Source organism: Pristiophorus japonicus, chromosome 3 (assembly GCF_044704955.1).
Source record: "Pristiophorus japonicus isolate sPriJap1 chromosome 3, sPriJap1.hap1, whole genome shotgun sequence".
In the NCBI taxonomy this organism is placed as follows: Eukaryota; Metazoa; Chordata; class Chondrichthyes; family Pristiophoridae; genus Pristiophorus; species Pristiophorus japonicus.
Genome location: NC_091979.1, coordinates 245,355,928 through 245,500,106, shown reverse-complemented (window position 1 = coordinate 245,500,106; position 144,179 = coordinate 245,355,928). Strand labels below are relative to the sequence as shown.

General features: G+C 48.1%; 2 protein-coding genes across 7 annotated transcripts; one reads left to right on the top strand and one right to left on the bottom strand.

Annotated features, from left to right (window-relative positions):
- Positions 1 to 56,912: 56,912 nt before the first annotated feature.
- twnk (twinkle mtDNA helicase) lies at positions 56,913 to 77,397 on the bottom strand. 5 transcript variants are annotated; one of them, XM_070876494.1, is made up of 6 exons: positions 77,264 to 77,397; positions 70,958 to 72,349; positions 69,486 to 69,726; positions 68,423 to 68,530; positions 61,692 to 61,833; positions 56,913 to 59,690 (listed from the first exon to the last, which is right to left on the bottom strand). In XM_070876494.1, exons 2-6 carry the CDS (start codon positions 72,342 to 72,344, stop codon positions 59,430 to 59,432), a joined length of 2,139 nt encoding a protein of 712 aa, XP_070732595.1. In that variant the 5' UTR covers positions 72,345 to 72,349; positions 77,264 to 77,397; the 3' UTR covers positions 56,913 to 59,429. The 5 variants fall into 5 exon arrangements, 4 of the variants coding, with proteins under 4 accessions (XP_070732595.1, XP_070732596.1, XP_070732594.1 ...); XM_070876495.1 differs by lacking the exon at positions 77,264 to 77,397 and adding an exon at positions 77,200 to 77,243; XM_070876493.1 differs by lacking the exon at positions 77,264 to 77,397 and adding an exon at positions 76,738 to 76,804.
- A 342-nt stretch (positions 77,398 to 77,739) lies between these two features.
- mrpl43 (mitochondrial ribosomal protein L43) lies at positions 77,740 to 121,828 on the top strand. Of its 2 annotated transcripts, none has more exons than XM_070876490.1 (3): positions 77,740 to 77,892; positions 91,081 to 91,187; positions 121,493 to 121,828. In XM_070876490.1, the coding sequence occupies exons 1-3, from the start codon at positions 77,762 to 77,764 to the stop codon at positions 121,726 to 121,728; spliced, it is 474 nt and encodes a 157-aa protein (XP_070732591.1). In that variant the 5' UTR covers positions 77,740 to 77,761; the 3' UTR covers positions 121,729 to 121,828. The 2 variants fall into 2 exon arrangements, with proteins under 2 accessions (XP_070732591.1, XP_070732593.1); XM_070876492.1 differs by having other exon boundaries at positions 77,743 to 77,823.
- The last annotated feature ends 22,351 nt before the right edge of the window (positions 121,829 to 144,179 follow it).

The following is a 144,179-nucleotide window of genomic DNA, read 5'->3' as shown; positions in this document are numbered from 1 at the left end:
ATTCCAGGAGCCACGTGGCTTCATCTCCCGGAACGGTGTGGGTTTCTTGCAGGAAGCACACCGCATATTTCCCCTCCCGCAGGAGCGAAAAATTGTTAAATCTACGGCGTGCCTCTCTGCCGCCGTTGATGTTGAGGCTGGCTATGGTTATCTTCATGGCAAAAGCATAGTGCAACCTCTACTTAACCTATTGTGGGGGGGAAGTGGAGTCGTTTGTTGATCTCCACTCCCTCAGCAACCCAGCGAGGAACGTTTTGAGCCGGTGCAGCTCAAGGCTTTGCGCCTTTGATAAGGGCCCGCCCGCGGCCATGGTTTTAGCAGCGGCGCGGACGGACCTGATGAGCAGCGCCGGCTCAGACCATTTTTCCAGGGCCAGATGGGCTCGGTTGCGGCGACCCTGGCTCTGGACCATAAAGTCCCCGATTCCTTTACAGGAATGAGGGGGGACTCAGCGGCGGGCACGAGGAGATCCACCGCCTCACTGGCGATGGACTCCAGATCTTCTCCCGTGTCCTCCACCGAGTCCCTGTCCCCCTCCGGGAGGTCGCCGCCAGCAGCCGGTCCGTCAACCGCACGAGGTACGGCAAACGCCCCGGCCGCTCCATCCGGCCCTGGCTCTGTCCCGTTCCTACCCCCAGGATCGTCGGCAGAGGAGTCCCCACTGGGCTCTTTTAATTGTGGTGCTGGGTCAGGAAGCGGCAGCGGAAGGAGTTTCCCCTCCACCCCAGGCACCGGGGAACATGGAGAGACCTGGTCGAAGAAATGCTCCAGGTTCTCCAAGTCCCCCAGCTCCAAAGTTGGGGGCGAGGGTTGGTGTTCTTCCCCCTCCCCGCCGCCAACTCCCTGCCTAGCGTGTGCAGATTCATTAAAAAATGTTTAAATATTCTTTGTCTGCCGGATCGAGCAAGTCCCGGGGGAAGTTGGATAATGGCTGGCGAGCTCAGGTTCGGCCTTTGTGGGCCCCACCCGCCTCAGTCCCCGGAACGCTTGACCCGGCAGCAACGCATTCCTCCGCCGGCCCCACGTCCCCACGACAGGCAGATCTTCCTCGCCATCCCTGGGAGGCAGATGCTGGGCAGCCTCGACTGTCTGGCCCTCCCCGGGGACAGATTCCTCCCGCCTATGGCGCAGTTTGGGGGCGCTGGTGGGGGACGCGGGACTTGCGGCGGGCACCGACTCCTCCACGGAGGGATGTTGCTCTTCCTCCACCTCATTGGAGCGGCGCCTCCTTTTTTTCCTGGGGGGGCGCGGAGGCAGGGAGACCTCCATGTCTGCCGAGGCCTCCTGCTCCACTCCCCCCTTTTGTTTTTCTTGCCCGCCCCCGAGCCCCTCTGCGGTATTGGTCGAGGGCTCGGGCACGGGCTCATGGCACCCCGCGCTCGCCGGTGACAGGGGTGGGCCGAGCGCGGTGATTGGGCTGTCCGGTGCACTGAGAGGACTCGCCTCGAGTTGTCTTGTCTTCCTCCGCGCCTTCCTTCCACCCGGACGCTCTCCCTCACTGCCCGCTGGAGGCCGTGAAAACAAAGGCCCCCGACGATGTCTGCGCACCTAGGGCTCTACGCGGACGCTACTATGGGGAGGGGTGGCGGCGGCGCCAGCCTTGATCGCCTTAGGTGGTTTGGCGGCCTTGTAGGCGGTGCAGTTCTTACGAACGTGCCCCACCTCCCTACAGGCATGGCACCGCACGCCGTCCGACGTCCAGAAGACGCGGTAGGCAGTCCCCTCGTGCACCACATTAAAGCTGCCCTCCGTCATCTACTCCCGCGTCAGCCAGACAAAAAGCTGGCGGCGGAAGGAGAATACGTGGCGCAGGCTGGTCTCCCTGAGGCCGAGTGGTATCGGGTTAATCCCCGACCTTACCTCCCCCAGTTGATGTCGGTGAGGGAGGAGGAGCTCAGCGGGAACAAAGGGTGGGACGTTCGAAAGAATGACCCTCTGCGCGGTGGCCTCGAGAGGGTCCACCGGCAGGAACGTCCCGCCCACCGTGAGCCCCTTTTCGAGGGCCAGGGACACCGCCTGCTCTGACCCCAGGAAGAACACAGCCTTCCCAGACATTTTGAAGGCTGCGACAATGGCCGAGGGGCCGACTACCCCAGCCATCGCCCGCACGCACTCCTCAATAGTCATAGTGGGGTGAGTGTAGCTCTTGACCCCGTGTTTTTTGGTTATTAATTGAAAAGGTGGCAGAGCAGCAGGAGGCGCAGGAGGCGCCGTGGCTGCGGACGCCGCCTGCGCATAAGTCTTTGCTGGCCCTGCCACCGGCGTAGATGGGGATGCCATCACGGGGTCCCTTTAAGGGCCACACTCACCCCAAAGTCACAGGCCTTAAGGTCTTAATTGGCCTCGTTAAATGTTGAGCAGATGGAGCTCTTAAAGAGGCACACCTCTCCCCTAGTTGATGATTGGGGAGGGGCCTTGCTCCCTCTGCTCAGTTGTCTTATTAAATTTTTATTAAGGAGGAAAGGGGCTCGCAGAGAGAGAGGGGAGAGACAGAGAGACAGAGGGACAGAGAGGGGGTGGGAAAGAGGGAAGCTGTGAGGGCAGGTCTCCCCTCACAGTGATGAGTGGGTGTTGCTGGGGTGCACCCCCCAGATGGTGAAAGGACAAAGTCTTAAGAATGGTCTTCGGGTGGGGGGAGAAGATGTCTTCACCTGGGGCAACTGGAGCCACCCAGGCACAGCCCTCCCAACGATGTTAATTGGGCTAATAACGAGTCTTCACCCAGGTAGCTCCAGCTATCCCAGGCCAGGCAATGGGGGAGGGGTGCTTCAGTGGTGTGTGGGGCCTAGTTGTGGGCAAGACCACCACACACACTTCCACACACACACACACCCCCGCAATGTTCCGGCCCTCGAGAAGGTCTTCTTTCCTCCCCCCACCAATAAAACAAAGTCTTTAGGGAGTGCACCAATATACACCCATCTGTAGAAGATATTGACTCTCCCTCCTTCTTTTTCCCCCTCTCTCCAACTCTCTGCAGCAGTAATAAAGTTGTTGAATTCTGCTCTCCTCCTCTCCCTCTGGATGATTGGAAGTGTAGTAAGCCCCTTCCTCCTCTTCCTGGGCTGGTCTCAGGGTTCACACAGGCCTCAGGCAGGAGCTACAGCAGGGAGCTCCTTCCCTCACTGCTCCATGCTCCAAATGGTTAGGCCACGCCTCCAACAGCTCTACAACTCTTTTGGATGGGGAACAAAATAAACGTTAGATCAAGTGCCCCCCAATCTGGGGGACACTCCAGACACTTAACTGCCCCTTTTCTTTAATAAATGTTTTTTTTTTTGGGGGGGGATTTTGTGATTTTTCTGGGGGCCAACAGCTCTACAACTCTTTTTGGGAGAAAAAGTAAACATTAAATCAAGTACCCCCCGATCTGGGGGACACTCCAAACATTTTTCAACACCCTTTTTTGTGTTTTTTTGTTGTTGTTTTGTATTTTTGGGGGGATTTTTTTTTTTGGTGATTTTTTTTGGGGCCAACAGCTCTACAGCTCTTTTGGGGAAAACATAATAAATTAAATCAAGTGCCCCCCGATCTGGGGGACACTCCAAACACTTTTCACGTGCCCTTTTTTTTGTTTTTTAAAAATGTTTTTGTATTTTTTTGGGGGGGGGGGGGGTTTGTGATTTTTTTGGGGGCCAACAGCTCTACAAACCTATGAGCATACTCACAGGTGCATACATTACAGCACCCAATCTGTCAGATGACCTGCTATACTTAAGTCACCTCATGGAGCCACTTTCTGTCTCTGCTGGGAGTTTAGAGAAATGAGAGGTGATTTCATTGAAATACGTAGGATTCTGAGGGGGATGGACTGGCTAGATACAGAGAGGTTGTTTCCCCTGGGCTGGAGAGTCTAGACCTATCTCAGGTGCATAGTCTCAGGTTAACAGGTCGGCCGTTTAAGACTGAGATGAGGAGGAATTTCTTCACTCGGAGGGATCTTTTACATCCAAGTGAGAGAGCAGACAAGGCCTCGGTTTAACATGGCACCCGAAAAATGGCACCTCCAATAATACAGCGCTCCCTCAGCACTGCACTGGAGTCAGCCTGGATTATATGCTCGGGTCTCTGGATTGGGATTTGAACCCACAACTTTCTGACTGAGAGGCGAGGGTGCTACCTTCTGAGCCATGGCTGACATTGTATATAGTGCTTTTAACATAGTAAAACGCCCCGAAGTGCTGCACAGGAGCATTATTGGATAGAAGAAATTGACACCAAGCCAAAAGAGATTTTGTTTTTATTTGTTCACGGGATGTGGGCATCGCTGGCAAGGCCAGCATTTATCCACCTCCTTATTTGAGTGACTTGCTAGGCTATTCAGAATCAACCACATTGTTGTGGGTTTGGAGTCACATATAGGCCAGACTGGGTAAGGAAGGCAGATTTCCTTCTTAAAGGACATTAGTGACCCAGATATGTTTTTATTACAATCCTTTAGTTACCTGGTCACTATTATTGACACTAGCTTTCGATTCCAGATTTATTTATTTAACTGAATTTAAATTCCCCAGCTGCCATGGTGGGATTTGAAATCTTGACTCTGGATTATTAGTTTAAGCTTCTGGATTATTAATCCGGTAACATTACCACTGTGCTACAGGTGACTAAAAGCTTAGTCAAAAAGGTAGGTTTTAGGGAGAGTCTTAAAGGAGGAGCGAGAGGGGGAGAGGTTTAGGGAGAGGATTCCACAGTGTTGGGGCCAAGGCAGCTGCAGGCACGGCCGCCAACGTTGCGACGACAGAAGTGGCGGTGATGCGCAAGAGGCCAGAATTGGAGCAATGCAGAGGTCACGGACGGCTGGAGGAGGTCACAAGTGCTGACCTCTGTAAAGCAGGCTTTCCGAATGTCTTGTGCAGCCATGAGGTAGCCGATCAGATTTGGGCGCTGCACAGCTGGATTAACAGCAGTTTCATCCCTTATGCTCGTTAAGCTGCCCATTAGCTGCTCGAGAGGTGTGAAATGAGCATCAGTCCAGAGGAGCCTTGATTGGCCATATTCCTGTCATTCCCGTTATCAGATTTATGTTGCATGAAATCAGCTGGTATAAAGTCAAGAGGGCCGTCGATTTGATTGACAGCCATTAAGTAGGGCTTAAATAGAGTAATTAACTCCTCCTGAGAAAAGCAAGAACCCTGGCCCCTTGGTGTGCAGTGTGCAATTAAGTCAGCTACAATTACAATTCACTGGATCTGTGCTTTATTATTCATTAAAGAATTACTACAGCATGGTACAAATGTCACTCGATGATTACCTAGCGCAACCGTGCTTGGACTGGTGGTGGAACAGCGGACTCCGCCCTCCCCCAACCCCTGTATCCCTTGTCTATGGAATTCTTGACCAAGCGAGACTTTGGAGGGGGACGGTCCAAATGATTGAGGAAAATTGGCCGATGTCCAAATTCAAATTGTTGAGATAATGTCAAAAAAATATATACAAAAGCGCTTGGGCTGGAAACGTCCGAACAACCAAAGCCCAATATTGTCTTTGTTGCTGATATCTTGCTCACGTCCATTCCTCCCGTCTGCATGGCTGCAGCCATAATTCGAGGCGAGCCTCAGCTGGGAACTATTACTCTGCAGCCCGGGCACAAGTGTGACCTAAACGCCCGCAGCACTCCACGGAGTATAACCCCCTCCCTTTCTCAGATTTACTCCTCTGTTTTGTTCCTGTTTGCAGCAACACGGCGCTTCACTGTCATTGTAACCCATGTATAAACTGACCTAAGTTGTACACCGTGAGAACATTGATCACTAGGTGGTGAACTTGTGGGAGACACTCCTCACCTGGACTTTCAGGTATAAAAGGGGAAGCTCCACCCACCTTCACCACTTCAGTGCTGGCTAATAAAGGTTACTGGTCACAGAGTGACCTTCTCTCAAGTATGGGCCTCGTGTGCATTTATACTGTTTGGTAAGGACATATTATCGGCGACGAGAAACTGGGATTTAAACCACGCGAGCATGGCCACTAGCAGCACAGACGAGAGGTACTGTGTTGGTGATGATTGGGACGATTATATTGAGAGACTACAGCAAAGTTTCATCACTAAGGAATGGCTGGGACAGGATTCGGCCGACAAACGCAGGACTCATCTCCTGACGGTTTGTGGATCCAGGACGTACTCCCTGATGAAGGAACTTCTAGCGCCAGAGAAGCCGCCGGACAAGACTTTTGAAGAGCTCAGTAAGTTGATCGGGAACACTTTAAACCGGCGAGCAGCATGCACATGGCGAGCCACCGGTTTTACATGCACCGGCGGCGAGAAGGGCAAAGCATTCCAGACTTCGTGGCAGATCTCCGGCGACTGGCGAGTCTATGTAAGTTCACAGATGCATGCAGAGCGGAGATGCTGCGAGACTTTTTTATTGAGGGCATCGGGCACGCTGGGGTTTTCAGGAAACTGATTGAGACCAAAGACTTGACCCCAGAAACGGCGGCTTTGATAGCCCAGACATTTATATCAGGAGAGGAAGAGACCAGAATGATGTTTGACAAAAATCTTGGTTTAAATGCAGCAAATGGACAGGGAGTCAACATTGTTATCGCGGCACACAGTTCTCCAGGCAGACAGGGACAATCGGACATGCCCGAGCATGTAGTTGAACCCAAAGGGGGAATTCAAAAGAGACAATGGCTAGCTGAACAGCGATTCATGCCATCGCAAGGGACAATGCAGCCAGTAATGGGGCCATCAACACCTGTCAATGGTGCGCTTAAGGACAGTTACAGAGACAGTCAGAGACGATCGACTGGTAATGGACCTTTTGTTTCCAACAATGGCTCATGCTGGAGATGTGGAGGCAAACACACAGCCAGAGCTTGCAGGTATCAGCAATATACCTGCAGAAATTGCAACGTCAGCGGTCACTTGGCGTGTATATGCAGAAAGCCTGCAGCCAGGTTGATGTACGAGGAGGACGGGCCCGATGTAAGCCCTACGAGGCCAAATGGACACTGGGTGAAATCGCTGGAAGCTGAATTCAGCGAGTTCATGTGGAGCACATATACTGTTCATACACCAGGATGCCACCGATAATGATGAAAGTGCTCCTCAATGGCATCCCAGTATCAATGGAGCTAGACACGGGGGCCAGCCAGTCCCTGATGAGTATCAAACAGTTCGACAAGTTGTGGGTGTCCAAGGCCAGGAGGCCAAAATTAGTGCCAATTGATGCACAACTCCGGACATATACAAAGGAGATCATTCCGGTGCTAGGCAGCGCCACGGCAGTCGTGACCCACAAAGATTCGGAGAACAGATTGCCACTCTGGATTGTCCCGGGGGACGGTCCTGCACTGCTGGGGAGGAGTTGGCTGGCTGCCATGAACTGGAAATAGGGCAATGTCAATGCAATTTCTTCTGTGGAGCGAATATCATGCTTACAGATCCTGGACAAATTTGACTCATTATTTCAACCCGGCATTAGAAACATAGAAACATAGAAAATAGGTGCAGGAGTAGGCCATTCAGCCCTTCTAGCCTGCACAGCCATTCAATGAGTTCATGGCTGAACATGAAACTTCAGTACCCCCTTCCTGCTTTCTCGCCATAACCCTTGATCCCCCGAGTAGTAAGGACTTCATCTAACTCCCTTTTGAATATATTTAGTGAATTGGCCTCAACTACTTTCTGTGGTAGAGAATTCCACAGGTTCACCACTCTCTGGGTGAAGAAGTTTCTCCTCATCTCGGTCCTAAATGGCTTACCCCTTATCCTCAGACTGTGACCCCTGGTTCTGGACTTCCCCAACATTGGGAACATTCTTCCTGCATCTAACCTGTCTAAACCCGTCAGAATTTTAAACGTTTCTATGAGGTCCCCTCTCATTCTTCTGAACTCCAGTGAATACAAGCCCAGTTGATCCAGTCTTTCTTGATAGGTCAGTCCCGCCATCCCGGGAATCAGTCTGGTGAATCTTCGCTGCACTCCCTCAATAGCAAGAATGTCCTTCCTCAAGTTAGGAGACCAAAATTGTACACAATACTCCAGGTGTGGCCTCACTAAGGCCCTGTACAACTGTAGCAACACCTCCCTGCCCCTGTATTCAAATCCCCTCGCTATGAAGGCCAACATGCCATTTGCTTTCTTAACCGCCTGCTGTACCTGCATGCTAACCTTCAATGACTGATGTACCATGACACCCAGGTCTCATTGCACCTTCCCTTTTCCTAATCTGTCACCATTCAGATAATAGTCTGTCTCTCTGTTTTTACCACCAAAGTGGATAACCTCACATTTATCCACATTATACTTCATCTGCCATGCATTTGCCCACTCACCTAACATATCCAAGTCACTCTGCAGCCTAATAGCATCCTCCTCGCAGCTCACACTGCCACCCAACTTAGTGTCATCCGCAAATTTGGAGATACTGCATTTAATCCCCTCGTCTAAATCATTAATGTACAATGTAAACAGCTGGGGCCCCAGCACAGAACCTTGCGGCACCCCACTAGTCACTGCCTGCCATTCTGAAAAGTACCCGTTTACTCCTACTCTTTGCTTCCTGTCTGACAACCAGTTCTCAATCCACTTCAGCACACTACCCCCAATCCCATGTGCTTTAACTTTGCACATTAATCTCTTGTGTGGGAACTTGTCGAAAGCCTTCTGAAAGTCCAAATATACCACATCAACTGGTTCTCCTTTGTCCACTTTACTGGAAACATCCTCAAAAAATTCCAGAAGATTTGTCAAGCATGATTTCCCTTTCACAAATCCATGCTGACTTGGACCTATCATGTCACCATTTTCCAGATGCACTGCTATGACATCCTTAATAATTGATTCCATCATTTTACCCACTACTGAGGTCAGGCTGACCGGTCTATAATTCCCTGTTTTCTCTCTCCCTCCTTTTTTAAAAAGTGGGGTTACATTGGCTACCCTCCACTCCATAGGAACTGATCCAGAGTCAATGGAATGTTGGAAAATGACTGTCAATGCATCCGCTATTTCCAAGGCCACCTCCTTAAATACTCTGGGATGCAGTCCATCAGGCCCTGGGGATTTATCGGCCTTCAATCCCATCAATTTCCCCAACACAATTTCCCGACTAATAAAGATTTCCCTCAGTTCCCCCTCCTTACTAGACCCTCTGACCCCTTTTATATCCGGAAGATTGTTTGTATCCTCCTTAGTGAATACCGAACCAAAGTACTTGTTCAATTGGTCTGCCATTTCTTTGTTCCCCGTTATGACTTCCCCTGATTCTGACTGCAGGGGACCTACGTTTGTCTTTACTAACCTTTTTCTCTTTACATACCTATAGAAACTTTTGCAATCCACCTTAATGTTCCCTGCAAGCTTCTTCTCGTACTCCATTTTCCCTGCCCTAATCAAACCCTTTGTCCTCCTCTGCTGAGTTCTAAATTTCTCCCAGTCCCCAGGTTCGCTGCTATTTCTGGCCAATTTGTATGCCACTTCCTTGGCTTTAATACTATCCCTGATTTCCCTAGATAGCCACGGTTGAGCCACCTTCCCTTTTTTATTTTTACGCCAGACAGGAATGTACAATTGTTGTAATTCATCCATGCGGTCTCTAAATGTCTGCTATTGCCCATCCACAGTCAACCCCCTAAGTATCATTCGCCAATCTATCCTAGCCAATTCACGCCTCATACCTTCAAAGTTACCCTTCTTTAAGTTCTGGACCATGGTCTCTGAATTTACTGTTTCATTCTCCATCCTAATGCAGAATTCCACCATATTATGGTCACTCTGCCCCAAGGGGCCTCGCACAATGAGATTGCTAATTAATCCTCTCTCATTACACAATACCCAGTCTAAGATGGCCTCCCCCCTAGTTGGTTCCTCAACATACTGGTCTAGAAAACCATCCCTTATGCACTCCAGGAAATCCTCCTCCACCGTATTGCTTCCAGTTTGGCTAGCCCAATCTATGTGCATATTAAAGTCACCCATTATAACTGCTACACCTTTATTGCATGCACCCCTAATTTCCTGTTTGATGCCCTCCCCAACATCCCTATTACTGTTTGGAGGTCTGTACACAACTCCTACTAACGATTTTTGCCCTTTGGTGTTCTGCAGCTCTACCCATATAGATTCCACATCATCCAAGCTAATGTCTTTCCTAACTATTGCATTAATCTCCTCTTTAACCAACAATGCTACCCCACCTCCTTTTCCCTTTACTCTATCCTTCCTGAATGTCGAATACCCCTGAATGTTGAGTTCCCAGCACTGATCATCCTGGAGCCACGTCTCCGTAATCCCAATCACATCATATTTGTTAACATCTATTTGCACAGTTAATTCATCCACCTTATTGCGGATACTCCTTGCATTAAGACACAAAGCCTTCAGGCTTGTTTTTTTAACACCCTTTGTCCTTTTAGAATTTTGCTGTACAGTGGCCCTTTTTGTTCTTTGCCTTGGGTTTCTCCGCCCTCCACTTTTCCTCATCTCCTTTCTGTCTTTTGCTTTTGCCTCCTTTTTGTTTCCCTCTGTCTCCCTGCATTGGTTCCCATCCCCCTGCCATATTAGTTTAAATCCTCCCCAACAGCACTAGCAAACACTCCCCCTAGGACATTGGTTCCGGTCCTGCCCAGGTGCAGACCGTCCGGTTTGTACTGGTCCCACCTCCCCCAGAACCGGTCCCAATGACCCAGGAATTTGAATCCCTCCCTGCTGCACCACTGCTCAAGCCACGTATTCATCTGCACTATCCTGCGATTCCTACTCTGACTATCACGTGGCACTGGTAGCAATCCCGAGATTACTACTTTTGAGGTCCTACTTTTTAATTTAGCTCCTAGCTCCTTAAATTCGTTTCGTAGGACCTCATCCCTTTTTTTACCTATGTCGTTGCTACCAATGTGCACCACGACAACTGGCTGTTCTCCCTCCCATTTCAGAATGTCCTGCACCCGCTCCAAGACATCCTTGACCCTTGCACCAGGGAGGCAACATACCATCCTGGAGTCTCGGTCGCGGCCGCAGAAACGTCTATCTATTCCCCTCACCATTGAATCCCCTATCACTATTGCTCTCCCACTCTTTTTCCTGCCCTCCTGTGCAACAGAACCAGCCACGGTGCCATGAACTTGGCTACTGCTGCCCTCCCCTGATGAGTCATCCCCCTCAACAGTACTCAAAGCAGTGTATCTGTTTTGCAGGGGGATGACCACAGGGGACCCCTGCACTACCTTTCTTGCACTACTCTTCCTGCTGGTCTTCCATTCCCTATCTGGCTGTGGACCCTTTCCCTGCAGTAAGACCAACTCGCTACACGTGATACTCACGTCATTCTCAGCATCGTGGATGCTCCAGAGTGAATCCACCCTCAGCTCCAACTCTGCAACGCGGACAGTCAGGAGCCGGAGGTGGATACACTTCCTGCACACGTAGTCGTCAGGGACACCGGAAGTGTCCCTGAGTTCCCACATGGTACAGGAGGAGCATAACACCCGACCGAGCTCTCCTGCCATGAATTAACACTTAGATACACTTAAATTGGCAACAACAATGTTAAAAGTTACTGACTAATATAAGAAGAAAAAGAAAATGAAATATGGAAAGCCTCCTCAAGTCGATTCCAAGGACATTGGCACTTTCATGGGGACCAAGGTAGTGATTCACATAAACTCGGACGACAGGCCAGTACACCACAAGGCCAGAGTGGTGCCGTACGTGATGCGGGAAAAGATAGAAGGTGAAATGGACCGCCTGCTGAGGGAAGGCATCATCTCGCCAGTCGAATTCAGTGACTGGGCGAACCCGATTGTGCCGGTGCTCAAGGCGGATGGGTCGGTCAGGATATGTGGTGATTACAAGGCCACCATCAATCGGGTGTCATTCCAAGACCAGTACCCGCTACCGAGAGCGGAGGACCTCCTTGCGACGCTATCCGGTGGCAAACTTTTAAAAAAATTGGACCTGACCTCAGCTTACATGACCCAGGAGCTGGCAAGTGAATCGAAGAAGCTGACCACCATCACTACACACAAGGGGTTGTTTGAGTATAACAGATGTCTGTTTGGAATTCACTCGGCCGCCACTATCTTTCAATGAAATATGGAAAGCCTCCTCAAGTCGATTCCAAGGACAGTGGTTTTTCAAGACGACATCCTCGTCACGGATTGTGATACTGAAGAACACCTCTGCAACCTGGAGGAGGTGCTACGCAGACTGGACCAGGTAGGCTTGCGACTGAAAAAAGCGAAGTGCGTCTTCCTAGCTCCAGAGGTAGAATTCCTGGGGAGGAGGGTAGCAGCAGACGGGATCAGACCTGCTGCGTCCAAAACAGAAGCGATCCAGAGAGCACCCAGACCCCGTAACACGACGGAGCTGCATTCGTTCCGGGGGCTCTTGAACTATTTTGGTAACTTTCTTCCCAAATTGAGCATGCTGTTAGAGCCGCTACACGTGCTCCTATGCAAGGGTCGTGAATGGGTCTGGGGGGACAGCCCGGAAAGGGCTTTTGATAGAGCACGAAATTTGTTATGCTCCAACAATCTGTTAACGCTATATGACCCATGTAAGAAACTTGTTTTAACGTGAGATGCATCGTCCTATGGGGTCGGGTATGTGTTGCAGCATGTTAATGCCAAGAGTCAGTTACAGCCGGTAGCTTATGCCTCCAGAAGTCTGTCCCAGGCAGAACGGGGCTACGGGATGGTAGAAAAGGAAGCGTTAGCATCTGTATATGCTGTAAAAAAAAATGCACCAGTACCTGTTTGGCAGGAAGTTTGAGCTGGAGACAGATCACAAACCCCTAACGTCCCTTTTGGCCGACAACAAGGCCATAAATGCAAATGCATGGGCCCGCATACAGAGTTGGGCACTCACATTAGCCGCCTATGACTATACAATTTGGCACAGACCGGGCACTGAAAACTGCGCCGATGCACTCAGCAGGCTCCCACTAGCCACCACCGAGGGGGCAACCGAGCATGCTGCTGAGATGGTCATGGCTGTTGAAGCTTTCGAAAGCGAAGGCTCACCCGTGACAGCCCGTCAGATTAAAGTCTCGACAAATAGAGACCCGCTACTGTCTTTAGTCAAGAAATGTGTCCTGAATGGGGACTGGACAGCCACGTACGGTAAATGCCCTGAGGAATTTAAACCATTTCACAGGCGCAAGGATGAACTCTCGATTCAGGCTGATTGCCTACTATGGGGAAACCGAGTAGTCATGCCCCAGATGGGCAGAGAGGCATTCATCCGAGAACTCCACAATGAGCACCCGGGCATTGTCATGATGAAGGCAATTGTCAGGTCACACGTTTGGTGGCCAGGGATAGATGCAGACCTGGAACTTTGTGTTCACAGGTGAAACACGTGTGGCCAGCTGGGCAATGCACCCAAGGAAGTCCCCCTTAGCCCCTGGTCCTGGCCCACCAAGCCATGGTCACGCATCCATGTGGATTACGCAGGTCCTTTCATGGGAAAAATGTTTTGGTTGTAGTAGATGCCTACTCCAAATGGAGCGAGTGTGACATTTTAAATTCAAGCACATCCTCTGCTGTGGTGTATGTAGCACACAAATCACTGACTCCACACGGTCTGGTGTAAATCTAACTGCTGTGACCTTCGTCCTTTATTGTTCAGCTCCAGAGTGCCTCTCAGGTGTGGTGGTCAGCCTTATATAGCCCTTGTTGCAGTACTACCAGGTTTCCCACCACAGCGCCCTCTGTGGTGTGGCATAGTACTTACATTACATTTAAGGTACTGGGACGATACACACATCATTACATAACATCACCTTCCCCCCCCACCAGGACGCAGGACAACGATACACACATCATTACAAAACATCACACTTGTCCACCGAAAGGCAGGTAGGCATAGACAGTGCGTTAGTATGGTACATATTATCTGGTACATTAACTAGTTATTGACTGGTAACGGATCCTTGATTTCCTTGTTAGCCGTTATCATTAATTGTACTTCATCCATTATTTTACACAAATACAGTGGCCATTCAGCATTAAAAAATTAATTCTTATTAGAAATTCGCCATTTCACATTAACATAGCTCATTTTGGACTCGCTCTGCCTTACAGAAGTCCTTTGTGGGGACCACCTCTTGGTAAAGCCCTTTTAAGACTCCCGGGTGAATTTCCTTTTTAAGGCGCCATCTTTGATGCAGGAGGATTCCACGAGGCTTCTCCTTGGGCGCCGCCATCTTTGATGCTCTGCTGCTCCGACACGATGCCGCCGCCATCTTCTTCTCCGCCGCTCCGGATGCCCTCCGCCATCGCAGCCTCCGCTCCCCTCCGCTGCCACCTGACTTGCCGCCTCTCCTGCGGCCGTCGTGGTCTCTCCAGCGGCCGCACTTGCCGCCTCCCCCGCGGCCTCCGTAGCCGCCTCTCCTGTGGCCGCCGTGGCCACCGACCTCCAGCTGCTGCCGCCGCCCGACACTAACAGCTCCTCGGCGGGACCCGCCCGACAGCAGCTTCCTCGGCGGGGCTCTTCCGAACCACTGGCAGTCCTGGATCCCTCGCACCCCGCCGGCTCACTCCCCCCCCACTAGGCCCCTATGTGCAGGGCTGCTTGACTGTGGGGGCTGAGGCTGCAGGATCTCTGTTTGAGGTCCGGGGCTGGGACTTGCCTGTGGGGGCTGAGGCTGCAGGATTTCTGTGTGAGGTCCGGGGCTGGGGCTTGCCTGTGGGGGCTGAGGCTGCAGGATTTCTGTGTGAGGTCCGGGGCTGGGGCTTGCCTGTGGGGGCTGAGGCTGCAGGATCTCTGTGTGAGGTCCGGGCCTGGGACTTGCCCGTGGGTGGATTGAGGCTGCAGCTCCAGCTCGGTCGGCACTGCTCTCTGGGGACCCGGGGCACGGCAGCACCCTGGGGAGCAGCAGCCTGTGGAGTGGTAAAGTCCTCCCAGCTCCCACGGACCATCCCCATCCAACTCTGGCCGAGGAGTGTCGGCCCATCGCCCGCAACGACCCAGAGAGGTAAACCGTGCGTCTCGTCCCCGTGGGATACCTGCACCATCGCTCTGCCAAGAACAGGCACTAGTTCCCCGGTGTAGGTACGCAGCTTCGCCGTGACCAGGACCAGCTTGGGTCGTGCAGCTGGGCCAATCCACAGTTTATCAAAAGTTCTCCGACTCATCAACGACGGACCCGAGCCCGTGTCCACCTCCACACCCACAGGGACTCCGCCGATCTCCACTTCCCCTATCACTGGGGGCGAATCGTCAGTACACGTGTGCAGTCCAAACACCTCACCATCCTCTGCCTGCTCCTCGCTGAAAAGTGGATCATCCCCCATCTCCTCAGCCACACGGTGAGTCTGATTTCTTTTACACATACGCTGAAGGTGGCCTTTCGTGTGGCAGGTATTGCATGTGTACTCCGCAAACCTGCACTGGTGAGCCCCATGGCTTCCTCCACAACGCCAGCATGGTGCAACTTGATTGGCCCCCCCCAGCGGACCCTGAGTTCCAGGATCCCGAAGTCTGTGCTCTCTGCCCCGGGCAGAGCCACGTTCTGCAGTTTTGTCCGTGGTGGGCGCTATCCTGTGGACAGTGCCTGCCAGGTTCGAGACCGTGTGGATTATTTGCTTGGTGCTGCAAGTCGAGGTCATATATGCCCGGCTGATGGTGATGGCCTTTGTCAGAGTGACTGTGGGTTCCGTGGCTAGCAGCTTGTGAAGGAGGCTCTCGTGGCCAATCCCCATAACGAAAACGTCCCACAAAGCTTCGTCAAGGTGTGCGCCAAAATCACACGGCGCCGCGAGTCTCCTGAGGTCCGCAGCATATTTGGTGACATCCTGGCCCTCGGGTCTGCAGTGATGGTAAAATTTGTATCTGGCCGTGAGGATGCTCTCCTTCGGCTACAACTGGTCACGAATGAGTTCAGTCAACTCCTCGTATGACTTGTCCCTGGTGCTCCCAGGTGCCAGCAAATCCCTGACGAGACAGTAAACCTCATCTCCACAACTGGAGAATAATATCGCCTTACGCTTCTCTCTCATTGCGTCCGTGTCCTCCGTCAGGTCGTTTGCTGTGAAGTAGTACTCGAGCCTTTCCGTAAAGGCCTCCCAATCATTGCCCATGGTAAAATCCTTTAGCGAGCCCAGAGTGGCCATGGTTGCGTGGAGTTCGTCCGCTTCCTCGTTGCCAATGTGGTGTATGTAGCACACAAATCACTGACTCCACACGGTCTGGTGTAAATCTAACTGCTGTGACCTTCGTCCTTTATTGTTCAGCTCCAGAGTGCCTCTCAGGTGTGGTGGGCAGCCTTATATAGCCCTTGTTGCAGGTACTACCAGGTTTCCCACCACAGCGCCCTCTGTGGTGTGGCATAGTGCTTACATTACATTTACGGTACTGGGACGATATACACATCATTACATAACACTCTGCCACGGTAGAAAGTCTACGGGCAATGTTCGCCGCCCATGGTCTACTGGACGTCTTGGTCAGCGACAATGGCCCATGCTTTACATTCCAGGACTTCATGGCAGGAAATGTATCAACCATGTCAGAACGGCACTGTTCAAGCTGGCTTCAAATGGCCAGGCGGAATGAGCAGTGCAGATAATCAAACAGGGGATGCTCAGAATCTAAGGGGTTTCCCTACAAAGCCGCTTACCACGCCTTCTGTTGGCCAATAGATCCCGACCACACTCGCTCACAGGGGTTCCACCCTCAGAGCTGCTAATGAAAAGGACGCTTAAAACCAGGTTATCCCTTATACACCCCACCATGAAAGAAATTGTTGAGAGCAGGCGCCAGTCACAATGTGACTACCATGACGGGAATGCGAGGGCGCGATGTATTGATGTCAATGACTCTGTCTTTGTCCTCAACTACGCTGCAGGGCCTAAATGGCTCACAGGCACTGTGATTGCCAAAGAGGGGAACAGGATTCTGGTAGTTAAACTTACCAATGGACAAATCTGTCGCAAACACGTGGATCAAACAAAAAGGAGGTTCAGCAACCCCACAGAAGAAGCAGAGGAAGAACACGATGTCGAGTTCACTCCTCCATAGGTGACCGAACATCGGAACCAAGCAGAGGAGAGCCCAGTCACTGTGGGCAGTCCGGACAGGCCTGAGGCACCACAAACAACAGACACTCAGGCCAGCGGCCAACAACCGGAGCCCCAACTCAGGCGCTCTACAAGGGAGCGTAAACCACCAGAGAGACTTAACCTGTGATCCCAATAAGACTTTGGGGGGCCGGGGTGAGGTGATGTCATGTATTCAACTGTCATTGTAACCCATGTATAAACTGACCTAAGTTGTACACCGTGAGAACATTGACCACTAAGTGGTGAACTTGTGGGAGACACTCCTAACCTGGACTTTCAGGTATAAAAGGGGAAGCTCCACCCACCTTCATCACGAGGCCCACCTTCATCACTTAAGTGCTGGCTAATAAAGGTTACTGGTCATAGAGTGACCTTCTCTCAAGTATGGGCCTCGTGTGCATTTATACTGTATAGTCAGGACATAATAGTAACATCGAAAAGAAATTTGACACCGAGCCAAAGAAGGAGACATTAGGGCAGGTGACCAAAAGCTTGGTCAAAGAGGTCAGTTTGAAGAAGCGTCTTGAAGGAGGAGAGAGAGGCGGAGAGTTTCAGGGAGGGAATTCCGGAGCTTGCGGGCCTGGACAGGTGAAGGCACGGCCACCGACGGTGGGACGGAGCATGTTGGGAATGCACAAGAGGCCAGAATTAGAGGAACGCAGCTATCGAAATTGGGGTTGTGGACGCCGCCTGTTACCGTCGTTAAGCGGTGTCCATGCCCTGGCTGAAATCGAGTCGGCTCTTTGGCAGAGGCGCCAATAGACAACGCTGTACTGGCTAACGCCACCCACGTGGTGACATCATCCAGCGTACAACGCCTCTTTGACACCTCTGTCGCGATATTTGCTTTGTCCGTCTGCCGTACCGACAGGGGGCTGCACAGCCTGAAAAAAGTGGTGGTTACAGAGCAGTGCTCGAGCGGAATCGCCCAGAAAGGAAAGTAAGTTTTTCTCTTTATTTATTTCTGCGTATTTTCATTTGTTTTAAGAGTGAGGAAGTGTAGGTGTGTATGGATCGGAGAAGTTTTAGTTGGTTTTTTTTCTTCCCGTTTTTTTTCCCCGAGCATGGCGGCAGCTCCCGCCCGAGGATGAGTGTACAATGCTACATTTTAGCGCTGCTCTCTCACCTTTGGGTGTAAAAACCGAATTTCGGACTTTGAGGTTGCACCTAACGCCCGGCGCTAAATTCAGCACTCAGGCGGTGACACCACCTCAAAAATGGCCATAACCAATTTCCACCCTGCAGAGTTCTCAGAGGGTTGTGGGGCTGGAGGAGGTTATGGAGATCAGGAGAGGGAGAGGCCGTGGAGGGATTTGAACTCAAGGATGAGAATCGATAAGTTATCGAAGGGCAGCGTATCACTGAGCCTTACAGGCCAGAAGGATGTGGGTTCAATTTACAGTCCATGCTCATTCAGCTGGGGTGCTAATAGTGACCTCACTGAGGGAGGACAGCCAGCCAGTGTTCCTTCTCCTTGGATACTAAGGGAATCAAGGGATATGGGGACAGTGCAGGAAAGTGGAATTGAGGGAGAAGATCAGCCATTATCTCATTGAATGGCGGAGCAGGCTCGAGGGGTCGAATGGCCTACTCCTGCTCCTAATTCTTATGTTCTTGTAGTGGAGTATTTAAAATAAACGCTCAACAGCAGGTCTGGGTTCGAAGATTCCAGTAGTCTTTATTTGCACCGGTGGGGAGACCGCTTTCTCTCTGTCTGTAACCAGGCTTCTCCGATGATACAAAGTTCCAAGCAACCGTTTATACACTTAATGATGTATGTCAGCCTCATGCATGGCCCCCTATGCCGGTTAATTGGCCCAAAGCCCGCGAGCACAGTTGTTGCTTGACTAATGCCCTTTCGCGTCACACAATCATTGGCCTATGTCTAATACCAGGTGGAGTTTCTCCAACGTGTCACCTCTGACCCCTTGCCTTGTTTAACTGCCCCTCTGGGCCTCTTGTGGTTCAAAAGTTTGGCTATTGTAATTGTCCTCAGGTTACACAGCTTGCAACAGTTGATCATTCCCCATGTTATTCTTAGCGTTATCTCTTCTGCCCATTAAGCAACTTATAAAGCCGACCACTACAAAAGCCTATTTAGCTCTTTTTAGTCCTGAGACCCATTCGTAACCCTTTCATTACAGCAGAGCTCGAAAGCCCCACTTCAGTTCTTATGTTCTCCTGCCTGTCATCCGATGCTGTTGCTGGAAAGTGTGCCAGTGTGGATAGTAGGCTTGACTGTGATGTCTACCATGATCGAATTGCCATTTGGGAATTTTACACACAAAGAGCAACCCCTTGGGCAAGCTACCCAATGGGACCCAAGCATTTGTCATGAGCCCCCTCAGGAGCGGCGTCCCATACCGGGTCGCAGAAGATTAGATGAGGAGGACAGGTTGCAGAAGCTTGCTGTGTATTCCCTCGAGTGTAGAAGATTGAGGGGCGATCTGATCGAGGACTGTACAATGTTAAAAGGATTCGATAGGGTAGCTACAGTGAGATATTATTTCCTCAGGTGGGGGGAATCAAGAACGAAGGGACATCATCTTAACATTAGAGCCAGGCCTTTCAGGAGGGAAATCAGGAAGTAAATTTTCACAAAACAGGTAGGGGAAACCTGGGATTCTCTTCCCCCCCACCCAAGGCTTTGGATTGCTGGGGCCAATTGGAGCTTGATAGATTTCTGTTAGTTAAAGGTATCCAGAGATATGGAACCAAGCGGGTAAATGGAGTTGAGTACAGATCAACCCATGATCTCGTGGAATGGCGGAGCAGGCTTGAGGGGCTGAATGGCCTACTCCCATTCCACTGCTGTGCATCCTCTCTGGGTCCAAAATAAATAGAGGCTGTCACATCACAGTAAGGTGCCAGTCTGCATAGAGGGAAAGAGAGATGATTTATATAGCGCCTTTCACGGCCACTGGGCGTCTCAAAGCACTTTGCAGTCAATGAAGTACTTTTGGAGTGTAGTCACTGTTGTAATGTGGAAACACGGCAGCCAATTTGCACACAGCAAGCTCCCACAGGCAGCAATGTGATAATGACCAGAAAATCTGTTTTTGTTATGTTGATCGAGGGATAAATATTGGTCAGGAAACCGGGGATAACTCCCCTGCTCTTCTTCGAAATAGCATTGTGGGATCTTTTACGTCCAGATGAGAGGGCAGACAAGGCCTCAGTTTAACGTCTCATCTGAAAGACGGCACCTCCGACAGTGCAGCACTCCCTCAACACAGCACTGGAAGGTCAGCTTAGATTTATGTGCTCAAGTCCTTGGAGTGGGATCAAGCCCACAACCTTCTAACTCAGAGGTGAATGTGCTACCCACTGAGCCACAGCTGATGCAGGGAGACAGATAACTAATCTAACTTTAATCAGTCCAGCAGCGGTGGATCAGAACAGCACAGGGCTTGTCAAAACAAAGCCGCAGTTCAGAACTGACACAAACACAGTCCAGATTTAACAACTGGCCTCACCTCTGTGGAGCGTGAAATAGAAATGGTGCCTCTTTTCCAGTGCAAAAATTAAAATGCGGTAAAATACAAAGGACGGCTTAAATAATGTAGGTTTGGTGTGGCTTGTGTTATCTGGAGAAAGGAGAGTGATACAAACAGGAGAAAAAGGGGAGCATTTCATGTCCTTTATTGGTGCAACATTTTCAGAGACAGTCAACTGAAACCTATTTCACCTTGCAGAAACTGGAAAAGAGCAATTGTCTCTGAGCCAACTTCAGTTAAAGATCTCCAGACACATACTGCTTCTTTTCAGCCATTAAACAACAACAACAACGTGCATTTATATGGTGCTTCTAACGCAGTAAAATGTCCCAAGGTGCTTCACAGGCGCCATTATCCAACAAGATCTGACACCGAACCACTTAAGGAGATATTAGAGACCGTTGACTAAAAGCTTGGTCAAAGAGAGAGGTTTTGTGGAGCGTCTTAACGGAGGAGAGAGAGGTGGAGAGGTGGAGAGGTTTAGGTGAGGAATTCCAGAGCTTAGGGGCCAGGCAGCTGAAGGCACAGCCGCCAATGGTGGACGATTAAAATTGGGGCTGCGCAAGATTAAGCTGCATATTGCAATGTATTCAATACCTGCCATCATAATGGGCTCCGATTGACTGCTTTCCCACATAGTCATTTCACCGCTACATAGGATTACATTACATAGAAGGTACAGCACAGAAACAGGCCATTCAGCCCAACCGGACTATGCCGGTGTTTATGCTCCACACGAGCCTCCTTCCATTCGACTTCATTTCACCCCATCAGCATAACCTTCTATTCCTTTCTCCCTCAGGTATTTATCTATCTTCCTCTTAAATAACTGTTGATCAATGTGATATCTCCCTGGACAGATTTAGATCATCTTTTCTTTGTCCCCCCCACCCCCTTCCTCCCGCCGACTCTTTTATTTTAATCTCAATGAAACATTGGCCAAGTGGTTTGGTATGCGATAACAAATAGGGGGGGGGGAAAGCCCATCGTCTTATGTTGGTCGACTGTTTACTGTGAAGTTGTTTAGGTTTAGGAGGTCCTCAGACAGAGATTCATCACAGGGCTTTCAACAGAATGGTTTTATTGCAGAACAACCAGTTCAAGTTACTACAGGCTCAAACCGTCCAGTAACACTGCCTGCCAGGCTGCATACATTAAGCTTCACATAGATTACAAGGTTGATAACAGTGCAAGGTTACGCTTCTGTGAAAGTGCCTTGCATCGTTTTCCTATGTGAAAGGTGCTCTATAGATGAAAGTTGTTGTTGAGTGGTGTACAGCACTGAGGTACTTTAGACATTTATGTGGCCACAAAAGCCTCTGTTTATCAGTCAGGTGGCTGTGCCGTAAACTCCAATACAGAGCGTCCTGCCTTATTGCTTGTGGGAAGTTAAGATGCTCTATAAGCAGCTGGTTGGAATTGCACAAATCTATCTCGACAGAGACAAGAATGTACTTGACTGACGCTAATAAATTTGACACCATTTGCTGGCAGCAGTGAATGACGTACGTAGAGATCTAGGGCTAGAATTTGCACTGGTTCACCACCCGCTTTCTGGGCGGTATTGGCCATTTTGAGGCATGCCGGTGGTTTCGAAGTCCCGCTGGGGAGCGACCGCCGGCGGGCACCGTCCACAGATCGCTCTGGCGCGATCTTTGGCTGAGCAGGGACCCATACGTAAGTATAAAAAAAAAATGTTTTAAACCGCTCACGAGGATCAGCGGAGCTGGGCGGTAGGTAAGTAGGTCTGCAAGAAAAAGGTAAGTGATCGTTTTTTTACTATTTATTTTCAAAATCTGTTGGGGTGATTTAATTTTAAAGTGTCTTGGGACACTTTTTTTGATTTTTTTTGATTTTTTTAATTAGGTTTTTTGAAAAATTAATTTTATTCTTTTTCTTGTGTTAGGCCAAACCCGCAGCCTCGGGGTAAATTTTTATAGATTTTTAAATTTATCGCCCATTTTCTTTAGGCACCGCTCAATTTAGCCTAAATTGCACCTTTTCGCCCAGATTTGGGGTGCAAGGCCCATATTTTTCGCTGGGCGGATTTAAAAAATGTTTTTCGAGAAGTTTTCACCGGCGATAATCTTTTCAGCCTTAGCGGTTTTTTGGGCGGCAATCGGGCGCTGGTGGGCTTTAGGGAAATTCTAGCCTGTAGATTAAAAATGAAAAGAGACACTTCACACTGTTTGTTTTGGTGAATCAATTTACCAAATGTAGACACGTTGGGGGCGATTTAAGACCGAGATGAGGAGGAATTTCTTCACTCAGAGGGTTATGAATCTTTGGAATTCTCTGCCCCAAAGGGCTGTGGATGCTGAATCGATGAGTATATTTAAGGCTGAGATAGATAGATTTTTGGACTCTAGGGGAATCAAGGGATATGGGGATCGGGCGGGAAAGTGGAGTTGAGGTCGAAGATCAGCCATGATCTTATTGAATGCTGGAGTAGTTTTGAGAGGCCGTACGGCCTACTCCTGCTGCTAATTCTTATATTCTTATAAGTTTAGCTCAGCAGAAACCAGGCGGGCGGGCAGTTAAAATTACCCAGGTTCTTACCTGTCCAAAAGCTGCCATGATTGCAACATCTGCAATTTTAACCTGCTCTCCTGAGCAGGCAGCAAGGACAGGCGCCCGGACCCAACAGGGTCCATCTTTACATATGCATGTTATGGCCTAATGACATAATTGAGTCCTAACTGTAATTTTAACTCAGGCCTGAGAGGTCAATCCCCCTGGAATTAAAATCGGGACCATTTCTTTCAAAATAAATTAATTCTATACCAAAGAAGGGTGACGTAATGTATGCACTTGTGAATATGCTCACAGAATGAGCTGTTGAGTTGTGAGTGGCTTAGCCAGTCACGTGATGTTCACAAGACTCAATAAAACCCCAGCCAGTTGGGTTCGGGGAATCCACGATGAGGCAGGTGGTTATGAGCCTGGTGGATGTACTGGTAATGTGTAGTGTGATTGTTAAACTTTTTGCTAATAAACCAACAAGGTCTTAATAGCAACGTGTTGCTATGAATTCTTCAGCAAAGAACCCACAAAGCAAATACATTACAGGTGAGAAGGGTGAGCACTATGATAACTCGCCAAAATCAACAAAACAGCAAAAATGCCACCAGAGAAGCGGGTTTAATGGCTGAGATGGGAATGCAAGGTGACACAGTGTTCACAACACAACACAGACACTAAAGGGCTGAAGTTCCTCCATCCCACTCCCCCCGCCATAGGTGCAGTGAGTTGGAGTCAGTCTCCATCACTGGCTCCACGCTCCTGACCCTGCCCATGCATCCAGGGTCACGGTGGGCTAACCAAATGGACTCGTCACCTGACATGTCCATCCTTCCAGTGCCCACGACTTCTGGAGCCAATTGGACAGTGAACAGACTCTCTGGATGAATCTTGACTGTCAGTCAAAGGACCTTTCTTCCCCATCTCAGCTATTTTTAGAATGACTAAACAAAAAATCTTCAAAGAAAATGAAAAAAAAAACGCAAACTATTTTTAAAATTAATGCCCCTATGATTTCTCTCCCAGTGTTGCACACAGCAGTGTCCTGGAGATGAATCTATAATGGTGGACTTGAGGGTAGACCAGGCACTATGGACACGCTGCAGCTCCGGTTCATTGTAAGTTGTCAGGTTAGCTGTGAGGCGTTGGCTGAATAGGGCTTTCTTTGCAGGATCTTTGAGTGCTTCGGCGTTGATCTTTTTGCGGCAGCATTTCTGTTGCCCTCACGCCGTTTTGAAGCCATGGTGATGGAGATAACAGAGCGGATTAGGCGGCGGTCAGTCCAGCAGTCATCGGCGCCTGTCACGGCGCGAGCGATGCGGACATCCTTGCCGTCCCCCGCTCAGACAATGTGTAATCGAGCAGATGCCAGTGCCTGGAGCGAGGGTGTTGCCAAGAGGTCTTGTATTTGTCTCTCTGACAAAAACAAGGTGTTGGCTATGATAAGACTATGTTCTGAGCATTTCATCAGGAGGAGGGTACCATTAATACTTGGAGACTTCAGGGCAATGCAGGAGGGTTGGCAACCCCGACCCAACACCCAACAAAGCCTTACTGACTGTTACCCGAGATCCTGAGCTAAAGACCTGTTCATGTTGGAGATTGCAATCCTCCACAGTACTCCCGTCCCTGGAACATCATTAAAAATGATGGGATTGATCATCAAGTATTTCTATATGGAATAAGAAACTGTAATTGGCCCACTGTCCCTTGGAAAGCATGTTCTCTTGTGGCACTCTGACATTATCACTGTGCACAGAGCAGATCGCGATCGTTCGGAGAGATAGGTAATAAAAATTAGATCACAGATTCTCACTTGACAGTGCTACTTGGTTGAACACTGCATTAACGCAAGGAACATTGATATGGTAATAATCTCCATTAGTGCAGAATGTCTGACAAATGGTGACAACACGTCTCGTTGCATATTCCTCTCCTGTTCTTGTTAACATTCTTGTGACATTTACGTGCACTGATTTCTTTTCTTTCCTCCTTTAGGTGACAGACCAGGGAGTTTGGAACGTGGCCTAATGAGTTCGAAAGGGGTTGAAATGCCAGCGTCGATGGGCTGCAGTGAGTTTCCCAACCCCTTCCCCACTGAAGAATTGGAAAAGAAAATAGTTGCATTTATATAGCGCCTTTCACGACCACCGGATGACTCGAAGCGCTTTACAGCCAGTGAAGTACTTTTGGAATGTAGTCACTGTTGTAATGTGGGAAACACGGCGGCCAATTTGCACACAGCAAGCTCCCAGAAACAGCAACGTGATAATGACCCAGATAATCTGGTTTTTGTGATGTTGATTGAGGGATAAATATTGGGCTGACACCGGGGATAACTCCCTGCTCTTCTTTGAAATAGTGCCGTGGGATCTTTTACATCTAGCTGGGAGGGCAGACAGGTTTAACATCTCATCTGAAAGACAGCACTTCTGACAGCACTTCCCTCAGTGCTGCACTGGAGTGGCAGCCTAGATTTTTGTGTTGAAGTCCCTTGAGTGGGATACAATAAAGGTAGTACGGAGTGCTGAGCAGGAGAGCATTTAGCGGGGACAAACCTCACGATGGTTCATGGGCGACAGCTGTGAGCCAGTCATAAAGGTTTTTGTTTAATTCAGTTGCTTTATTCATGAAAAAAATATATCTTGTCGACCAGAGATCCTCATAGATTAGTCTTCATTTAATCATGGAAGGATACAGCACAGAAGGAGGCCATTCGGCCCTTGTGCTTGTAAGAACATAAGAACGTAAGAAATAGGAGCAGGAGTAGGCCATTTGGCCCCTCGAGCCTGCTCCGCCGTTCAATATGATCATGGCTGATCTGATCTTGGCCTCAACTCCACTTTCCTGCCTGTTCCCCATAACGCTTGACTCCCCTGTAGTTCAAGAATCTGTCTACCTCAGCCTTGAATATATTCAATACTCTGCTATCATTCAATGATAATTGCAATGTTCAACTATCACATGCATTGAGAAATAGAACTGCTTGAGCATAATTTGTTGGATACAAACCTTTTGGCACTGGAGGTCAGAAGACTTCACTGTTACTTTGCTACATGCTGTTAATTGATATTGTTAGAATCGGTGATGGGGGATCTTTTTCTGTTCTTGCAACAGGCAATCTTTCCTTGTCAGGAAGGGAGGTGAACAATTTCTGCGTTTGAGGCTCTGTTTATGGCGGAGAGTGTGAGCAGCCAGCGTTCAAGTAATCTGCGCACCGCTACACGCTGAATAAATACTGAATAACTTCTCCCCAGTGCCAGCCGCGATCCAGCCCGATCAGCCCAAGGCACTGAAGCAGAGTGCTGAGCTGATCGATCATGGGCAAAGAAGGCTGGTCAAGAACCTGGGAGAGAGAAAGTACATCTTTTTTGGAGGAGCTGAGTCGGTCAATGGGGAGCGAGAAGCGAGAGTCCAGTTGGAGGGACTTGGCAGCAGGGGGGTCGATCTGGAAGGTAAGTCGTGATTGGGGGATGGGCAGTGGGCCCTTGCAGTACGGGTTTTAGGGGTAAGAAAATACTTTGGGGGTCGAAGTGCACCCACTGTTAGGGCCGGGGGGGCTTAAACAGATGGGGGACGGGGAGATTGAAGGAGACAGATGGCCAGAGGAAGGTTTGTTCGGGGAGAGTTCCCTAAGGAGCAGATATCCCATCCGCCATCTTGCTAACCGTTAAAAGAACTCGTGCACAGGCATCTTCCACCCTTCAAAATGAAGTTCGGGAGCTGGAACGTCAGGAGCCTCACAGACAAGTCCAACAGCGACAGACCGGAATGCCGCACCGCCATCATTGCCCAGGAACTTAGACGCTTTGACGTCGGCATTGCTGCCCTAAGCGAGACCCAGTGGGCAGGGGAAGGCCAGCTCAAGGAAAAAGTAGGTTACACCTTCTTCTGGAAAGGCAAACCAGAAGAAGAACGCACAGGCAGCGGACGGAGCATGCGGCAAACCAGACTCCCCACCCACCCTTTCCTTTGACCACTGTCTGTCCCACCTGTGACAGAGACTGTAATTCCCGTATTGGACTGTACCGTCACCTGAGAACTCACTTTTGGAGTGGAAGCAAGTCTTCCTCGATTCTGAGGTACTGCCTATGATGCTGTTTGTGGGAGTTTGCTGTGCACAAATTGACTGCCGTGTTTTCCACATTACAACAGTGACTATGCTCCAAAAGTACAGCACTTTGGGACATCAGGTGGTCATGAAAGGCACTATATAAATGCAAATCTTTTGTTCTTTCTTTATGCTTAAGAAAATAAGATAAGAACTTACCTCAGCCACCCCTCACATTTAAGCATCGCCCCAAAGCGCCCGGCCTCCCGATCATTGCCTCCTGCAGCTGCCGATGTTTTCACCTGGCGATGCTGCAGGGGATGGGACCAAAGTTCGGGTCCGGGACATTACCGGGGCGATGCGCACGGTGATGACGTCACGACCTCCAGGCAAAGGAGATCAGGGCGCAACACCGTACTGCCAGCGCAAACATCCCGCCGAATATGGCAGGAATTGATATTACCGCCATGCTTGGTTAGCGCCTCGTTATCGCCCCCGAGAGGCGATAATGGGAGGTGCCAAGGAGGCCAATTTCTGGGCTGCAGAATCTTACAGCACAGAAGGAGGCCATTTAGCCCATCAGGCCTGTGCTGGCTCTTTGAAAGAGCTCTCCAATTAGTCCCATTCCCCCTGCTCTTTCCCATGAGGCCCTGCAATATATTAATTTTCAAATATTTATCCAATTCCCTTTTGAAAGTTACTGTTGAATCTGCTTCCACCATACTTTCAGGCACTGCATTCCAGATCACAACTTGCTGAGTAAAAAAATAATGTCTCCACATTTCCCCTCTGGTTCTTTTGCCAATGATCTTAACTCTGTCCTCTGGTTACCGACCCTCCTGCCAGTGGAAACAGTTTCTCCATTTACACTACGTTTGCAGAAGAGAGTTCCAAACTTCAACCACCCTATTTAATCTCCCCTTAACCTTCTCTGCTCTATGGCGAACAATCCCAGCTTCTTTCGTCCCTCCGCATAACTGAAGTCCCTCATCCCTGGCACCATTCTAGTAAATCTCCTCTGCACCCTCTCCTAGAACCTCAAAGCACTGGCTGCTAGGACCAGGATTTCGCCTCTTGATTCATCCCAAAACATTTAGAGACGGCATGGATGAACAACAACAATTGTACATCCCTGTCTGGCATAAAAATAAAAAAGGGAAGGTGGCTCAACCGTGGATTTCGAGGGAAATCATGGATAGTATTAAAGCCAAGGAAGTGGCATACAAATTGGCCAGAAATAACAGTGAACCCCTGGGAGAAATTTAGAACTCAGCAGAGGAGGACAAAGGGTTTGATTAGGGCAGGGAAAATAGAGTATGCGAGGAAGCTTGCATTAAGACGGACTGCAAAAGCTTCTATAGATATGTAAAGAGAAAAAGGTTAGTAAAGACAAATGTACGCTCTCTGCAGTCAGAATCAGGGGAAGTCAAAATGGGGAACAAAGAAATGGCAGACCAATTGAACAAGTACTTTGGTTCGGTATTCACTAAGGAGGACACAAACAACCTTCCAGATATAAAAGGGGTCAGAGGGTCCAGTAAGAAGGAGGAACTGAGTGAAATCCTTATTAGTCGGGAAATTGTGTTGGGGAAATTGATGGGATTGAAGGCTGATAAATCCCCAGGGCATGATGGTCTGCATCCCAGAGTACTTAAGGAGGTGGCCTTGGAAATAGCGGATGCATTGACAGTCATTTTCCAACATTCCATTGACTCTGGATCAGTTCCTATCGAGTGGAGGGTAGCCAATGGAACACCACTTTTTAAAAAAGGAGGGAGAGAGAAAACAGGGAATTATAGACCGGTTAGCCTGACATCGGTAGTGGGTAAAATGATGGAATCAATTATTAAGGATATCATAGCAGCGCATTTGGAAAGAGGCGATATGATAGGTCCAAGTCAGCATGCATTTGTGAAAGGGAAATCATGCTTGACAAATATTCTGGAATTTTTTGAGGATGTTTCCAGTAGAGTGGACATGGGAGAACCAGTTGATGTGGTGTATTTGGACTTTCAGAAGGCTTTCGACAAGGTCCCACACAAGAGATTAATGTGCAAAGTTAAAGCACATGGGATTGGGGGTAGTGTGCTGACATGGATTGAGAACTGGTTGGCAGACAGGAAGCAAAGAATAGGGGTAAATGGGTACTTTTCAGAATGGCAGGCAGTGACTAGTGGGGTACCGCAAGGTTCTGTGCTGGGGCCCCAGCTGTTTACATTGTACATTAATGATTTAGACGAGGGGATTAAATGTAGTATCTCCAAATTTGCGGATGACACTAAGTTGGGTGGCAGTATGAGCTGCAAGGGGGATGCTATGAGGCTGCAGAGTGACTTGGATAGGTTAGGTGCATGGGCAAATGCATGGCAGATGAAATATAAAGTGGATAAATGTGAGGTTATCCACTTTGGTGGCAAAAACAGAGAGACAGACTATTATCTGAATGGTGACAGATTAGGAAAAGGGGAGGTGCAATGAGACCTGGGTGTCATGATATATCAGTCATTGAAGGTTGGCATGCAGGTACAGCAGGCGGTTAAGAAAGCAAATGGCATGTTGGCCTTCATAGTGAGGGGATTTGAGTACAGGGGCAGGGAGGTGTTACTACAGTTGAACAGGGCCTTGGTGAGGCCACACCTGGAGTATTGTGTACAGTTTTGGTCTCCTAACTTGAGGAAGGACATTCTTGCTATTGAGGGAGTGCAGCGGAGGTTCACCAGTCTGATTCCTGGGATGGCGGGACTGACATATCAAGAAAGACTGGATCAACTGGGCTTGTATTCACTGGAGTTCAGAAGAATGAGAGGGGATCTCATAGAAACGTTTAAAATTCTGACGGGTTTAGACAGGTTAGATGCAGGAAGAATGTTCCCAATATTGGGGAAGACCAGAACCAGGGGTCACAGTCTAAGGATAAGGGGTAAGCCATTTAGGACCGAGATGAGGAGAAACTTCTTCACCCAGAGAGTAGTGAACCTGTGGAATTCTCTACCACAGAAAGTTGTTGAGGCCAATTCATTAAATATATTCAAAAAGGAGTTAGATGTAGTCCTTACTACTAGGGGGATCAAGGGGTATGTCGAGAAAGCAGGAATTGAGTACTGAAGTTGCATGTTCAATCATGAATTCATTGAATGGCGGTGCAGACTCGAAGGGCTGAATGGCCTACTCCTGCACCTATTTTCTATGTTTCTAACAACCTCATAGCGTTCCCCTCTAGGAAGTTTACAGGTCACTTCCGTCACCAAAGAACACAGCAAGACTAAATGGCGCGGGTATAGGATCACAAAGAGGACGTTTAGAACAGGTGCAGGGAGTATTTCTTTGCACAGAGGGTGTAAGATTTCTAAATTTCTGGCATTACATTGACAGTGAGATTGATTTTTTTTAAACAATTCGGAACATTTTATTAAAACAAACACACATGCACATTTATCAGCAGTCGTCGGCTATTCTTCAGATCTATCTAGTTACAACAGATACAATGTTACAATAATGATTTTTAGAAGGTATACGTCACTTTGAGGATGTAACTAGTAGAGTGGACAAGGGAGAACCAGTGGATGTGGTGTATTTGGACTTTCAAAAGGTTTTTGACAAGGTCCCACACAAGAGATTGGTGTGCAAAATCAAAGCACATGGTATTGGTGGTAATGTATTGATGTGGATAGAGAACTGGTTGGCAGACAGGAAGCAGAGAGTCGGGATAAACGGGTTCTTTTCAGAATGGCAGGCAGTGACTAGTGGGGTGCCGCAGGGCTCAGTGCTGGGACCCCAGCTCTTTACAATATACATTAATGATTTAGATGAAGGAATTGAGTGTAATATCTCCAAGTTTGCAGATGACACTAAACTGGGTGGCGGTGTGAGCTGTGAGGAGGACGCTAAGAGGCTGCACGGTGACTTGGACAGGTTAGGTGAGTGGGTAAATACATGGCAGATGCAGTATAATGTGGATAAATTTGAGGTTATCCACTTTGGGGGCAAAAATACGAAGGCAGAATATTATCTGAATGGCGGCAGATTAGGAAAAGGGGAGGTGCAACGAGACCTGGGTGTCATGGTACATCAGTCATTGAAAGTTGACATGCAGGTACAGCAGGCGGTGAAGAAGGCAAATGGCATGTTGGCCTTCATAGCTAAGGGATTTGAGTATAGGAACAGGGAGGTCTTACTGCAGTTGTACAGGGCCTTAGTGAGGCCTCACCTGGAATATTTTGTTCAGTTTTGGTCTACTAATCTGAGGAAGGACGTTCTTGCTATTGAGGGAGTGCAGCGAAGATTCACCAGACTGATTCCGGGGATGGCTGGACTAACATATGGGGAGAGATTGGATCAACTGGGCCTTTATACACTGGAGTTTAGAAGGATGAGAGGGGATCTCATAGAAACGTATAAGATTCTGATGGGACTGGACAGGTTAGATGCGGGAAGAATGTTCCCGATGTTGGGGAAGTCCAGAACCAGGGGACACATTCTTAGGATAAATGGTAGGCCATTTAGGACTGAGATGAGGAGAAACTTCTTCACTCAGAGAGTTGTTAACCTGTGGAATTCCCTACCGCAGAGAGTTGTTGATGCCAGTTAATTGGATATATTCAAGAGGGAGTTGGATATGGCCCTTACGGCTAAAGGGATCAAGGGGTATGGAGAGAAAGCGGGAGAGGGGTACTGAGGGAATGGTCAGCCATGATCTTATTGAATGGTGGTGTAGGCTCGAAGGGCCGAATGGCCTACTCCTGCACCTATTTTCTATATTTCTATGTTTCTATGTTTCTATGTTTCCTCTGGCTGGCTGGTTGAACACACGACTTGCTGTCTCGGCTGGTCTTTGAGCGAGAGGTCTTACCGTGTGTCCAGGAGAGAAGGAGAGAGAGTGAAAAAGTATTTGGCTGAGTTCTTATACTCGTAAGTCCATTGTTCCCCAGGAAGCCCCAGGATTGGATCTTGGTTCCAGGGCAGTTCCTTATTGGCTCTCCTCACACATGTGGCTGTTGGACTGGCCCAGCCATCTCTTGATTAGGTTAATTGCTTTCCAATTGACACAAACAGGCCATGCTGGAAACCTGTGAACTTCCTTTTGTTTTAATACTGCAACCTTTCCATATAATCTACACTTTTAACATTTATACATACACAGAATCAGTGTTATCATTAATAAACACTTTTATTCTTACAAGGGTGAGCGACAGCTGGAGTAAGATGTCAGCAAAGGCTGGTTGTGGGCCAGGGGTTAGTGGAATCATCCGAGAAATCCACGTCTGTTATAATGGGAAGACAGCAGGGTTGATATTCTGATAGAATGAGATCCACGAGGTTGATTCTGGAGATGATGAGGTTGATTTATGAAGATAGGTTGAGTAGGCTAGGCCTATACTCACTGGAGTTCAGAAGAATGAGAGGTGACCTTACATAGAAACATAGAAACATAGAAAATAGGTGCAGGAGTAGGCCATTCGGCCCTTCGAGCCTGCACCGCCATTCAATGAGTTCATGGCTGAACATGCAACTTCAGTACCCCATTCCTGCTTTCTCGCCATACTCCTTGATCCCCCTAGTAGTAAGGACTACATCTAACTCCTTTTTGAATATTGAGTTGATGGCACAAATAGAAATAAATGGGTATGATCTGATTGCCATTACAGAGACGTGGTTGCAGAGTGACCAAGGCTGGGAACTTAATATTCAGGGGTATTTGCCATTTTGTGAGGATAGGCAGAATCATATTACAGGAAGGACGTGATTGCACTAGAGAGGGTGCAGAGGAGATTTATTAGGATGCTGCCTGGAATGGAGAATCTTAGTTATGAGGACAGATTGGATTTGTTCTCATTGGAACAGAGGAGGTTGAGAGGAGATCTCATTGAGATGTACAAAATATTGAGGGGCCTGGACACAGTGGATAGTAATGGTCTATTTCCTTTGGTGGAGGGGTCTCTTACGAGGGGGCATAGTTTTAAGGTGGTTGGTGGAAGGTTTAGAGGGGATTTGAGGGGGAGCTTCTTTACGCAGAGGGTTGTGGGGATTTGGAACTCGCTGCCTGGAAGAGTGGTGGATGCAAAAATCCTCACCATTTTTAAGAGATTGTTAAAGTGCAGTAACCTGCAGGGTTACAGACCTAGAGTTGGTAATTGGGATTAGACTGGATGACCTTTTGTTGGACAGCGCAGATATAATGGTAAGTACCGCAGGGAATAGAATACGACGAGGGTGATCTCCTGGACTAGTTTCGATCGCCTGGATGGGGCGGAGAGGAATTTTCCCAGATTTTTTCTCCCTAAATTGGCCTGGGTTTTTAATCTGGTTTTTGTCTTTCCCAGGAGATCACATGGCTCCAGTTGGGGTGGAGTGTAGAATGCTTCAGTATAAGGGGTGTCGCAGTTGTGTGAGGCGGACTGGTTGGGCTAGGTGCTCTTTGCCTTTCCGTCATTGTTCATAGGTTTATATGTAACCTTCAGGGCTGCTGACCAAGGGTCATGCGGCTCTTTGTCAGCTGGCATGGACATGATGGGCCAAAATGGCCTCCTTCTGCGCTGTAAATTTCTATGTTTCTAAAGGAAAAGGAGATGGGGTAGCTCTGTTAATAAAGGATGAAATCAGTGCAGTAATGAGAAATGATATTGACTCTGAAGATCAAGATGTAGAATCAGTTTGGGTGGAGATAAGAAATAATAATGGAAAAAAGCCACTGGTGGGAGTGGTCTACAGGCCCCCAAACAATAGCCACTCTGTAGCACAGAGTATAAATCAAGAAATAATGGAGGCTTGTAAGAAAGGTATTGCAATAATCATGGAGGATTTTAATCTTCATATTGATTGGACAAATCAAATTGGCAAAGGTAACCTTGACGAAGAGCTCATAGCGTGTATGTGGGATGGTTTTTGGAACCATACGTTGTGGAACCAACCAGGGAGCAAACTGGTAATGTGTAACGAGTCTGGATTAATTAATGATCTTGTAGTGAAGGATTCTCTTGCGAAGAGTGATCATAGCATGGTAGGATTTCAAATTCAGTTTGAGGGTGAGAAAGCTAGGTCTCAAACTAGTATCCTGAACTTAAATAAAGGTAATTACAAAGGTATGAAGACAGAGTTGGTTAAAGTGGACTGGGAAAATATATTAAAGGGTAAGACTGCAGAAAAACAGTGGCAAACATTAAAGGAGACATTTCATAACTCTCAGTAAAAATGTATTCCAGTGAGAAAAAAAGATGATAAAAGAAAGATGAACCATCTCTGGCTAACTAAGGAAATAAAAAATGGTATCATATCAAAAACAAAGGCATACAATGTTGCGAAGGACAGTGGAAGGTCAGCGTATTGGAAAATTTTTAGAAACCAGCAAAGGACGACTAAAAAAATAAAGACAGAGAAGAAAGCATATGAGAGTAAACTAGCAAGAAATATAAAAACAGACATCAAGAGCTTCTACATGTATATAAAAAGGAAGTGAGTAGCTAAAGTAAAGAAAAGATCTTATCGCAACATATAAGATAATGAGGGGGCTCAACAAGGTGGATGCAGAGAGGATATTTCCACTCATAGGGAAAACTAAAACTAGGGGACATTATCTCAGAATAAGGGGCTGCCCATTTAAAACTGAGATGAGGAGGAATTTCTTCTCTCAGAGGGTTGTAAATCTGTGGAATTCTCTGCCCCAGAGAGCTGTGGAGGCTGGGTCATTGAATATATTTAAGGCGAACATAGACAGATATTTGAGCAATAAGGGAGTAAAGGGTTATGGAGAGCGGGCAGGGAAGTGGAGCTGAGTCCATGATCGGATCAGCCATGATCTTGTTGAATGGCGGAGCAGGCTCAAGGAACCAAATGGCCTACTCCTGCTCCTATTTCTTAAATTGTTCAAAGAGCTTTCTTCATCTGAAGCAATGCTATCAACACAACGATAAAGCTGGCAACCCATCTCGCTGCTGTTTGTGGGACCTTACTGCGTTCGGGTTGCCAACTCTGATTGGATGTATTCCTGGAGGGTTCATCACATGACCTGCTGCCTCCAAGGAGCCTGCTCAGTCAAACAGCCTTTTCTTCCCCTCCCATCTCTAATATTTTTACAACAAAAGTATTCAAAGAAAATGAGAAAAAAAACATGGCTTTTTTTTTTGAATGCCCCTATGGTTTTCTCCTAGATTGCTCACAGCAGTGTTCAAGAGATTAATCTTCACAATTCCTGGAGACTCCAGGGCAATCCAGGAGGGTTGGTAACCCTCTACTATATATAGGGTACAGTAGCCTAATGGTTATGTTACTGGACTAATGATCAAGGGACGTGAGTTCAAATCCCACCATGGCAGCTGGGGAATTTAAATTCAGTTAATTAAATTAATCTGGAATTAAAAAGCAATGTCAGTAATGGTGACCATGAAACTACCGGATTGTCGTTAAAAACCCATCTGATTCACTAATGTCCTTTAGGGAAGGAAATCTACCAGCCTTACCCGGTCTGGCCTATTCGTGACTCCAGACCCACAGCAGTGTGGCTGAAATGGCCTAGCAAGCCATTCAGTTGTATTGAAGAAGGTGGCTCACCACCACCTTCTCAAGGGCAACTAGGGATGGGCAATAAAGGCCGGTGTTGCCAGCAGTGACACCCACATCCCGTGAATGAATTTTTAAAAATACTGTGTGCTAATTGGGTGCTGCATTTAAGAACATAAGAAATAGGAGCAGCATTTGGCCCCTCGAGCCTGCTCTGCCATTCAATAAGATCATGGCTGATCTGATCTTGGCCTCAACTCCACTTCCCTGCCTGCTCCCCATAACCCTTGAGTCCCTTATTGCTCAAAAATCTGTCTATCTCAGCCTTAAATATATTCAATGACCCAGCCTCCACAGCTCTCTGGGCAGAGAATTCTACAGATTTACAACCCTCTGAGAGAAGAAATTCCTCCTCATCTCTGTTTTAAATAGGCGGCCCTTATTCTAAGACCATGTCCCCTAGTTTTAGTTTCCCCTATGAATGGAAATATCCTCTCTGCATCCACCTTGTTGAGCCCCCTCATTATAAGTTTCAATAAGACCACCTCTCATTCTTCTGAACTCCAATGAGTATAGGCCCAACCTACTCAACCTATCCTCATAAGTCAACCTTCTCATCTCCGGAATCAACCTCGTAAACCTTCTCTGAACAGCCTCCAAAGCAAGTATATGCTTCCTTAAATACGGAGACCAAAACTGTGCGTAATACTCCAGGTGTGGCCTCACCAATACCCTGTACAGTTGTAACATTTCCCTCGGTAACAACAAGGGCTTACACTTCAAAAGTCATTCATGGGCCGTGAAGCACTTTGGGAGGTGCTGAGGACGCGATGAGACACTGTGCACTGTGCGAGGTCTTCTATGTCGTGCTGTTGTGACTCTGACTGTGGAGTTGTCCCAAGAGTTCAGTAGTAGCTCAGCTCGGTGTTTGCCACTATTTTACGGTAACCAGGTCTCGACACAGTTTCCGATAAGTTGTGCTGACTGCAGGCTCTTGTGTTCTTTTACAGATGCACAGCAGGCTGAGCAGGAGAAGTGAGCTGATGCTCTCAGTTCTACAGGTCCTGCAGGCAGACAGTAAGAAACAAATACAGCGTCGGATGGATTGTCAGATGCAAAATATTGTTGGTGTTAATTATGAAATGGAAGATCCTATGTTAATCGTAACGCTCCTTAAAACCTACCTCTCTGATCCAGCTTTTGGTCACCTGTCCTGATATCTCCTTCTGTGGCCCGACGTCAATAATGTTTTTTATTGATAACAATCTTGTGAAGCGCCTTGGGACGTCTTGCTACATTAAAGGCGCTCTATAAAGGTAAGTTGTTGTTGTTTTGAGAGAGTACCCCCAAGGAAACTGTGTTGAACAAATGATTATCTCTCTCTTTCCAGAAATATGCTTGATAATTTCCCTGCTCATTTCCCTCCCAAGAATTAAATTAGACATGATCATTTGTTGCAGTGAATCGCTTCCTGGAGAGAAGAGGGAAGAGTTGTCTGTCTGAGATTCAGAGGGTATTCTGGTGTTTGAAGGGCAGAAGATGGGATAGGGACCCATTGCGAAGGATCTCTGTCCATTCTTATGAGCGTAGGACTTTCTGGCGGAATTGCTCCTCTAGATGTTGACGGGCAAATGAGACCAAACTGTGCTGCATTAAAAAAGGAAGAAAGACTTGCGTGTGTATAGCGTTTTTCACGACCACCGGACGTCTCCAAGCACTTTACAGCCAATGAAGTACTGTTTGAAATGTAGTCACTGTTGTAATGTGGGAAACATGGCAGCCAACCTGCGCACAGCAAGCTCCCACAAACAGCAATGTGATAATGACCAGATCATCTGTTTTTGTTATGTTGCTTGAGGAATAAATATTGGCCCCAGGACACTGGGGATAACTCCCCTGCTCTTCTTCAAAATAGTGCCGTGGTATTTTTTATGTCCACCTGAGGGGGCAGACGGGGGCCTCGGTTTAACGTCTCATCCGAAAGATCCAAAAGCAAGCACATTTATGCCGAGGAGACAGAATGTATCAATGTCCTCTTCCCCCCCCCCCCCCACCCAGCTCCGCAATCAAATTGTACAGCTGCTTCATAAAATCTAAGTGTGAGTGTACCCTTTTGAGAATTCAATAAAAGCAAGAGAGTATGCTACTGAGATTCCACTCTGTATTTAAGGTACTATTTAATCTTCGTGAGAACCACATTTCCCTTAACATTTGCCTTAATCAAAGTCATAATTCATATCGAAACATTAAACAAAGATACATGAACATTGCAATCTGTAAATGCTGGCCAGGCCAATACTGTAACAGATTATTTATGACCTTTAGATGTCGACTGGTTTCCCCTGTTACCTCAAGCACAGCTTACGTGGGCTAATTAGCAGCATGCTCACATCAAACACGGACTGTGAGAAGTCTCCTGGTTCTGTCGTTGCAGCGCAACCGCTAAGCAAGGAAATGTTGATTACATTTCCTATTAACTACGTTTATTTATTGTCCCAAACTATTTTTCTGCGGCGCGAGCTCCATGCCCCAGCTGTAGTGTGTCATCTATCAAACTGGCGCCGATAGATCTGACTGATGTGCTGGAACTGATGGAACATTACAGAGTTAAAATTAGAAGTGTTGCAGAAAGAAAATACCGAAAAACAGTGCTGCCGTTTTGCAATGTTCGAAGGCCCACGATACTCATACTATGTGAGTGCAAACTGAAACGCAATGCTGTACTGCACTGTACTGTACTGCAGTTGTCCAGAGACGGCAGGGCTGAATCGTAGTATCATAGACTGGTTCCAGCGCAGTAGGGGGCCATTCGGCCCGCTGAGCCTGTGTCGGCTCTCTGCAAGAGCACCTCAGCTAGTCCCACTCCCCTCAGTTCACTACACAAAGGGTAGCAATGGAGGGAAGGACCTCACCATCATCATCAGGTACCCAGACAAACCCATTTGAGAACCGGTACAAGACTTCTCCAATGCAGCCTGCCACTCATCATCATCATAGGAAGTCCCTCGAAATCGAGGAAGACTTGCTTCCACTCTAAAAATGAGTTCTTAGGTGACTGAACAGTTCAATACGGGAATTACAGTCTCTGCCACAGGTGGGGCAGACAGTGGTTGAAGGAAAGGGTGGATGGGACAGGTTTGCCGCATGCTCCTTCCGCTGCCTGTGCTTGCCTTCTGCATGCTCTCGCCGCCGAGACTCGAGGTACTCAGTGCCCTCCCGGATGCACATCCTCCACTTAGGCCAGGGATTCCCAGGTGTAAGTGAGGATATTGCACTTTATCAAGGAGCTTTGAGGGTGTCCTTGAAACATTTCCTTTGCCCACCTTGGGCTCGCTTGCCAGTAAAATAGCACTGATTGCATCCGCCACCTTTGCTTACCCAGTGCCATCGATCTTTCAAGGGGATTGTCTCTTCTTCTTCCCCCTAAACAGAATCCTGAAGGACCACTTTAGCTTTTCATTGCAGACTCATTCTACACTCTTGGGCAAACTGCGTAATTTTCCATAAACTCATAGAAGACCATTTGGTCCATCGCGTCTGTGCTGGCTCTTAGAAATGTATGTGAACCTCACCTGTGTGTAAGACTTGCCACTAGGGGGCACACCTATGGGAGACCTATGGGTCACCTGTGTACCCTGGAGCAAGCAGGTATAAAAGGCAATCCACCACGCTGCTGCCTCACTTTGGAGTTATATTAAAGAGACCAAGGTCACAATGGTTTGAGCTTACAACACAGTCTCGTGGAGTTATTCTGAATTTAACAACTGGCGACGAGTTACAGATCATGAACTTTCACGCGGAAATGGCTGCCGTTGGTATTCTTGAGTGATTTGTTGAGGGTGATGATTGGGAAGCCTTCGTTGAGCGGCTTGACCAGTACTTCGTGGCCAACGAGCTGGACATGGCTGAGACGGAGACCAAGAGTAGGGCGATTCCCCTCACCGCATGCAGGTTGTCGGTATATGGCCTCCTCAAAGATCTACTGGTCCCAGACAAACCAACAGACAAGACTTACACAGAGCTGTGTGCGTCGCTTGAGAACACCTCCAGCCAAAGGAGAACATCTTAATGGCCAGGTATCGTTTTTACATGCACCATCACTCCGAGGGCCAGAACGTGGCAAGCTATGTCACCGACCTAAGACGCCTCGCGGGACCGTGCGAATTTGCAGGATCTTTGGGGGAAATGTTACGGGACTTTTTGTGCTCGGAATTGGCCACGAGGCCATCCTACGCAAACTGCTGTCTGCCAAATCCTTAGATCTGAGCAAGGCCATCACGATAGCCTAGGCCTTCTCATCCACGAGCGACAACACGAAACAGATATCTTCACAGAATCGAAGCTCACTGGCAAGTACTGTGCATAAAATAATGCCCTCAGCAAGCAGAACTGTACATAGTAGGGCCCACATGACCGCAGAGGCCAGGCCTAGGGTGACTCAGAGGCTGTTGGGGAGTGCTAATGTGAACCCATTAACATCATGCTGGCGCTGCGGGGGCAGTCACAGAGCCCATCAATGTCGATTCAAGTACTATGTGTGCAAGGGCTGTGGAACAATGGGACACCCCCAGCGAATGTGCAAGCGACCTCGCGGACTCAGCACATGGCAGAGTCAGCAGACAGCTAACGATCCAACACGGATCACGCCGAACGAGCAGGAGAGGCAACTCAACCAGAGGATGAGGGGGAAGTGTATGGGGTACACACCTTCACCACCAAAAGCCCTCCAATAATGTTAAAAGTCAAACTTAACGGCATTCCAGTCTCCATGGAATTGGACACGGGGGCGAGTCAATCGATTATGAGTCAGAAGGCTTTGAAAAACTGTGGAGTAACAAGGCACAGAGGCCAAAACTGAGCCCGATTCACACTACGCTGTGCAATTACACCAATGAACTCATACCTGTTATCGGCAGTGCGACAGTGAAAGTATCGTACGACGGAAGAGTGCATGAGTTACCACTATGGATTGTACCAGGCGATGGCCCAACGTTGTTCGGCAGGAGCTGGCTAGGCAAGATCTGGTGGAACTGGGATGACATCAAAGCACTGTCCTCGGTGGATGACACCCCATGCGCCCAGGTGCTAAACAAATTCCCGGCGTTATTTGAGCCAGGCATCGGCAACTTCACAGGCGCCAAAGTGCAGATCCATCTTGTTCCTGGAGCACGGTCCGTTCATCACAAGGCCCGAGCAGTCCCATATATGATGCAAGAGAAAGTCAAAATCGAGCTGGACAGACTTCAGAGAGGGAATCATATCGGCAGTCGAGATCAACGACTGGGCCAGTCTAATCGTGCCAGTACTAAAGAGCGATGGGACGGTCAGAATCTGCAGGGACTACAATGTGAAGATCAACCGAGTCTCGTTACAGGACCAGTACCCGCTACCCAAAACAGTGGACTTATTCGCAATGCTAGCAGGGGGAAAGTAATTCACCAAGCTAGACCTAACCTCCGCTTACATGATACAGGAGCTGGCTGAACCGTCAAAGATGTTGAAGTGCATCAACATGCACAAAGGACTGTTCATGTACCACAGATGCCCTTTTGGGATTTGCTCGGCAGTGGCCACCTTCTGGAGGAACATGGAGAGTCTGCTGCAATCGGTCCCATGCACCGTGGTGTTCCAAGACGACATCCTGATCATTGGTCGCAACACCACCGAACACTTGCACAACCTGGAAGAGGTTCTAAAGCAACTGGATAGAATGGGACTCAGGCTGAAACGCTCCAAGTGTGTTTTCCTAGTGCCAGAGGTAGAATTTCTGGGGAGAAAGATTGCGGCGAACGGCATCAGACCCACGGACTCCAAGATGGAGACCATCAAGAATGCATCCAGACCACAGAATGTGATAGAGCTGCGTTCGTTCCTCAATTACTTTGGCAACTTTCTACCGGGGTTGAGCACTTTGCTGGAACCTTTGCATTTGTTGCTACGCAAGGGTGATGACTGGGTTTGGGGTAAATCTCAAGAGACAGCCTATAATAAGGCCAGAAACCTGCTATGCTCTAACAAGTTACTTGTATTATATGACCCATGTAAACGCTTAGTACTAGCATGTGATGCGTCGTCGTACGAGGTAGGTTGTGTGTTACAGCAAGCCAATGTTTTAGGCAAACTGCAACCGGTTGCATATGCATCCAGAAGTTTATCCAAGGCTGAAAGAGCCTACAGTATGGTTGAGAAAGAAGCGTTGGCTTGTGTATATGGGGTTAAGAAAATGCACCAATATCTATTTGGTCTCTGGTTCGAGCTCGAAACCGACCACAAACCGCTTACTTCACTGCTCTCAGAAAGCAAAGGTATCAACACCAATGCTTCATCCTGCATCCAAAGATGGGCACTAACATTGTCTGTGTATGACTATGTAATCCGCCACAGACCAGGCACTGAGAACTGCGCTGACGGCCTCAGTCGGTTGCCATTGCCCACCACCGGGGTGGAAATGGCACAACCCGCAGACTTGCTTCTGGTAATTGATGCTTTTGAAAGCGAGGGATCACCTGTCACGGCTCGCCAGATCAGGACCTGGACTAGCCAAAACCCCCTGTTATCACTAGTAAAAAGATGGGAGCTGGTCGGGGCTTCGCAGGGAAATGCAAGATGAAATTAAGCCTTTTCACCGACGCAAGGACGAACTGTCAGTCCAGTTGGATTGTCTCCTACGGGGGAATCGCGTGATTTTGCCCAAAAAGTGCAGGGAAACGTTTATGCACAGTACCCACCCAGGCATAGTCATGATGAAGGCTATCGCCAGATCGCACGCCTGATGGCCCGGCATTGACTCCGAATTAGAGTCATGCATACACCAATGCGACACTTGCTCAGAGCTGAGCAACGCACCCATGGAGGCCCCCCTGAGCCTGTGGTCATGGCCCTCCAAACCGTGGTCCAGGGTCCACGTAGATTTCGCTGGCCCCTTTCGAGGGAAGATGTTTCTAGTAGCAGTGGACGCTTACTCAAAATGGATTGAATGTATAATAATGTCATCATGTACGTTCACTGCCACCATTGAAAGCTTCAGGACCATGTTCACCACCCATGGTTTGCCCGACATCCTTGTCAGTGACAATGGACCATGTTTCACCAGCTCGGAATTCAACGAGTTCATGACCCGCAATGGCATCAAGCATGTCAGGTCTGCCCCATTTAAGCCCGCATCCAATGGTCAAGCAGAACGAGCAGTCCAAACAATCAAGCAAAGCTTGAGATGAGTAACGGACGGCTCCTTGCAGACCCGGTTATCTAGGGTCCTGCTCAGCTACCGGACGCGCCCCCACTCACTCACCGGGGTTCCCCCTGCAGAATTGTTAATGAAGAGAGCACTCAAAACCAGGCTCTCCTTAGTCTACCTGGACCTCAATGGTCACATAGAAACCCGGTGGCACAGTCATAACATGTACCATGATCGCGCGGCGACCTCGCGTGACATTGAAGTCAGTGTTTGTTCTAAATTACGGTCACGGTCCCAAGTGGATTGCTGGCACTGTCTTAGCCAAGGAGGGGAATAAAGTGTTTGTTGTTAAATTGTTGAATGGGCAAACAGGCAGAAAGTACCTGGATCAGACCAAAGTGCGATTCACGGACCACCAAGAACAGTTTGAAGAAGACCCTAGCATCTATGATCCACCAACATACACCCAACCAGCAATTGACCTCACTGTCAACCATGAGGATGAACCCACCTTGCCCGACAGTCCTATTAGACCAGCCGAGCTGCCATGCAGTGATGATCCGACCAACTCACCTGTAAAGTCCTGTCCCCTCAGTACAGATTCACACGAGGCATGTAGTGAAGTCAAGGTCACTCTGGACCTGCACCTTTATTTCACAGCTCTGGAATGCTGCACTTGCCTGAGACCTGTCCTTATATACCTGTCTCTTGCAAGTGCACCCCTGGTGGTAAGGTATGCTGGTGGTTACAGGTCATATCTTATTACAGTCATGTATAGCATGTTAGGATACAGTTATATATAATAATGTAAGATACATGACATCACCCTCCCCCAAGGTCTTATTGTCTTTCTAGGTTCAGTCTCTCAGGTGGTCTACGCTCTTGCGTGGAGTGTCTGAGTTGTGGTTCAGTTGTTTGCCTTGGTGTCTGTTTTTCTTTGGGTGTGGTTGCTGGTATCTTGCCTGGGCTGTCTGTTTCGATTGGTGTGATTGTTGTTGACTTGCCTGGGCTGTCTGTTGGGATTGCCCTTTCCTCAGGTTGTTCCCTCTGTCTGTCCGCCAGGTGTGGTGAGAGTTCCACATTGTAGTCTGCCTCTGGTTCCGCAGTGTTGTTGGTAAATCTGCTTTTCACTTGGTCTACATGCCTCCGGCAGGTTTTGCCATTGTCCATTTGTACTCCAGTAGCCCGTTTCCTTCCTTGCCCGTTACTGTCCCTGCAAGCCATTTGGGACCCCGCCATAGTTTAATACAAACACTTTGTCCTCAATCTCATTCCATCTCCCCCTCGAATTTCTGTCATGGTACTCAGTCAGCTTACGGCGCTTTGCCTCAACGATTTTGTGCATGTCTGGGAGGATTAATGAGAGCCTTGTTTTTAAAGTCCTTTTCATTAACAGTTGCGCGGTGGGGGGGATCCCAGTCAATGAGTGCGGACGAGATCTGTATGCCAGCAGCAGTCGCGACAGGTGACCCTGCAGCGTGGGACCTTGGATTTTAAGCATGCCTTGTTTAATGATTTGCACTGCTCTCTACACCTGGCCGTTGGAGGCCGGCTTGAACGGTGCCGTCTTGACGTGATTTATGCCGTGGTCAATTATAAAATCTTGGAATTCTGTGCTGGTGAAGCACAGACCATTGTCATTGACCAATATATCAGGGATTCTGTGCGTTGCAAACATGGTTGCGAGGCTCTCCACAGTGGTGGAGGTTGTGCTCGGGTTTAAAATGGTGCATTTGATCCACTTTGAAAATGCATCTACAACTACGAGGAACATTTTGCCCATGAATGGGCCCGCATAGTCTACGTGCACCCGCGACCACGGTTTGGTAGGCCAGGGCCAGGGGCTCAGGGGAGCCTCCCTGGGGGCATTGCTGAGTTGGTGCACCTTCGGACGCAGAGCTCCAAGTCCGCGTCAATACCAGGCCACCAGACGTGGGATCTGGCTATAGCCTTCATGAGAACGATCCCCGGGTGCTCGCGATGGAGCTCCCGGACAAATGCCTCTCTGCCTCACAGAGGCATGACTACTCGGCTGCCCCACATCAGGCAGTCTGCTTGTAGTGATAGCTCATGCATGCGCCTGTGAAAGGGCTTTAATTCCTCGGGGCAGGCATAGCGAGCCTCTGCCCAGTCACCGGTTAGGACACATCTTTTTACTAAGGATAACGTGGGGTCGTTGGCCGTCCAGGCTCTGATTTGGCGAGCCGTCATGGGCAAACCTCTGGACTCAAAGGCATTGATTGCCATGACTATCTCACAGTTCTGTTCGTCAGACCCCTCCGTGGTCGTCAGGGGTAGCCTGCTGAGCACGTCGGCACAGTTCTCTGTGTCTGGTCTGTGCCTTATGGTATAGTCATAGGACACCAGCATGAGTGCCCACCATTGAATTCGCGCCGAGGCGTTGGCATTTATTGCCTTGCTCTCGGATAGGAGGGACGTGAGGGTCTTGTGGTCGGTTTCTAATGCGAACTTGGCCCTGAAAAGGTATTGGTGCATCTTTTTGACACCGTACACGCACGCGAGTGCCTCCTTCTCTACCATTCCATACCCGCGCTCCGCCCGCGAAAGTGACCTGGAGGCATAAGCTATGGGTTGTAATTTGCCCGCACTATTGACATGTTGCAAAACGCAGCCGACCCCATACACTGACGCATCGCATGTGGGAACTAGCTTTTTACCTGGATCAAAGAAAGTCAAAACTCTGTTGGAACACAGAAGGTTGCGTGCCTTATTGAAGGCGCGTTCCTGGGCGGCCCCCCAAAACCAATGGCACCCCTTCCTGAGTAGCACGTGGAGAGGCTCCAGCAGCGTGCTTAAGTTCTGCATAAAGTTCCCAAAGTAATTGAGTAGCCCGAGAAAGGCGCACAGTTCTGAGACATTCTGGGGCCTGGGTGCCAGGCGAATTGCTTCTGTTTTGGACTCTGTTGGGCGGATTCCATCAGCGGCAATCCCTTCTGCCCAAAAGTTCAACCTCGGGTGCGAGAAACAGGCACTTGGATTTCTTGACTCGTAGGCCTACCCGATCCAACCGCTTTAGTACTTCCTCCAAATTACGGAGATGGGAGTCGGTGTCCCTGCCCGTGATAAGTATGTCATCTTGAAATACAACCGTCCCTGGGATGGACTTGAGCAGACTCTCCATGTTGCGCTGGAATATGGCAGCTGCCAGCCTGATGCCGAATGGGCATCGATTGTACATGAAAAGGCCTCGATGTGTGGTGGTGAGTAGCTTGGATTCCTCGGTCAATTCTTGCGTCATGTACGCAGATGTGAGGTCTAGTTTTGAGAAAAGTTTACCTCCAGCCAATGTGGCAAATAAGTCCTCCGCTCTGGGCAACGGGTACTGGTCATGTAGGGAGACTCTGTTTATGGTAGATTTGTAGCCCCCACAGATTCGTACGGATCCATCAGGCTTCATGACTGGGACGATGGGACTTGCCCAGTCGCTAAATTCCACAGGTGATATAATGCCTTCCCACAGAAGCCTGTCTAGTTCGTGTTCAATCTTTTCCCTCAGCACATAGGGTACAGCTCTGGCCTTGTGATGGACCGGTCTAACATCCTGTGTGATGTAGATTTTGACTTTGGCCCCTTTGAAAGTGCCCACACCTGGCTGAAAGAGATGTTCAAATCGCTTTATAACTGTTGAGCAGGAGGTCTGTTCCTCTAATGACATGGCATGGACATCATCCCATTTCCAGTTTAGTTTTGCCAGCCAGCTTCTCCCCAGCAGTGCTGGGGGGTCTCCGGGGACAATCCACAGGGGAAGTTGGTTCACTGTCCCTTTGTGTGTGACAGAGAGCATGGCACTGCCGAGGACTGGTACGATTTCATTGGTATAGGTCCTTAGTTTGGTGTCGACCCTTGTGAGTTTTGGTCTGTCTCTTTTATGCGGCCACAGTTGTTCAAATTGTTGAGCGCCCATGAGAGATTGACTCGCTCCCGTATCCAGCTCCATATTGACAGGTATCCCGTTGAGTAGGACCCTCATCATTATAGGAGGCGTCCTGTTGTAGGAGCAGCGGCCATTGATTGTGTTAACCCGCTGTACACCGGTGTCCCGGGTACTGTCCCCACCATCTCCTGGTCCGCTTTCCGACCCATCCGATTCGTATACCAGCCGAGCTGCCGTTTTTTTGCACATGCGGGCCAAATGCCCTGTATATTCACAGTTCCTTGAAACAGCCTGCTGAAATCAACATCCCCTTGACGAGTTCCCACCCCCACACCTTCAGCACAGACTGCTTGCAAAGAATGAGCTGCGTCTGGCTGATCTCTCTTGAGCTTCTCTCAGTTTGTAGTTGATTGCTCGCATTGTGGGTTGATGAAGTGTGAATGGCCGTTCCTGTGGCCCTTGATGGCTTCTGGCACCACTGCCTGCTGTTGAGAGCCTGTTCTCCCGGTTTTGTCTGTGTGTGGGGGTAGCAGCTTGTTTAATGCTGTGAACTTCTTGTTCTGATATTTCGTTAGTTGTCGTACCTGCATGGTAAATCAACCTCGTTTCTTCTTCCCCTACCAAGAATGTCTGTGCAACCAGTGCTGCTGCCTCTAAGGTCAGTTTCTTGATCTCTATGAGCTTTTGGAATATGCCTGCATGGCCTATTCCTTCAATGAAAAAGTCTCTCAGCATTTCTCTCCTCAGTTCATCGGAGAACTCACATAAACTAGCCAACCTCCGAAGTTCCGCCACAAAGTCGGGTATGCTCTGGCCCACACAGCGTCTGTAGTTGTAGAACCTGTGTCTGGCCATGTGTAGGCTGCTCGCTGGCTTCAGGTGGTCTCTTACCAGTGTGCTCAATTCTTCAAACGACTTGCTTGCTGGTTTCTTGGGTGCCAACAGATCCTTCATTAAAGCGTATGTTTTCGAGCCACAGTTGGTCAAGAGATCGGCTCTTCTCTTGTCTGCTTTGTCGTTTCCTAATCAGTCTTTGGTTACAAAGCTTTGCTGGAACCTTTCTATAAAGTCCTCCCAATTGTCTCCAGCATTGTACTTTTCATCTGATCCATTGTTCGCCATTCTGTGGATTCTGTAATCTCATCCTCGTCGCCACTGTAAAGTCCTGTCCCCTCAGTACAGATTCACACGAGGCATGTAGTGAAGTCAAGGTCACTCTGGACCTGCACCTTTATTTCACAGCTCTGGAATGCTGCACTTGCCTGAGACCTGTCCTTATATACCTGTCTCTTGCAAGTGCACCCCTGGTGGTAAGATATGCTGGTGGTTACAGGTCATATCTTATTACAGTCATGTATAGCATGTTAGGATACAGTTATATATAATAATGTAAGATACATGACATTACCCATGCCAGGATTTCAACTCAGGAGATCGACCAGGGAACGCAGACCGCCAGATCGCCTCAACCTGTAAATAACTTGTACTCAAGACTTTTGGGGGAAGTGATGTTATGTATGTGAACCTCACCTGTGTGTAAGACTTGCCACTAGAGGGCACACCTGTGGGAGACCTATGGGTCACCTGTGTACCCTGGAGCAAGCAGGTATAAAAGGCAGACCACCACGCCTCACTTTGGAGTTATATTAAAGAGACCAAGGTCACAATGGTTTGAGCTTACAACACAGTCTCGTGGAGTTGTTCTGAACTTAACAGAAAGGATTATGCAATTCGTCCAGCTTTCAACAACGAATTGCACTCCCAGCCCCAGGACATCGCTGCAGGAGTTCCTCAGGGCAGTGTCCTCGGCCCAATAATCTTCAGCTGCGTCCTCAATGACCTTCACGCCATCATAAGGTCAGAAGTGGGGATGTTTGCTGATGACTGCACATTGTTCAGTGCCAGTCGCAACTCCTCCGATAATGAAACAGTCCATGCCCACATGCAACAAGACCTGGACGACATTCAGTTTTGGGCTGATAAGTGGCAAGTAACATTCGCGCCACACAAGTGCCAGACAATGGTTATCTCCAACAAGCGAGAGTCTAACCACCATCCCTTGACATTCAACGGCATTACCATCACCGAATCCCCCATCATCAACATCCTGGGGGTCACCATTGACCAGAAACTTAACTGTGGCAACAAGAACAGGTCAGATTCTGCGGCGAGTGTCTCACTTCCTGACTCCCCAAAGCCTTTGCACCATCTACAAAGCACAAGTCAGGAGTGTCATCATCATGGGCAATCCCTCGGAATCGAGGAAGACTTGTTTCCACTCCCAAAGTGAGTTCTTTGATGGCTGAACGGTCCGATACGAGAGCCACAGACCCTGTTACAGGTGGGACAGACATTCGTCGAGGGAAGGGGTGGGTGGGGCTGGTTTGTCGCGCGCTCCTTCCGCTGCTGCGCTTGACCTCTTCACGCTCTTTGCGTTGAGACTCGAAGAGCTCCACGCCCTCCCGGATGGACTTTCTCCACCTTGGGCGATCTTCGGCCAGGGTCTCCTAGGTGTCAGTGGTAATGTCACACTTTACCAGGGAGGCTTTGAGAGTGTCCTTATAACATTTCCGCTGCCCACCTGTGGCTCGTTTACTATGAAGGAGCTCCGCATAAAGCATTTGCTTAGGGAATCTTGTATCTGGCATGCGAACCATGTGGCCTGCCCAGCGAAGCTGATCGAGTGTGGTCAGTGCTTCAATACTGGGGATGTTAGCCTGGACGAGGACACTGTTGTTGGTGCGCCTGTCCTCCCAGGGGATTTGCAGGATCTTGCGGAGACATCATTACATCTATGCCTTCTATACATCGTCCATGCCTCAGATCCATATAGGAGGGCGGGTATTACTACAGCCCTGTAGACCATGAGTTTGGTGGTAGATTTGAGGGCCTGATCTTCAAACATTCTTTTCCTCAGATGGTCAAAGGCTGCACTGGCACACTGGAGGCGATGTTGAATCTCCGCATCAATGTCTGCCTTTGTTTATATGAGGCTCCCGAGATATGGGAAATGATCCATGTTGTCGAGGGCCGAGCCGTGAATCTTGATGATTGGAGGGCAGTGATGTGCGGCGGGGACAGGCTGGTGGAGGACCTTTGTCATTCGGATGTTAAGCGTAAGGCCCATGCTTTCATATGCCTCAGTGAATACATTGACTATATCCTGGTGTTCAGCCCCAGAATGTGCGCAGACGCAGGCGTCATCCGCATACTGCAGCTCAATGGCAGAGGTTGGGGTGATCTTGGACCTGGCCTGGAGGCGGCGTAGGTTAAACAGCTTCCCACTGGTTCTGTAGTTTAGTTCCACTCCAGCGGGGAGCTTTTTGATTGTGAGGTAGAGCATGGCAGCGAGGAAGATTGAGAAGAGGGTTGGAGCGATGACGCAGCCCTGTTTGACCCCCAGTCCGGACAAAGCACAAGTCAGGAGTGTGATGCAATACTCTCCACTTTCCTGGATGAGCGGAGCTCCAACAACAATCAAGAAGCTCGACACCATCCAGGACAAAACAGCCCGTTTGATTGGCACACCATCTAAGAAGAAATTTACAGGGCTGTGGGGAAAGAGCAGGGAGTGGGACTAATTGGATTGTGTTGTATATGTGTAAATAACTGACAAACTGAGCCAGGAATATTGTAACTTAACTTAACTGTATTTTTTTACAACCCAAAATAGAGTCTCAAACCGGCATGAACCAGAATGAATACAGCAACTGTGAATAGCTTCCATAGGGTCCTAATGTCCGTCCAGTGAGCTGTACCAAATAAATAGAGTATGAACACCTGTGAACTCATCCGTTTTCGGCGAGTCATCCTCGTTTCGAGGGATTGTCCATGATGATATGATGATGATGATTTCATGATAATTACTAGGACTAAGTTACGTGGGCATTCAAGGCTGGAGTGACAGGGCTCAAGGGGCTTCATGTGATCGTGGCCCCAGGTGTTGACACTCATGCCTTACCCGTGTTCCAGTCCGCACTTCCTTTACAATTAAATGAACCTTCACGCCCTGCGCGAAGGCAAAGGATAACTAAGTTCACTTGGACTACACCTCCCGCTGACCTCGAACCAACAGCAATTTCCCGTGACTGAATGCCTCTCCAAAAAAAAATGTGCATTTATACAGCGCCTTTCACGACCACTGAAACACTTTTTGAAGTGCAGTCACTGTTGTAATGTAGGAAACACATCAGCCAATTTGCACACAGCAAGCTCCCACAAACAGTAGTGTGATAATGACCAGATAATCTGTTTTAAGTGATGTTGGTTGAGGGATAAATATTGGCCAGGACACCAGGGATAACTCCCCTGCTCTTCTTCGAAATAATGCCATGGGATCTTTTACGTCCACCTGAGAGAGCAGGCGAGGCCTCGGTTTAACGTCTCATCCGAAAGACGGCACCTCCGCCAGAGCAGCACTCCTTCAGCACTGCACTGGAGTGTCAGCCTAGATTTTTTGTGCTCAAGTTCCTGGAATGGGACTCGAACACACAAACTTCTGACTCAGAGGCAAGAGTACTACCCACTGAGGCACAGCTGAGACAACAGCAGACACAAGTGGTGAAGGTGCATACCTCTCTCAAATTGGCATGTTGTTTTACTGACGAGACACTGTCTGTCGCAAATGCAAACAATGTTTGTGCTGGTTTTAAAGGTTCTACGGAGAGTTGGAAGATTCATTGTCAGAATGTTTACAGATGCTCATGGCTGCGATGATGCCACTCTTCAAACTGTAGTCTTCTCGCTGAGAAGCAGGGCGGTAAAACCGTGTATTCCTGTCATAAATATAAATAGCAACAACTTGCATTTCTACAGCCCCTTTAACATAGTAAAATATTCCAAGGCATTTCACAGGAGCGTTATCAAACATAATTTGGCATCAAGCCACATGACGAGATATTAGGACAGGTGACCAAAAGCTTGGTCAGAGAGGTAGGTTTTAAGGAGTGTCTTAAAGGAGGAAAGAGAGGTAGAGAGGCAGAGAGGTTTAGGAATTGTGTGGTAATAAGGTGCAGTTTATATGGCCTTGATTGTCTTTCCAACGATCCAAGCTTGCCTATTTTCAGTCTGAAAAGCATTTTTGCTTGGTGTTAGAAAAGAGATGATTATCGGATGGTCACGTAGTCCTTTTTTTTACTGCAAACACAGACACAGAGAAGGATGTTAAGAGCCCATGTTCCGAGCTTCTGGATTACTAGTCCAGTAACATTGCCACTATGCTACAGGTGACCAAAAGCTTGGTCAATGAGGTAAGTTTTAAGGGGTGTCTTAAAGGAGGAGAGAGAGTTAGAGAGTTAGAGAGGCCAAGAGGTTTAGGGAGGGAATTCCAGAGCTTAGGGCCCAGGCAGCTAAAGGCACGGCCGCCAATAGGCGATTAAAATCGAGGATGCACAAACGGAGGAGCGCAGATATCTCGGAGCGGTTGTTGTGCTGGAGGAGGAAATAAACATAAATACTAAATCTGAAAGAAACTGGCTGATGCTACATCAATCAGATCCTGTCAGCCTAGGTAAATGGATGGTAAAAATCCCATGCCGCTATTTGAAGTACAGCCCGGAGTTGTCCCAATGTCTTGGCAAACAGGCTATACTCAAGCAACATCTCAAAAGCAAAGCAATCGAAGATAATGTAGATAAGATTATGAAGAAGATAGGGCTAGAAGAAGTAGGATGGGAGGAGGCTCGTGTGGAGCATAAACACCGACACGGACATGTTGGGCCGAATGGCCTGTTTCTGTGCTGAAAATACTCTGTAATACAGTTCCTCTTTGCTAATGGTGCTAGGTCTATGTATCATCACTTGAATATAAGGGTTTTTTTTTCAATTGAGAAGCCCAAGGATCGGGGCCCATATTGCAGGAATCAGCAAGATTGAGAAGAGTTTTTAAGCTAAAAATATCAAGATAAATCAGGAAGTAAGGGATTAGATGAAACCAAACGTGGATTAAAAGCCTGAAGATTGGAGGAGGAAGGAGAGAATGATGGGTAGAAAGAGTTTCAGGGCTAGAAACTCGGCTCCACAATGCTCGATTTTTCGGGAACCTGGCAGAGGCCGGGGCATGGTCCCCGATCGCGCCAGGCGGCTCGCGCGACGCGATTAGGCCCCGAAAGGAGTCGGGAAATCGGCAGACCTGCCCGAGTTCAGCCCGCGGGGGCGGGGGGCAGGTCGGTTCGGCTCAAATCATTAACCAAAGCCGAGACTTGGTCTCGCTGGCGCAACCGAAGTAAGTATGTCAGTGTCAGTGCAATGTGTTGGGATCATGTGCCTGTCATGGTTCAATAGCTGACAGTGTGTGCAAGCTGTGGGATGTGGGTGTGAGGCTTGCAACAGTGGCAAGTGTGAGGGTAAGATGGAGCATGTGAATGTGAGGCATGAGTTGTGATTGATAGAGTTACTGGTAAGTGAGTGTGGTGCATTGAGCAGTGTGTGAGGCTGGTGTTGCAGTTTGTGGGATATGACATTTGAAGATGAATTCACTGGCCTTGACCATTCGTGTGAGGTCGTTAAACTTCTTCCTGCACCGCGCCCAAGTCCTCCAAGTCCAGTGCGGCACTGCATTACTGGCATTCACCACAGTGGCTATCTGCTCCCACTGCACTTTGGTCTGTTGCCTGGATGGCCTCTTGCACTCCCCTGTGGAAAGAGGACCTCTCTCCTCCTATTGACCTCTTGCACCAAGGCCTCCAGTGCCGCACTGGAAAACCTTGGCGCACGCTCGCTCCCCTGTTGTGCCGTCATTAATATGGTTTTTTGCGCCGTCTTCCTCAATCAGTTGAGTGATCTACTGCAGGCAGAATGCACCTCCCTTTTAAGAGGTGCAGACTGCCTTTACGCAGTGCAGGCTAGCTTCAATTGGTGTTCGCCTTGCATGAGCTTGGGATCTCCCCGCCGAACCTTCAGCTGCTCAGCAGCACATTCACGGAAATGAGCAGACCCACAAATGGGCGTAGGTTGCTAGCACATTGCAATCCCCTTGCCCGTTGTTGAGGGCAAATGAATTTTTAGGCCGCTGTGCTTATAATAAACAGCTACTCCTTTTTCTTTAATATAGGTACAGTGTTTACTGTAAATAGGCACTGCGTTTATTATAAATAAATATATATTAATGGAAGTTATTGTTGATGATTCCATTGAGTATGCAGCAACTGCCTTTGATGAGTCCCGATTGTTCACAGCCCCCAGTCCTCCTGCAGGGCAATGGCTGAATTATGTTGAGCTCCAGAGACTTGAGCACAATAATCTCGGCTGACACTCCCAGTGCAGTGCTGAGGGAACGCCGCACTGTCGGAGATGCCATCTTTCGGACGAGACGTTAAACCGAGGCCTCGTCTGCTGCCTCTCAAGTGGAAGTAAAAGATCCCACGGCACTATTTCGAAGAGCAGGGATGTCCTGGCGGCAATATTTATGCCTCAATCAACATAACAAAAAAAACAGATTATCTGGTCATTATCACATTGCTGTTTGTGGGAGCTTGCTGTGCGCAAATTGGCTGCTGCGTTTCCTACATTACAACAATGACTACACTCCATAAGTACTACATTGGCTGTAAAGTGCTTTGAGACATCCGGTGGTCATGAAAGGTGCTATATAAATGCAAGTCTTTCTTTCCTCATTACCCTCCAACGGGAGAAAAGATCTTTTGTGTCCTTTCAAATTTTTAAATCTATTATGTATTTTACAATTGCAACAACCACCTCTCAACTGTTGACTTCCCCACCCATGTTTGTCATTGATCACCATCATTGCCTCAAAACACTTCCCTCGGCAAAATTCCCATCAAGAAGCTGTTAACTCGCACACTTCTCCCTCAGCAGCTCTCCGAGACGCACATTGGGATATTGTTCTACGTTACAAACCTGCATATACAAATGCAAGTTGTTGTTGTAAGAACATCTATCCCAGGCTGGAATATTGCTCCTTTATCTGCGGTGATTACCCCAACCGCTCTCCCCCAGTCCTGGACAGCACACATCTTGTCTAATAAGCAATCCGACTCTCAACTCGAGCCTCTAACTCCCCCTCCGTCACAGCCTTCCTGTCTTATCTCTATTTTATCAATACATGATCTGCACACCTGTCAATTTTCCTCTCCTATTCATCAGCTGGTCAGGCACTCTACGCAGGGGTCCTCCCACTATTCATCGGGGACTTGGCCTGGAGGGTGGTGCACGGAGCAGTGCCGTGCAACAAATTTTTAAGCCGGTTCACGGACTCCCAGGCCGCCTGCAATTTCTGCGGTCTGGAGGAGTCCGTGTTCCATGTTTTTATTGAATGCACGAGGTTGCAGCCCCTGTTCCACTATTTGAAGGGGCTGCTCCTGAAATTCTGGCTGCACTTCAGTCCCACTCTCCTGATCTTTGGGCACCCTGTGCGGAGGGGAGCGGGTAGGTCCGAAGGCCTCCTCGTAGGACTGCTCCTGGGCACGGCCAAGGGTGCCATCAGCCGGTCCAGGCAGCGGGCGGTCGAGGGGGTCGTTCAACCTGACTGCCTGCCTCTCTTCCGCTCTTACATCCAGTCCAGGGTGTCCTTGGAGATGGAGCACGCGGTGTCCACCGGTACGCTCGCGTCCTTCCGCGAGAGGTGGGCACCGGAGGGACTGGAGTGCATCATCACGCCCGGCAACCAAATTTTAATTTGATTTTACGTTTTAAAGTTAATTTGTTTTAATTGCCGGTACTTTTAGTGTCCCCTTCCCTTTTATAGGGGGCACTGGGGAAAAATTGTGATTTTAGTGCCCAAAAAAAACAAAAAAAAAAAAAGAAAAAACACAAAAAAAACAAAAAAGGGGGGAAAAAAAGGGCCTTGTAAATGTCTGGAGTGTCACCCAGGTCGGGTGGCACCGTTTAATGTTTTTATGTTTTGCAGGTAAACTCAAAAGAGTTTCATCAGCTGGTCTTCCATTCTGTCTCCAGGCCTCAAATCTTTCAAACACTATTTCTCCCCATCACTCTTTCATTCCTACTCAAATCTTCAGGCGTTTAACCCAAGTTTGGCTTCACTTAGTCCCTTACTTCCTGATTTATCTTGCTATTTTTAGTTTAAAAACTCTTTTCAACCTTGCTGGTTCTTGCCTTGTCTCTTAACCTTGTGTTTCTCAATTGAAAAAACCTGATGCAGAGATTTAGCACCACCTAGTGATGAGGAAGTGTATTACATAGAATATACAGCACAGAAACAGGCCATTCGGCCCAACCAGTCCGTGTTGGTGTTTATGCTCCACACGCGCCTCACCCCACCCTCCTTCATCTCACCCAATTAGCATAACCTTCTATTCTTTTCTCCCTCATATGCTTATCCAACCTCCCCTTAAATCCATCTATGCCATACGCCTCAACCACTCCCTGGTCAGCGAGTTCCACATTCTCATCACTCTCTGCGTAAAGGTTTTTCCTGAATTCCTGATTGGACTCATCGGCACCCAATGTTCCCACTACTGTGCAGACCACTCACCGGCTTTTCCACAGTAAATACCGCTCATGTAAAGGGACCACAGTAAATACCGAAATGTAAAGGGAGCACGCACTAAAACATGGCCACGCAAAACACGGCGCAGCTCACAGGGAACATCGATGGCACCCATTTTGGATTTATGGCCAATTGCTTCCATTTCAAAGGGGATGATTTTCCGGTGATGTGCGCGTGTGTTTTTGTCCCGGAAGCATGGCAATGAGCTCTTCCATACGGGCGACCAGCTTCCAACACCCCGCCGGGGTTTTCGGGGCCAGTTTTGCAGGGCAGTACCGCCCGGAAGCGTTGAGCCGGTGTGCAGCGCCCCTGGTTGTGACACCAACTCGCTTTTGGACTCCCGCCCGACCTGCAGCGCCTCCTGCTGGGACCGCCTGTGAAAACGGGCAATCCAACATATACCGGCCACAGTGAAGTAAGTAATCCCCACCTCAAGAGACGTGTGATTGTTTTTTTCTTTTATTTTTTGTTGTGGTGGCATGGGCTGTGTATTAGGAATGCTTTTGGTGGTTTTATTTCTCCCCAGGCCTCTCTTAGAGCGCTCCCGGACAGGCTGTTTAGCTCGGGATTTTCCCATGCTCAGCCGGCCTAGCATCCTGAGAGAGGTGTACAACGCCTCCCTTAACGCTGTGCCCTACACTCAGGGCCTGGCTGGCGAATTTTGCTGACTTGAAGCACAAACTATACCCGGGCGCAAACTTTACCGCCCCGCAACGAGCAGAACCGAAAGTCCAACCTTAGAGTCTGAAAAGTCAGGAGACCTGTGGATTTTGTTCCATTTTATAACAAAAAGAGTGACATCAGAAATACATCAGATAGTCAAATAATAAAAAAACTCTAACAGACTTGCATACACATCATTTCTAACAGACACGTAATCCAGTGTTTGTACAATAAGTTCCAACACATAGCAGCACATTGTATACTCTTTAACTTGCGAAATAAAACATGATTCAGTTTTTTTTTGAACAGTATTAAATATGAATCGATGCATAATTCAGAATAAGGTCGGAGCAATCACCCCTCTGTCCAAAGCTGCAGGTCAGATCCACGGTCACCAGCATTCAGGGTAAAGCACACCGGCACAGCTTGGAGCTGCAACAGCGACAGGGGTCTGCTGCTTGCCACAGGGTGGGATCAGGAAGCAGAATTCAAGGCGTCGATGCCAGTGGTCGGCAGTTTTAGTTAGCGCTGAATCCACTGCGACAGTGGCTAACAATGTCCACCTGTCAGTCTGCTACAGGAGCCTCTGGATGGGTTAACGGGACGGAATTTATTTTGTGATAATTTCTCGTAAATAAAACATCTCCAAGCTCAAAAAAAAACAAAGTTGTGCCTTGGTAAAATGCGGAGGTAGTTTATGGAAGTTTGAACCATCAGACTGACATGCACACACACATTATACATACACACATTATACATATACACACGCATACACAAATGCATACACATACATACACATCATCATAAGCAGTCCCTCAAAATCGAGGAAGACCTGCTTCCACTCTAAAAGTGGCTGTACCTTCCAATACGGGAATTACAGTCTGTCACAGGTGCGGCAGACAGTGGTTGGAGGAAAGGGTGGGTGGGACTGGTTTGCCACACACCTCTTCTGCTGCCTGCGCTTGTTTTCTGCATGCTCTCGGCGACGAGACTCGAGGTGCTCAGCACCCTCCTGAATGCTCTTCCTCCACTTAGGGTGGTCTTTGGCCAGGGTCTCCCAGGTGTTGGTGGGGATGTTGCATTTTTTCAAGGAGGCTTTGAGGGTGTCCTTGAAACGTTTCCTCTGCCCACCTGGGGCTCGCTTGCCGCGTAGAGCGCTTGTTTTGGGAGACTCGTGTCGGGCATGCGGACAACGTGGCCAGCCCAACGGAGCTGGTGGAGAACACTGACGTTGGTGCGTCTGTCCTCCCAGGGGATTTGCAGGATCTTGCGGAGGCAGCGCTGGTGGTATTTCTCCAGTGATTTGAGGCATCTACATACATGCACACAGGCACCCACACACACACAGATACACACTAACACAAGGGGGCACTGCTAGAAATGGCCTAAGTTTTGTAATAAAATCAGAAAATGCTGGAAACACTCAGCGGGTCAGGCAGCATCTGTGGAGATAGAAAGAGTTAAGGTCTCAGGTCGATGATTTTTTACACGTTCCAGTTCTGAAGGACCACCGACCAGAAACATTAACTCTGTTTCTCTCTCCACAGACGCTACCTGTCCTGTTGAGCGATTTCCACCATTTTCTGCTTTCATTTCAGACTTCCAGCATCCGCAGTACTTTTCGTTCCTCTGCTTCCAAATATCCTTTTGTTCCTCTGCTTCCAAATATCCTTTTGTTGCTGAAAGAGGAGTTTGCCAGCATTTAGGATCGTAAAGCTAGATGGCCGGTGGTAGGCTGGGCTCAGTCAGTTGGTTTTGTAGTTAGGTTCCAAAATTTGGCTGCAGTACAACATAGGGGACAGTGCAGGAAAATGGAGTTGAGGTAGATCAGTCATGATCTCATTGAATGGTGGAGTAGGCTCGAGGGGCCGAATGGTCTACTGCTGCTCCTAATTCTTATAAATAATTTTTAAAACACTTTAATTTCAAGCATTATCATTGTTTTTTCTGTCAGTCGGTGTTGGCAAAGGTACACGCTAACTAACTGTGCACTTTGGGTCCAGTTATCCCTCATATTGCTGCAAATTGGCGTAAAGGGTTAACCAATATTACAACAGTGACTGCACTTCAAAAGTACTCGATTGGCGGTAAAGCACTTTGGGACGTCCTGAGGTTGTGAAAGGCGCTATAGAAATGCAAGTCCTTTCTTTCTTTAGCTTAGAAAGAAGAAAACATCTTCAAGTCGATAGGAGAGAAAATCTAGGGAGGAGTGTTTGGATAGGTCTACAAGACGGACCCCACAGATGTTACGTTGAAGACAGAACAGTGATAGCTGCCCTGTAAGTGATTTGATTTAAAAGTTCTGTCAGTGTTTCCCGCAACCCCCTCCCCAACATCCCAAAGCATTACCCCCACAGGGCGAGAGTAAGTGCCCAGTGTTTGATGGTTACTGCGCAAGAGTAAACAGAAAGTGAGAGATCCTAGTTCACAGCCGGGCCGTTTTGGACGGCTGATGAGAACCCACCAGCACAATGTGGAGCCGATTTCAGTGTCCCGCTCAGTTATCGGGAGCGTTAATTGCAGGAAACCCCAAGCATCCGTGGCAGGAGACCAATGGCGGCGATTCTCGTGATTCTTCCCCCCCCCCGGCCCCGGGGTCCCCTGGCCGCCATTTCTTTCCCCGGCCCGGTCAAAAAGGTCTCCTCTGCCGGGCCTCACTTTCTCTCCTTGACGCCGGCCGATTTCCCAGAGTGCCTGGGGGCGCTGTCCTCCTCCTCCTCCTCCTCCTTCACCTTGCGCAGCTTGACCTTGCCCTTGACGGCGGAGAAGGTGAGGGAGGCCTTCTTGAACTCCAGCGGAAAGATGCCCAGGTCCCCATCAAAGCGGTTCTTGGTCACCTGCAGATAGCGGCGGCCCTGGCCCGACACCAGCTTCTTGTCTTGCAGAATGAGCACGTTGTCGGCTTCCTGGCTGGCCTGGCGAGGGAAGCAACGCAATGTGAGCAATGGGTTCAGCATCTCCTGTCTCTTGCCCCCTCCCCACACTCCCGCCCCCAATGGCACATTCCATGAATATTCCCAAGCAGTAAATACTCAACAAAAAAGGAAGAACAATATTCAGCTCCAAAGGGGATTAAAATTGGATAGGTTTGGGGTTGTTTTCCTTGGAATTGAGGAGGCTGAGGGGAGATTTAATTGAGGGGCCTAGATAGAGTTGATAGGAAGGACCTATTTCCCTCAGCAGAGGGGTCAATAACCAGGGGGCATAGATTTAAAGTAATTGGTAGAAGGATTAGAGGGGATTTGAGGAGAACGTTTTTCACCCAGAGGGTGGTGGGGGTCTGGAACTCACTGCCTGAACGGGTGGTAGAGGCAGAAAACCTCACCACATTTTAAAAGTACTTGGATGTGCACTTGAAGAGCCGTAACCTACAGGGGTGGAAAGTGGGATTAGGCTGGATAGCTCTTTGTCGACCGGCGTGGACATGATGGGTCGAATGGCCTCCTTCTGTGTTGTAAGTTTCTATGATTCTATGAAAAGTCGGAGACAGCGACAATCACAATAATATTAACTCCGAGTGAACGGAAATGCTTCGGAATTCGGGCGGGTTTCTGATGAAGTAAATGGGCAGGGGGTGCGGGGGGTGAACTATTTTCTACTGGTCGGTGATCTGATAACCAGAGGGCATCAATTTAAGATTACCAGAAAAACGAAGGGGGGAGATGAGGAGGACTGGTTTTTTTTGTGTTGTTAGGACATGTAATCAACGTCCCCTGTAATTTCTTTTGCGTCAGGTGGCACCTTTAACGGCCCGTTCAAAAGTCTGCGCATGCGCGTTTTGTTTCAATTTAAAAGCCTGTTGACTGGCTGCGCGGGACCCGTGGAGTGCCGTATGGCTGTGCACCTTAAAGGGAATATTGCATGGAATGCCCAACCGGACATAGCGGGTGATAGCACAATCTATACAAGGGGGCCGAAATTCAGTCACGCCATAAAGCTGGCGCTCCGGTGATTTCTTACCTGTTTTTACCGCCGGGAGCGTGGGGGTGCGGACCTCCCAATCCATTTTCAGGACTCTCCGTGAATTTTTTTTTTAACGTCGGACCGGAAGCCGGTCATAAAGGGGGCGGAAATGCGGCGGTAAGTGAGGCTAAGGGGCAGAAGTCGGGGCGGGACCAGGACTCCGCTGCTAGCGGTGGTGACGTCACTGCGCGCGCGTGTGTGCGTCACCGCGCTCTCTCCCCGCCGTCAAAAGGGGAGCGAATCCGGCCATTTTTTAACTTCGGACCACCAGGGAAAGTTTCGGCCGGGCCAGTGGCCTGGCACCCCTGTTGGTGGCCCGGCCGAACCCGGGGGCACAATAGCCTGGAGAGGGGAGACAAGGTGTACCGACAGAGAAAGCACAGCCGAACATCGATTTTCTTTGTTGAATTTGGGTCGGAATAAAATGGCGGTGCGAGATAGCGGCGGTGCGCGCTTTTATGACGCGCTTGTGGCGATCGGCAGCAGCGGGACGGAAGCTCGGGGTCCAGGCAACTGAAGGCAGGGCCTCCAAAGGTGAGGTGAAGGAATTGGGCGATGGATAAAAAGGCCAGAGTTGGAGGAGCGCAGAGATCTCGAGGGGTGTTGTGGGGCTGGAGGAGGTTACAGAGATAGGGAGGGGCGAGGTCATGGAGGGATTTGAACACAGGGATGAGAATTTTGAAATCGAGGCGTTGGGAGTCAATGTAGGTCAGCAAGCAATGGGGTGATGGGTAAACAGGGCATGGTGCGAGTTAGGATACAGGGCACTGGGGGGGGGGGGGGGGGGGTCAGAGTTTTGGATCACCTCAAGTTTATGGAAACACGGAGTGGCAAGTTTTCTGAAGGTAACAGGACAGGGGTGAGGAAAGCCACAAGTGGTCTCCAGCAAGACTCATTGACCTTAGCCTGTCTTTCCTTTGTAAAAAATAAAAGTTTTAAGATGCCGGACTTGCCTTGGCTGTCCCAAAGATGGAAGCTGTCTGCAGTTCCTTATCATCCCCCTCCTTCCTGGGATGAATGACGAGAGTCACGTGGCAACTATTTTCCGTAGCAAACTTCCGAAACGTTCCAACAACATAATCCTGTGCAGAAAACCTGAGGCAGGAGGAAACATTTCTAGTTTTATAAATTAGAACGAAAAAAAACCACCCAAAACCTTCACTTGTCCAATCAGTTTGCACCCCCCCCCCCCCCCCCCCCCAAGTATAAGAATGTAAGAAATAGGAGCAGGAGTAGGTCATACGGCCCCTCGAGCCTGCCCCGCCATTTAATACGATCATGGCTGATCTGATCATGGACTCAGCTCCACTTCCCTGCCTGCTCCACTAAATGAGTATCTATTTCCTCTGGTGGGGAGAAGTCCAGAACAAAGGGGGCATAACCTTAAAATTAGAGCCAGGCCGTTCAGGGGTGATGTCAGGAAGCACTTGTTCACACAGAGGGTAGTGGAAATCTGGAACACTCTCTCCCCTCGAAAGCTGTCAGCATGGGGTGTCAATTGAAAGATTCAAGACCGAGAGAGATAAATTTTTGTTAGGTCAGGGATATGGAACTAAGGTGGGTAACTGGAGTTGAGGTACTGATCAGTCATGATCTAATTGAATGGGGGAACAACCAGAGGGACTGAACAACCTAATCCTGGTTAAAAAAAGGGGGGGGGGGTGGGGGTGGCAGGGCGGGAAGGAGGGGCGAATAGAAGAAAATAAAGTTAAGGATGCCAAGATTTGGAGGTCGCGGTGTTACGGCGGTTACATACATAAGAACTAGGAGCAGGAGTAGGCCATTCGACCCCTCGAGCCTGCTATGCCATTCAATGAGGTCATGGCTGATCATCGACCTCAACCCCACTTTACTGCACTATCCCCATATCCCTTCATTCCCTTAATATCCAAAAATCTATCTATCTCAGCCTTGAATATACTCAAAGCCCCCACAGCCCTCTGGGGTAGAGAATTCCAAAGATTCACCACCCTTTGAGTGAAGAAGTTTCTACTCATCTCAGTCCTAAATGGCCGACCCTTTATTCTGAGACTGTGACTCCTGGTTAAAGACTTCCCAGCCAGAGGGAAATATCCTCCCTGCATCTGCCCTGTCAAGCCCTGTAAGAATATTGTATGTTTCAATGAGATCACCTCTCATTCTTCTAAATCCTCCTCATAGGACAATCCCCCCCATCCCAGGAACCAGTTTGGTGAACCTTCGTAGCACTCGCTCAATGGTAAATATATCCTTCCTTAGGTAAGGGGACCAAAATTGTGCACAGTACTCCAGGTGTGGTCTCACCAGGGCCTATATAATTGCAGTAACGGTACAGAGCAGCTAGATGCCATTTTGCAACTTCAGGAACCAGCAGCTGCTCCTGATCTCAGTCAGACTACGTCTTCTTGAGTTCTCACCTGGGGAGGACAGAAAGAACAACAGTGAATTAAGTCAGGTCTCTGCCCCAGAGGGCTGTGGAGGCTCAGTCGTTGAGTATATTCAAGACAGAGATCGATAGATTTTTGCATATTAAGGGAATTAAGGGACATGGGGATAGTGCAGGAAAGTGGAGTTAAGGTAGATCAGCCATGATCTCATTGAATGACGGAGCAGGCTCGAGGGCCTTGGTGAGACCACACCTGGAGTATTGTGCATAATTTTGGTCACCTTACCTAAGGAAGGATATACTTGACATTGATTGAGTGTAACGAAGGTTCATCAGACTGATTCCTGGGATTGGGGGTGTAGAGTTGCAAAATTCATGGGAGAAACCCCCAGTGTTTGGACTCATTGGAAAGGAAATTTAATTTGGAACTATCTACTAAAAAGTTTGGGATCCTAAAATGCTTATGGGAGAAATCTACGAGTTTTAACCAAGTTTGGGATTTTTAAAAGGTGCAAGATCTGCAAGAAAAGGGGTGGGGTCAATCTCTAAAAGGCCAGTTTGGACATTGGAGCTAATCAAATTGTCTGGGAACTGCTTACCACCGAAACCTGCCCCTAGAAAACATTAGCATTTAAACAATCGACCACGGAAGAAACATTATCACCCCACCCAGAGGACCCAATTGTCACATACATATTCCAACACCTTTTCAACAGGCATAGAAATATCTGGCTCAGGCCAGACTTCCGGAAGCAAAAAAAACAGCGCTATCACAATGGACAAGAGCTCATCAACTCAGAAAAGTCTATCAACGCCAGATTAAAACTTAATCAAGTTTCAGTTAGCTGGGCTGCAAAACTTAAACAAAGAACCAAGGTTGATTTGGGGACAGATAAGGAAGTCTCTCAAAGTATAATTAAGGCCTGTTTTTACAGCCAGGACTGCACTTGGCTTCTACACCAGCTTCGTATGCTTCAGACCTGGCAGACTTCAAGACCAGCACACCAGCTTCCTTAACCTGGTTCTTCAGAACATCAACCAAGACAGCATCGCAAACGACCAGACACCAAGCAGTCCGCGGCAGCAAAAGGTTCACGAAGCAACCGCCAAGATATTACCAGCAACCAAATTGGTAATATTGAGCCACCGCGACCAACGATTTCCAAACCAAAGTCAACTCGACGAAGATTCGCAAGCTGTTTCCACTCTACAAGCTATCCCTGAGCTACCAACAGGTAAAACATTACCTAAAAGAATTTTAAAACCTACTGCTGAAGGAAGAAAGTGGGTATTTACCCCATAGATCCAATACGTGCCCTACCGCATCAGCGGACACCACCCAACTGAGGAACACGCAGCAAGAAGTCTTCTCCAACGTTTGGGGTACGGCTAGCAGAATCGACCAAATCCAACGCACCCCGAAACTGTGACCCATTACCGATTGTCAAGGAAGGATTGGTGAGCATGGTGTGCCTGAAGCCCCAGAGCCTAACCTAGTTAGATAGGGGAATTGGGAGGTGGGAATATATTGCTGTGTATTCTCTTGTGTTTGAGTAAAGGATTCCCCATTAGGGTTATAAGTTTTCTCTCCTTTATAAAGTGATAAGTTTTCTCAGTTTTAATAAAAGGTGTATTCATTCTTCTTGAATAAAAACCATATATTTCTTTGTACAAAACAGTTGTCTGCTGTACTTTATCACACCCTGATTAATAAATCCAGGCTCGAGAACCAGGGAGTGGGAGTGACTTGCAACCGCTCTGGGTCAGGAAGGCAAGCTGACCCCACTGACACCACCCCCTACAGAATGGTGAGCCAGCCAGAAGCTTGGTCAAAAGGGTGTGATGCAGTAGACACTGTTTTTGAGGAAAGAAGCAAAATGGAAGAGAGGATTTCCTCTTACATATTCAAGAAAGTCAATATAACAAAGAAATGGGTACTGAACCTATTGCACGCTGAGCTTCCTGTGGACGCTGCAGCCAAATGGACTGAGAGTAAGGACCATAAGCGCTCTGTGGAGAAAGCAATATGGTTAGTCTGCCGACAGTGACAGGTCCAGCAATTGGACAAGAAAGTCGAGTCACTGGAGGCAGACCTCAGGGAGTCCGAGGAACACTCGAGTGCCAGAGCTATCATGGGGGAGAGATTATTTGAGGAGTTAGGCAAGCCAAAGCAAGGGAAACTACAGTTAGTGGAAACACATAGAAACCGCCAGGATTATCTTCAGTGCCAGGTCACCGAAGCGAAGGGTCAAGAACTGGTGTTGCGGGAGGAAAACACCCGCCTCACCAGGATAATTAAAGAGCAGGAGGAGAAGTTAAGGGATGTACAGGCTGCTTATAAGGTAGCAAGCAGCAGAGGGTTCGAGAGTGGAGACCATGGTCCCTGCCAAAAGCAAATTGAGAGTCTTAACCTTGCTCTTTCCAAGGCCAAAGGCATGTTCTGCCTAATAAACCCAAGTACGGTTCGGGCAGACCTGGAAGAGCAGGGGGAAACCACTCACCCAGTACCTGTGGCCCCGGGGCTTAGCCCGGTCTGGCAGCAGGAGGGGGGAAACGGGGAGGGACATTCACCCAGTACCTGTGGCCCCGGGGCTTAGCCCGGTCTGGCAGCAGGAGGGGGGAAACGGGGAGGGACATTCACCCAGTACCTGTGGCCCTGGGGCTTAGCCGTGTTTGGCAGCAGGAGGGGCGAACAGTTTGTGGGGCAGATAGGAACGGTGCACCACCACCTGTGGCATTGGGTTGTGACTCGGCTTGGCAGCAGGGAGAGGTGGGAGCGACACCTGTACGACAAGGGCCGGGACCGGGACCGGGATCGATGTGCCCGGTTCGGCAGCAGACGTACGGGGTGCCCACTCTCGGTGGGGCAGCAGGGCCCCTCAAAAGTAACTTTGTGGTCCCCCACAGCACCCAGCAGCTTAGAACCATGGTAGCCCACCTGGACAAGCTCACCCATAAAGGGGACCCTTCGGTTCACATTCTGGAAGTAGACCAAGCGGCAGGCATCGAAGGGTGCGACGACTCCGGAATGGCAAAAATGCTCCTATTCTCCCTGGACAGTAGATTGTACCAGTCTCTCTCCACAAATACCAAGGGGGTGGGGGTGCAAAGTACATCAGCGGCCATCCAGGAGAAAATCCTGGAGGCTATGGGCCTCAACGATGGGAGTCCCTTCTCCAGAGTGGAGAAGACAATGCAACAGGCAGGGGAAACCCTACAAGCTTTCACAGACAGGCTATGGCCCGTCTTCGAGAGCGCCTGCAGTGGGACCCTCAACCGGGATCACTTGACCCAGGATGAGAGGGCCCACGGGTTCCGGAGCCTGGTGGCAAACGGGTGGTTCGATCCTAGGGATCCCTTGGAAGGATAGCATAGCTAAAGAACCCCCAGCACCTGCCCATAAGGCCGGACCCAGAGCGCTGAACTCTCCCTCTTCCTTCGAGGAGTTCTTGGCCACGCTCCGATCCATATTGGACGGCCCAGGGAAGGTAGCTACGGCCATCGGGAGGGAAACCCCATCCGCCCCGCCAAATCTCGACCCATGACTAGAACCGGCACCGCCTGTGTACCTGTATCCCCCAGAATACAATGCACACAAGGGACCGTGCACTAAGATGGAGGTGGAGAAGGTGACGGGGACATATCTGCGAGATACTGGAGCCTCAAGCACCATTGTATACGCAGATAACCCAGCGGCCTCACCTCTATCTAACGGGGTCCCATATAGTCTAGTGGGTCTCACAGGAAACAAACAGGCTGGGTCATTCTCCATCCCGCTACCATTGGGAGCAGTGAACCGTTCTACGGACAGGGACCCCCAGCCAGCAGCCTTCGGCTGTGAGGGACTCACGGGAGAGATAGTGGTGGACAAGCCCTAGCTGAACTTAAGGGTTGTATCAAGGAGGAAAACACAAAATATGATAGGACACTGCAGAAAATTCTCAGTCACCCGGTGAGGTCTGATTTAGATTCCACCTGCTGTAAAGAAAACGCAGAGGTCAAGTGTTAAAAGATTTTAACTATGTGTGTTTTACTGTGTATTTTTTGTGAAACTGGAGTAATGGAGGGGCATTGGACCCCCTCTATTGCTGCAATGTAACTTATGACTGAATTTACCTGTAAACAGTAATACATTTCAAAGGGGAATGTACATTTGGGTTTAGCGAGGTAAATTACAGGGGAAGGTTGACTCTCGGGAGACAGGAATTCTGCTCACCTAGCATGACACTCAAGTGTGTAGAGTGTCACGGGGGGACTGTAGAGGTGTATTCATTCTTCTTGAATAAAAACCATTAACTGTTTTGTACAAAGAAATGTGTCTGCTGTACTTTATCACACCGCGATGAATAAATCCAGGCTTGAGAACCAGGGAGCGGAAGCAACTTGCAACCGCTCTGGGTCAGGGAAGGCAAACTGACCCCACCCCCTACAGGGGATTGTCCTATGAGGAGAGATTGAGTAGACCAGGCCTATATTAAAAATAGTACCAACAGTGACTACACTTCAAAAGTACTTCAATGGCTGTAAAGCGCTTTGAGACATCCGGTGGTCATGAAAGGCACTATATAAATGCAAGTCTTTCTTTATATTCCCTAAAGTTTAGAAGAATGAGAGGTGATCTCATTGTAACCTACAAAATTCTTGCAGGGCTTGACAGGGTAGATGCAGGGAGGATGTAACCCCGGGCTGGGGGGGGTCTAGAACCAGGGGTCACAGTCTCAGGATAAGGGGTCGGCCATTTAGGACTGAGATGAGGAGAAACCTCTTCACTCAGAAGGTGGTGAATCTTTGGAATTCTCTGCCCCAGAGGGCTGTGGAGGTTCAGTCTTTGAGTATATTCAAGACAGAGATCACTAGGTTTTTGGATATTAAGGGAATCAAGTGATATGGGGAAAGTGCGAGCAGGTGGAGTTGAGGTCGAAGATCAGCCATGATCTTATTGAATGGCGGAGCAGGCTCGAGGGGCCGTTTGGCCTACTCCTGCTCCTATGTCTTATGTTTAGGTCCTGCAAGCCTTTCCATAGGAGCCTCCCGGAGGAACTGGCTTCAGCCCGGGATTGGACCTGCGTAGCGAATGAACGACTGAGGCAGTACATTTTGCAAAGGGGGCCTGTGGAGTCGGGGAGACCCAGGGAAATCGATCGACGAGAGTTTACACCGATTTTAGGAGACACAGACGGAACACGCGAAATATACAACCTGGGGAAATCACGTGCGACGTAGGGATGGCGGCGATATCGAATCGGAATTGTCACAGAATAGGTAAGATATTGCGATCGCAATTTGGCCATCATTTTAGTTGAAGAGAGGTACAATTACTTGTCGACGGAGAGATGCTCCTGTCCCATCATGAACTGCAAGTTGTCTATAACAATGTGGCTAATGTCGTACATGTAAACCGCGTGCTGCATCGTGTCGATAACGGACCTGCACGAGAGAGAGAGAGACCCGGTTAAATTCACACCCATCGACATCTGGAAAAAAGCAACTCTGCTTAAGAGACACAGATGATGAAAACTCCAGTCGGCCCAACTCCAGTCGTCCTTTTACCTGTTCTCAACCCCACCTACCTGCCTTTCCATCAGAGCCCTTGTTCCCTTCTCTCACCGTAGACACAGGCGGAGAGACGGGACAAACTGGGGTGGTCCTCCTTACAGCACAGAAGGCCAAGGGGAGGTTTAATAGAGGAGTTCAAAATAATTAGGGGTTCTGAGAGAGTAAATAAGGAGAAACTGTTTCCACCGGCAGGGATCTCGGTAACCAGAGGACATAGATTGAAGATAATTGGCAAAAGAACCAGAGAGGAGATCAGAAGAATTTTATTTTTACACAGCGCTGGAATGCACTGCCTGAAAGGGCGGTGGAAGCAGATTCAATGGTAACTTTCAAAGGGGACTACCGAGTACTCTGTGCGTCTCGAATTCTGGCCTCTTGGGCATCCTCCATATTCGTCACTCCACCATTGGCGGCCATGCCTTCAGTTGCCTGGGCCTTAAATCTGGAATTCCCTCCCGAAACCTCTCCGTCTCTCTTTCCTCCTTTAAAACGTTTCTTAAAACCTACCTCTTTGATCAAGCTTTTGGTCACCTGCGCTAAGTTCTTCCTTCTCTGGCTCGGTGTCAAATTAATTTTTTTGTCTCATGATACTCCTGTGAAGTGCCTTGGGACGTTTCACTACGTTAAAGACGCTATATAAATACAAGTCTTTCTTTCTACCTCTTTGAGCAAGCTTTTGCCCACCTGTCCTAACATCTCCTTACATGGCTCGGTGTCAAATTTTTGTTTGATAGCACTCCTGTGAAGCGCCCTGGGACGTTTTATTACGTCAGAGGCGCTATATAAATGCAAGTTGTTGTTTATCGGTCACCGCCGAGTACTTTACTTGATGCTGTGCTGCCCGTGAAACGTCATGAAGTAGAGCGGCAGGTTCTCGAACTTGTCTGCCCACTCATCGTACTTCTCCAGCTGTTCATCCAGGCGCTGCATTGCGAACTGGGTCAGCATGATCTTGGCCATCCGCACGTTGTTGATCTCAAAGCTTCCCCACAAGGTGTTCACCCCTTGGGTGCAGAGGTCCAGAGCGCACTCGCTAATGAAGGTTGTCTTCCCGCTGCCTGTCGGACCTGTTGGCGAGAGAGAAAAGACGGACGTTGATGACAAGACCCCCCATCAACACCGGGGCCCGGCAGGTTGCCGCGGGTTACCGGACCCCACTGCCTCGCAGCAACGTCCCAATTCAGGGCTTGGCTACAGAGTCCGGGATCAGCCGCCGACTGTGTCAGCTGTGGCTCAGTGGGCAGCACCCTCGCCCCTCTCCAAAAAAATATAGGCGGACACTCCAGTGCAGTGTTGAGGGAGTGCCGTCTTTCGGAGGAGACGCTAAACCGAGGCCCCGTCTGCTCTCGCTCAAGTGGACATAAAAGGTCTATTTGAAAAAGAACAGGGCAGTTATCCCTGGTATCCTGGCCAATAGTTATCCTTCAACCAACACCTAGAACAGATTTTCTGGTCATTATCTGAGGGATAATACATGCTGAGGGAGCGTTGCACTGTCAGAGGTGCCGTCTTTTGGATGGGACGTTAAACCGTGGCCCCGTCTGCCCTCTCAGTCAAAGATCTCATGGCCCCATTCAAAGGAGAGCAGGGGAGTTATCTCTGGTGTCCTGGGCCAATATTTATCCCTCAACCAACATCACTAAAACATATTATCTGATCATTATCACACTCTGCACAATGCTGAGTGCTGCACTGGTGGAGGTGCTGCCTTTCAGATGTGATGTTAAACCGATTATGATTAGGTTTGATGAAATTAGATGAAACATGATTAGATGTCTGCTCTCTCAGGTGGACGTAAAAGATCCCATGGCACTATTTCGAAGAAGAGCAGGGGTGTTATCCCATGTGTCCTGGCCAATATTTATCCCTCAATCATCACAAAAAAAGATTATCTGGTCATTATCAAATTCCTGTTTGTGGGAGCTTGCTTGTCCGCTAATTGGCTGCTGCATTTCCAACATTACAACAGTGACTACACTCTAAAAGTAGTCACTTTGGCTTTGAGACGCACTTTGAGACGTCCGGTGGTCGTGAAAGGCGCTCTATAAATCCAAGCCCGTTTACGAGAGGGTGCTGTGCGCAAATTGGCTGCCGTGCATCCCGACGTTATAACCGTGACTATGCTGTAAAAGTGCTTAATTGGCTGTGAGGCGCTTTGGGACATGCGGAGGTTGAGAAAAGGTGGCGTCTAAATCTCGCAGCTCGTTGCCAAGCGGAAACGTGCAGTTGCCGCTGTTTGCCACCGGAGGCACTGCAGAGAGGATTTGTGGCGCAATTACAGGACGCTCGGGGAACTACCTGTGAAAATGGTGAGCTCCCCTTTCCGGTGCCCCTTGAGGAGTTTGTTGAGATCTGGAAACCGCTTCCATTTGATGCCGGAGACCTGCTCTGCGTTGGCCAGCTCCCCAAATACGTCTTCCCGCAGCTGGCGGAAGCAGATGATGGACTTGTGGCTGGCAGGGATGGCGCCCTTGACGATCTTGCCCAGGTTGAGTCCTGAGGCCAGCGCCTCCTGGGGGCAGGGCTGCTGGTCGCCCGGCCGCACCAGGGAGCAGCGCTTGACGTTGAGCTTGCGGGCGAAGATCTTGGAGGCCTCCCAGGAGAGGAGGTCGCTGCCCAGCCATAGGACGATCTTCCTGAACTGCTCCAGGTAGGGGAGGAGGCCAGGGGGCAGGCAGCTCACCCCCCGGGGCAGGGACAGGCAGGGCAGCCCCGTGGCATGGGCCACCGCCAGGCAGTCGGTCTCCTTGCTGGTCAGAACGAGCGCCGTGTCCTTCCGCGTCAGGATGTGGAGGCCGAAGAGGTTGTGGTAGTTGCCGGGCCTCGGCAGGGTGGATTCCACGTAGTTGACCCGGCGGCCATCTTGCTCGGCTGACAGCAGCTTCAACCCTTTCAGACCCCCGTCCCTCCAGCTGAACCAGGGGAACGCCAGGCTTTTGGTGGGTTTGAAGTACCTCACACTCAGCTTCTTCAGAGTCTGATTGGAAACCTTGGCGATCCCGAACATGGCCTTGACCAGCTGGACCTCCTCTTCCTCCACCTCCGCAAAGTCCGTGGCTTTGCTCCAGATCCGCTGCACCTCCTTCAGGTCCATCTCCTGCTCACTCAGCTCCCAGTCGCTCTCCGGCACCTTCAGCACCACGTCCGGTCCCAGGTTGTCCCGGCCTTCCCTCTCCATCACCTCCAGGCAGTCCTGGAAGTCCTCCCAGCTCCCCTCCAGCAGCGTCTCCTTGCACAGAAACTGGCCGGTGGTCTTGTCCACAAACAGCGTGAGGGCATCCCTCTCCACCTTCCCCGACTCGAACACCTTGCCCACAAACAGGCTCGGCACGTGCAGGCAGCTGTAGCCGTCGTGGAAGGGGACGCCCTTGGAGCGGAGGTACTGGCGGATCTCCGTCACCGTCACCGGCGAGAAGGCGGTGGCCACGTCGGCTTTCAAGCTCTTGCTTTTCAAATTCCCCGTCGTGCGGAAGTGGGACGAAGGCGTGGTGCTCAGGGGGGCCGACCGTGCCGCGCCGTTCAGCCACATCCTGCGGGGCCTTTCCTTTCGAGGGCTCGGCAGCCCTGGTGGTGCGGCCCACTGCTTGCGTGAGAAGTCCGCGGTGCTGTAACATCTCCGAGGGAAGGCCGGTCCCCACAGGATCCCATTAACCGTTCTGCAGCCGCAGCGGAACAAGCAAAGCATGCTCTCTGTGGAGTGAGGGGGGGAGGAAAAAAAAGATAAGTTATGAGAATATCAGCAAGAAATTGCATTTATATCATCATCATAGGCAGTCCATCGGAATCAAGGAAGACTTGCTTCCACTCTTAAAGTGAGTTATTTGGTGGCTGAACAGTCCAATACGAGAGCCACAGACTGTCACAGGTGGGACAGATAGTCAGGAGCAGTGGAAGATGCCTGTGCGTGAGTTCTTTTAACGTGGGATGGTCGTTGCACACCAGCTACCACACGGGCTTAGCTGAGCAAGGTCTTGATCCAGTGGCAAGGGGGTCCAAGACAACTGGAGACCAGGCTCTGCTATATAGGCCTAGTTGCCTAGGCGAGATGTTGGCCACAGGCTCGGCGCTGGCATTTATATAGCGCCTTTAACATAGTACAAAAACATCTCGAGGCGCTTCACGGGAGCGTTATCAAACAAACTGTTGGCACTTAAAACCACAATTGCACAAATTTTCATCTCTCTCAAATTCGGATTTTGGAGTTCTGATTTGGCATTTAAAAAACAAGGAGGCAACACATCAGCCTTGAGCGCACATTACAACAGTCTCTTCTTAGGCAGTGCCTCGGAGTCGAGGATGACAAACTCCAAAAGTACTTCATTGTCTGTAAAGCGATTTGGGACATCTGATTGTTGTGAAAGGCGCTATAGAAATGCAAGTCTTTCTTTATGCAACGCCCCAGAGGGTTAATATGTACAAATGGTATGTTCTCTCCCTGCATCCACAGTGTGCAGACATAACGTCTTACTGCACTATTTCCCACTTCCAACTCATTCTTTCTCAGAACCTCAAAAATCCGACACTACGTACATCGCCCAGCCTCTCCCATCCTCGCACAACTTACAGGCTCTCAAAAAGCCAAGCATGGTATTGCCTAACCATCACTTCTCAATTTGGTCATCCTCTGTCCCACTTTTGTTCAAACTGAGCCCTGCCCACCTAGCCCTCGAAGCTCAGGCCGCTCGATCCTCTCTGCCTCGAGATTTCTCAAATCGCTGGCGAGTCCCGTTTTTGAGGTTTGCGAGCCTAGTGGTGGCAGCTTAGTTTAGCGTTAGGAACAGGAAATCTTTCACCCTGAAAGCCTCCTTGATAAAGTGCAACATCCCCACCGACACCTGGGAATCCCTGGCCCAAGACCGCCCTAAGTGGAGGAAAAGCGTCTGGGCGGGCACTGAGCACCTCAAGTCTCCTCGCCGAGAGCATGCAGATAACAAGCGCAGGCAGCAGAAGGAGCGTGTGGCAAACCAGACTCCCCACCCACCCTTAGTGAGGTTGGGGACAGCATCAAACAAGAAATAGGGATGTGTGCAATAAAGGTACAACAGTTATCATGTGCGACTTTAATCTACATATTGATTGGGCTAACCAATCTGGTAGTAATGTGGTGGAGGAGGATTTCCTGGAGTGTATTAGGGATGGTTTTCTTGACCAATATGTCGAGGAACCAACTAGAGGGCTGGCCATCCTAGACTGGGTGATGTGTAATGAGAAGGGACTAATTAGGAATGTTGTTGTGCGAGGCCCCTTGGGGAAGAGTGACCATAATATGGTAGAATTCTTTATTAAGATGGAGAGTGACACAGTTAATTCGGAAACTAGGGTCCTGAACTTAAGCAAAGGTAACTTCAACGGTGAGGCGTGAATTGGCTAGAATAGACTGGCAAAGGATACTTAAAGGGTTGACGGTGGATAGGCAATGGCAAACATTTAAAGATCACATGGATGAACTTCAGCAATTGTACATCCCTGTCTGGAGTAAAAATAAAATGGGGAAGGTGGCTCAACCATGGCTAACAAGGGAAATTAAGGATAGTGTTAAAACCAAGGAAGAGGCATATAATTTGGCTAGAAAAAGCAACAAACCTGAGGACTGGGAGAAATTTAGAATTCAACAGAGGAAGACTAAGGGTTTAATAAAGAGGGGGAAAATAGAGTATGAGAGGAAGTTTGCAGGGAACATAAAAACTGACTGCAAAAGCTTCTATAGATATGTGAAGAGAAAAAGATCAGTGAAGACAAACGTAGGTCCCTTGCAGTTGGACTCAGGTGAATTAATAATGGGGAACAAAGAAATGGCAGACCAACTGAACAAATACTTTGCTTCTGTCTTCACAAACGAAGACACAAATAGCTTTCCGAATGTACTAGGGGACAGTAGGTCTAGTGAGAAGGAGGAACTGAAGAATATCCTTATCAGGCGGGAAATTGTGTTAGGGAAATTGATGGGATTGAAGGCCGATAAATCCCCAGGGCCGGATAGTCTACATCCCAGAGTAGTTAAGGAAGTGGCCCTAGAAATAGTTGATGCATTGGTGATCATTTTCCAACAGTCTATTGACTCTGGATTAGTTCCTATGGACTGGAGGGTAGCTAATGTAACACCACTTTTTAAAAAAGGAGAGAAAACGGATAATTATAGACCGGTTAGCCTGACATCAGTAGTGGGGAAAATGTTGGAATCAATCATTAAGAATGAAATAGCAGCGCATTTGGAAAGCAGTGACAGGATTGGACCAAGTCAGCATGGATTTATGAAAGGGAAATCATGCTTGACGAATCTTCTGGAATTTTTTGAGGATGTAACTAGTAGAGTGGACAAGGGAGAACCAGTGGATGTGGTGTATTTGGACTTTCAAAAGGTTTTTGACAAGGTCCCGCACAAGAGATTGGTGTAAAATCAAAGCACATGGTATTGGGGGTAATGTACTGACGTGGATAGAGAACTGGTTGGCAGACAGGAAGCAGAGAGTCGGGATAAGCGGGTCCTTTTCAGAATGGCAGGCAGTGACTAGTGGAGTGCTGCAGGGCTCAGTGCTGGGACCCCAGCTCTTTACAATATACATTAACGATTTAGATGAAGGAATTGAGTGTAATATCTCCAAGTTTGCGGATGACACTAAACTAGGTGGCGGTGTGAGCTGTGAGGAGGACGCTAAGAGGCTGCAGGGTGACTTGGACAAGTTAGGTGAGTGGGCAAATGCATGGCAGATGCAGTATAATGTGGATAAATGTGAGGTTATCCATTTTGGGGGCAAAAACACAAAGGCAGAATATTTTCTGAATGGCGGCAGACAAGGAAAAGGGGAGGTGCAACGAGACCTGGGTATCATGGTTCATCAGTCACTGAAAGTGGGCATGCAGGTACAGCAGGCGGTAAAGAGGGCAAATGGTATGTTGGCCTTCATAGCTAGGGGATTTGAGTATAGGAGCAGGGAGGTCTTACTGCAGTTGTACAGTGTCTTAGTGAGTCCTCACCTGGAATATTGTGTTCAGTTTTGGTCTCCTAATCTGAGGAAGGACGTTCTTGCTATTGAGGGAGTGCAGCAAAGGTTCACCAGATTAATTCCAGGGATGGCTGGGCTGTCATATGAGGAGAGACTGGATCAACTGGGCCTTTGTTCACTGGAGTTTAGAAGGATGAGAGGGGATCTCATAGAAACGTATAAGATTCTGACGGGACTGGACAGGTTAGATGCGGGAAAAATGTTCCCGATGTTGGGGATGTCCAGAACCAGGGGACACAATCTTAGGATAAGGGGCATGCCATTTAGGACTGAGATGAGGAGAAACTTCTTCACTCAGAGAGTTGTTAACCTATGGAATTCCCTGCCGCAGAGAGTTGTTGATGCCAGTTCATTGGGTATATTCAAGAGGGAGTTAGATATGGCCCTTACGGCTAAGGAGATCAAGGGGTATGGAGAGAAATTAGGAAAGGGGTTCTGAGGGAATGATCAGCCATGATCTTATTGAATGGTGGTGCAGGCTCGAAGGGCCGAATGGCCTGCTCCTGCACCTATTTTCTATGCTTCTATGTTTTCCTTCAACCATTGTCTGTCCCATCTGTGACAGAGACTGTAATTCCTATATTGGTCTGTAGAGTCACCTGAGAACTCACTTTAGAGCGGAAGCAAGCTTTCCTCGATTTTGAGGGACTGCCTATGATTGATGAGGAACAGGAGTAGGCCGTTTTGCCCCTTGAGCCTGTACTGCCATTCAATGAGATCATGGCTGATGTGTTGCCTCTTTGTTTGGCAAATGTCAAATCAGAACTCCAAAATCCAAATTTGAGATATATGAAAATTGACAGAAACGTGGATTTAAGCTTAGGCCACCTATGAAGATCAAAGGGCTGGACACACCTGCTCTATCCTCGGGTTTGGAAGTTGGCAAGCCAAAGTTCCTACTCTAAATTGCTAAGTAGCTTGGTAGAAATGCAAACATCAACCCTACTATCCCAGGATACGCTGGAAAGGGAGAATATTTGTGGATACAAGTGATTGGTGACTAAATGTGTACAATAAGACTCTTAGTTTCATCTATACTAAAAGTGACAAAGGAGACTTGCTGGAATAACGTACCAAAAATGTACTTTCCATGAACTATTTCCATATAGGAGGACCTTGTATTCTGTGTCATATTCCAGGAGATTCTCGCGCATTCATAAACTTTTAGCACAGCTTTTCGCTTAAGGCTGTTTTGCAACCGTGCCGGATTCTGCATCAAGTTACAGAGTTGCATAAACTTTCGCGCTCAGGACGCAAGTTGCGAATTCAATTCAATGGATCACCCTTATGCACGCGTTATTCATAAGAAAACCAAACATTTGCACCATTCTTGATGAATTATTTTAAGGATGAATAGTAAATGCATTACATTATTTCATGCATGCACAATTAAAACCGATCATATTAGCATTACGGGATGTGGGTCGGTTTGGAAAGGGGAGGCTTGCTAGTGGTCATAACGTTGCAAACCGAGGCGTTATTTGTTAATGTCAGTGGGCCGCCCTTTAGCTGCTAACTGAAACATGCAACGCTTACTTAGCACACGCACTCATGCATCCGCCCGGGCATCACTGCTGATGGAATGGAGCCCGTTGTTTACCTGCAGACTGCCCCGCGCTGCGCTCACAGGACTCCCCGAGCTGCTCGCTTCACATGTGTAGCTGCAACCCTGTGCAACGCAACGTCGTCCGGCGGCGCGTGCAGCCTGGGAATGGAACCCTGTCCCTGGGAATGGAATGCTGACCCGGGGATTTGGAACCCTGTCCCTGGGAATGGAACGCTGGCCCGAGGATTTGGAACCCTGGCGGGTGCTAACTCTCGCATTGGGTGGGGGTGGCTGGCTGTCATATGCAGTCTCAGGCGAAAACCGCGCCTTTTTCTCTATTATTTTTTTGCACCATTGACCACAATTTTTTTTCCTTCATTTTGCATTTTTGCAATGCACGGTTTTATATATTTTTTAAATAAAGAATTTTCGTTTGTTTGCAATGCAAAACCGTGCACTCTAAGGAAAGAGGAGAGAAATTGCTATTCGGTGGGGTTTTGAGTGGTGCACAAATAAATTGCTTCCGGTAGCACTGTGCTGGCTTTGTGAGACATGACGGCGCGGGGGACGGCCAGCCGGTTCTTGCAGAGTGTCTTGCAGAATGGAGTGGGCAGGTACGTCTGCCAGCTGAAGAGACTCAGCATCGTCTTCAGTAAAGATGCCCCCAGCAGCAGAGGGGTCAGGTTAGTGCCAACTCTCCCCCCCCACTCCTCCTCCAAGCACTGCACAACAGCCCAGCCTGACCTATTCAAGGGAATGTGACCTGGGAAACATGCTCTGCAAAGTTCACATTCAAAAGGGAATTGGATAAAAAGTTACAGGTCACAGAAACTTACAGCACAAAAGGTCAGTGGGCAGCACTCTCTCGCCTCTGAGTCAGAAGGTTGTGGGTTCAAGTCCCACTCCAACTATATTGACGCTCCAGTGTAGTGTTGAGGGGGCACTGCACGGTCGGAGGTGGCGTCTTTTGGGCGAGACATTAAACCGTCTGCCCTCTCAGGTGGATGTAAAAGATCCCATGGCACTATTTCGAAGAATAACAGAGTTCTCCCTGGTGTCTTGGCCAATATTTATTCCACAATAAACATAACAAAAACAAAATCTGGCTATTATCACATTGCTGTTTGTGGGAACTTGCTGTGTGCAAATTGGCTGCCACGTTTCCTACATTACAACAGTGAGTACACTTTAAAAGTACTTCATTGGCCGCAAAGCGCTTTGGGACGTCCGCTGGTTGTGAAAGGCACTATATAAATGCAATTTTTTATTTTTCAATTGGCTGTTGTGCCTGTGCTTGCTCTTTGATGGAGCAGTCATGGTTAGCCCCACATCCCCACGTTTTGTCCGTAACCCTGTAAATTCCTCATCCTCAAGTACCTGTCCTACTTTGTTTTAAAATGATGGGATCAGCTTTCACCACCTTTTCAGGCAGAGCTCTCCAGATCCCGACAACTCACTTCGAGTGAAAAATATTCTCCTCATCTCTCCGCTAGATCTTTTGCCAGTGATTTTTGAAGGAGAAAAAAATTGCAGGGATGTGGAGATCAAACGGGGGAGTGGGAATGACTGGATTGCTCTTCGAAAGAGCCGACGCGGACTCGATGGGCCGAATGGCCTCCTTCTGTGCTGCACTATTCTGTGATTTGGCGCAACACTGGCCAACAGCGAGGCTGTGAGGTGGTGAGGCTCACATTGCGTACTATGAATTCCACGTAGCGAGAGGTCCTGTGGGAAGGAGGAAGAAAAGGGCAGTAGGAGTATGTATTGGCACATGTGGCGGAGCCTGGTCTCCAGTCGTCTTGGACCCCCTTGCCACTGGACCAAGACCTCGCTCCGTCAAGCCTGTGTGGTGGCTGGTGTCAACGGCCACCCCATGTTAAAAGAATTCACATACAGGCATCTTCCACCGTTTAAAATTAGTTCATCAATCACCCGACTAATCATTAGAGTGGAAGGAAGTCATCCTCGACCCCGAGGGACTGCTGATGATGATTATGATGATGATTCTGTGATTCTAATTGCTCCCTCCATTCCACCCTCCTGAGCTGGAAAAGGTACACAGAAGAGTTACTAAGATCATAGGGGGTGGTGGGGATGTAGAGAATACAACATAGACTCCGTGATCTGGAACTTTTTTCATTGGGAATGAGATTGGGTGAGAGGGAGGGATGTGTTTGGGATATTTAGATTAAGGCGGCTCAGATATAGAGGATTAGTCAAAGCTCTTTGTGTCGGAAAGAGAAAACAGAACGAGGAAATGAGAGTTTTTCTTTTTCTTTCTCGTATCAGTAAGAAACCTTTGGCATTGTTGCCAAATTAAGTTAATTTTAAGGGTTAAGTCATGGCAGGAGAGCCAAGACCCGTGTCATGCTCCTCCTGTGCAATGTGGGAAATCAGGGACTGACTACAATGTGTGCGAGAAGTGTATCCAGCTGCAGCTCCTGTCAGACCGCATTGCGGCACTGGAGCTGCGCATGGATTCACTCTGGAGCCTCCACGATGTTGGGGCTGTTGTGAATAGCATGTTTAGTGAGTTGGTCACACCGCAGGTAAAGGCAGATAGGGAATGGGTGAGCAGGAGTAGGAAGATAGTGCAGGAGTCCCCTGCAGTCATCTCCTTCCAAAACAGATATACCACTTTAGATACTGTTGGGGGAGATGGCTCATCAGGGGAAGGCAGCAGCAGCCAAGCTCATGGCACCATGGGTGGCTCTGCTGCACAGGAGGGCAGGAAAAAGAGTGGGAGAGCTATAGTGGTAGGGGATTCTATTGTAAGGGGAATAGATAAGCGTTTCTGCGACCGCAATCGAGACTCCAGGATAGTATGTTGTCTCCCTGGTGCAAGGGTCGAGGATGTCTCAGAGCGGCTGCAGAGCATTCTGGAGGGGGAGGGTGAACAGCCAGTTGTCGTGGTGCATATAGATACCAACGATATAGGTAAAAAACGGGATGAGGTCCTAGAAGCTGAATTTAGGGAGCTAGGAGTTAAATTAAAAAGTAGGACCTCAAAGGTAGTAATTTCAGGATTGCTACCAATGCCACGTGCTAGTCAGAGTAGAAATAGCAGGATAGTTAAGATGAATGCTGGCTTGACGAATGGTGCAAGAGGGAGGGATTCAAATTCCTGGGACATGAAATCAGTTCTGAGGGAGGTGGACCAGTACAAATCGGACGGTCTGCACCTGGGCAGGCCCGGAACCGATGTCCTAGGGGGAGTGTTTGCTCATGCTGTTGGGGAGGATTTAAACTAATATGGCAGAGGGATGGGAATCTATGCAGGGAGACAGAGGGAAGTAAAATGGGGGCAGAAGCAAAAGGTAGAAAGGAGATAAGGAAAAAGTGGAGGGCGGAGAAATCAAGTGCAAAAATCAAGAAGGGCCACATTACAACATAATTATAAAAGGACAAAGAGTGTTAAAAAAACAAGCCTGAAGGCTCTGAGTTTCAATGCGAGGAGCATTCGTAATAAGGTAGATGAATTAACTGCGCAGATAGCAGTTAACGGATATGATGTAATTGGGATTACGGAGACATGGCTCCAGGGTGACCAAGGCTGGGAACTCAACAACCAGGGGTATTCAAAGTTCAGGAAGGATAGACAGAAAGAAAAAGGAAGTGGGGTAGCGATACTGATGAAAGAGGAGATTAACGCAATAGTAAGGAAGGACATTAGCTTGGATGATGTGGAATCTGTATGGGTAGAGCTGCGGAACACCTAAGGGCAGAAAACACTCGTGGGAGTTGTGTACAGACCAACAAATAGTAGTAGTGAGGTTGGGCATCAAACAGGAAATTAGGGATGCGTGCAATAAAGGTACAGCAATTATCATGTGTGACTTTAATCTACATGTGGATTGGGCTAACCTAACTGGTAACAATACGCTGGAGGAGGATTTCCTGGAGTGTATAAGGGATGGTTTTCTAGACCAATATGTCGAGGAACCAACTAGAGAGCTGGCCATCCTAGACTGGGTGTTGTGTAATGAGAGGGGATTAATTAGCAATCTTGTGCGAGGCCCCTTGGGGAAGAGTGACCATAATATGGTAGAATTCTTCATTAAGATGGAGAGTGACACCGTTAATTCAGAGACTAGGGTCCTGAACTTAAAGAAAGGTAACTTCGATGGTATGAGACGTGAATTGGCTACGATAGACTGGCGAATGACACTCAAAGGGTTAACGGTGGATAGGCAATGGCAGACATTTAAAGATCACATGGATGAACTTCAACAATTGTACATCCCTGTCTGGCGTAAAAATAAAACGGGGAAGGTGGCTCAGTCGTGGCTAACAAGGGAAGTTAGGGATAGAGTTAAATCCAAGGAAGAGGCATATAAATTGGCCAGAAAAAGCAGCAAACCTGAGGACTGGGAGTAATTTAGAATTCAGCAGAGGAGGACAAAGGGTTTAATTAGGAGGGGGGAAATATAGTATGAGAGTAAGCTTGCAGGGAACATAAAAACTGACTGCAAAAGCTTCTGTAGATATGTGAAGAGAAAACGATTCGTGAAGACAAATGTAGGTCCCTTGCAGTCAGAATCAGGTGAATTTATAATGGGGAACAAAGAAATGGCAGACCAATTGAACAAATGCTTTGGTTCTGTCTTCATGAAGGAAGACACAAATAACCTTCCAGAAATACTAGGGGACCGAGGGTCTAGCAAGAAGGAGGAACTCAAGGATATCCTTATTAGGCAGGAAATTGTATCAGGGAAATTGATGGGATTGAAGGCCGATAAATCCACGGGGCCTGATAGTCTGCATCCCAGAGTACTTAAGGAAGTGGCCCTAGAAATAGTGGATGCATTGGTGATCATTTTCCAACAGTCCATTGACTCGGGATCAATTCCTATGGACTGGAGGGTAGCTAATGTAATCCCACTTTTTAAAAAAGAAGGGAGAGGGAAAACAGGGAATTACAGATTGTTTAGCCTGACATCGGTAGTGGGGAAAATGTTGGAATCCATTATTAAAGTTGTAATAGCAACACATTTGGAAAGCAGTGACATGATCGGTCCAAGTCAGCATGGATTTATGAAAGGGAAATCATGCTTGACAAATCTTCTAGAATTTTTTGAGGATGTAACTGGTAGAGTGGACAAGGGAGAACCAGTGGATGTGGTGTATTTGGACTTTCAAAAGGCTTTTGACAAGGTTCCACATAAGAGATTAGTGTGAAAAATCAAAGCACATGGTATTGGGGGTAATGTATTGACGTGGATAGAGAACTGGTTGGCAGACAGGAAGCAAAAAAATAGGAATAAATGGGTCCTTTTCAGAATGGCAGACAGTGACTAGTGGGGTACCGCAAGGTTCAGTGCTGGGACCCCAGCTATTTACAATATAAATGATTTAGACGAAGGAATTGAATGTAATATCTCCAAGTTTGCAGATGACATTAAGCTGGGTGGCAGTGTGAGCTGTGAAGAGGATGCTAAGAGGCTGCAGGGTGACTTGGACAGGTTAGGTGAGTGGGCAAATGCATGGCAGATGCGGTATAATGTAGATAAATGTGAGGTTATCCACTTTGGTGGCAAAAACAGGAAGGCAGAATATTATCTGAATGGTGACAGATTAGGAAAAGGGGAGATGCAACGAGACTAGGGTGTCATGGTTCATCAGTCATTGAAAGTTGGCATACAGGTACATGGGGTGGTGAAGAAGACAAATAACATGTTGGCCTTCATAGTGAGAGGATTTGACTATAGGAGCAGGGAGGTCTTGCTGTAGCTGTACAGGGCCTTGGTGAGGTCACACCTTGAATATTGTGTACAGTTTTGGTCACCTAATCTGAGGAAGGACATTCTTGCTATTGAGGGAGTGCAGCGAAGGTTCACAAGACTGGTGATTGGTAAGTAGTTTTTCGATTTCTTTATCAGTAAGTAAGGGCAAAAAACGTTAGTGGCAGTTGTGTACAGACCTCCAAACAGTAGTAGTGATGTTGGGGAGGGCATCAAACAGGAAATTAAGGGTGGATGCAATAAAGGTGCAGCAGTTATCATGGGGGACTTTAATATGCATATTGATTGGGCTAACCAAACTGGAAGCAATACGGTGGAGGAGGATTTCCTGGAGTGCAAAAGGGATGGTTTTCTAGACCAATATGTCGAGAAACCAACGAGGGAGGAGGCCATCTTAGACTGGGTGTTGTGTAATGAGAGAGGATTAATTAGCAATCTCGTTGTGCGAGGCCCCTTGGGGAAGAGTGACCATAATATGGTGGAATTCTGCATTAGGATGGAGAATGAAACAGTTCATTCAGAGACCATGGTCCAGAACTTAAAGAAGGGTAACTTTGAAGGTATGAGGCGTGAATTGGCTAGGATAGATTGGCGAATGATACTTAAGGGGTTGACTATGGATGGGCAATGGCAAACATTTAGAGACCGCATGGATGAACTACAACAATTGTACATCCCTGTCTGGCGTAAAAATAAAAAAGGGAAGGTGGCTCAACCGTGGCTATCAAGGGAAATCAGGGATAGTATTAAAGCCAAGGAAGTGGCATACAAATTGGCCAGAAATAGCAGTGAACCTGGGGACTGGGAGAAATTTAGAACTCAGCAGAGGAGGACAAAGGGTTTGATTAGGGCAGGGAAAATAGAGTACGAGAGGAAGCTTGCGAGGAACATTAAGGCGGACTGCAAAAGGTTCGATGGATATGTAAAGAGAAAAAGGTTAGTAAAGACAAACTTAGGTCCCCTGCAGTCAGAATCAGGGGAAGTCATAACGGGGAACAAAGAAATGGCAGACCAATTGAACAAGTACTTTGGTTCGGTATTCACTAAGGAGGTCACAAACAACCTGGATATAAAAGGGGTCAGATGGTCTAGAAACAAGGAGGAACTGAGGGAAATCCTTATTAGTTGGGAAATTGTGTTGAGGAAATTGATGGGATTGAAGGCCGATAAATCCCCAGGGCCTGATGGTCTGCATCCCAGAGTACTTAAGGAGGTGGCCTTGGAAATAACGGATGCATTGACAGTCATTTTCCAACATTCCATAGACTCTGGATCAGTTCCTATGGAGTGGAGGGTAGCCAATGTAACACCACTTTTTAAAAAAGGAGGGAGAGAGAAAACAGGGAATTATAGACCGGTTAGCCTGACATCGGTAGTGGGTAAAATGATGGAATCAATTATTAAGGATGTCATAGCAGCGCATTTGGAAAGAGGTGACATGATAGGTCCAAGTCAGCATGGATTTGTGAAAGGGAAATCATGCTTGACAAATCTTCTGGAATTTTTTGAGAATGCTTCCAGTAGAGTGGACAAGGGAGAACCAGTTGATGTGCTATATTTGGACTTTCAGAAGGCTTTCGACAAGATCCCACACAAGAGATTAATGTGCAAAGTTAAAGCACATGGGATTGGGGGTAGTGTGCTGACATGGATTGAGAACTGGTTGTCAGACAGGAAGCAAAGAGCAGGAGTAAATGGGGACTTTTCAGAATGGCAGGCAGTAACTAGTGGGGTACCGCAAGGTTCTGTGCTGGGGCCCCAGCTGTTTACATTGTACATTAATGATTTAGACGAGGGAATTAAATGTAGTATCTCCAAATTTGCGGATGACACTAAGTTGGGTGGCAGTGTGAGCTGCGAGGAGGATGCTATGAGGCTGCAGAGTGACTTGGATAGGTTAGGTGAGTGGGCAAATGCATGGCAGATGAAGTATAATGTGGATAAATGTGAGGTTATCCACTTTGGTGGTAAAAACAGAGAGACAGACTATTATCTGAATGGTGACAAATTAGGAAAAGGGGAGGTGCAATGAGACCTGGGTGTCATGGTACATCAGTCATTGAAGGTTAGCATGCAGGTACAGCAGGCGGTTAAGAAAGCAAATGGCATGTTGGCCTTCATAGCGAGGGGATTTGAGTACAGGGGCAGGGAGGTGTTGCTACAGTTGTACAGGGCCTTGGTGAGGCCTCACCTGGTATATTGTATTCAGTTTTGGTCTCCTAATCTGAGGAAGGACATTCTTGCTATTGAGGAAGTGCAGCAAAGGTTCACCAGACTGATTCCAGGGATGGCTGGATTGATGTATGAGGAGAGACTGGATCAACTGGGCCTTTATACACTGGAGTTCAGAAGGATGAGAGGGGATCTTATAGAAACATATTAAGATTCTGAATGGACGGGAGAGGTTAGATGCGGGAAGAATGTTCCCGATGTTGGGGAAGTCCAGAACCAGGTGACACAACCTTAGGATAAGGGGCAGGCCATTTAGGACTGAGATGAGGAGAAACTTCTTCACTCAGAGTTGTTAACCTGTGGAATTCCCTGCCGCAGAGAGTTGTTGATGCCAGTTCATTGGATGTATTCAAGAGGGAGTTAGATATGGCCCTTACAGCTAAAGGGAGAAAGGGGTATGGAGAGAAAGCAGGAAAGGGGTACCGAGGTGAATGATATGCCATGATCTTATTGAATGGTGGAGCAGGCTCGAAGGGCCGAATGGCCCTGCACCTATTTTCTATGTTTCTATGACTGATTCCTGGGATGGCAGGACTAACATATGAAGAAAGACTGGATCGACTCGGCTTATATTCACTGGAATTTAGAAGAATGAGATGGGATCTCATCGAAACATATAAAATTCTGATGAGATTGGACAGGTTAGATGCAGGAAGAATGTTCCCAATGTTGGGGAAGTCCAGAACCAAGGGTCACAGTCTAAGGATAAGGGGTGGAATAACCTGTGGAATTCCCTGCAGCAGAGAGTTGTTGATGCCAGTTCATTGGATGTATTCAAGAGGGAGTTAGATATGGCCCTTACAGCTAAAGGGATCAAGGGGTATGGAGAGAAAGCAGGAAAGGGGTACTGAAGTTGCATGATCAGCCATTGAATGGCGGTGCAGGCTCGAAGGGCCGAATGGCCTACTCCTGCACCTATTTTCTATGTTTCTAAGAGGTCGATTAAGATGGGATTTAAGGATAGGTTACTTAGAAAATGTGGTTGGTTCCTGGAATAGATTACCTTGCTGTAATTTAGATTTTTTTTTTTTATTCGTTCACGGGATGTGAGCGTCGCTGGCAAGCCCAGTATTTATTGCCCATCCCTAATTGCCCTCGAGAAGGTGGTGGTGAGACGCCTTCTTGATCCGCTGCAGTCTGTGTGGGGAAAGAACTCTCACAGTGCTGTCAGGGAGGGAGTTCCTGGATTTGGACCCAGCGACGAAGAAGGAACGGGTAATAATATTTCGAAGTCAGGATGGTGTGTAATTTTGGAGGGGAACGTGGAGATGGTGGTGTTCCCATGCACCTGCTGCCCTCATCCTTCTAGGTGGTAGAGGTCGCAGGTTTGGGAGGTGCTGTCGAATAAGCCTTGGCGACTTGCTGCAGTGCATCTTGTAGACAGTACACACTGCAGCCACGGTGCGCTGGTGGTGGAGGGAGTGAATGTTGAAGGTGGTGGATGGGGTGTCGATCATGCGGGCTGCTTTGCCCTTGATGATATCGAGCTTCTTGAATGTTGGAGCTGCACTCATGCAGGCAAGTGGAGAGTATTCCATCACACTCCTGACTTGTGCCTTGTGGATGGTGGAAAGGCTTTGGGGAGTCAGGAGGTGAGACACTTGCCGCAGAATACCCAGCCTCTGACCTCCTCTTGTAGCCATTGTATTTATGTAGCTGGTCCAGTTAAGCTTCTGGTCAATGGTGACCGGCAGAATGTTTCATGGTGGGGGATTCGGCGATGGTAATGCCATTGAATATCAAGGGGATGTGGTTAGACTCTCGCTTGTTAGAGATGGTCATTGTCTGACACTTGTGTGGCGTGAATGTAACTTGCCACTTATCAGCCCAAACCTCAATGTTGTCCAGGTCTTGCTGCATGCGGGCATGGACTGGTTCATTATCTGAGGAGTTGCAGATGCAATTGTACACTCTGCAATCATCAGTGAACATCCCCACTTATGATGAAGGGAAGGTCATTGATGAAGCAGCTGAAGATGGTTGGACCTAGGACACTGCCCTGCAGAACTCCTGCAGTGATATCCTGGTGCTGGGATGATTGACCTCCAACAACTACAACCATTTTCTTTTGTGCCAGCCAGTGGAGAGTTTTCCCCTGATTCCCATTGACTTTAGTTTTACCAGGGCTCCTCGATGCCACACTCGGTCAAATGCTGCCTTGATATCAAGGGCAGTCACTCTCACTTGGAATTCAGCTCTTTTGTCCATAAGAACATGAGAATTAAGAGCAAGAGAAGGCCATTCGGCCCCTCGAGCCTGCTCCGCCATTCAATAAGATCATGGCTGATCTTCTACCTCGACTCCACTTTCCTGCTCTATCCCCATATCCCTTGATTCCCTTGCAAAAATCATTCTATCTCTGTCTTGAATATAAGCAAAGACTGAGCCTCTATAACCCTCTGGGGTAGAGAATCCCAGAGAATCACCACCCTCTGAGTGAAGAGGTTTCTCCTCATCTCAGTCCTAAATGGCCGACCCCATATGCTGAGACTGTGACCCCTGGTTCTAGACTCCCCAGCCTGGGGAAACATCCTCCCTGCATCTACCCTGTCAAGCCCTGTAAGAATTTTGTATGTTTCAATGCGATCACCTCTCATTCATCTAAACTCTAGAGAATGTGGGCCAAGTTTAATCAATCTCTCCTCATAGGACAAGCCCAGGAATCAGTCTGCTGAACCTTCATTGCACTCTGTCAATGGCAAGTATATGCTTCCTTAGTATATTCGTCCATGTTTGGACCAAGGCTGTAAGGAGGTCTGGAGCCGAGTGGTCCTTTCAGAATCATGTCGAACAAATTTGAACACGCAGCTGAAGAGAAACGCAGCATCGGAAACAGCCGATGGAGGCGATGGGTCTACAGTCCGTTCTAGCGTTGAGGTTTCTACATACAGTACTTGAGCTGGGGGTGCTTGACATTCACTTTGGAAGCCAAGAGTGGTGTGTTCTATTGCCTACCACTGCCATCTCTCTCAAAGAGGGGTGAGAGACTCAATGTCTGAGCACTCTCCAACCAAATCTGTCTTTTTCAGCAGGAGTTTGAATAGTGATCAGGACTGGGAACCCAGCCTCAATTTAGAGTGAAATCTATACCTCTCTAGAAACAGCCGGGGTACTTGTCTCTCAAAAAGAAGACTGAGGGATGAGCTGATGGTCAAGATTATGAAAGGGTTGGTTAGGGTAGACATAGAGATGTTGTTTCCACTTGTGGGGAAGTCCAGAACTAGGGGCCATAAATATCAGATAGTCACTAATAAATCCAATAGGGAATTCAGGAGGGACCTCTTTACCCAGAGAGTGTTGGAATGTGGAACTCGCTACAACAGGGAGTGATCGAAGTGAAATAGCCTCAATACATTCAAGGGGAAGCCAGATAAACATGATGGAGAAGGGAATAGAAGGATATGCTGATGGGGTGAGATGAAGTAGGGTGGGAGGTGGCTCGTGTGGAGCATACACACCGACATGGACCTGTTTGGCCGAATGGCCTGTTTCTGTGCTATTAATGCTTTAATTTTATTTTATTATCTCCACCCCACAACCGCCCCCCACCCCCACCCCCACCCTCACCCTCCCAGGGATGCTTCGGCCAATTATAGTATCCTTACCCCACACCCCAGCATGACATCAGTTAACTCCACACCGACTGGGCATTGAGCGTGGGTTTGAGTCAGGATCCCAGGAGGCAGTGCACTTACAATAACAACTTACATTTATATAACGCCTGATCTGTCCAGAGAAATGACCGTTTCGGACCTGTGATTCAAGGATAACCAAAGTGAAAACACCAGCCCAAGCAATCAGACCCAAGGAACCGAGGAAACTCAGTCCTATTTGTGGTCCTTATCTGTGTCCGCCCCATGAAAAAACACTCTCCTTCCCCCCCCCCCCCCCCGTAATGTATGGAGAATAGAGTATGCTCACAGGTTTGTAGAGCTGCTGCATTGAGAGAAGCTTAGCCAGTCACATGATTTTCACAGGACTCAATAAAACCCAGCCATTTGGGTCTAGGACATCCACAATGAGGTATGCAGTTGTGAGCCCAGTGGATGAACTGGTAATGTGTAGTGTGATTGTTAAACCTTTGTTATTAAACTAACTAGTTCTTAATAGCAACGTGTTGCTGTGAATTCTTAAGCAAAGAATCCATGAAGCAAATATATTGCACCCTCCCCTTCCCCAAGTCACTCACAACTGCACTTTCAAATTCCCAACTGTTGAGCCTTTGGCCCTCCATTCACTACGACATTTCTGCAACTTATATTTATACAGTGCCTTTAACATCCCAGGTCGTTTCACAGGAATGTTACGAAACAAAATTTGACACCGAGCCACACAAGGAGAAATTAGGACAGATGACCAAAATCTTGGTCAAAGAGGTAGATTTGAGTCAAGCATTTGGTCACATGTCCTGATATCTCCTTTGTGGCTCGCTATCCAGTTCTGCCTATTTACGTTCCTGTGAAGCACCTTGGGGCGTTTTACTACCTTAAAGGTGCTATATAAATGCAAGTTGTTATTTGCTGCTTGGCCCTATTTACATTTCGTGGGCCTGGAGGTTTGGAAAGGGCGGTTTCTAAGCACTGTTGCCTCACTGGGTAAATCCTAAATCACAGCACCAAGATCAGCTGGTATCTGCCAATTGAGATCTATGCAATTCAAAGATTTAAGTTTTATGTGTATCCCCAGGGGTTCTATTGTCTGCACCCATGAGGCCCAGAAAAACAACAGGATCAGGCCTTCCTGCTATAAACATCCAAAATTTCAAACGCTGATTGTTTTTACTTGCAGTGCCCATGATTTATATATAACACCTTTCATGACCACCGGACGTCTCAAAGCGCTTTACAGCCAATGAAGTACTTTTGGAGTGTAGTCACTGTTGTAATGTGGGAAACGCGGCAGCCAATTTACGCACAGAAAGCTCCCACAAACAGTAATGTGACAACGGCCCAGATAATCTGTTTTTGTTATGCTGATTGAGTGATAAATATTGGCCAGGACACCAGGGATAACTTCCCTGCTCTTCTTCGAAATAGTGCCATGGGATCTTTTACGTCTGCCTGAGAGAGTAGAAGGGGCCTCAGTTTAACCGAAAGACAGCAACTCCAACAGTGCAGCGCTCCCTCAGCACTGCACTGGAATGTCAGCCTAGATTTGTGTGCTCCTTGAACCCACAACCTTCTGACTCAGAGGCGAGTGTGCTGCCCACTGAGCCATGGCTGGCACTTGGAGGGAAAATGGATTGTCGAGGTATGGAGTGACTCTGCAGCGAGGCTCCCTTCTCCAGTAAGTCCAGCTCTACTTTGTTCCACTTTCGGGTTGGACCCGGGTTCTGGATTCACCCTGCGTTCTACACCATAACGGCAGTAATTGTACAGTTTGTACTGACGATGCAGTGTAGTGCGAATGTAATCTGCGAGTGTTGTATAAATTCATTTGGGGAATGTGTGTGTCGCTGGCAAGTCCAGCGTTTATTGCCCGTCCCTAATTGCCCTCGAGAAGGTGGTGGTGAGCCGCCGCCTTGAACCGCTGCAATCCGTGTGGTGTTACGATTTTGACCCAGTGACAATGAAGGAACGACCATATATGTTCATTGGGACTTGGAGGGGAACTTGCAGGTGATGGTGTTCCCATGCACCTGCTGCCCTTGTCCCTAATCGGTGGTAGAGGTTGCGGGCTTGGGAGGTGCTGCCGAAGAAGCCTTGGGAATTGCTGCAATGCACCTTGTAGATGGTACTCACTGCAGCCAGAGGGCGCCGGTGGTGGAGGGAATGAATGTTTAAGATGGTGGGGGTGGGGGGGCTGATGGATGTATTAAATATCTGGGAACTGCAAAAGCGCTGGGATATGAAGTACATATGTCTAAAATATCTCTGCGATGTTCCTTGGTCTCCCCAGAGAGTTCATTGAAGAAGGCGTGGTAGATTTTGCCAAGCGGAATCCTGGGATTGTGGTGTACGTCACTCCAAACAGGGGCAGCGTTCCGAAGTTAGTCGGGGAATACCGTGAGTACACTGGGCATTGCTCCCAATACCATGTAACTCGGGACAGCAAAACTTGTCAGTCCAGGAAAAGATAAGAGAAAATCGGGGAAGAAAATCGGATCTGTCGACCCCGTTCCGTCCAGCTCCTGTGCCTGTGACACCAACTTTTAAAATCCGCTGACACGTTTGAAGTCTTTTCCCTGACAGTTTACACATTGGGCCGGAAATTGTGGCCTCTCCGGGTGTGTACAATGTGTGCACGGTCCCGAAGAGGCCTCGCAAAAGCCGGTTGTCGGGGCGCAATGCGCATGTACCGAGAACCAGGTTTTGCAATCTTGTCAAAATGTCTTTTGGCAGATCGCATGCATCCCCGGGAGAAGGACATCTTAGCGGGTGAGATTGGGCTATTTGCCCAACTCTTGCCCAGCGAATGTCCTTCAAACTCTTATGCCTGATAAAAGTAGTTTACGTTTACTATTCGGAATTCCTACACAGCAAGCGAGCCCCAGGTGGGTTTCAAGGACACCCTCAAAGCCTCCTTGACAAAGTGCAACATCCCCACAACACCTGGGAGTCTCTGGCCAAAGACCGCCCTGAGTGGAGGAAGAGCATCCGGGAGGGCGCTGAGCATCTCGAGTCTCGTCGCCGAGAGCATGCAGAAAACAAGCGCAGGCAGCGGAAGGAGCGTGCGGCAAACCAGACTCCCCACCCACCCTTTCCTTCAACCACTGTCTGTCCCACCTGTGACAGAGACTGTAATTCCTGTATTGGACTGTTCAGTCACCTGAGAACTCTTAGAGTGGAAGCAAGTCTTCCTCGATTTTGGGGGACTGCCAATGATGATGATGATGATGACCAGCGTAAGAGTTTTAAAGCATAGAAAAATTAAATTTAATCAATAATTTTTATATTAAAGAACCTATCCATTAAGGTAAGTTTATTTTTATTAAAAATAATTTCAAAAAATATTTTTTTTTTCTAAAACATTCAATTTCAATTAATTTTAAACATGTGAGATGTGTTTTAAAAACATTTATTGTGTTGTGCTGCTTGTTTTGGCGGCTCTTCTCATTGATCATTAGTAATGGGAGCTCGTACAAACGGAACTCATCATTATTATCAATGAGAATACTCCATGTTCATTGGTGGTCCAGGCCCACGTGATCCCAGATTACGAATATGTACCTGGAGGACATGTTCCCATACGCTGCACAGTGAATGGAGGCCTGACAGGAATCCTACATTCCTCCGTGACCACCAGGTACTTTCATAAAAGATTTTCGGATCGGAGGCCTTCTCCCGAAGGAAACCTCCGACCGGAATTCCGCCACTCCCCCCCCCCCCCCCCTCCCTCATTGAACTAACCCTCCAGTCAACTTTGGCTCCTGCATCTTTACCTGTTATTTCACACCCGTATCTTTTTTATCTGCTACCTAGCAAATTTAGGGCTTTTCACAGGATCATACAGTCAAAGAAGGATGTTATTCGGCCCATCCTGCCTGTGCCGGCTGTCTGAAAGAGCTATCCAATTAGTCCCACTCCCCCTGCTCTTTCCCCATAGCCCTGTAAATCTTTTCCTGTTCAAATATTTCCCTTCGGAAAGTTACGACTGAATCTGCTTCCACCTTCCCTTTCAGGCAGGGCATTCCAGATCGTAGCAACTCACTGCGTTTAAAAAAAAAAGAATGCTCCTCATCTCCACTCTGGTTCTTTTGCCAATTATCGCAATCTATGTGTGTCCGCCAGTACCCGTTTCTAACCCTCGTGTCTAATAACATTGAAATGACTTCATTTAGGTTTGGGGGTTACGAAAGGAGGTGAGTTGCCTCCCCATGGACCAGTGCCCATCCCCAACTTGGCATGACCTGTACGCTGACGCAGTGTATAGTGGCACTGAAAGCAGTTTGTCAGGTTTGGCTGTGAGAGGAAACGTGGGTTAATTTTGTTACCAGGAAGCACAGTTAGTGACTGAGATCAGGGCTGATGTGTTGGCTTCAACTGGCCATAATTCCGGTTAGTCGGGTGTAGTAGAGTCAGGTTCCTCTTCATATCTGGCAGGCAATAGATTTGCCACGTATCCTCGTCTAGCAAGACTCTTGCTGCGCCTCCTAGTGGAGATATTTTGTAGAGCAAGATAAAGGAAAATCAAAACTCTCGCGCTCTCTCTCGCGCGCGCTCTCTCTGTCTATATCTCTCTATCTATCTATATATGTCTATCTCTCTGTCTGTCTATCTCTCAGTCTATCTACATATGTCTATCTGTCTGTCTGTATATGTCTTACTGCAGTTGTACAGGGCCTTTGTGAGGCCTCACCTGGAATATTGTGTTCAGTTTTGGTCTCCTAATCTGAGGAAGGACGTTCTTGCTATTGAGAGAGTGCAGCGAAGGTTCACCAGACTGATTCCTGGGATGGCAGGACTGACATATGAGGAGAGACTGGATCGACTGGGCCTTTATTCACTGGAGTTTAGAAGGATGAGAGGGGATCTCATAGAAACATACAAGATTCTGACGGGACAGGTTAGATGTGGGTAGATTGTTCCCGATGTTGGGGAAGTCCAGAACCAGGGGACACAGTCTTAGGATAAGGGGTAGGCCATTTAGGACGGAGATGAGGAGAAACTTCTTCACTCAAGAGAGTTGTTAACCTGTGGAATTCCCTACCACAGAGAGTTGTTGATGCCAGTTCATTAGGTATATTCAAGAGGGAGTTAGATATGGCCCTTACGGTTAAAGGGATCAAGGGGTATGGAGAGAAAGCAGGAAAGGTGTACTGAGGGAATGATCAACCATGATCTTATCGAATGGTGGTGCAGGCTCGAAGGGCCGAATGGCCTACTCCTGCACCTATTTTCTACGGCCCCAAGTTTCGACATGATTTGCTCCTGATTTTTAGGAGCAACTGGTGTAGAACGGAGTATCTTAGAAATCGGAATTCTCGCCATTTAGTTTGCTCCAGTTCTAGTCAGTTAGAACAGTTTCACTTTGGAACAGAATTTTTTTTTCAAAAGGGGGCGTGTCCGGCCACTTACGCCTGTTTTCAAAGTTTCGTCAGTGAAAACTTACTCCAAACTAACTTAGAATGGAGTAAGTGAAGATTTTTGTATGCTCGAAAAAACCTTGTCTACACTTTAGAAAATCAGGCGTAGGTTACAAGTCAGAATACAAATTTTGCGTAGGGAATGGGGGGGGGGGTTTAAAGGGAAGTTTACAAACATTAAACACTTCAGTTTTACAAATAAAGAGCCATCATCAATAATAAATGATAAAAACATCAATAAATCAACCAATAAATCAATCAAAAAAAATTAATAAGAAATATATTTTTTTAAATCAGTAAATAAAACATTTTCTACTTACCGACTGCAGCACCGGGACCCCTCCAACAGCGTGCTCTGATGCCCCCCCAAGTGTGTCTCTGTCAATGTCTCTATCTCTCTGTTTGTCTGTCTGTGTGTGTGTCTCTCATTCTCTGTCTGTCAGTGTCTGTCTTTCTGACAGCGAGGGGAGGGGGAGGAGGGGGGTGGAGGGAGAGAGGGGGGAGCAGAGGGAGGGAAGGGGGAAGGATGGGGGGAGAAGGGGAGGGGGGTGAAGGAGAAGGGGGAGGGAGGCTGAACGGGCCGGGCCCGGCTAGGCCCGAGACTTCGGGCAGGGCCCGTCCCCAGCACCAGATTTACAGGTAGGTGGCGTTGGGTCGGGTCGGGGGGAGCGCGGGTCGGGGGGGTGGTGGGGGGGAGGTCGGTTCGGTTCGGGTCGGGGGGGAGGGAGGGAGGGAGAGGGAGGTCAGGTCGGGTCCAGTCGGGGGGGGGGTGGGGGTGGGGGAAGCGGGAGTCGGGTCGGTGTCGGGTCCGGTCCGGAGGCGGGGGGCTGGGGGTCGTGGGAGTCAGGTCGGGTCCAGGGGCGGGGGGGGGGGGGGAGGAAGCGGGAGTCGGGTCGGTGTCGGGTCCGGTCCGGGGGCAGGAAGCGGGAGGAAGCAGGAGCTGGCCGTGGGAGGAGCCTTATTCACACAGCCCCATTGAGGCCATTCGGCCAGGGCTAGGGGCTGCGTGCTTTGGCCCCTCCCACACAGTTTTGGGCGCCTGGAGCTACTGCACTTGTCTCTTGTTTCCCATCTGGATTACGCAGCTTGGCAGCCATTTTGAAACCCTGAGCAGAATTTTTTTTTCTTTGCGCAAAATGTTGGTTTTGGTGTCCCCCCCTCGGTGACTGTGGAGGAGCCGAATTTTCCCATTAAATGTTGAGCACCATCGGTAATAATGATTTTTTTCCTCCAATCAGTGCAGTGCAGCCTTTAGCCACCAGATGGTGCCCGAACCTACAGATTGTTTAATGGCAAAAGCTGAGGCTGTATGGTGACAGAATGGCACCAACATTACAGGAACAGGCCGTGCAGCCTACCTTGGTCCATACTGGTATTTATTGTCCACGTGAGCAGTAGCCCAAAACCCAGGCGCCTGCCCTGTTTTCACATTGCTTCATCCTCCTTTCTGACAACCAGCTCTCTGGCCTACTCGAGGCATGGCCTCTGCTTCAGTTCCTCACCCGGGCAACTGCAGTCCACAGCTTCACAACTCTGCCCGAAAAAGTTTCTCCTGCTCTCCGTCCTAAATCTCCTGCGTTTAATTGTATACCTATGTCATTCTGGAGTCATGAAAACACTGGAAACAGTCTGTGTCTATTACTATAGGAACGGGAGGAGACCAATCAGCCCCTCGGGCCTGCTCCGCCATTCCAGTACATCACGACTGACCTGCACCTCAACTCCCACCTACCCGCCTTGGCTCCATGATCCCTCGATTCCCTTACCCCGGCTAAAAATCTGGCCCTCTCAGTCTCTCAAGCTCCAATTGCCTCGACCCCCCTCCCACAGCCTTTTGAGGAGAGAGAATTCCAGAGTTCCTCTTCCAACCGTGTCGAAATTTTAAACACCCCTATCGCATTGCCCTCATCATTTCCTCTGCTCCAACGAAAGCAGCCCCAATTTCTCAAGTCTTTTGTGTTTCTTCATACGGTGCAGCTCGTGAATCTAGCACTGCACCCTCTCTATTGCCACAACTTCCTTCCTATAGTGTGGAGCTAAAAACTGCATTGTCCAAATGTGGTCTTACTAAAGTTTAGAGATTCACCATTGCATTGTAACTGTTATACTCTAAACTCTTGCTGTAATATTCCGTTAGCCTGATCCACATTACAATGATGCTTTTAATATCTAGTCAGTCGCAAACCCCCTACCCAACCCCAAATGTCTTCCTCTTCCAGATCACCCAGCCTTCTCCTATCCAAAGTATAATTATTTTAATTTTTTTAACTAGAATGTGCCACCTAACGTTTACTGACATTGAATTCCATCCACCACGTTTTAGCCCATTCCACCATGTGCTCATCATCCTGCCTGGTCCTCAGGATTATTACCTGGGGGATGGAGTATAAAAGCAGAGAAGTCCTGCTGCCACTGCACAGGATATTGGTGAAGCCACACCTGGAGTACTGCATACAGTTTTGGTCTCCATATTTAAGGAAGGATATACATGCATGGGAGGCTGTTCAGAGAAGGTTCACTCGGTTGATGAGGGGGTTGACTTATGAGGGTAGGTTGGGCCTATACACTTTGGAGTTCAGAAGAATGAGAGATGATCTGATTGAAACATATGAGATAATGAGGGGGCTCGACAAGTTGGATGCAGAGAGGATATTTCCACTCATAGGGGAAACTAAAACTAGGAGGCATAGTCTCAGAATAAGGGGTCGCCCATTTAAAACTGAGATGAGGAGAAATTCTCTCAGAAGGTTGTAAATCTATGGAATTCTCTGCCTCCGAGAGCTATGGAGGCTGGGTCATTGAATATATTTAAGGCGGAGATAGACAGATTTTTGAGCGATAAGGGAGTAAAAGGTTATGGGGAGCTGGCAGGGAAGTGGAGATGAGTCCATGATCAGATCAGCCATGATCTTATTGAATGGTGAAGCAGACTCGAGGGGCCGTATGGCCTACTCCTGTTCTTATTTCTTATGTTCTTATCTGTGCCTCCTATTTCAGCATCTTCTACAAATCTGCACACTGCTCCTTCCAGCCCTGTGGTCAAACTATCACAGTGAACGGAAGCAGAACCAGAACACAACCCTGTGGGACACAGTTACCCATGCACAACCCTGTTGAGAACTGCCCCTGAAAGCCTACTCCCACGTTTCCTCCCTTCTAATCCGTTTTTAATCCAATCTGAGATCCTTCTCCTGATTCCACACTCTGCGATCTTCTCCGTCAGTCTCCTGTGTCACCTCCAGACTTGACTGGTCTCAGAATAAGGAGCCGCCCATTTAAAACTGAGATAAGAAATTCTCAGGGTTGTAAATCTATGGAATTATCTGTCCCAGAGAACTGTGGCGGCTGGGTCATTGAATATATTTAAGGCGGAGTAGACAGATTTTTGAGCGATAAGGGAATAAAGGATTATGGGGAACGGGCAGGGAAGTGAAGCTGAGTCCATGATCAGATCAGCCATGATCTTATTGAATGGAGGAGCAGGCTCGAGGGGTCAAATGGCCTACTCCTGCTCCTATTTCTTATGTTTCTTATGTTTAATCTATTTTAGTGATGTTGATTGAGGGATAAATATTGGACAGGACGCCGGGGATAACTCCCCTGCTCTTCTTCGAAATAGTGCCGCAGAACCATTTACATCCAACGGGGCCTCGGTTTAACATCTCACACGAAAGATGGCACCTTGGCACTGCACTGGAGTGTCAGCCTAGATTTTTGTGCTCAAGCCTCTGGAGTGGGACTTGAACTCACAACCTTCTGACTCCGAGGCAAGATTCTACTACAGAGCCAAGGCTGACACTTTAATGGATGACACTGAGCAGAGAGACTGAGATGGACTAGATAGTACTGCAGTAAAGCGTGGGATAGAGAGACGTACTGCAGTAAAGCGTGGGATAGAGGGACGTGCTGCGGTAAAGCGCGGGATAGAGAGACGTGCTGCGGTAAAGCGTGGGATAGAGGGACGTACTGCGGTAAGGCGTGGGATAGAGAGACGTGCTGCGGTAAAGCGTGGGATAGAGAGACGTACTGCAGTAAAGCGTGGGATAGAGAGACGTACTGTAAAAGGGTGAGCACGTGTGCAGACTAAGAAAAATAAAATGATATACAGATTGAGTGTCCGAAATTTGGAATGTTCCAAAATCCAGACATCTTTTTAAACCGATTACTGCTGCGAGTTGGGCCTAGGGAGGGGGGAAAAAAAAACAAAATTCCCCAAATAAAAATTCACAAAATCCTTACCTACTAAATCGCTGAAAAATAATTCAAAAATAAAAACTTTAGCTTACCTTTTTTGTAGGTCTTAAACCCAGGTTTTTCCCGGAACTGCCGACCCCTGGCCCACAGCCGACACTGCCGAACCTGGAACCACCGACCCACCCACTCTTTCCCCCCCCACCCCTTACCACGGGCCAGGCATTTCCGGATTCAGGACATTGGAAAGACGTTCCGAAATGCGGAACGGCCTCGGTCCTGAGGTTTCTGGATTTCGGATCCTCCACCTGTATTAACTTAATTAAAATATGATCATCCTAATTATCTGCCGATAAAGAACAATTGCTTTTGCGTTCTAGCAAAGTAAATCACAGATATTGGTATAAGCTTTCATTTGCCTCACCCTCCCACTCTACCTCCTCTATCCTTCCCCGTCCCTCTTTGGAGAACTTAACAATGACAACACCAACTTGTATTTATATAGCACCTTCAACATATTGAAACGTTCCAAGGCGCTTCACGGGAGTCTTATAGGACAAAAAATTTGACACCGAGTCACATAAGAAGAAATTAGCGCAGGTGATCAAAAGCTTGGTCAAAGAGGTATGTTTTAAGGAGCGTCTTAAAGGAGGAAAGAGAGGCGGAGAGGTTTAGGCAGGGAGTTCCAAACCTTGGGGCCTAGGCAACAGAAGGCCATCAATGGTTGAGCGATTATAATCAGGGATGCTCAAGAGGGCAGAATTAGAGGAGCGCAGACATCTCTGGGGGGGTGGGGCTGGAGGAGATTACAGAGATAGGGAGGCCATGGAGGGATTTGAAGACTAGGATTAGAATTTTGAAATCGAGGCGTTGCTTAACCGGGAGCCAATGTAAGTTGGCGAGCACAGGGGTGGTGGGTGAAAGGGACTTGGTGCGAGTTAGGACATGGGCAACCAGGTATTGGATGAGCTCACGTTTACAAAGGGTAGAATGTGGGAGGCTGGCCAGGGGTGCGTTGGAATCATCATGTCTAGAGGTAACAAAGGCATGGATGGGGGCTTCAGCAGCAGATGTGCGTAACCACCAATGACAATGCTGCACTGGTGGGAAAATGTACTTACAGTGCGACAAGTTTACTTGGTCAGTTTGCATCATAACTGTGGACACAGGAGTTTCTAATGGGAAACAAATGCAGTCAGAAGCAAGCTTTTCAATGGTTTCTAGATATAGGTAGGTAGATTTAGATTAGTATAGTTGTATTAGGCAGTCCCTCGTATCAAGGATGACTTGCTTCCACACCAAAAAGGGATGAGTTCACAGGTGTTTCAATGAAGGATCTAATATTCCAGGTCCCGAACTACATCTTAAAGGTGGAAGATGCCTGTGCGTGGATTTTTTTAACGTGGTGGCCATTGCACGGGCTTGACAGAGCTAGGTCTTGGTCCGACTGGAGACCAGTTCTGCTGCACGGACCTAGTGCGCAAACATATCGCAGTGTGGGCTGACTGACCCGTGCTGCCCCTGGGCCCTCTCCTCTCCTGGGCCCCCGATCTCTCACCGCTCCTCCGCCCCAATCAAAAATGGAGCAGTCAGAAACAGGACATCAATTAGTCTCCTCTTATCCTGGAGACATCAAATATCGACACTGTTATTTCAAATATCAAAATATTAAACTCCATCCTAGTTAAAGGGTTATTAACATCAGCAGAAACAAATGGCAACTAACAGAATGAGCAGGATTCAGATGCACTATGTCATTTTGGAGTAGTTTGGTTTCCAATTACTTTTTATGGTTCTTAGCAGCCAAACCCAGAGTGGTGCTGACAACAAAACCTTTTGCGTCAATGGGACAAGCTCGTTTTTTAATACTTCAACTATGTCGTCGCAGAGCAATTCTGCTTCCCACGCCCTGCATTTTAATTCGAGGGTTAACTCTTGGCCACTAGATGTCCTCGGTGAACCAGCTACCTGGTGCAGCCAAATGTCACCATCAAAATCAAAGGAATCTTCAGCGGTGCATGAAGAAAGAAAGACTTGCATTTCCCTAGCGCCTTTCACAACCTCAGGACGTCCCAACGCGCTTTACAGCCAATGAAGTGCAATCACTGTTGTAATGTGGGAAACGCAGCAGCCAACTTGCGCACAAGCAAGCTCCCACAAACAGCAATGTGATAATGACCACGTGATAATACAGACGTTCCTTAAAATCTACCTCTTTGACCAAGCGTTTGGTCATCTGGGACTGAGATGAGGAGGAATTTCTTCACTCAGAGGGTGGTGAATCTTTGGAATTCTCTATCCCAGAGGGCTGTGGAGGATTAGTCATTGAGTATGTTCAAGACGGAGATCGATAGATTTTTGGATATTAAGGGAATCAAGGGATATGGGGATCAGGCAGGAAGGTGGAGTTGAGGTAGAAGATCAGCCATAATCTCACTGAATGGCTCGAGGAGCCGACTGGCCTACTCCTGCTCCTGCTCCTAATTCTTATGTTCTTACCTGCCCTAATATCGCCTTACGTGGCTCGGTGTCAAATTTATAGCACTCCTGCGAGGCACCTTGGGACGTTAAAAGCACTATATAAATGCAAGTTAATGGTCCGAAAATCCCTGCCTCTCTGGGTGTGTACGAAGTGCACACGGACCCGGCGAGGCCTCACAAAAGCCAATTTTCAGGGCGCAATGCACGTGCGCCGAAAACTGGCTTTTCCGATCTGTTAAGATTTCTCCGTACAGATCCTCCACATCCCCGGGAGAAGGACATCCGCGCGGGAGAGATTGGGCTATTTGCCACATTCCCCCCCCGCCCCCCCCCCCTCATTGTCTCGTTATGTGACTCGAAGCCTTCCTGGTGAAGTGTGACATCACCACTGACACCTGGGAGACCATGGCCGAAGACCGCCCTAGGTGAAGAAAGTGAATCTCAACGCTGCGAGCGTGAAGAAATCACGCGCAGACAGTGGAAGGAGTGTGGGGTAAATCAGTGCTACCTTCCCCCCGCTTTCCACGACAAATATCTGTGACTGGGCCTGTGGCTCTCGTGTCGGACTGTTCAGCCACCAAAGAACTCACTTTAGGACTGGAAGCAAGTCTTCGTCGATTCCGAGGGACTGCCAATGATGATGATGATGAGGATTCCAATGAAGTTTCTTCTCACAGCCACTAGATGTCCTCTGTGAGCCAGCTGCCTGGTTTGTGCCAAGTACCAATCACTCTTGTCAAAATTGGCTGGATCGTCAGCATTGCTTCAGGGGCTTTTCACAACTGAGCACTACCGAGTTAATGAGGAATGGTTTTCAATATTGTTCGGTTAATAAATTGATGCAGGCAAAAAAAAAAGTGATGTCCACGTTTGGAGTTATTGCAGACTACACAGATTGCTGTAACACACTGTATTCTGAGCTCTCTAGTATTAAGATTGCTGTGACACAATGTATTCTGGGCTCAAGTACACAGATTGCTGTGACACAGTGTCTTCTGGGCTCTCGAGTATTCAGATTGCTATGACACAATGTATTCTGGGCTCAAGTACAGAGATTGCTGTGACACACTGTATTCTGGGCTCTAGTACACAGATTGCTGTGAAACATAGAAACAGAAAATAGGTGCAGGAGTAGGCCATTCGGCCCTTCGAGCCTGCACCACCATTCAATATGATCATGGCTGATCATGCAACTTTAGTACCCCATTCCTGCTTTCTCTCCATACCCCCGATCCCTTTAGCCGGAAGGGCCACATCTAACTCCCTTTTGAATATATCTAATGAACTGGCATCAACAACTCTCTGCGGTAGGGAATTCCACAGGTTAACAACTCCCTGAGTGAAGAAGTTTCTCCTCATCTCAGTCTTAAATGGCTTACCCCTTTATCCTTAGACTGTGACCCCTGGTTCTGGACTTCCCCAACATTGTGAACATTCTTCCTGCATCTAACCTGTCCAATCTCATCAGAATTTTATGTGTTTCGATGAGATCCTCTCTCATTCTTCTAAATTCCAGTGAATATAAGCCTAGTCGATCCAGTCTTTCCTCATATGTCAGTCCTGCCATCCCGGGAATCAGTCTGGTGGACCTTCGCTGCACTCCCTCAATAGCAAGAATGTCCTTCCTCAGATTAGGAGACCAAAACTGTACACAATATTCAAGGTGTGGCCTCACCAAGGCCCTGTACAACTGCAGTCAGACCTCCCTGCTCCTGTACTCAAATCCTCTCGCTATGAAGGCCAACATGCCATTTGCCGCCTTCACAGCCTGCTGTACCTGCATGCCAACTTTCAATGACTGATGTACCATGACACCCAGGTCTCGTTGCACCTCCCCTTTTCCTAATCTGTTACCATTCAGATAATATTCTGCCTTCCTGTTTTTGCCACCAAAGTGGAAAACCTCACATTTATCTACATTATACTGCATCTGCCATGCATTTTCCCACTCACCTAACCTGTTCAAATCACCCTGCAGCCTCTTAGCAGCCTCCTCACAGCTCACAGTGCCACCCAGCTTAGTGTCATCTGCAAACTTGGAGATATTACATCCAATTCCTTTGTCTAAATCATTAATGTATATTGTAAATAGCTGGGGTCCCAGCACTGAACCTTGCGGTACCCCGCCAGTCACTGCCTGCCATTCTGAAAAGGACCCGTTTATTCCCACTCTTTGCTTCCTGTCTGCCAACCAGTTCTCTATCAACGTCAATACATTACCCCCAATACCATGTGCCTTAATTTTGCGCACTAATCTCTTGTGTGGGACCTTGTCAAAAGCCTTTTGAAAGTCCAAATACACCACATCCACTGGTTCTCCCTTGTCTACTCTACTAGTTACATCCTCAAAAAATTCTAGAAGATTTGTCAAGCATGCTTTCCCTTTCATAAATCCATGCTGACTTGGACCGATCCTGTCACTGCTTTCCAAATGCACTGCTATTACATTTTTAATAATTGATTCCAACATATTCCCCACTACTGATATCAGGTTAACCGGTCTATAATTCCCTTTTTTCTCTCCCTCCTTTTTTTAAAAAGTGGGGTTACATTAGCTACTCTCCAATCCATAGGAACTGATCCAGAATTTATAGAATGTTGGAAAATGACCACCAATGCATCCACTATTTCTAGAGCCACTTCCTTAAGTACTCTGGGATACAGACTATCAGGCCCTGGGGATTTATCGGCCTTCAATCCCATCAATTTCCCTAACACAATTTCCTGACTAATAAGGATTTCCTTCAGTTCCTCCTTCTCGCTAGACCCTCGGTCGCCTAGTATTTCCGGAAGGTTATTTGTGCCTTCCTTAGTGAAGACAGAACCAAAGTATTTGTTCAATTGGTCTGCCATTTCTTTGTTCCCCATTATAAATTCATCTGATTCTGACTGTAAGGGACCTATGTTTGTCTTCACTAATCTTTTTCTCTTCACATATCTATAGAAGCTTTTGCAGTTAGTTTTTTTGTTCCCTGCAAGCTTACTCTCGTACTTTATTTCCCCCTCCCAATTAAACCCTTTGTCCTCCTCTGCTGAATTCTAAATTTCTCCCAGTCCTCAGGTTTGCTGCTTTTTCTGGCCAATTTATATGCCACTTCCTTGGATTTAACACTATCCCGAATTTCCCTTGTTAGCCACGGTTGAGCCACCTTCTCCGTTTTATTTTTATGCCAGACAGGGATGTACAATTGTTGAAGTTCATCCATGTGATCTTTAAATGTCTGCTATTGCCTATCCACCGTCAACCCTTTGAGTATCATTCACCAGTCTGTCCTAGCCAATTCACGTCTCATACCATCGAAGTTACCTTTCTTTAAGTTCAGGCCCTAGTCTCTGAATTAACTGTGTCACTCTTCATCTTAATGAAGAATTCTACCATATTATGGTCACTCTTCTCCAAGGGGCCTCGAACAACAAGATTACTAATTAATCCTCTCTCATTACACAACACCCAGTCTAGGATGGCCAGCCCTCTAGTTGGTTCCTCGACATATTGGTCGAGAAAACCATCCCTTATACACTCCAGGAAATCATCCTCCACCATATTGCTACCAGTTTGGTTAGCCGAATCTATATGTAGATTAAAGTCGCCCATGACAACTGCTGTGCCTTTATTGCATGCATCCCTAATTTCCTGTTTGATGCCATCCCCAACCTCACTACTACTGTTTGGTGGTCTGTATACAACTCCCACTAACGTTTTCTGCCCTTTGGTGTTCCGCAGCTCTACCCATACAGATTCCACATCATTCAATCTAATGTCCTCCCTTACTATTGCGTTAATCTCCTCTTTAACCAGTAACGCTATCCCACCTTCTTTTCCTTTCTGTCTATCCTTCCTGAATATTGAATACCCCTGGTTGTTGAGTTCCCAGCCTTGGCCACCCTGGAGCCATGTCTCCGTAATCCCAATTACATCATACCCGTTAACAGCTATCTGCACAGTTAATTCATCCACCTTATTACGAATGCTCCTCGCATTGAGACACAGAGCCTTCAGGCTTGTTTTTTTAACACTTTTGTCCTTTCAGAATTATGTTGTACTGTGGCCCTTTTTGATTTTTGTCCTTGATTTCTCTGCCCTGCACTTTTCCTTATCTCCTTTCTACCTTTTGCTTCTGCCCCCATTTTACTTTCCCTCTGTCCCCCTGCATAGATTCCCATCCCCCTGCATAGATTCCCAACCCCTGCATAGATTCCCATCCCCCTGCCATATTAGTTTAAACCCCCCCTAACAGTACTAGCAAACATTCCCCCCTAGGACATCGGTTCCGGTCCTGCCCAGGTGCAGACCGTCCGGTTTGTACTGATCCCACCTCCCCCAGAACCGGTTCCAATGTCCCCAAAATTTGAATCCCTCCCTCTTGCACCATTCCTCAAGCCACGTATTCATCTTAACTATCCTGCTATTTCTACTCTGACTAGTATGTGGCACTGGTAGAAATCCTGAGAATACTACCTTTTGAGATCCTACTTTTTAATCTAGCTCCCTAAATTCAGCTTCCAGGACTTCATACTGTTTTTTACCTATATCGTTGGTACCTATATGCACCACGACAACTGGCTATTCACCCTCCCCCTCCAGAATGCCCTGCAGCCGCTCCGAGACATCCTCGACCCTTGCACCAGGGAGCCAACATACCATCCTGGAGTCTCGATTGTGGCTGCAGAAATGTCTGTCTATTCCCCTTACAATAGAATCCCCTACCACTATAGGTTTCCCACTCTTTTGCCTGCCCTCCTGTACAGCAGAGCAACCCATGGTGCCATGAACTTGGCTGCTGCTGCCTTCCCCTGATGAGCCATCTTCCCCAACAGTATTCAAAGTGGTGTATCTGTTTTGGAGGGAGATGACCACAGGGGACCCCTGCACTACCTTCCTACTCCTGCACTGCCTGATAGTGATTCATTCCCTATCTGCCTTTGTAACCTTTACCTGCGGTGTGACCAACTCACTAAACATGTAATTCACGACATCCTCAGTATCGCAGATGCTCCAGAGTGAATCCATGCGCAGCTTCAGTGCCGCAATGCGGTCTGACAGGAGCTGCAGCTGGATACACTTCCCGCACACATAGTAGTCAGGGACACTGGAATTGTCCCTGATTTCCCACATAGCACAGGAGGAGCATGACGCAGGTCTGGGCTCTCCTGCCATAATTTAACCCTTAAATTAACAATTTGGCAACAATGCCAAAGGTTTCCTACCGAAAGGAAAATACTCACCAATCCACCAGCCAATCACTTACCCGCTTGGCTGTAACGTCACACTTCGATTTTGATTTTTATTTAAAACTTTTTGTCCCTGCACCAGCTGGCTCCTCCGACTCTCGGGCCCCTTTTATGGGCCTCTCGATCCTCCCACTCCGGCTCCTGTGGCTCCTCTGACTCTCATGCCCCTTTTATCCCTGTGACAGTGTATTCTGGGCTCTCCAGTACATAGATTGATGTGACACATTATCCTAGGCTCTCTAGTACACAGATTGCTGTGACACAGTGTATTCTGGGCTGTAGTACACAGATTGCCGTGACAGTGTATTCTGGGCTCTAGTACACAGATTGCTGTGACAATATGTATTCTGTGCTCAGTAGTACATAGATTGCTGTGACACAGTGGATTCAGTGACCTGTAAGACATTTAAGCCAATCTGCTGCGAGTGTGATGCATAATTGACATCAAGTGTGACACCCCGGTGTGACAGACACACCTGCTTATCATGCAAATCTTTTATGTGGGGAGATTCTAATCATATTGCAACATTTCTGCCGAAGTATTAAAAAATATTTGCATTTATATTGCACCTTGTCCCGGTCACTATTTATCCCTCAACTTACATCACAGAAGCGGGTTATCTGGCCATTATCACAGTGCCGCTTGTGGGAGCTTGCTGTGCTCAATTTGGCTGCCGCGTTTCCCACATTACAACAGCGACTACACACTCCAAAAACACTTTGCCAGCTGTGAAGTGCTTTGGGACGTCCGGAGGCCGTGAAAGGTGCTGTATATAGCTGCAAGTCCTTTCTGTCACGCTGCCGAGGGACCCGTTACTGTCGGACTGCGGTGTGACTGTCACATCGCTGAAGCACTTAGTTATTAAACAGGGCTTTGTTCCAAGCCTGCGGATGCAGCCCATTGATTTATCCCTCAATCACTAAGCCGTCTATCTCCTTTCCCGTGTAAGGTGCAAAGTCATGCTGCCTCCAGACTGTGGTCAGGAGGGGGTAGTTGGACAGAGAAACAAACTGGTTTTGTGGGGGGGAATAAAGAGCAAAAAAGCCCCCCCCCCCCCCATTGATATCTTTAGGGGATGGAATAACGAGCAACCCCCCTGCCCCCCCATCATTGCTGGTTTTGGGGTGAGGGGTGGGGGGGGGGAGAATATAGAGCAAAAAAGCACCCACCTCACCTTCCCATTGATATTTTTAGGGGGGGGAATAAAGAGCAAAAAAGACCCCCCCAATCGCTGGTTTTGTGGTGGGGAGGGGGCGGGAGCCTGCCTGTCGTGGCCTCGCTCTCTGCACTAATTGTGTGACTAACAAGAGCTGTTCTCGATTTTCATCTTCCTGACGCAAGTCGGTCTTCATTGGTGTGTGGGCTGGAGTGCTGGAGCGAGAAGCATTGGTTTACGGGGTTCATTTTTAAACGATCAGGACCAGTCACTGTTTGAAAGCTTTGATACGAAGAAATACTCAGTCTGGAACAGCCAATTATCGGGTGCTTTCTATTTTTAAACAAAAGAGGTTGTGTTCAAAATGAGCACCCGGTTATGCTAAGGCAGATATTTTTTGTTCTTTAGTGGCCGACACATACTAAAAGGAGGTGATCACTCAGGAGAGTCTTTGACTGATCATGGTACATCAGTCATTGAAGGTTGGCATGCAGGTACAGCAGGCGGTTAAGAAAGCAAATGGCATGTTGGCCTTCATAGCGAGGGGATTTGAGTACAGGGGCAGGGAGGTGTTACTACAGTTGTACAGGGCCTTGGTGAGGCCACACCTGGAGTATTGTGTACAGTTTTGGTCTCCTAACTTGAGGAAGGACATTCTTGCTATTGAGAGAGTGCAGCGAAGATTCACCAGACTGATTCCCGGGATGGTGGGACTGACCTATCAAGAAAGACTGGATCAACTGGGCTTGTATTCACTGGAGTTCAGAAGAATGAGGAAACGTTTAAAATTCTGACGGGTTTAGACAGGTTAGATGCAGGAAGAATGTTCCCAATGTTGGGGAAGTCCAGAACCAGGGGTCACAGTCTGAGGATAAGGGGTAAGCCATTTAGGACCGAGATGAGGAGAAACTTCTTCACCCAGAGAGTGGTGAATCTGTGGAATTCTCTACCACAGAAAGTAGTTGAGGCCAATTCACTAAATATATTCAAAAGGGAGTTAGATGAAGTCCTTACTACTAGGGGGATCAAGGGTTATGGCGAGAAAGCAGGAAGGGGGTACTGAAGTTTCATGTTCAGCCATGAACTCATTGAATGGTGGTGCAGGCTAGAAGGGCTGAATGGCCTGCTCCTGCACCTATTTTCTATGTTTCTATCATAACCGAGATAAGAAGGCAGGAACCCCTGACAATTGTGGTTGTTTCCCAGTGCAATCTCAATGGGCCTCCAGACCTTCAAAGAACTCTTTGGTGTTCGCGTTTAACCCTTGCTCACCCAGACTCTTCAAGCACTTTTTCTTAATCCAGCATTATTATAATGCCCCAAAACTGTCAGTTCCGCTTTGCACAAGACAAACGTGCCTTTTGTCTCTTGATTTTTTTTTGTTTTTGTTACAGGCCAACACAGATACTGTGTCGTTCCTCTGTTGAAATATTGGGGCTTTCCCCGCCCCCCGGGCAGCTGCAGTCTGCTTATAGAATCACAGATATTTTAAGCACAGAAGGAGGTCATTTCAGCCCATCGTGTCCGTGCCGGCTGACAGAGCTACCCAGCCTAGTCCCACTTTCCAGCTCTTGGTCCGTAGCCCTGTAGGTTACGGCACTTCAAATGCATAATCCAAGTAATTTTTAAATGTGGTGAGGGTTTCTGCCTTTACCACCCTTTCAGGCAGTGAGTTCCAGACCTCCACCACTCTCTGGGTGAAGAAATTTCCCCTCAAATCCTCCTACCAATTACTTTAAATCTATGCCCCCTAGTTGCTGACCCCTCTGCTATGGGAAATATGACCTTTCTTTCCACTCTATCTAGGCCCCACATAATTTTATACACCTCAATAAAGTCTCCCCTCAGCCTCCCAAAGAAAATGACCCCAGCCTATCCAATCCTTCCACATTGCTAAAATTCTCCAGTCCAGGCAACATCCTCGTCAATCTCCTCTGTACCCTCTCTAGTGCAGTCACATCTTTCCTGTAATGTGGTGACCAGAATTGCACGTAGTACTCTAGCTGTAGCCTAGCTAGTGTTTTATACAGTTCAAGCATAACCTCCGTGCTCTTGCCTTTATTAGCCGAGGCATAGAATACAAGTATTCCGTATGCCTTCTTAACCACCTTCTCTACCTGTCCTGCTATCTTCAGGGATCAGTCTACATGCATTCCAAGGTCCCTCTGTTCCTCTACATTTCTCAGTGTCCTACCATTTATTGTGTATTCCCTTGCCTTGCTAGCCCTCCCCAAATGCATTATTTCACATTTCACCGGATTGAATTCCATTTGCCACTGTTTTGCCCACCTGACCAGTTCATTGATATCTTTTTGCAGTCTACAGCTTTCTTCTTCATTATCAACCACACAGCCAATTTTAGTATCATCTGCAAACTTATTCATCATACCCCCTACATTCAAGTCTAAATCATTGATATATACCACAAAAAGCAAGGGACCTAGTACTGAGCCTTGCGGAACCCCACTGGAAACAGCCTTCTAGTCACAAAATACCCATCAACCATTACCCTTTGCTTCCTGCCTCTGGGCCAATTTTGGATCCAACTTGCCACTTTGCCTTGGATCCCATTGGCCATACTTGCAAATTGTAGAATGATACAGCACAGAAGGAGGCCATTCGGCCCATCGTGACTGTGCCGGCTTTTTGAACGAGCTCTCCAATTAGTCCCACTTCCCCAGTTCTTTCCCCAAAGCCCTGCAAATATTTCTCCTTCAAGTATTGGAAGATTTTTGAATGATAAGGGAGTCAAGTGTTATGGGGAGCGGACCAGATCAGCCACGATCTTATTGAATGGTGGAGCAGGCTAAAGGGGCCTTATGGCCTACACCTGCTCCTATTTCTTGTGTTCTTATGTTCTTATTTATCCAATTCCGTTTTGAAGGCTACGTGTTGAACCTCCCTGATCTGGATAAGGGATTTTTCTGGATGAGGGGTGGTCACGTTAAATTGGATGGTACAGGTGCTGAGCAAGGAGATATCTGGGCTGGCTGGCTTGGGGCTGGGAGAGTGACAGAGAGATCGGGGGCGGGGGGGAGGGGGTGGGTTTGAACGCGGGGTCAAGCCAGCGATTGCAGGAGTCAGCAGCAAGGAAGGACTTCAATTTGCTTATGTTGGAATTCTGCTCATGCGCCACCCGGTGGCCGGGAATGGTCCTGGATGACGAGTGATTCTGGAAAAGGGAGTTCTGGATAAGGGGGGTTCAACCTGTACTATTAAATCTGCTTCCACCGCCCTTTCAGGCCTTGCGTTCCAGATCACAACAACAACACTGTGTAATAAAGATTACTCCTCCTCTTCTCCTCTGGTTCTTTTGCCAATTACCTTTAAATAAGGGTGGAAATTTACAGTTTGGATCAGGTTCTGAATCTGAATAACCTGGGCTAGCATTTGGTAAACAGGGGACCATTGACAGTAACTCACAAAGACTGCCTGAGTGCACTGCGGCACAAATTTGAATTGGCCTCCTATGAATGCTCCACTTTGGTAATAACCTACACTCTCACACTGAGCTGCAATGTTGGCTCCTGGGAGACGTACATTTGACGTTGTGAGCCTCTCAGGTCAACTGCAGCTCCCAGGACAAGGGTGTTTAACGAGGTCTCCGTGCACCAGACCCACACCTTTTTTCTTTATTCGTTTATGGGATGGGGATGTCGCTAACGAGGCCAGCGTTTATTGCCCTTAAATTAGTGTTAGCCGTGGCTCAGTGGGTAGCACACTCGTCTGAGTCAGAAGGTTGTGGGCTCAAGTCCCACTCCAGGAACATGAGCACAACAAAAAAAATCTAGGCCGATATTCCAGTGCAGTGCTGAGGGAGTGCTGCACTGTCGGGGGTGCCGTCTTTCGGATGAGACATTAAACCGAGGCCCCGTCTACTCTCTCACGTGGACGTAAAAGATCCCGTGGCACTATTTCGAAGGCTTTTGCCTCACCCAGGAGATCACATGGTTCCGGTTGGGGTGGAGTTGTAGATGTTTTCAGTATAAGGGGTGTCGCAGTTGTGTGAGGCGGTCTAGTTGGGCTGGGTGCTCTGTGCCTTTCCGTCATAGAAACATAGAAAATAGGTGCAGGTGCAGGGGTAGGCCATTCGGCCCTTCGAGCCTGCACCGCCATTCAATGAGTTCATGGCTGAACATGCAACTTCAGTACCCCATTCCTGCTTTCTCGCCATACTCCTTGATCCCCCTCGTAGTAAGGAATACATCTAACTCCTTTTTGAATACATTTAGTGAATTGGCCTTTCTGTGGTAGAGAATTCCACAGGTTCACCACTCTCTGGGTGAAGAAGTTTCTCCTCATTTCGGTCCTAAATGGCTTACCCCTTATCCTTAGACTGTGAACCCTGGTTCTGGACTTCCCCAACATTGGGAACATTCTTCCTGCACCTAACCTGTCCAAACCCATCAGAATTTTAAACGTTTCTATGAGATCCCCCCTCATTCTTCTGAACTCCAGTGAATACAAGCCCAGTTGATCCAGTCTTTCTTGATATGTCAGTCCCGCCATCCCGGGAATCAGACTAGTGAACCTTCGCTGCACTCCCTCAATAGCAAGAATGTCCTTCCTCAAGTTAAAGACCAAAACTGTACACAATACTCAAGGTGTGGCCTCACCAAGGCCCTGTACAACTGTAGTAACACCTCCCTGCCCCTGTATTCAAATTCCCTCGCTATGAAGGCCAACATGCCATTTGCTTTCTTAACCGCCTGCTGTACCTGCATGCCAACCTTCAATGACTGATGTACCATGACACCCAGGTCTCGTTGCACCTCCCCTTTTCCTAATCTGTCACCATTCAGATAATAGTCTTGTCTCTTTGTTTTTACCACCAAAGTGCATAACCTCACATTTATCCACATTATACTTCATCTGCCATGCATTTGCCCACTTACCTAACCTATCCAAGTCACTCTGCAGCCTCATAGCATCCTCCTCGCAGCTCACACTGCCACCCAACTTATTGTCGTCCGCAAATTTGGAGATTACAATGTAAACAGCTGGGGCCCCAGCACAGAACCTTGCGGTACCCCACTAGTCACTGCCTGCCATTCTGAAAAGTACCCATTTACTCCGACTCTTTGCTTCCTGTCTGTCAACCAGTTCTCAATCCACGTCAGCACACTACCCCCAATCCCATGTGCTTTAACTTTGCACATTAATCTCTTGTGTGGGACCTTGTCGAAAGCCTTCTGAAAGTCCAAATACACCACATCAACTGGTTCTCCCTTGTCCACTCGACTGGAAACATCCTCAAAAAATTCCAGAAGATTTTTCAAGCATGATTTCCCTTTCACAAATCCATGCTGACTTGGACCTATCATGTCACCTCTTTCCAAATGCGCTATGACATCCTTAATAATTAATTCCATCATTTTACCCACTACCGATGTCAGGCTGACCGGTCTATAATTCCCTGTTTTCTCTCTCCCTCCTTTTTTAAAAAGTGGGGTTACATTGACTACCCTCCACTCCATAGGAACTGATCCAGAGTCTATGGAATGTTGGAAAATGACGGTCAATGCATCCGCTATTTCCAAGGCCACCTCCTTAAGTACTCTGGGATGCAGTCCATCAGGCCCTGGGGATTTATCGGCCTTCAATCCCATCAATTTCCCCAACACAATTTCCTGACCAATAAGGATTTCCCTCAGTTCCTCCTTCTTACTAGACCCTCTGACCCCTTTTATATTCGGAAGGTTGTTTGTGTCCTCCTTAGTGAATACCGAACCAAAGTATTTGTTCAATTGGTCCGCCATTTCTTTGTTCCCCGTTATGACTTCCCCTGATTCTGACTGCAGAGGACCTACGTTTGCCTTTACTAACCTTTTTCTCTTTACATATCTATAGAAACTTTTGCAGTCCGTCTTAATGTTCCCTGCAAGCTTCCTCTCGTACTCTATTTTCCCTGCCCTTGACTAGTTGCTGCAGTGCATCTTGTAGATGGTATACACTGCAGCCACGGTGCGCCGGTGATGAACCCATTGTTCATAGGTTTATATGTAACCTTTAGGGCTGCTGACCAAGGGCCGTGCGGCTCTTTGTTGGCCAGTGCGGACACGATGGGCCGAAATGGCCTCCTTCTGCGCTGTAAATTTCTATGTTTCTAAGAGCAGGGGAGTTATCCCTAGTGTCCTGGCCAATATTTATACCTCAATCAGCCTAACAAGAAAACAGATTATCTGGTCATTATCACACTGCTGTTTGTGGGAGCTTGCTGTGCGCACATTGGCTGCTGTGTTTCCTACATTACAAGTGACTACACTCCAAAAAATAACTTAATTGGCTGTAAAGCATGTTGAATCATCTGGTGGCCGTGAAAGGCGCTATATAAATGCAAGTCATCTTTTTTTCTTTGAGAAGGTGGTAGTGAGCCACCTTTTGAACCGCTGCAGTCCGTGTGGTGAAGGTGCTCCCACAGTGCTGTTAGGGGGAGAGTTCCAGGATTTTGACCCAGCAAAGATGAAGGAACAGCGATATATTTCCAAGTCCGGATGGTGTGTGACTTGGAGGGGAACTTGGTGGTGGTGGTGGTGGTGTTACCATGCGCCTGCTGCCCTTGTCCTTCTAGGTGTTAGAGGTTGCGGGTATGGGAGGTGCTGCCGAAGAAGCCTTGGCGAGTTGCTGCAGTGCATCTTGTAGATGATACACACTGTAGCCACGGTGCGCCGGTGGTGGAGGAAGTGAATGTTGAAGGTGGTAGATGGGGTGTCGATCATATGTGCTGCTTTGTCCTGGATGGTGTCGAGCTCGAGTGTTGTTGGAGCTGCACTCAGGCAAGTGGAGAGTATTCCATCACACTCCTGACTTGTGCCTTGTAGATGGTGGGAAAGGCTTTGGGGATTCAGCAGGTGAGACACTCGCCACAGAATACCGAGTGTCTGACTCGCTCTTGTTGCCACGGTGTTTATGTGGCTGGTCGAGTTAAGTTTCTGGTCAATGATGACCCCCCCCAGGATGTTGATAGTGGTGGATTCAGAAATAGTATTGTTGTTGAATGTCAAGGGACGGTGGTTAGACTTTCTTGTTGGAGATAGTCATTGTCTAGCACTTATGTGGCATGAACGTTACTTGCCACTTATCAGTCCAAGCCTGAATATCGTCCAGGTCTTGTTGCATGTGGGCATGGACTGCTTCATTATCTGAGGAGTTGCGAATGGAACTGAAAACTGGTACTGGCAAGTGAAGCAGGGACTAAGGAACAGCAGGATTGTAAGCAGCCACCTTCCAGTCTTGCATCAGCTTGATCCAGATAGAGTGACAGTGCTCTGGTGTCTCGTTTACATCAGATTACATCGGATATATGGCACAGAAACAGGCCATCCGGCCCAACCAGTCCATGTCGCTGTTTATGCTCCCCTCGAGCCTCCTGGCGTCTTTCCTCGTTTAAATGTCACAGCATAACCCTCTATTCCCTTCTCCCTCATATGCTTGTCTAGCCTCCCCTTAAATGCATCTATACTATTCGCTTCAACCACTCCCTGTGGGAGCGAGTTCCACATGCTCGCCACCTTCCCTTTTGGATTTCTTGCTGACTATCTTATATTGATGGCCTCTGGTTATGCTCTTCCCCACAAGTGGAAACATTCTCTCTGTATCCACTCTATCAAAACCTTTCATAATTTTACACACCTCAATTAGGTCAACCCTCAGCCGCCTTTTTTTCAAGAGAAAAGAGACCCAGCCTGTTCATCCTTTCCCGATATGTATACCCTTGCATTTCTGGGATCATCCTTGTAAATCTTCTCTGCACCCTCTCCGGTGCCTCGATATCCTTTTTAGAATATGGCTAATGGTGAAGCTGGTTGGAATGAGCACAGGGTGCGGTGGTCTTGCAGCTCATAGAATGACAGACCAGTACAGCACAGAAGCAGTCCATTCGGCCCATCGAGTGCTCCAGCTCTTTTGAAGAGCAATCCAGTTCATCATAGGCAGTCCCTCGAAATCGAGGAAGACTTGCTTCCACTCCAAAAGTGAGTTCTCAGATGACTGTACAGTCCAATTCGGGAATTAGTTTGGGATAGACAGTGGTTGAAGGAAAGGGTGGGTGGGGAGTCTGGTTTTCCGCACGCTCCTTCCGCTGCCTGCGCTTGATTTCTGCATGCTCTTGGCGACTAGACTCGAGGTGCTCAGCACCCTCCCGGATGCACTTCCTCCACTTGGGGCAGTCTTTGGCCAGGGGCTCCCAGGTGTCGGTGGGGATGTTGCATTTTATCAAGGAGGCTTTGAGGCTGTCCTTGAAACGTTTCCTCTGCCCACCTGGGGCTTGCTTGCCGTGTAGGAGTTCCGAGTAGAGCACTTGCTTTGGGAGTCTCTAGTCTGGTATGCGGACAATGTGGCCCGCCCAACGGAACTGGTCGAGTGTAGTCAGTGCTTCGATGCTGGGGACGTTAGATGCGTCTGATCTCTCAGGTGGACACAAAAGATCCCACGACATGATTTTGAAGAAGAGTGGGGGAGTTCTGGGGCCAATATACCTCCCTCAACAAGGTGCCACATAAAAAATGACTGCACGATAAAAGTTCACGGGGTTGGGGGTAATATATTAGCATGGATAGAGGATTGGCTAACGAACAGAAAACAGAGAGTCGGGATAAATGGTTCATTCTCTGGTTGGCAAACAGTAACTAGTGCGGTGCCACAGGGACCCCAACTATTTACAATCTATATTAACGACTTGGAAGAAGGGACCGAGTGTAACGTAGCCAAGTTTGCTGACTATACAAAGATGTGAGAAAAAGCAACGTGTGAGGAGGACACACAAAATCTGCAAAAGGACAGACAGGCTAAGTGAGTGGGCAAAAATTTGGCAGATGGTATAATGTTGGAAAGTGTGAGGTCATGCACTTTGGCTGAAAAAATCAAAGTGCAAGTTATTATTTAAATGGAGAAAGATTGCAAAGTGTCGCAGTACAGCGGGACCTGGGGGTACTTGTGCATGAAACACAAAAGGATAGTATGCAGGTACAGCAAGTGATCAGGAAGGCCAATGGTACCTTGACCTTTATTGCAAAGGGGATGGAATATAAAAACAGGGAAGTCTTGCTACAGTTATACAAGGTATTGGTGAGGCCACACCTGGAATACTGTGTGCAGTTTTGGTTTCCATATTTCCGAAAGGATATACTTGCTTTGGAGGCAGTTCAGAGAAGGTTCACTAGGTAGATTCCGGGGATGACAGGATTGACTTATGAGGAAAGGAGTAGGTTGGGCCTCTACTCATTGGAGTTCAGAAGAATGAGAGGTGATCTTATCAAAACGTATAAGATTATGAGGGGGCTTGACAAGGTGGATGCAGAGAGGATGTTTCCACTGATGGGGGAGACTAGAACTAGAGGACATGATCTTAGAATAAGGAGCCGCACATTTAAAACAGAGATGAGGAGAAATTTCTTGTCGCAGAGGGTTGTAAATCTGTGGAATTCGCTGCCTCAGAGAGCTGTGGAAGCTGGGACATTAAATAAATTTAAGACAGCGATAGACAGTTTCTTAAACGATAAGGGGTTGTGGGGAGCGGGCGGGGAAGTGGAGCTGAGTCCATTATAGAAACATAAAAACATAGAAAATAGGTGCAGGAGTAGGCCATTCGGCCCTTCGAGCCTGCACCACCATTCAATAAGATCTTGGCTGATCATTCACCTCAGTACCCCTTTCCTGCTTTCTCTCCATGCCCCTTGATCCCTTTAGCCGTAAGGGCCATATCTAACTCCCTCTTGAATATATCCAACGAACTGGCATCAACAACTCTCTGCGGTCGAGAATTCCACAGGCTAACAACTCTCTGAGTGAAGAAGTTTCTCCTCATCTCAGTCCTAAATGGCCTGCCCCTTATCCTCAGACTGTGTCCCCAGGTTCTGGATTTCCCCAACATCGGGAACATTTTTCCTGCATCTAACCTGTCTAGTCCAGTCAGAATTTTATATGTTTCTATGAGATCCCCTCTCATCCTTCTAAGCGTGTGCAAGCGTCATCTGCATACTATAGTTCGATGATGGAGCAGGCCACTGCTCGCTAGCACCACTTTGCAAGGGAGTAAATGAACTGCAAGCAGCCCAATTCTACTGGCTTACACTTCAGAAGCTGACAGCTCCCCTTTTGATGAGTGCCAACTCCTGATGAAGCAGAATAGCAAATTCTGAAAAGAAACTTTCAACAGAGCAAGCTGTAATCAAAACTGTGTGAATGACCCGTCTCTTAAGAGTTTGACGGGCAATTCATCAAAGCAATTCCGTGAGCCTGTTCGTCCTGACGTGTTGCTGCAGCGCACGTTTGCTAATTGATATTTGTGATTTGTCTGGCTGGTGGAAAGCATATCCCGACAAGTTTCTGTGTTCTGATGTTGATATCAGACGACATTTTTAATATCTGTCGGTTTGTGTGTAAACTGACTATGTTGTTCGCACGTTGCAATATGTGCAGAGCTTATTAATTTCCGGTGAAAGGCAAGAATATTTTATAGGCATGCACCCTCTCTCCAGAAGCAAACTTGCAATTGATGTGAGCAAATATGTCAGTGGAAATAAAAATTCGCGCAGGCAAATTATTTTGCGTCACAGCTTTTCAAATTCTCCAGACCAACGGGCCTCCGATGGCGACAGAAGCAGTTCACCAGTTTAAGCACAGAGTGGGCAACTGAGCAACAGTCGCAAGGGCCTAGAATTTCTTGGCTGACAACGCTCGCCGTTAATTATACGCAAATCGCATCGTAACGTCCGGCATGCGCAGTTAAACGTGGAAAATCGGGTAGTTGCTGCGCGAGATGCTCCGTTAGCTTCACGCAAACGGCATCCTCGCTGTCTGGTCCGCCGTTGCAATACATCGAGAGGCGAAACGTTGCTGTATGTGTACGGTAGATACAAACTCATCATCATAGGCAGTCCCTCGAAATCGAGGAAGACTTGCTTCCACTCCAAAAGTGAGTTCCCAGGTGACTGAACAGTCCAATACGGGAATTACAGTCTCTGTCACAGGTGGGACAGACAGTGGTTGGAGGAAAGGGTGGGTGGGGAGTCTGGTTTGCTGTACACTCCTTCCGCTGTCTGCACTTGATTTCTGCATGCTCTCGGCGATGAGACTCGAGGTGCTCAGCGGCCACCCAGATGCTCTTCCTCCACTTAGGGCGTTCTTGGGCCAGGGACTCCCAGGTGTCAGTGGGGATGCGGCACTTTATCAGGAAGGCTTTAAGGGTGTCCTTGAAACGTTTCCTCTGCCCACCTGGGGATCGCTTGCTGTGTAGGAGTTCCAAATAGAGCGCTTGCTTTGGGAGTCTTGTGTCGGGCATGCGGACAATGTGGCCTACCCAACGGAGCCGGTCGACTGTGGTCAGTGCTTCGATGGTCAGTGATACGAACTAAAGCCGCCAACAGAGAGCTGGATACCCAGGTCTCCACGAACGTTCCCCGTTAAGCTGCGTGGCCGTGCCACAGTCTGGAGATCCAGCGCAGGCCGCTCACCAACTGATTAATGCAAGAAAACTGCGCCTGTGCAAAAATTTGAATTGGGCAGCGCAGTCTGTTAAAGGGACGGCGCACCAAAAAAGAATATTGGAGGAAATGTTGCTCCGCCCCTTTTCCAATTCCCAAGGCTTTCCCTGTGGGGGCGGAGCTTGGCCTGTGTTTGTGGTTAAAAAGTTTATAATGGCCCCTTTCACGATATCCCAAAGAGCTTTACAGCCAGTGAAGTACTTTGTAAAGTTAATCACTGTTGTAATGTGGGAAACTCAGCAGCCAACTTGCGCACAGCAAGCTCCCACAAACAGCGATGTGATAATGACCAGATATTCTGTGTGTGATGTTGGTTGAGGGATAAATATTCTAGCCCATAGTATAGGATAGCACCAAGGCTGAAAAGATTAAAATGGAAGAGATAAATCAGGAAGTAGTGTTTATTTGATTCCAGTCTTAGATTTTAAAATATGAAGTTTATAAAAGGAATGAATGAATGAGGAGTTAAGGAATTGCACAGTTATAAGACCCTGGAAAAGTATGTGATTGAATAGGGGACCTGTTGTTATTGCAACACAGAGAGGATATAGGAAGGTGATTTGGCAAATTTGAAATGAGAGGAAAATTTACCCTGGGCGTTGCCCAGCACAAAGTGCTCGCTCCACACACAAGCCACTTGCGGTCGGACCGAATCTAGAATTCTATCTACAACGGATAAAAACAGAAAATGCTGCCAATCGCTCAGAAAATTCAGAGCATCATTGACTATAGTTGTACAGATACAATATAGAAAGATTGTTCGTAATTAAGCCTTGCCTATTCTGTCGACATTCATAAACTATTTCTGATTCCACTCGAATCGCTTGTGATAGGTTGCCGCAGCACTGCAGAAGAAGCTTGGCTTTACCTCTGACCCGTGCTGTACCTGACCTGGGCATGCTCTATACGAACAGAGAACCGAGTCCATGCCCCATCACCGGTGACCCTCACCTGGATTAGTGCAAACCAATTATCCGGAGAAAGAAATTGCGGTGTTATTTTGTTGCTGTTCGAGGCACGAACGGATTAACAATCACGATGCTTCAGGATGTGTATGGAGCTGTATTAAAAGCATCTGGCACAGCTTATTATTCAGTGAATGTTCCACCAGGTTTATAATTGATTTACATACTGCCATCGCGATCTCATCCTTCCAGGCGAATTTGAAATGAGAAGAAAATTCAGAGCATCATTGACTATAGTTGTCCAGATACAATATAGAAAGATTAAGTTGCTTAAAATTAGAAAAAGATCATCTATTTAAAGGTGAGCTTTTTCTTGTATTCTGTCCAGCAGAGCTGGTCTCCAGTCGTTTTGGATAACCCTTGCCACTGGACCAAGACCTAGCTCTGTCAAGCCTGTGTGGTGGCTGGTGTGCAACGGCCACCATACGTTAAAGAAAATCCACACATAGGCATCTTCCACCCTTCAGGATGCAGTTCAGGACCCGGAATATCAGATCCTTCATTGAAACACCTGTGAGCTCAGCCCTTTTTGGCGTGGAAGCAAGTCATCCTCGATACAAGAGACCGTCTATGATGAAATATTGGCCAGGACAACGGGCTGGGTGGAGCAGGAAAAATTGCCGCGAATGTTTTAATGTGGTCATACTCTTACTGTTTCACCTTGAAATCGGTCTCGCCAGTAACAGACCTGCAACCACCAGCATTTACCCCGGGTGTTTCCCAGCACAAAGTGCTCGCTCCACACACAAGCCACATGCGGTTGGACCGAATCTAGAATTCTATCTACAATGGATAAAAACAGAAAATGCTGCCAATCGCTCAGCAGGGTCAGGCAGCATCTGTGGAGAGAGAGAGAAACCGAGTTAGCGTTTCGATCCACTGGCCTTCCGTCAGCACTGGAGGAAGTTCGAGAGATTTAACGGGCTATAAGCCATGTTCCCGTTAAGCCGCGCAGCGCTCCAGGGGTCCCACGCAGCCGCTGAACCAGTTTTCAAATTGTAAAAAACGTGCCTATGCGGACTTTAGACCAGGCAGGGAAACCTGTTAAAGGGGCCGTGTGGCCCAAAGAAAATTACAGGGAATGTTGTTTCTAAGCATGTACAAAGCCAGGGAAAATGGGGAAGGAGGGAGGGAAAGAAAAAGACTTGCATTTATATAGCGAGTTTCATGACCACCGGACATCTCAAAGTGCTTTACAGCCAATGAAGTACTTTTGAAGTGTTATAATGTGGCAGCCAACTTGCGTACAAGCTCCCACAAACAGCAATGTATTAATGACCAGATAATCTTGTTTTTTGGTCATGTTGATTGAGGGATAAATATTGGCCAGGACACCGGGGAAAACTGCACTGCTCTTCTTCGAAATAGTGCCGTGGGATCTTTTATCTCCACCCGAGAGAGCAGACGGGGCTTCGTTTTAAAGTCTCATCCAAAAGACGGCACCTCCAACAGTGCAGGGCTCCCTCAGCACTGCACTGGGAGTGCCAGCCTAGATTTTTTTTATGTGCTCAAATCCCTGGAGTGGGATTTGAACCCATAACCTTCTGATTCAGAGGCTAGGGTGCTGTCCACTGAGCCACAGCTGGAGGGCGGTGATGGGGTGGAGGGCAGGTGTGAGTAAATGTATTGAATTATATTGCTGGCTGCTTTTCCGAGTTCCCGCGGGCCCAGATCGGAATATGGACATCTGTCCCTAGCACTTTGCTGGTAACCCCGGTGAAGCTTCTGTATTTAACAAAAAAAAAATTGATTGTTTCCTGTCCCATCTCATTGCAGTGAACGGAACAGTAAAGGAAGAGGCCTTAAAGAGCAAGACCCATGAGCAAGTGGCACAGCTCATGGAGAAAATGGCTGGCCAGTCGGGGCTGGACATCATCCGCATCCGCAAACCATTCCACACAGACAGCCCGAGCATACAGGGCCAGTGGACTCCATTTGTCAACAAGCCCAGCGCTCTGAATGTGCGAGACTTCAGCAAAGGCGGGGAGAGACTCCCGGAGGGCAGCAGCTGAAGTGGAGTGACTGATTTAACCGGGCCTGGGTATAATGGACTGTTGTGACATAAACCTAATGTCTCTATTTAAATAAAATCAAAACTCCCCCCACCCCCAACATGTTGGAACAGTCAGCTAATGAATTGCAAACGGCTGCTGATAATCAGCACGGCAGGGGGATTATCTGCTCTTTGAACTCTGGGCGCGGAAATCAGAGGGCGAGAAATTCGTTATGGCCCGGTTTGAGGCGGTGATACCACTGATTGTATCGCGGGATGATGTTTACTGCCTCCAACCGGGATATTCATGATTAGCGCCCCAAGAGGGGAGTGGAGCGCTAAGGGAAACTTTACACGCTACTCTTACGGCGCTATGGGGCGGTAGCGCTGCAGGGATAATGAAAGTCTGTTGCTAGGAAACCGGCATCCCAGCACCCAAAGGGGAGGTCAGCTGGACCACCCGAAAAATGAGAGAAAGATGAAGGGAGCATTGGAAACCTCAGCAGCGGTATGTCAGACCCCACAGGATCACGGCAATGTTCAAAGACCACCCAACTGCTCCTGCTTTATAATATCTCCCCGGGAGCTTCCATGGAACGCCTGCTCTCCCTGCCACTGACGGCGCTGTGGCAGGTGACAGAAGTAAAGTTAGGGATCGCGGCGCCAATCTCACGTCAACAAGTGGGTGGCGCTAGAGTGCGCAGCGATGACCGATAGTACCGCCGCTGATCCACCAATGAAGTTCGCAGCAGGCACCTACAGTGCGGCGCTCGGCCGGTAAACGCCTAGTGGCCCTTTAGCGTCCCCCGCCGGGCGCTAACGGGTGGCGCTGAGCAAGCAAATTTTTAGCCCAGAAGTTGTTGATGTCCTCGGGGCTCTCCCAGTGGCTTGGAGCTAAAAGCCACCATCTCTCGGCCGCAAGGGCCAGAAAGGCCCCAGGTCCCCACCCCTGTCTGCTGAGCGAGGAGCAGCAGTGGTCCCTGGTGAGGGAAGGGATCAGTTGCCCTGATCACGCACTACACAGCTTACACCCGCTCTGGCTGTGCACGGGTGAGGACCGGATTCGGGGCGGGACTGTGAGGCTGCACCCAGTCGAATAGCACGCGCATCAGAAATGGCCGAGAAACCGAAGAGTGAGGGGAAGGGGGTGGGGGGAAATGGGAGGAAGGTACTGCGCTGGGAGTCTGAGGCTAGTCATTTAAATATCTCCACTTCACCCATGGTGTTAGTGCGTTTATTCACTGAGAAACCAAGCCACACAGACTAGGATTCATTTTCTGGTCTGTGTTAAGTTAGTAAATGTCAGGCTCGGCAGTAATGCCTACATGGTCAAATACCCTGACGATACTCGTCGTTAGGGCTGATGTAGGACTAACAGACACTTGGACAAGGCCAGAGAACGGCTTCTGCCACAGCCTTAAAGTCACTGTCTTCAGGAGAGGGATGGAGAAAAAATTGGTAACCAAAAGAAAAGCTTCCACTCGATTTAAGCTAAACGGAGGGGCCCCTCCCCACATCAATAACAACAACAACTTGCATTTATATGGTGCCTTTAACATAGTGAAATGTCAGGAGTATTATGAAATAAAACAATTTGACACCGAGCTGCATAAGTAGAAATCAGGGCAGGTGACCAAAAGCTTGGTCAAAGAGGGAGGTTTTAAGTAGCGTCTTGAAGGAGGAAAGAGAGGCGGAGAGGTTTAGGCAGGGAGTTCCAGAGCTTGGAGCCCAAGCAACAGAAGGCACGGCCACCAATGGTTGAGCGATTATAATCAGGGATGCTCAAGAAGGCAGAATTAGCAGACATCTTGGGGGGGGGGGGGGGGGGGGGGGGGGAGGGAATATTACAGAGATAGAGAGGGGCGAGACCATGGAGGGATTTGAAAATAAGATGAAAATTTTGAAATCGAGGCGTTGTTTAACTGGAAGCCAATGTAGGCCAGCGAGCACAGGGGTGATGGGTGAGCAGGATTTGGTGCGAGTTAGGACATGGGTAGCCGAGTTTTGGATGACCTCTAGTTTATGTAGGGTAGAATGTGGGAGGCCAGCCAGGAGTACATTGGAACAGTCAAGTCTATCAAGCACGGGGTTCCTTTAGAAAACTGGCATGGCCATCTGCCCTTGTGATTACAATCGGCCTATCACCTCAGTAAGTCTTTCCTTAAACACTGGATTCCTTTCATGGAGGAAGAAAACACCAGCGTACAGAGAGCCTTGTGTCCATCCTGTTGGCACGTGCTTGTGAGGAGAGAAGTCCCAGGGTAACCTCTACAATGTTTAACCAGGTTCAGACCATGCACATTGTTCCCTCATACAGAAATGTGACCCTGTCATTTTTTTTTAAAGTTCTGTTAACAGTATTTTTTTGTACTTTTGAACATTCAATGCTGATTTTAACGAGCATGAAAGCAATGTCTGGCAAACCTGTTATTGCATGCTAGAAAGTTTGTTTTGTTTTTAAGACAAATTGGATCTTTTTTCCTTTATGGTATGATTTGCATATGTGTACTTGCTGGAATGATTAATCCAGACTTGTGCGATAAATGCCTTTGGGGTAGGGAGCTCTGTGGGCGGTGGTTATGGTTCTAGTTTAATCATTAATATTAATGTTTCATCATACAATCTTTTGTACAGTTGGCAAGTTTTGAAAGGCACATTTCAGCGAAGTGCGCCTTGTTATTTACCCAGTCCTCTATCTATCTGTAAGCAGTGAACATTAATGTTTTCAATGGACATTGCAGTTTCAAACTTCATTTTAACAAATACCAGTATCCCACACTCACTCCCTCCCTCCCCTCCCCCCCCGCCCCCCCCCCCCCCCCCCCAGGCCCCGCACAAAAAGCAGAACCACAAAGGTAATAATCTCTGCATTACTACCTGAGCTATGAGCAAATTTGCAGAGGGTAAATAAGATCAGAGAATTAAACACATGGCTTAAAGATGGGTGTGGGAGAAATGGATTTTGGTTCGTGGGACACTGGCACCAGGACTGGGGTAAGAGGGAGCTGTTCCGTCCGGACAGGCTCCACCTACACTGCTGCGATGAGGGTCCTAGCGAATCAAATTACTAGGGCTGTAGAGAGGGCTTTAAACTAATTAGTGGGGGGGAGGATTCAGGTGAGCGAAAATTTAAAACAAAGAATAAGGAGAAGGCAATAGATCAGGGTAGCACTGGGGGAAATGAAAACCAGAACGTGCCAGGAAGGGACAGAATGTATAAACATAAAGGTGAATCAGAAAGTGGGATCAAAGCAGGAAAAAATAGTAAAAAAAACAAATTTAAAAGCTCTTTATCTGAATGCATGTAGCATTCATAACAAAATAGATGAGTTGACGGCACAAATAGATACAAATGGATATGATCTGATACATGGTAAAGAGACGTGGTCGTAAGGTGACCAGGACTGGGAACTAAATATTCAGGGGTATTTGACAATTTGGAAGGACAGACAGAAAGGAAAAGGAGGTGGGGTAGCACTGTTAATAAAGGATGAGATCAGTGCGTTAGTGAGAAACGATATTGGCTCAGAGGATCAAGATGTTGAATCGGTTTGGGTGGAGATAAGGAATAATAAGAGGAGAAAGTCTCTGGTGGGCGTAGTCTACAGGCCCCCTAACAGTAGCTACACTGTTGGACGGAGTATAAATCAAGAAATAATGGAGGCTTGTAATAAAGGAACGGCAATAATCATGGGTGATTTTAACCTTCATATTGATTGGACAAAGCAAATTGGCCAGGATAGCCTTGAGGTAGAGTTCAGAGTGTATCAGGGATAGTTTCCTTGAACAGTACGTTGTGGAACCAACCAGGGGGCAGGCTATCTTAGATCTGGTACTGTGTAATGAGACAGGATTAATAAATGATCGAGTAAAGGATCCTCTAGGAATGAGTGACCATAACATGGTTGAATTTCAAATTCAGTTGGAGGGTGAGAAAGTTGGATCTCAAACCAGTGTCCGAAGCTTAAATAAAGGAGACTACAAAGGTATGAAGGCAGAGTTGGTTAAAGTGGACTGGGAAAATAGATTAAAATATGGGACAGTTGATGAGCAACGGCAGACATTTAAGGAGCTAGTTCATAACTCTCAACAAAAATATATCCCAATGAGAAGGAAAGACTGTAAGAAAAGGGATAACCATCCGTGGCTAACTAAGGAAATAAGGGATGGTATCAAATTGAAAACAAGGGCATACAATGTGGACAAGACTAGTGGGAGGCCAGAGGATTGGGAAACTTAAAAGCCAGCAAAGAACGACTAAAAAAAATGATAGAGAGGGATGATAGATTATGAAAGTAAACTAGCACGAAATATAAAAACAGATAGTAAGAGTTTCTACAGGTACATAAAAAAGAAAAGAGTTAAAGTAAATGTTGGTCCCCTAGAGGATGAGACTGGGGAATTAATAATGGAGAACAGGGAAATGGCAGAGACATTGAACAAATATTTTATATCAGTCTTAACGGTAGAGGACACTAAAAACATCCCAATAGTGGATAATCAAGTGGCTACAGGGAGAGAGGAACTTAATATAATCATTATCTCAATTTTAAAATCCTCATCCTTGGTGTCAAATCCCTTTATGGCCTTACTCTTCCCCCTATCTCTGTAGCCCCCTCCAGCCCTACAAGCCTTCAAGATCTCTGTGCTCCTCCAATTCTGGCCTCTCGCGCATTTCCCGATTCTAATTGCTCCACCATTGGCGGCCGTGCCTTCAGCTACCAAGTCCCTAAGCTCTGGAATTCCCTCGCTAACCTTCTAAGCAGCCTCTCTCTTTTAAGATGCTCCTTAAAACTTACCTCTTTGACCAAGCTTTTGGTCATCTGTCCTGATATCTCCTTTTGTGGATCGGTGTCAAAAATGTTTCTTATTGATATCGCTCTCATTAAGTGCCCTGGGACATTTTACGACATTAAAAGCACTGTTTAAATGTAAGTTGTTAGCTTATTGGTCCAGACCTCTGGATTACTGAAGCTGTAACATGATCACTCCACCACCGCAGGTGCCAAACAAAACAGAACACAAACCAGTGAAACCCAAAAGACAATGAATGTCTACCTCACAAAGCTGCTTTCAGTTAAATTCTAGAGTATATCAAGGTGCAGAAAGCAGCAGTCAGCTTCTAATGTAAACAACCTGTATGTCTGCCCTGTGCCATGGTAACACTGATGTCATTACTTAACACATTAAAGGTCAGTAAGCTTCAGCAACCTTCAAGGTTTTAATAACATTTGCCTGCCCTTACCCGAAATAGACTTCCTCCACTGCCCCCTCTCACATTCAATGTTTTTAAGGAGTTTAAAGTTGAATTTGAATATTATAAAATATTGCTCGAGGCACACATCGGGCAGTAATTGGCAACACGCCAGCAACAGGATTCACAAAATGTTGCATTGAGCCAGACACTCAGCATAAGATTAACTTCTGGTGGTAGAGAGTGGACCTGGCAGTCACAAATGCTGCATTGTTTTGATTGGCACGAACTTCCTCCCCAACAGCGCTGTGGGAATACCTGCACCACACGGACTACAGTGGTTCATCAAGGATATTGAATGGTGGAAGATGCCTGTGCGTGGATTCTTTCAATGTGTGGTGACCGTTGCACACCAGCCACCACATGGGCTTGACAGAGCTCGGTCTTGGTCCCGGGGCAAGGGTTAACCAAGACGACTGGAGACCAAGCTCTGCTGCATGGACCGAGTGCACACACATAATCCTACTATCCATAGATCGCAGTGTGGGCTGTCCCATTCTGCCCCTGAGTCCCGAACTCACGCCTCTCCTGGGTCCCGAACTCATGCCTCTCCTGGGTCCCGAACTCACGCCTCTCCTGGGCCCTGATCTCTCACCGCCCCGATCAAAAATGGAGCAGTCAGAAACAGGTCATCAATTAGTCTCCTTTTATCTTGGAGACATCAAATATCGACACGCTGTTATTTGAAATATCAAAATATTAAACTCCAGCCTAGTTAAAGGGTTATTAACATCAGCAGAAGCAAACGGCAAATAACAGAATTAGCAGGATTCAGTAGATCAAGAAGGCAGCTCACCACCACCTTCTCAAGGGCAACTCGGGATGGCCAATAAATGCTGGCCTTTCCAGCGACAGCCCACATCCCACGAATAAATAAAGAAAAAAGTGAGCCCAACTTCCTGGAAATCTGATGCCCTTAATTTGAACATACGAAAACTGACGAGACAGGAAAAGACCAACTGGTCCATCCAGCCCGGCCTGTTGTGCCTATGATGTGTTCAACATCACAATACATACACATGTGATCTCCTGGGCGAGGCAAAACAACTTAAATGCCCAGGTCAATTTGTGGGGGGGGGGGAAACAATCTGGAAAGTTCCTCTCCAATCCCCTTAGGCGATTGAAACTAGTTCAGGAGATCACCGTATTACAGGAAATATGTGATTACACGGGAGAGGGGACAGAGGAGATTTATGAGGATGTTGCCTGGACTGGAGAATTTTAGCTATGGGATAGGATGGGTTTGTTTTCTTTGGAACAGAGGAGGCTGAGGGGAGACCTTATTGAGGTCGGAAGCGGCATGAAGCGGAGGTCGGGACCGGCGAGATCAGAAGATCGGAAACGGAGAGGAGAGGATGGAGGAGCGGAGAGGTCGGAGCCCAGAGGTGGAGCAGCGTGGACAAGACCAAGGGAAGGCGCAGCACGGGCCAATAGATGATGATGATGTATAAAATTATGAGGGGCCTAAATAGAGTGGATAGGAAGGACCTATTTCCCTTAGCAGAGGGGTCAACAACCAGGGGACATAGAATTAAAGTAATTGGCATGAGGCTTAGAGGGGATTTGAGGGGACATTTTTTTCACCCAGAGGGTGGTGGAGGTCTGGAACTCACTGCCTGAAAGGGTGGTAGAGGCAGAAACCCTCACCAAATTAAAAAAGTACTTGGATGCGCACTTGAAGTGTCGTAACCTACAGAGCTACGGACCAAGTGCTGGAAAGTGGGATTAGGCTGGGTAGCTCTTGGTCGGCCATTACTTTTTTCTATTTTCCAACAGATAGGCAGAGTGGCTGGTGGACCGATAGCAGCAATTTGTACCTCAAAGATTCTTCTACCTGCTAACTTTTCCCCTGTGTAACTCACAGCAGTTTTGAAGCATCTTTCTGTTGCTTCACGTGGGATGTGCTGGCTCTCGGCCTCCTGCTCCAACGTCACCGTCAGAGGATGCTTCGCCAGAGACAAAGGCGGCGGCAATTACAGAGGAAAAGGCATCGAGAGAGGGAGAGAGAAAGGCTATGACAGAAACAGGGAGAGGCTCATGGAGTGAGGCACAGGGAGAACCAATGGGAGAGGCCCATGGAGCGAGGCACAGACAAAGACAGGCAGCAGGACATAGAGAACCACAGCAACATGGTGCTAGAGGAAGAAGGCGCCATCATCGTCATAGGCAGTCCCTCGAAATCGAGGAAGACTTGCTTCCACTCCAAAAGTGAGTTCTCAGGTGACTGAAATCTAATATGGTAATTACAGTCTTTGTCACAGGTGGGACAGACAGTCATTGAAGGAAAGGGTGGCTGGTGTAGGGGAGAACGAAAACCCCTCATTTTACCCAGAACGAAAAGCGCTGTGGGATCTGTCTGTGCTGCAGCAGGCCAGTGTCCTGGAAGGAACAGAGAACCCAGAACCAGATGTGGATTGAAACTGAGATGGTTTGGCCTTGGCAGGGCAGTGATTGGACGGGGGAGGACACTGGAGGGCCAATGGTGGGACAGAGTCAGCCCGAAGCAAGGGACTCCGAGCCAATGGGAGTGCCCTTGCTCGAAAATTCGGGACTGACTCATCACCGATACCGGGCTATTGTCTCCCCAACGTTTACACTATGGAGGGATATTATGCAGGCCTTAAGAAAACTAGGGAACCCAAAACAAACCGAGGGCCTACACAATGGCTACAGGAGGTCCACACCCTGCCAATCCAATTAACACCTATTTAACCCTTGATTAGGTTAACATCAGGGATGGTCAGTAGAAAACCCCCCACGAAATCCAACACTGCTGCATTTTTCAAAAATCACAAGCCCAACAATGGGAAGGATTTATTTCAGCACGAAAGTCTGGCTGGATAACTGGATATAAGAAGAGATTTCTGCCCCGACAAGTGGTTCCGTTCTCGTGTTCCAGCAAGCAATCAGCCTTTCGACACAGAAGAAAGGCCAGTGTCCGAAGACACCAAAGACAAAAGAAGCAAACCACCATCCCGAGACGGCATCAGTTCAGCCTCCTTTCATTACTGGAGACTGAATCTTTTCTTTTCCACAAAGATTTTCCCCTGAGAGCTGGACTCAGGTAGATCCACAGCAACAACAAAACGCAACAACAACCAAGTTTCCAAGAAAATCACAACCGAAAAAGTAACTTCAAGATCCTGAAGATAGCAAAAGGAGAACCCCGAAACCGCGCTTTGACCTGGAAAGACTGTAAAGGCTGTGGTGAGTAATCTCTGGTCCCCAGAACTCCCAACTCAGTTCGGTCGGAAAGGTGGGAGGTTGGGCATTGCACTGCTGTTAAACTTGTCTATACATTTTCGTTGTGTCCGTTTAGTGGGATTTAGGGGGATTGTTTTGTTAGTGCATTGCTGTTTGTTGAGATACACCTTGTCAAATAAATTGGAAGCTTAAAGTTCCTCTTGGAATCGCCTCGTCTCAGTTCTGTTGTATTAGATCTCCTGATCGTGAGTCTTGTGTCAGAACAGTGTAAGGGAAGCCAGGAGCATCTCGAAAACGCTTAACTGTGTGCCACAGGCTAGGGAAGAAAGGGTTTAGGAGTGTTTGACACTCACAGGTGCCTCACAGGCTAGTCATAAGCTGTGGGGACGCACGAGTCTCAAAACCCCCTTCATAAGCTGCGGACACAGTCTCTCCAGGGGTGCTCTTGCAGCACTCAGGATACCTCACAGGCCAGGCATAAGCTGTGAGGGCAGAAGCCCAGAGAGAGACACCCAAGGCACAACACTCCCCAGGTGCAGCAGTTATAATGGGTGACTTTAATATGCACATAGATTGGGCTAACCAAACTGGAAGCAATACGGTGGAGGAGGATTTTCTGGAGTGCATAAGGGATGGTTTTTTAGACCAATATGTCGAGGAACCAACTAGGGGGGAGGCCATCTTAGACTGGGTGTTATGTAATGAGAAAGGATTAATTAGCAATCTCGTTGTGCGAGGCCCCTTGGGGAAGAGTGACCATAATATGGTGGAATTCTGCATTAGGATGGAGAATGAAACAGTTAATTCAGAGACCATGGTCCAGAACTTAAAGAAGGCTAACTTTGAAGGTATGAGGCGTGAATTGGCTGAGATGGATTGGCGAATGATACTTAAGGGGTTGACTGTGGATGGGCAATGGCAGACATTTAGAGACCGCATGGATGAACTACAACAATTGTACATTCCTGTCTGGCATAGAAATAAAAAAGGGAAGGTGGCTCAACCGTGGCTATCAAGGGAAATCAGGGATAGTATTAAAGCCAAGGAAGTGGCATACAAATTGGCCAGAAATAGCAGCGAACCTGGGGACTGGGAGAAATTTAGAACTCAGCAGAGGAGGACAAAGGGTTTGATTAGGGCAGGGAAAATAGAGTACGAGAGGAAGCTTGCAGGGAACATTAAGGCAGACTGCAAAAGGTTCTATAGATATGTAAAGAGAAAAAGGTTAGTAAAGACAAATGTAGGTCCCCTGCAGTCAGAATCAGGGGAAGTCATAACGGGGAACAAAGAAATGGCGGACCAATTGAACAAGTACTTTGGTTCGGTATTCACGAAGGAGGACACGAACAACCTTCCGGTTATAAAAGGGGTCGGGGGGTCTAGTAAGGAGGAGGAACTGAGGGAAATCCTTATTAGCCGGGAAATTGTGTTGGGGAAATTGATGGGATTGAAGGCCGATAAATCCCCAGGGCCTGATGGACTGCATCCCAGAGTACTTAAGGAGGTGGCCTTGGAAATAGTGGATGCGTTGACAGTCATTTTCCAACATTCCATTGACTCTGGATCAGTTCCTATGGAGTGGAGGGTAGCCAATGTAACCCCACTTTTTAAAAAAGGAGGGAGAGAGAAAACAGGGAATTATAGACCGGTCAGCCTGACATCGGTAGTGGGTAAAATGATGGAATCAATTATTAAGGATGTCATAGCAGTGCATTTGGAAAGAGGTGACATGATAGGTCCAAGTCAGCATGGATTTGTGAAAGGGAAATCATGCTTGACAAATCTTCTGGAATTTTTTGAGGATGTTTCCAGTAGAGTGGATAAGGGAGAACCAGTTGATGTGGTATATTTGGACTTTCAGAAGGCGTTCGACAAGGTCCCACATAAGAGATTGATGTGCAAAGTTAGAGCACATGGGATTGGGGGTAGTGTACTGACATGGATTGAGAACTGGTTGTCAGACAGGAAGCAAAGAGTAGGAGTAAATGGGTACTTTTCAGAATGGCAGGCAGTGACTAGTGGGGTACCGCAAGGTTCTGTGCTGGGGCCCCAGCTGTTTACACTGTACATTAATGATTTAGATGAGGGGATTAAATGTAGTATCTCCAAATTTGCGGATGACACTAAGTTGGGTGGCAGTGTGAGCTGCGAGGAGGATGCTGTGAGGCTGCAGAGCGACTTGGATAGGTTAGGTGAGTGGGCAAATGCATGGCAGATGAAGTATAATGTGGATAAATGTGAGGTTATCCACTTTGGTGGTAAAAACAGAGAGACAGACTATTATCTGAATGGTGACAGATTAGGAAAAGGGGAGGTGCAAAGAGACCTGGGTGTCATGGTACATCAGTCATTGAAGGTTGGCATGCAGGTGCAGCAGGTGGTTAAGAAAGCAAATGGCATGTTGGCCTTCATAGCAAGGGGATTTGAGTACAGGGGCAGGGAGGTGTTGCTACAGTTGTACAGGGCATTGGTGAGGCCACACCTGGAGTATTGTGTACAGTTTTGGTCTCCTAACCTGAGGAAGGACATTCTTGCTATTGAGGGAGTGCAGCGAAGGTTCACCAGACTGATTCCCGGGATGGCGGGACTGACCTATCAAGAAAGACTGGATCAACTGGGCTTGTATTCACTGGAGTTCAGAAGAATGAGAGGGGACCTCATAGAAACATATAAAATTCTGACGGGGTTAGACAGGTTAGATGCAGGAAGAATGTTCCCAATGTTGGGGAAGTCCAGAACCAGGGGTCACAGTCTAAGGATAAGGGGTAAGCCATTTAGGACCGAGATGCGGAGGAACTTCTTCACCCAGAGAGTGGTGAACCTGTGGAATTCTCTACCACAGAAAGTTGTTGAGGCCAATTCACTAAATATATTCAAAAAGGAGTTAGATGAGGTCCTTACTGCTAGGGGGATCAAGGGGTATGGCGAGAAAGCGGGAATGGGGTACTGAAGTTGAATGTTCAGCCATGAACTCATTGAATGGCGGTGCAGGCTAGAAGGGCCGAATGGCCTACTCCTGCACCTATTTTCTATGTTTCTATGTTTCTAACCCCTTACACTGGGGAGTCTGGTTTGCCGCATGCTCCTTCCGCTGCCTGCGCTTGTTTTCTGCATGCTCTCAGCGACGAGACTTGAGGTGCTCCCAGATGCTCTTCCTCCACTTAGGGTGGTCTTTGGCCAGGAATTCCCAGGTGTTGCACTTTATCAAGGAGGCTTTGAGGATGTCCTTGAAACGTTTCCTCTGCCCACTTGGGGCTCGCTTGCCATGTAGGAGTTCCGAGTAGAGCACTTGCTTTGGGAGTCTCGTGTCGGGCATGCGAACTATGTGGCCCGCCCAATGGAGCTGGTCGAGTGTGGTCAGTGCCTCGATGCTGGGGATATTGGCCTGATCAAGAACACTGATGGTGCGTCTGTCCTCCCAGGGGATTTGCAGGATCTTGCGCCACAGGGCTGGCAACAGGGGGCCTTGCTTACCCCGGGTATTCTGGCAGCAGTTCTACATCAGTTTCACTGAGGAGCAGTGTGCGCGAAGGCTGCATTTCAGCACGCATCTGGTCACAGAGCTCTGCCATGTGCTGTGACCAGACCTCGAGCCTCACACCAGGGTGAGGACGGCTCTCTCAGTGGCAGTCAAGGTCACCATCGTGCTCAATTTCCACGCCAATGGATCTTTCCAGAGAGCAACGGGAGACATCTCCAGCATCTCCCAGTTTGCTGTCCATTGCTCCATCTGCAAGATTACAGATGCTCTGTACAGAAGGAGGAGGGACTACATCTCTTTCTACATGAGCAGAGAGAAGCAGCACGAGTGTGCATGTGGCTTTGCCAGGATAGCGGGCTTCCCCATTGTGCAGGGTGCCATTGACTGCACCCACGCTGCTTTGAGGACTCCGCCATAACCGCAAAGGCTAACACTCACAATATGTAGTTGGTATGCGACCACACATGTCGAATACTCAGTCAATGCCCGCTATCCTGACAGCAGCCACGATGCCTTCATCCTGCGCCAGACCGGTGTGCCAGCTCTGTTCCAGCCCCTAAACGAAGCTCACGGCTAGTGTTGTACAGCTTTCTTGCTCTTTGCGCTTCATTGCTTTAAATGTCGAATTATACACACATTCAGTTGTAGTAAATGACAGGATCAGGTCTTTTATTCAGACATTCATACCATACAAACCAAGTATGAAAGCTATTGAGACACAAACACTTCACAAGCCAATTTTCTGCTTGTTCCAATTTCCAGTGGCTGCTTGTGAGGCACACGCCTTCCGAATGTCCAGTGTCTAATGTGTGTGTATCAAACTCTCATCTTTGTACCAAAAATTCCTTTTGAACTCTTGTTTCCTTGCATCGTACATACAGACAATTAACATGCAGACGATGTAGAATCAAAATGGCATTGTCCTGAAATCACGACTAACTGGTTTCTGAAGTACTGTACACAAAACAGATCATTTCCTCGCATAATAACAAAGGTACACTCAAGTACTTAACATACAGACAATGATCAGCTACGCATTATCCTGAAGTCAAGTCTCACTGCCATAAATCAACTCCCACCATGAAGTACTGTAAACACACAGGTAATCAGATAGGCACATTTCAATGGCTAAATGGCTCCATATCGTCTATCAGCCTGTTTCGATCCAAACATCCATTTTAATCGAAACTTCAATCTTCCAACATTTAACCCTTTTGATATCTCCAGTGGTATCTGAAGCAAAGCGTTTCAGAAATGTGGGCTTGTGCCCCCACAGCTGGCTGCTTGGAGACAAGGGCTATCCGCTCGCCACCTGGCTCATGACTCCCCTCCGCTACCCCAGCACTCGTACAATGAGAGCCATGCTGCCACCAGGAAAATCATCGAGCAGACCATCGGAGTGCTGAAGCAACGGTTCCACTGCCTTGACCACTCGGGAGGAGCCCTGTAGTACTCGCCTGAGCAGGTGACTATTTTTGTCACCGAAAGCTGCATGCTGCATAACCATCATGAGGGCACAGCCATTGCTACCAGGCATAGCCGCACCACCTCAGGAGGAGGAGGAAGACCAAGAAGAGGAGCAACAGCAGGAGGACGAGGAAGAGCAGGAGCAGCAACAACTGCGATGGAGGAGGCAGTGACTCCATCACGACCCTGCAAGGGAAGTCTGCGACCGTCTCATCAGAGCTCATTTCCACTGATTTCCATCCCACTTCCTGGTTCCTCTGGAGGTCCCCATCACCACATCAATTTGCCCTTTCATACCAAAATCACAAGACTGAAATGAGAGACAACAGCAAACATCAAACATTCCAATCACCATTTCTCAAACAGCAATAAAATGTATAAGTGTATTTATGCATCACCCTTGTGCATTTCCTTATAGCCCCTTTTTTGTTGACCTATTCTACTACTTATCCGCAGTGTGTCTCCTGTGGCTGCAGCAGGGCTGGTGGAAGGCTGCTGTGTGTCAGGGCCAGAGACGACAGATAGCCTTGCAGGACGTCCTCGACCAGCTCTAGGCCTGGAAGGCCCGGCTGCAGTCTACACCACCTCAGGCTGGGCGGCAGCAGTCTGGGTTGACTGGGTGACGGGCAGCGACAAGTGCAATGGCAGAGTGGCAGTGATGGGATTAGGAATGCTGTCATGCTGAGAAAGGACACCAGGTGCCTGCTCCACTGACCCAGTGCCACTCCCCCGGGGCAGCCATCTCAGCATCCCCACTAATCTGCTGCAGGGCAGATTGCTGGACTGCTGCAACACCGTGAGATCCTGGGTCGACTGTGGTGGACCCAGCGGCGAGGGCAGCAGTCAGAGCTTGCGGGCATGCAGCTGATACTGCATGACATCACCAAGATGTTGCGTGCATCAAGCTGAGACTGCATGAGAGCAGTCTGAGCTCCATGTGAGCAACCATTAACTCTATTGCAGCACCGAGACATTGCATTGCTTCCGCCTGTGCCACAATAAAAGCTGCCACATCGCCCATGACACACATCATGATGTCTGGATTCATATGATCTGTCTGGGAGGCCACTATTGTCTGCTCACTGGCAATGATGGGTTCCATGGGGTGCGCAGACCTGTGCACAATGCGGGAGGCGGATTCCTCCACGCTCCTCACCACTTCCGACAGGCTCTCAGGCACCTTTGCTATTGGACCTATCATAAGAACATAAGAAATAGGAGCATGAATAGGCCATTTGGGCTCTTCTAGCCTGCTCCGCCATTCAATAAGATCATAGCTGATCTGATCATGGACTCAGCTCCACTTCCCTGCCCGCTCCCCATAACCCTTTACTCTCTTATCGCTCAAAAATCTGTCTATCACCGCCTTAAATATATTCAATGACCCAGCCTCCACAGCTCTCTGGGACAGAGAATTCCATAGATTTACAACCCTCTGAGAAAAGAAATTCCTCCTCATCTCAGTTTTAAATGCATGGCCCCTTATTCTGAGACTATGTCCCCTAGTTTTAGTTTCCCCTATGAGTGGAAATATCCTCTCTGCATCCAGTTTGTCGAGCGCTCTCATTATCTTATGTTTCAATAAGATCACCTCTCATTCTTCTGAACTCCAATAGGTCCAACCTACTCAACCTATCTTCATAAGTCAAGCCCCTCATCTCCGGAATCAACCTCGTGAACCTTCTCTGAACAGCCACTAATGCAAGTATATACTTCCTTAAATACGGAGACCAAAACTATACACAGTACTCCAGGTGTGGCCTCACCAATACCCTGTACAGTTGTAGCAGGACTTCTCTGCTTTTATACTCTATCCCCCTTGCAATAAAGGCCAACATTCCATTTGCCTTCCTGATTACTTGCTGTACCTGCATACTAACTTTTTGTGTTTCATGCACAAGGATCCCCAGGTCCCTCTGTACTGCAGCACTTTGTAATTTTTCTCCATTTAAATTATAATTTGCTTTTCTATTATTTCTGCCAAAGTGGATAACCTCACATTTTCCCACATTATACTCCATCTACCAAATGTTTTCCCACTTAGCCTGTCTATATCCCTTTGAAGATTTTTTTGTGTCCTCCTCACAATTTGCTTTCCCACCCATCTTTGTATCATCAGCAAACTTGGCTACATTATACTCGATCCCTTCATCCAAGTCATGTCGGAGTACATGGCCATCACCCTTTGTGTGAACGCCTCCCCATTGAGTCCTCATCTGAGTCCTGTGCAGCAAAACTCGCCCTTTGGGGAGATGGTTCCTGAGGTTCCCTTTCCCCTTGACCGAACTGCAGCCCGCTAGGTTCCGGTGCATCACCCAGTGCAGACCCCTGTACTAAGCTAACCTCTAATGACCACGTAGTGCCAGTATCTGAGCTGGTGCCTACGGGTGAGAGACACAGTGCTTGGCTCCTCCCCCCCCACCCCTCATCCACATCCCCCACTTCTTCTTCCTCCTGACTCGTTTGGGGGGGCGGACTCAGGCACAGGCTGCTCATCGGCTGGCTGAATATCTGAAAGCATAAGTGACGCAAGAGTCGCGTTAAGGTGAGGGCAGGGGAATAGGAATGGAGCAAGGAAGGCAGACAGAATGAGGAGCTGGAAAGTGATGAGGCCTTCTGGTTTAATGGGGGAAGTGTGATGAGAAGAGGGGATAAAGATACCATTGTCGCCCCCAGCGGGCTCAACGTCTCCGCCATCCATGCCGTCCACCACCTGCGGGCCAATGAGCCGCAGCACTCGCTCCTCCAGGTCAGTCAGCTCACGCAGTTCAGCTTCCCCCCCTCCAGTCTGCTGCTGCTCCATCCTGTTGTGTGCCACCCTGGTCTGCAAAAGAAGGCCTGTGTGAGTAAGAGTCCAGTTATGTATGTGGCCTGCCATCGTTGAATAGCTGTGAATGTAGGAAAGGCGAGAAATGAGGCTGTGACGGTGGGTGGGTACAGATGGTTGGTGGTTTCTTGCTGGGTTAAGTGCTGGTTTGCAGAATGTGCACAGACAGAGGCTCAGGGGCTGGTATGTAAGAATTATGCAAGCACCTTGACCACCCAACTGAGGTCGTTGAATTTCTTCCGGCACTGTGTTTGGCTTCTGTCACCCACGGTGCTGGCCAACACCTCTGCCCACATGACCCTAAAACCTGTGGCGTTGGCCTTCTCCCAGATGGAGGGAACAGTGCCTCCCTCCTTCTCTCCACTGCACCGACCAATGGCTCCAATGCCAGGTCATTGAACTGGCTGGCCCTTCTAAGAGGAATTGGAGCAGCCATCTCAGACCTTCCTTCCAGCTCTCGGTGAACTCCAGCAATGATGAAAATGACCAGGTGCTGCCTGAAACGACATCCCTTTTAAGAACTGGAATCAGCAGGAAGCTGATGATCGTTGAATGAAAGTCAGCTGAACTTGGAGGCAGCCCCGGTAATAGCGCCCCTCGCCCTCCCCCCATTAGCGCCTCAGATACTGCCTCCCTTCATTTCTGAGGTGGAAATGCCCAATTTCCCACAATTTTGCAGCCCATCTCACCTGGCGCTAAATGTTCAAAAAGATAAAACTTAGCGACGAACTTCGCGCCCTCAGTTTCTCCAGTCTCTCCATGTAACCGAAGTCCCTCATCCCTGGAACCATTCTAGTGAATCTCTTCTGCACCCTTGCCAACGCCTTGATATCCTTCCTAAAGTGCGGTGCCCAGAATTGAACACAATGCTCCATCTGTGGCCCAACCAGTGGTTTGTAACAGTTTAGCTTAACATCCTTGCTTTTGTAATCTATGCCTGTATTTGTGAAGCCCAGGATCCCATATGTTTTTTTTTACAGCTTTTTAAAGATTATTGTATGTACTTATCCAAATGATCTTCCACACTCTGCCTCAATAGCAGCTTGTGCTAAAGCATCCCATGTACTAACAACTGTTTGTGTGAAAACATGTTTTCTCACTTCACCCTTCATTCGGTTAGTGATAATTCTAAGCTTATTCCCTTGCTACTGATTTCTCTATCAGTAGAAACACTCTTTCACTATTTACCCTCCGAACCTTTCATAATCGTCTCGAGTGCGTTAATGCATTGTGAGCGCATTTTGGGGGGTAAATATTCTATCCGAATAATCACTGTCCAAACTGTTTCTTATATAGTGCAGTATTCTATACAAACAAACTAATTCACGTAGTGTTTTGATAGTGAACTAGAATATAGTGACGACAAGATCCAACACCGCCTCCAGTGCGCCAGTGCAGACTTCGGCTGCCTGAGGAAAAGAGTGTTTGAAAACCAGGCTCTCAAATCCACCACCAAGCTCATGGTCTACAGGACTGTAGTAATACCCGCCCTCCTGTATGGCTCAGGAACATGGACCATGTACAGTAGACACCTCAATTCGCTGGAGAAACATCACCAACGATGTCTCCACGAGATCCTACAAATCCCCTGGGAGGACAGACGCACCAACATTAGTGTCCTCGACTAGGCCAACATCCCCAGCATTGAAGCACTGACCGCACTTGATCAGCTCCGCTGGGCAGACCACATAGTTCGCATGCCAGACACGAGACTCCCAAAGCATGCGCTCTACTCGGAACTCCTTCACGGTAAACGAGCCAAAGGTGAGCAGCGGAAATTTTACAAGGACACCCTCAAAGCCTCCCTGATAAAGTGCAACATCCCCAATGAAACCTGGGAGTCCTTTGCCAAAGACCGCCCTAAATGGAGGAAGTGCATCCGGGGGGGGCGTTGAGCACCTCGAGTCTCGTCGCCGAGAGCATGCAGAAATCAAACGCAGGTAGCGGAAAGAGCGTGTGGCAAACCAGTCCCACCCTCCCTTTCCCTCAACGGCTATCTGTCCCACCTGTGACAGAGACTGTGGTTCTCGTATTGACTGTTCAGCCACCTAAGGACTCATTTTTAGAGTGGAAGCAAGTCTTCCTCGATTCTGAGGGACTATGATAATGATGAGTGTCCGGGGTCATTCATGCAAACCTGTACACCATGCAAATTCACTGGGATACGGCCCCTCGTGAAAGTCGGAACAGGGGCGCTAAAGGGTTGGCAGCCATGAGCGCTGGCATTTGTGCTGCTCGGCAATTTCATTGTGTCTGGGTATTGGCGGTGCTGAGGAGTATCGCCCGGGAGCGACGCGCGGTGTGCAACACCTTCAGTATCGACACGGCGGCAATATTCGGTTTGCGCTGCACCCATAGCGCCCCCTAGTGACCCCGGCAGAGAAAGCTGGCGTGCAGAGCTGTCCCAGGGCACTAAGTTAAGGAATGACTGCATGTGCGATTTAACTTTATTTGGGGTGAGTAATGTACAGGGAATGTTTTTGTGCCGATTTTCTTTTCCGCAGGGAGGCCTCTCTTAGGGCACTATGAAGCCAGATCTTTAGCTCCAGATATTCAGTTGCTCACCCAGCCTAGCGCCCTGAGTGAAGTGTGGAACGTTTCCCTTAGCGCCCCGCTTCACTCTCAGGGCATAGCTGCTGAATTTTTTGGCTGCTGCGCAAACCATTTCCCGGCGTGAAATTTATCCACCGCCCGACAAAAACGCCTCAAAAAACGGTCAACCTGATTTCCAGCCCTAACTCTTGGCCTTAAGCAGTGCCTTGCTTGAAAGGCCACATCCACAGCATGAGTGCGGAGCTACACCATTCTTTTCTTTCTCTCTGCCTCCTCTGAGTCCCCACTCCAGCAACATCCCAGAGCTTGCAAAGCTGTGAATCAAGGCCCAGAGATACACGCAGGCCTGCTGAGGGTTCAGGTTGTACAGGGCTGTGGGGTGGGGGGTTGTTGGAGGTGGGCCGCAAGAAGTCCCTGGTTCTGTTAAGAGTATCACTGATGTAATCAAACAGAATATTTCAGAATTCGCTTGGCACTTATTGTCTCAATCTGAGCGCTAATACGACAGATCATTTGTTGGGCCTCATTCGAAATAAAGAAAGACTTGCATTTATATAGCGCCTTTCATGACCACCGAATGTCCCAAAGTGCTTTAAAGCCAATGAAGTACTTTTTGAAGTGTAGTAACTGTTGTAATGTAGGAAACGCAGCAGCCAATTTGCGCACAGCAAGCTCCCACCAACAGCAATGTGATAATGACCAGATAATCTGCTTTTGATTTGTTCATTGAAGGATAAATATTGGCCATGACACCAGGGATAGCTCTTCTTCGAAATAGGTGCCACAGGATCTTTTACGTCCACCTGAGAGGGTAGACGGGACCTTGGTTTAACGTCTCATCCGAAAGACGGCACCATCTGACAGTACAGCACTCCCTCAGCACTGCACTGGAAATCTCAGCCTAGAATTTTAGTGCTCAAGTCCCTGGAGTGGGACTTGAACCCACAACTTTCTGACTCGGCAGTAAGAATGCTACCCACTGAGCCACAGCTGACACTAAGTACTTCACAGATAATTATTTGCTTTTGAAGTGCAGTCGTTGTTGCTACGTCGACAAACCTGAGCGCCGGTTGCACACAGCAAGATCCCACAAACAGTAAATGAGATGAACGGCTCGTTAGTCTGTTCTTTTATTTTGTGCTGGTGTTGGTTGAGGGCCAGATATTGTCTGTGCCAATGGCAGAATTCCCTGCTCTTCTTCAAACGTGCATGGAATCTTTTTATACCCACCTGAAGAGGCAGACAGCTTTGATGTCTCGCCCAGCAACAATCTCCCAGTGTTTAGCTCGTGAGGAGCAGTGGAGCATCGCCTCCCGTTACCAAGCACTTAATCCAGCCGCACTGATCCAATGCCTCAATTACACTTTGGAAAGCAATGATTTGTGTTCGCCTGCAAGAACAAGTCAGTCTCACGATCCTAATCCTTTATTTTTGTGCAAAATTTGCAGTCAATGCGAGGTCAGGCTCATTACCTTTTGAAGGCAGACACTGCTGCACCTTTATTATAATCACAGATCCTTTAAATAGAGGTTGCAAATGTAACAATCTCAAGTTTTCCACCACTCAATTAGAAACTGCTATTTCATCAAATTGTCAGCCTGCCCATTCATGAAGTCCTAATTCGGTAGTGCCAGACACTAATCATTCTCTCCTCCAGCGATATTCAGCTTTAGCGCTCCAAGAGGAAAGCAGAGCGCTAATTCAAGTGCTAACTACTTCTCTTCAGGTGCTAAAGTCTGAGAGTGGGGCGGTAGTGCCAGACGCTGAACAATTTTGAGCGCATTGGTAACGGCATCAGAGGCTGCTGTCCTCGCTTAAAGGGCAGGGCCAATGATGCTGCACGAGCCGGTTGTTGGCAGTTCTGTGTTGCAAGGCGACCTGCGCGACTGCCATTACAGCCCCAAACACTCTCACACAGTGGCGATCTTGCTGGGGCATCTTGCGCCAGTGAAACATGACACACTTTGCCCAGGCCCCAGACTGATGTCAATTGTAAAGGTTGCGCTGGCTGAAAACCATTCCCTTTAACTACCGCTCCCCTAGCAGCCAGCCGCGTACACCACGCCTCCTCTTGCAGGCGTTGTCGGCGCGAGGCAATATACAGCCGGGGCCGAGAGTCAATTTCACATCCGGGGCGCTGCGCACTTTATGGCGTCACGATCGGCGAGGTGCTAGAGGCCGAGGCGCTCAGAGTTAGCGCCAGCGCTAAACCAGGCACTGAGGTTCGCGGGCGTCGCTGCATTTGCCGCGCCCTGTCACTAACCCCTTAGGGCCCCCACCAGTCGCTAACGGGAGGTGCTAACCTACCGAATTTCTAGTCCCTAATTTTCAGATATAAAGATTCACTTTTTTTTTTGTTCTTCTGGGCTCCCTACCCCTGGCCATGGTGATGGAGAGCCTATCAGTTCTGTGCATCTGCCAGTGCAGCTGTGCACTCAAACAGTGGAAAATGCCCAAGAGCATTTCACTGTATTGTGCCAGGTAAGGTAATTGAGACAAAATACTTGGGGATGTTCAAATTGCAGCTGGGTGCTTTAATGGTGGTGGTGGGGGCGGGGGCGGGGTGGGGAATGTGGGGATGGGGGGGAATTAAGATAATAGAGGGTGGAGTTTGTGATGGACTGCATGGCCTTTTCTTATGTCACTCACTATTTTCCCCTCATTCCTGCCAGCATGACTGAGATCAGGAATTCACCTCATGGGACACAAATGTGTGTTCTACCATTCTGATTATCCTTTAGTTGGCTGGTTGCAGAATCTTACTATGTACAAAATGGTGTCATTGGCTGTAATGTATTTGCTTCATGGGTTCTTTGCTTAAGAATTCATAGCAACATATTGCTATTAAGAACTAGTTGGTTTATTAGCAAAAGGTTTAACAATCACACTACACATTACCAGTTCATCCACAAGGCTCACAACTGCATACCTCATCGTGGATCCCCCGAACCCAACTGGCTTGGGTTTTATTGAGTCTTGTGAACATCACGTGACTGGCTAAGTCACTCCTAACTCAACAACTCTACAAACCTGTGAGCATACTCACTGGTGCATATATTGCAGATAGCAAATGCAATGAGAGCATATGGCATAGATTCATCAGGATGACACCAGAGATGGGGAACTATAGTTATGAGCAGAAACTCGAGATACTGAAACTATTTCCCCTGCAGCAAAGAAGGCTAAGAGGTGATTCAATGGAGATTTTTTAAATTATGAAAGATTTTGAGAGGGTGAGTAGAAAAAAAAAACGATTTTCTTTGGTTAAGTCAGTGCTAAGAGGTCATCAATTTAAAATTGTCACCATGAGAGTGGGAACAGATGATAGGAAAATCATTCTTTCGGCAGGTAGTTGGAGCATGGGTTGCTTGGCCACGGGGAGTGGTGGAGGTAGAGTTCCTTGCATCTTTGAAAGGAGCGACAGATAAACAACAACAACAACTGGTATTTATATAGCACCTTTAGCGTGGTGAAGCGTCCTAAGGCACTTCACAGGAGTATTATGAGGCAAAACATTTGATACCATACCACATAAGGAGAAATTAGGGCAAGTGACCAAAAGCTTAATCAAAGTGGTAGGTTTTAAGGAACATCTTAAAGGGGGAAAGAGTGATAGAGAGGTTTAGGCAGGGAATTCCAGAGCTTACGATCCAGGCAACAGAAGCACGGTCAACAATTGGTTGA

Excerpts from the sequence above, each read along its gene's own strand:
- twnk (XM_070876493.1), bottom strand. The coding sequence starts at position 76,795 with ATGACACAGAATACAAGGTCCTCCTATATGGAAATAGTTCATGGAAAG. Across the intron at positions 61,834-68,422 it reads GAGCATCTCTCCGTCGACAA|GTTTTCTGCACAGGATTATG; the intron begins GTAATTGTACCT and ends CTCCTGCCTCAG. Across the intron at positions 59,691-61,691 it reads CCATCTTTGGGACAGCCAAG|GCCAGCCAGGAAGCCGACAA; the intron begins GCAAGTCCGGCA and ends TTCCCTCGCCAG.
- mrpl43 (XM_070876490.1), top strand. The coding sequence starts at position 77,762 with ATGACGGCGCGGGGGACGGCCAGCCGGTTCTTGCAGAGTGTCTTGCAG. Across the intron at positions 77,893-91,080 it reads CCCAGCAGCAGAGGGGTCAG|AGAGTTCATTGAAGAAGGCG; the intron begins GTTAGTGCCAAC and ends TGGTCTCCCCAG. Across the intron at positions 91,188-121,492 it reads GAAGTTAGTCGGGGAATACC|TGAACGGAACAGTAAAGGAA; the intron begins GTGAGTACACTG and ends ATCTCATTGCAG.